The sequence below is a fragment of the Nuphar pumila genome, chromosome 4, assembly GCF_984573655.1.
Source record: "Nuphar pumila chromosome 4, dmNupPumi1.hap1.1, whole genome shotgun sequence".
NCBI classification, from domain to species: Eukaryota; Viridiplantae; Streptophyta; class Magnoliopsida; order Nymphaeales; family Nymphaeaceae; genus Nuphar; species Nuphar pumila.
In genome coordinates this window covers 126,676,691-126,798,590 of record NC_143252.1, presented here as the reverse complement: position 1 = coordinate 126,798,590, position 121,900 = coordinate 126,676,691, and the positions used below count along the sequence as shown (strand labels likewise).

The 121,900-nt window shown below is 37.4% G+C and overlaps 2 protein-coding genes and 2 pseudogenes across 2 annotated transcripts; 3 read left to right on the top strand and 1 right to left on the bottom strand.

Annotated features, from left to right (window-relative positions):
- The first annotated feature begins 36,464 nt into the window (after positions 1-36,464).
- On the top strand, positions 36,465-48,991 carry LOC149840971 (formin-like protein 6). The gene is made up of 4 exons (XM_090005167.1): positions 36,465-37,849; positions 38,173-38,372; positions 44,949-45,193; positions 47,884-48,991. The coding sequence occupies exons 1-4, from the start codon at positions 36,465-36,467 to the stop codon at positions 48,673-48,675; spliced, it is 2,622 nt and encodes an 873-aa protein (XP_089861293.1). The 3' UTR covers positions 48,676-48,991.
- Positions 48,992-60,978: 11,987 nt separating this feature from the next.
- Positions 60,979-85,575, top strand: LOC149840969 (signal recognition particle 14 kDa protein-like). Its single transcript, XM_090003503.1, has 4 exons — positions 60,979-61,062; positions 61,309-61,402; positions 73,561-73,661; positions 85,006-85,575. The coding sequence occupies exons 1-4, from the start codon at positions 61,060-61,062 to the stop codon at positions 85,150-85,152; spliced, it is 345 nt and encodes a 114-aa protein (XP_089859629.1). The 5' UTR covers positions 60,979-61,059; the 3' UTR covers positions 85,153-85,575.
- Positions 67,992-68,110, bottom strand: LOC149840970 (5S ribosomal RNA; annotated as a pseudogene).
- A 12,482-nt stretch (positions 85,576-98,057) lies between the features above and the next one.
- On the top strand, positions 98,058-99,091 carry LOC149840968 (calmodulin-like protein 3 pseudogene; annotated as a pseudogene).
- The last annotated feature ends 22,809 nt before the right edge of the window (positions 99,092-121,900 follow it).

Sequence of the window (121,900 nt, the reverse complement as noted above, 5' to 3'; positions counted from 1 at the left end):
GTTACCCAAGCTTACTGAAATTTCACAGACAACCACCATTTGAGTTCAGTGATAATATTTAGAAACATAACTCTCCAAATCTCAAATTTATAGTGTATAAAATTCTATATTTTTTTTTGAAAAACATTGCAGCCCAAAATAAATATATAAGAGAGTTGTTTTAAGCAAAGGGGGGCACTGATTAAGTAACACCACACCAAACCCTAGCAAGCAATCTTGCTTCAAGAGCACACAAGATAAACCACCCAAGATACCCTAGGTGGAACCCTTTTAACCCAGACAAACCTGTACCAATTCTGAGAACTCCCTTGAGGACTAATATTGTTCCAAATCTCACTCCTACCGACATCCACAACATTTTTAGAGCCCTTCCAACACAACTGACCATGTCTCTACACACACTAAAAGGAGTGGACATTCTGCCACACGCCTTGTAAATCAGAAAAAAGGACTGTCCCTTCCTCCAAACAAACACAACCCATTTGCGACAAGCAAATTTTTAACATTGAAGAGGCATGATTTATCCCTTTCAAAAACTAATGAAACAAAAGGAGACCCAATCGACGGTTCAACCCAAAAAAAGGTAAAAGCCCCATCACAAAGATCACACGACATGAACACTTGAATATTTTTTCAGCCCCAAAAAATCCCTTTCCAGGCACCAGAACTGATAACCACATTAGCTCCCCAAAAGCTCTTGTTAGTCTCTCATGAAGCCAGCCATATCGAGTCACTACTCACTATGTTTAAGGCTAGCTTAGCCAAGGAGGCAACATTCACTTCCTCAATCTTCCTAAGCCCAACTCCTCCTTCCAGCTTAGGTTTGCAAAGCACGTCCCAAGCAATCAAATGTGGCCTCCTACCAGATTTGTAGTCCTGACATAAAAAATTCTGAAATATGGACTCGAGTTGCCCAATTCACCTTCTTGGGAATTTTAAAAGAAATCAACCAGAAAACCAGTAAGAATCCTCCATGAATAAGAGAGTAACTTTGATTTCTGCGACTCATCACGCTGCTTAACTTTAGCGATGACAAGTTTGCACATGACTAAGTTGGGCGTAGCGGAATACTTCCAATGAACAGATTCTGCAATCCTTCTGGCTTCCTCATGAGCAATGACAGATTTTAAATCGTTCACTTTCATCCCTATGACAATCTCAAATTTGATCATCCATAGGCTTGTAGAATAGGATATCATTTGCAAAAATACAAATGGAAAATCAAATGAGCAAGATGAGGGATCTGAACCACCTCCAAATGGTTAGCTTTCACACTCATTTAATCTGCAAAAAAGTTTCTCCATAACTATAATAAATATATATGAGAAAATAGGGTCCCCTTTTCTAAACCCACGGGAGCTCAAAAAATTCTTTACAGGAATCCCATTAACAACCACAAGAAAGGAGGGCATTGAAAAACATAACAAAATAAGCTTAACCCAAGAAGGATGGAACCCAAGCTTTAGGAGAGAACTCTAAAAAAAATGCCAAAAAAACATTGCAGTGACATAAACAAGAGAATATTAACTGTAATTTTTTTCTTTTTTTTCAATGAATAGAAATAAAAATCTAAACTAGATGCTACGCGTATGCAATGATTAAACGATGCTATATGCTAAGATACGATGAGGATGTTAACAATCCAACAACTACAATGCATGAAATTGATCCTAAATACTATAAAGAACGGGCAGAAGAAGTTTACCTTGCAGCTTACCTTCGACGAAAGGGTTGAGAAAAAGAAGGTGGCTTTTCTATTGCAATCATACACACCTCAAACTCTCCGATGATGGGGGCAAAAAGAACCGACGATGATGAGGTTTAGAGGAAAGAGTGAATAAGAAGAAGAAGGAAGAATAAGGTAGGCAACCGGTTGAGAAGAGAACAAGGGAAAGTTGAGGAAGAAGAAGAGACAAAGAGGAGAGAGAGATGGGGGCGCAGAAAGCTGAAGGAAAAAATGTCTCTTTTCTAAAAAATAACTATTTATAATCTTTAATTAGGTTTTTAGAAATTCTTTCAAAAAGAGTTTATAAAATTTTTAATATTTTAAAAGACCTCTTTTTCTAAAAATATTTTCTAAAAACTTAATTATTCTTCCTAAAATGCTCCAAACAGGCTCAATTTGCTCAATTTATACTTTGATGAAAAATACTCCAAACAGATTTTTAAGCATTTATCGCACATGATCATGCATGAAAATGTATGAAATTATGCATAAAAATTATGCATGATCACAAGTGCCTCAGGTTTTGTGTCGCAAGCATGGAAGCACATGCAAGGTCTATCACACTTCTAAGTGGGGCCGATAGTGATAAGTGGAGTGAACCATGATGAAAGGCGGTGGTGGTTTGCACCACTGGCAGTACGGTGGCTTGCAGAAGAAGAGCCGGATAGAGTGACACTCGGCTTGGGTTGAGTTCTACTTGGTTGGGCCTAGCTCAGTTTAGAACAACCAAGAAGGAGATGGCAGCGCAAGCAAGCTCAGTTGAGTTGGGCTGGGTTCCGGTGAGAGGGAACCAGGACAGTGGACAAGGGTGGTGGTGGTCTCACCACTCCACCAATGCGACAGTAGGAATGAGGGTGAGACCTGACTGGGCTGGGCCTGTGAGTCGGGCAGCAGTAGGGTGCCCTCGGTTGGGCTGAGTCACCTATATGGTGGTGCTCAGCAGAAACCAAGGAAAAGAAGGCAGAGGGGAGGTGACAGTCTGCCTCCTGTCCGGCCAAGACACAATAGGAGGAAGAAGGGCACGGAAATCATTGACTGTAGTGGGGGTGGTGCTGGCAGAAATCAACAAAGAAGAAGATGATAGGTGCGTGGTTGCAGAGTGGTCGTCTGGCCACTATGTTGTGACAAAGAAGGAGAGGAAGGTGCGGGAAGTCGGGTTCAAGGAACTGAGGGGATAGGAGAGGGATATTTGGGTATGGGGTTGATGTGATGGGTGAGATTCATTTGGATTATGGATCCAAACCCATTGCTTGGTTTTTAGATCCAAACTTGGATCCAAAACTATATTAAAATTTGGTTTGGGTTGGGTCCGCCAAAGCAAATTCAATACCAAGATCCAAACCCATATAGTGTTTTAATCCTGGCAAAAGTCTAATTTTACTATAATGAATAGTTAATATACTTAATTAATTAAAACTTTTCTGAAATAATTAATTAAGTTTTCCAAATAATTATATAACAAGTAAATTCTAAAAAATCAAGATTTTACAAGTGGGTCTTGATTGGATTCTCACCAAGATCCAGATCCAATTATCTCTTCCAACCAAATCTCGTAGTCGAATAATTTAGATTTATGCTCTCTAAATATTTAGTTCATAAATTGATTATAACTAACACTTAATTACTAATTAATTATCTCAAAAATATTTATTTAAAATAAATTACATTAAATGCCAAAATAATTGCCAAAAATTCTCTTTTTTATTTACTTAAAAACTCCAAAAAAAAATGCAAGGGATGTCTTCAACCTCCAGCCTCAGCACCAGCACCTTCAACCACAACCTTTTCCACTGCTAAAGGTTGAAATGAGTTACTAGTCTCCTTCACATTCATAGATTTTTTTTTTACGAATTCGTTGCCACCCATTATCAACACCCTTTTTTAACGAGAACGAATTATTCTTCTTGGGGCATTCATCAGATTCATGCATCAGAGAATGACAAAAATTACAAATCCTATAAGAGGATTCGTGTTCAAATTTAACATCTCCCACAAATGAGTCCCCCAATTTCTAACGACAATAATTCACACAAATCGCAATTAATGAGTACTTCCATAAGAATTCTCGCAAAGTGCAGCCTAACTTGCGACAAAGTACAATCATCAGTGACAATAAGCTTACCATCAGGTGCCTCAACAATCATGAGGAACATCTTGTGGCACCACATAGTCAGAGGAAGGCCCATAACTAAGGATGGCAGTGGACCGAGGGAAAGCGGGGCCTCGCCCCGCCTCACCCCGTTTGGATGGGGGTTGGAGGCGGGGATGAAGGTTAAAATTCATCTCTGTACGGGGATGGAGGCGGGGATGGACTGACACTTGCCCCTGTCCCACCCACACCCTGCCCTGCCCCCACCCCGTTAATAATATTACTAAAATACCCTAAATAAAAAATAAAATTATAAAATAACCACATTCATAAATACTCCTCTTACTAACCCTAACCCTATATTTTATCAGTCGGAGCCATCGCCATCGAGAGGAGAGAGAGAAGGTAATTGGGTTTTTTTCTTCTCTTATACCATCTCTAAGAAGTTGCAACCAGAAGCCCCATCAGCCTCCCGGTTACACGAAATGTTGTTAATGACCCCCTGCAAAAGACAACCCCATGTCCTGACGACAACCCAACTGCAGAAACCCTAGCGATAAAACCCAACCGAGAAATGAGTTTGGGGTTTCGGGTAGCACAACGGTTCGGTGATGACGAAAATCTGGCGACCCTTCTCTACAGCCAACGGTGTCGGCGAGGCTGCCAACGATCCATGGCGGAAACCCCCTAGAAGGGGTTCCATCATCGACCACCTGATCCTAAGGCCGGTTGAAAACACCACCGACGAACGACGATGCTCCTGCTCTGCCAGCGGCGTTGGCGAGGTCGCTAGCGATCGTCGGCCGCCTCACCTCCCCGGCAAACACCATGAAAGGTAAAGGGTTCTAAACGAAAAAAAAGGGTTGCAATTTTTTTTAACCATTCCATCGGCAGCCATGGTTGTCGGTCGCCAACCTAGGTATAGGGATGGCAGTGGACCAGGGGAAAGCGGTGCCCCGCCTCGCCCCATTTGGATCGGGGATGAAGGGTATGAAACAGGGATGGAGGCGGGGACGAAGGTTAAAATCCATCCCCGTTTGGGGATGGACTTACACTTTTCCCCGCCCTGCCCTAGCCCCGCCTCATCCCCAGTCCTTCTAAAGGATGTCAATAGATTACGGGGAAATGGGGCCCCGCTCTGCCTCATCTCCGTTTGAACCGGGGATGGAGGACATGAAACGAGGATGAAGGCAGGGGTGGAGGTTAAAATCCATCCGCGTGCGGGGATGGAGGTTTTAATCTTGAGACGCGACGGGGGTGGAGATCCTATCCCCCGCCCCGGTCCATTGCCATCCCTACCTAGGTAGCTGGCTGCGAGATTGGTGGATGGTGACGGCGACCACTATTTGCCATCACCGATCTGCCGGTGGAAGACAAATGGCTGTTTCGGTTTTTTATTTATCAGAAATCAAAAGCCTGAAAAAAAAAACTGAGTCGCCACCCTCTGATTACAAAGAACGGCTCCGGTGAAGGCCGACGGGGATGTGGCGGGGACGAGGCAGGGATGTGGCGGGGGCGGGGGCAAGGAGGGGGACGAGGCGGGGGTGGGGATTAATATTTTGAGAAGGGGCGGGGGTGGAGGTCCAAAGTCTCCCTGGCGGCCACGGGGATAGACCGATGATGAAGGTTAAATTTTTTAGACGGGGCGGGGGTGGAGACCTTGTCCCCCGCGCCGCCTTGGTCCACTGCCATCCCTACCCATAACACGCATCCACACAGGAACCGAATTAAGGCCATGGAATTTAGGGATACCAACGTCATCCCATTGTTCCATTAATAAGGTTCTGCCCGCCAGCGTCCATGGCCCTCTAAGGAGGACTGACAACAAGTCCTCGCGGTTTTCTAACCCGGACCAAAAACAAGTTGTCCGGTAAAGAAGAGAAAACAAGCTTAGAATTTAACTTTCACTTGCACAACTCAGCAACATAACATAGAACTCTCGTTCAATGGGACGAATATCCCATTTACAAACCAATGAGTGGACAAATTTCTTAGCTTTCTGCTCCTGGATATTCTGCAAAATACGTAGGATATTGCTCCCATTAATCACGCACGGCGAAGGAAAATCAGAGCTCCCAAAATTGGAGTGGCACCCAACAATCTGAGCCCACGATTTCTGCACTCTTAGACAGCCTCCATCCACCACGTTTGGAACTGCAGAGTCTACACCCACAACGTCTGAATCCAGGCACATACCATCCTTAACAAGATCAATGATCTGATCAGATATCGTAGCTTCAGGGGCCAAAGCACCAAAAGCGGCATGCTGGGCCTTATTCACCAGCGCAAGGACATCAACACCAAGATCGACATGTGGGGCCTTATCCACCAGTGCGGAAGACGATCCTTGGGAGATCTGCGGAGGACATGCATGATGGGCAAAACCATCCACAGGCAACAAACCACCCAGATGGGCCGAGACATCCACCGGCTTGAATATGCGACGATCAAAGGAATCTGTAGGAGATCAGCCAAGAAGCATCGAAGGCGGAGCCTTCATAGCAGCCGAGCGTTGCATCTTACCAAATCCTATCAAACTTTCCATAACTTGGGAGTCATGTTAAGGCAAGCATCCAGAACCAGCGAACGGAGGAGCGGTCGATGAATGCCCAACATGCAAAGATACAGAACAACAACCTCCTCCCCATGGAGCGAGGGGGAGGGGCGAGTCGCTTCTCCTCTGATCTCGTTCTAGAAACTAGACGCAGGAAGAAGCGAGAGTCCATCAGTAACCGCACCACCCTTTTAGGGCACACCATTGCCCATGTGGGAGGAAGACAACCCTAAGGGGATTTTGCAATGACCGGCGGGGGATCGCCCGGCCAGAGGCCGACGATCAAGCGAAGGGACGGTGGACGGGTAGCCCAGGAAGGGGAAAACCCTAGCAGAAATGCTTTGTAGGATGCACACACCTTGCTTTTGTTTTTATATTCTTCCTTTGTAGGAAGAATATTTCTTCCTTTTTATATTCACAATTTGTGTCCCACTAATCTAACTACCAAAAAGAGTATGGAAGCACACACCTAAACGTGAGTCATGTTTGGCTTAAACACTTTTATTACTGGTCTACACAAAACTTGGTAGCCAACATATATAGAAAGGCGATTTTCAAAAGATATGTTCACTTCCACTGATCCCTTATGTCATTCCCCGTCCTCATACCCCTCTCAAATCTTATGATGCAAGTTGTTTTGATCAAATCTGACCTTATATATGAATTTAATATGGTCGATTTAATAAGAATCAACTCTTGAATAGTATTTTTTCAACAAAAAATGAAATTACAAATCTTTTGTTTTGTCAACAATTGATTTTTTGAATCACAAAAAACTCTTGCACACGAGTCGGGTTTTGTTGTTTTAAATATTGATCTTCACTAAATGAATGGTGTAGATCGCATATGTAGAGTCTGATTTGATCAAAACAACCTGCATCAATGAAATTCTAGGGGTATGAAGATAGGGATGACATAGGAGATGACTGGAACTAATTTGAAAGGCATGCCCTCTCCTTTTGAACAACTCATTCAACTAAAATTACATTGTAGTGTAGAGATTAATAATGTTCTATCTTAGCTAGAGTTGAGTTGAATATCTAGACTAGAGCAACCTTAGCCGAGCTAGTCTTTAGCCAAGTCAAGCCAGTTAACACGATGAGTTGTGGTCCTTGTTAAGGATCAACGGGTTGGATCCAGATCCTCTATCATGGATCCCAAGGAATCTAATCCTAGAGAACAGCCAGCCTAGTGGAGGTCTCAATAAGGGCTCTCACAATATAGGAAGTCCTAATGTCAATGTATTTCAAGAAACCAAGAATATCAAGTATTTGAGTTTTATTATGAGAGAGTTTCCTATGAGAGATAATCTTTGTTATCTTAAGGAGAAAAGAAAGGAATTCCCTTTTTATGTAAATGACTAAGTTATAAATAATATAAAAACTTCTCTCACGGTGATTGTTTGAGCGAGCGGCCTTTCCGTGGACGTAGATCCAGCATCGTCTTCATAGCCAGTTTGTTGATCAGTAATGGTGTCTCCAAGTAGTGATGGCAAAGGTTCCAATCAAAATGAGATAAAAAAAAAAAAATTTTTTCTTGTCTTCCTATACTACCAGCTCCAAATAGTTTTGAATATTTTCTTAGAACTAAATTGAATTTGGATAAATATGCACTGTAGGCCTTCCAGTTTAAACCCCTCTCCTCATCTCCTATAATCTTGATGGCTATATTAATGGCTCTAAGCCAAAACCTGAGAAGTTTATTGTTAAGGATTGTAAGAGTATACCAAATACTAATTATGTTGTTTGATGAAGGCCTGACCAGCTTCTTTTGAGATGCATCATATCCTTTCTTTTATTTATGAATCCATCCACATTCAGATCGATCGGTTGATCTGCGACTTCATGATATGGAGTCTGAAAGATGTTGAGGGACGCATATGCAGCACACTCGCGTGCTAGAGTTATGCAATTGAAGGAACAAATCCAGTGCCTAAAGAAAAGCAACAAAAGCGTAGGTGATTATATTCGACAAGCTAAGCTGATATAGCTCACACCGACTTGTCATGGTGGGCAAGCTCATTCAAGATGCTTTGTGTCCTTAGAGGACTTTCCCTTGAGTATGCATGACTCCTTTCGAGTCTCCATTTCCACTTGTGATCGTCTTGTCACTTTGACTGAATTGCATAGCTTTCTCTTAGCACATGAATAGCATCTACTAGATCATGATGAAAGTAAATCTGACCATGTGCATAAAGCTAATTTTACTCAAGAGAAAATTTTAAGGGTATAATTATGGAAATTATAGAGGAAATCATGGTAATCAACAAGGCCTTTTTGAGGTTGTGGCATGGTCAGTATCGAGACTGACTACTATTCAACAATCAAGGTGACCGGTCGAGCAGTGATTTAAGTTATCTGCCAGTACTATGACTGTTCTGGACCGCCATGTTTTTCACCTTTTTGTTTCTGCGGGAGCCTTCGCTCCTAAGCCTGTGTGACAGTGACTAGGTCGGCTACATAACCAACTCCAAGAAGATCACCAGTCTGGTTCCTCCGCATGCATACATGGCTGCTCCATCTATACCTAGTGAGGATGCATGGTACCCTGATTCAGGGACCTAACAACGTGTCTCTCCCAATTTCAATGTGTTATCAATGCAATCTGATTAATAGGGTTACGATTCAGTGAAAATCGACAACATAGGTTTGAAAATAACTCATATTAGTAATTCTGTTCTTTATTTCAAAAATTCAAAGTTTTTCATTAATGATATTTTACATGTTCCAAACATGACTTAGAAGTTGCTTGTTGTGACTTGTCCAAAGACAACCAAGTAGCGTTTGAGTTTCATCATAACGAGTGCAGAGTTAAAGATGGTCGGGTCGGGAAGGAACTCTTGTGTGGAAAAGCAAGAAATGTACTTTATTTCATAGTTTACAAACTCGTAGTTGATTCAGCCTGGATCGTCCAGTCACTGGGTCAAAAAACTCGTAGAACTCGGTTTTTACAAAACTTGGCCGAGTCATGCATATATATATATATATATATATATATATATATATATATACATATATAATATATTTTATATATAATTACATATATTATATAAAATATAATGTAAATATTCTAGATATAATTACCACTACAAGAAAATTGTTAATTAGCGACGGATTTTTTCCGTCGCTAATTAGCGACAGATTAGCTAGAGATAGAATCTGTCGCTAATTCACGACGGATTAGCGAGGAAACAAATTTTATCGCTAATCTGTCGCTACTTAGCGACAGATTAGCGACTAAATTTTTTGTCGCTACTTTTTATTACAAGAACACCATTTTAGCGATGGATTTAGAGAGGGAACTCTGTCGTCGCTAATCCGTCGCTAATTAGCGACGGAGTAGCGACAGAATATATTTTGTCGCGGTTTTTGTATTTTGATTTAGCGACGGCTTAGCGACGGAATGTTTCTGTCGCTAAGCCGTCGCTAAATATCGCGTAAATCCCTAATCCCATCCCTCTTTCTCTTTTTCCTGTTTCGCTGTATTGCTCCCGCCCGCCGCCCTCTCCCTCCCGCCGCCCGTCGGCTCTCGCCACCGTCCGGCCGCCTCGCCGACGATCCTCGCTGCCGACCTCCCTGCTTGGCTAGCTGCTGCGCCAGGGACCCCGAGCACCGGCGACCCGCCGCCGACCTCTTCCTCCTCCCTGCTGTTCCTCCCTGTGGCTGCTGCCAGGAGGTGTTGTCTCCCCTTCGCCGGCGACTCTCAACCGGCGTCCTCAGCCGCCGACGACCGACGATCCTCCCTGCAACCACCTCTTCGCCTCCGCTCTGAGTTCCGGCGACCCAGTGGCCCCCGAGCTTCGCTCCAGGTCTCCCCCTCTCTGCTGTCGACTGCGCCGGCCACCGGCGACCTCGCCAGCTGCCGCTCCCCGTGCTTTCCAGCAGGGGGGGTCGACCCCCTGCGTTTCCGGCAGGGGTGGTCGACCCCCTGCCGGAAAGGCATGGGGGGTCGACCCCCTGCCGAAAAGGCAGGGGGTTTAACCCCCTGCCGTAAAGGCACGGCAGGGGGTCAACCCTCCATGCCGGAACTGCCTTTCTGGCAGGGGGTTTAACCCCCTTCCCTGCCAGAAAGGTAGGTGGTTTAACTGGCTAGGTTGAGATTTAAAATTCAAAAAAAATTTAATTATAAAAAAAAAATTCAAATCGAAATCAACTGGCTAGGTTGAGATTTAATCAACTGTGGTTAGTTACAGTATTTCATAATTTTTTATCAATTTGTTAGTTTGTTCTAGTTAGAGTAGTTCATAAATTTTTATCAATTTGTTAGTTTGTTAATGTCTACTGGTAGTTAGTTTTACTTCAATTTGTTTTCTTGAAATCTGGTTAGTTAGAGTATTTCAATCTATTAGTCTTTTATAATTATATTTTTCTTAGATAGATTGGTATTTAATGTTCTCACAATCAGTTAGTTAGATTAGGGCTATTTGAATTCTTTATGATAGTGGTGGTTAAACGGAGTTCACATCTTTTCTAGTAAACTAATTGATTGATTTACTATTCCTTTGCTAAGTAGTTCAGATTAGAAATTGTCTATGACTTTATGTTAGTCGACTGGTTCAACATGTTATAGCTGGTTTGTTAAATTAGCATCTTCTAGTTAGATTTGGCTTAACATATATACTACTTTTCTTTTCTCTTCTTTCAATTAGTTAGAGTTGTTTTAATTTGTTTTAATTTTTTTAGTTAGTGTTTCATCTTGTTTCATGATTAGTTAGTTTGTTACTTAATTTGTTTTGTTTTTGTGCAGATTTTTCAACAGAACCAACTCGTGCTCGGCCACCTGTGGTAAGTAAATGACAAAAACAATGCAAATCGGGTAAATACCCGTGGTGAGTAAGTGATGCAAACGTATCACATGTTATTTAATTTATTGAATGCAGCACTTTATTGTTCACACACTCACTTAGTTGTTGATATCTAGGACTGCTTTGTTGGAGTTCGGAGATCATGCTGAGCATGATTTTAATGTAGAAATATGGAAGTGTTCTTATTTTTGGAGTACGGAGTCCATGCTAAGCATGGTAGTAGTTAGTGAGATATTGAAGTGTGTTTGCTGCAGGTACATGTTTGCCATTTATTTGATATGAATGATTATGATGTATTGCAATGTTTGATGTAATTGTATCCATGCTTGCATGTAGTTACTTTCAATTTGATTTTGACTTCCATGTGAAATTTTATAATAAAAGCATGCTTCAAATGATTGTATCATGTCATTAATAGTTTGCACATGAAAATATTAAGTTATCAATGCATGCATCAAAATTCTTGTTATTGTTTGACATAGTATATTGCATGATAAATTTGATATTTTCTTCATCGTAGCATTCTGATTGTTTTTTTCTTAATTCGTTAGGATACTATTCGTAACATCATACGACAGAATGACTGCAAACCGTGAATGGATGTACCGTAGGATAGTGGACAATGAGTTATCGCATGAATATATGGATGGTGTCGATAGTTTTATTGAATTTGCAACGACGAGTGTCAGTACGGTAGATCCCACAGGTCGGATTAGGTGTCCCTGCAAGATTTGTAAGAATAATCGATTTGTAGAACCTCATGGCGTTAGACATCACCTATACAGGAAGGGTTTTGTGAGTGATTATCAGAACTGGACGTTTCATGGAGAAGAATTTAGAAACGATTTTGATGCACGGGTGAATGTGGTGCACGATAATCCATATACGAATTTGATATTTGATGCTGCAGGAACAGAACTGGGTTCTGCTATGAGTTCTAGTGATGTAAGAACTGCCGTAGATGAAGAATCACCAAACGATGCAGCTAGTAGATTTTATGATTTACTTAAAGATGCTGATGAGCCACTTTGGAACGGTTGTGAGAGTCACATTATCTTGTCTGCAGTTCTTCAACTAATGAATTTGAAGTCTGAGTATAATTTGAGTCAATCATATTTTGACTGTTTGTGCATGATTGTGAAGAGTATGTTGCCTAAAGATGAGAAATTGCCACAAAATTTCTATCGTGCGAAAGTTATGGTCAACGCTCTAGGTATGGGTTACAAAAAGATTGATGCTTGTCCAAATCACTGCATGTTGTATTTCAAGGAGCAGGAAAACGACATATCATGCCCGTCATGTGGGCATCCTCGGTTCAAGCCAAAGACAAGAGGCAATGGTAGCACGAGATCAAAGGAAGTTTCATACAAGTCGCTCCGCTACTTTCCTATCACTCCTAGATTGCAGCGATTGTATATGTCTTCAAAGACAGCTAAACACATGAGATGGCATGCAAATAAAGTTCGACACGATGAAAACAAGATCACGCATCCTGTTGACGCTGAAGCTTGGAAGCACTTTGATCGTACTCATCAGAACTTCGCAATGGAAGTGCGAAATGTTAGACTCGGTCTATGTACAGATGGATTTAATCCATTTGGGGGTAGATCAACTCCATACTCATGCTGGCCAGTATTTGTAACTCCATACAACCTTCCACCAAGCTTGTGTATGAAACGTCCAAATCTTTTCTTGTCTTTGTTGATCCCTGGTCCGACCTCACCTGGCCAAAATCTTGATGTATATCTAAGGCCATTGATTGATGAATTAAAAGTACTGTGGGATGACGGTGTTACCACGTATGATGCCCACAAAAAACAAAATTTCAACATGAAGGCCGCTGTTCTATGGACAATCAGTGACTTCCCTGCATATGGTATGTTATCTGGTTGGAGCACACATGGGAGGTTGGCTTGTCCGTACTGCATGGAGGATTCCAAAGCTTTTAGATTGAGGCATGAAAGGAAGCCTTGCTGGTTTGATTGCCATCGTCGATTTCTACCCAGCGATCATCCGTTCCGACGTCAAAAGAATGCATTTACAGCAGGCACAACTGAAATGGAAGGTCCATCCTCAAGATTGTCTGGCATAGAGATTTTAAGAAGATTGCGATACTTTCTAGATGTATTAACAGATGCCCGCAGTCCTACACCCTTCCGTGGATTTGGGAAGGAACACAATTGGACGAAAAAATCTATTTTTTGGGAACTACCGTATTGGCCGACCCTATTGATACGACATAATTTGGATGTGATGCATGTAGAGAAAAATGTGTTTGATAATGTGTTCAATACAGTAATGAATATTAAAGGAAAAACGAAGGATAATCCGAAGGCCCGTATGGATTTAAAATTAATATGTAAAAGACCAGAATTGGAACTCAAAGAGTATAATGGCAAAGTACTGAAACCAAAGGCGAAGTACGTGCTCGGACCTGATCAAATAAAACATGTATGTCAATGGTTGAGACAATTGAGATTTTCAGATGGATATGTCTCTAACATTGCTCGGGCTGTGAAGATTGACGATGGACAGTTATATGGGTTGAAGAGCCATGATTGTCATATCTTTATGCAACGATTGATACCCCTAGCATTCCATGATATGTTAGACAAACCTATATGGGGGGTATTGTCTGAGTTGAGCGGATTTTTCAGAACATTGTGCGCATCGGAGGTCATTGTATCAGATGTAAAGAATCTCGAGGACTCTGTCATCACCACTGTTTGTCTGTTAGAAAAGATATTTACGCCAGCATTTTTCGATGTTATGAAACATTTGATCATACATTTGCCATATGAACTAAGGGTTGGTGGCCCTGTGCAATATCGATGGATGTACCCATTTGAAAGGTATATGTTTTTTTATATTTGTCTCTTTAATGACAGATATTTAAAATTTGAAATGTATATTCTTGTCAGATGCATGTTCGACCTAAAAAAAAAGGTTCGTAATAAAGCAAGAGTAGAAGGCTCTATTTGTGAGGTGTACACTTTAGAAGAGATTTCAAATTTCTCATCTATGTACTTCGAACCTCATATTTCAACACGTTACACATGCCCGCCCCGTAACGATGATGGAGAACAAGTAATTGTAGCTGACAAGCTGTCGATATTTCAACCACTTGGGCATGCATTTGGTAGTTGCCGATCAAGGCTATTGACAGATCGAGAGCAAGATGCAGCACACATCTATATTCTTTTTAATTGCTCAGCGATCGACCCATACATCGAGTAAGTATATGTATATGCAACTCAATTATAAATCCTTTTATGTTCTATATGTGGATACATGACTCGGTAATATAAGTATTTGTGGTTTGCAGACGATTTGATCTAGAGTTGCGAAACGAAGTTTCACATCTCACTGATGCAGAAGTAAAAAAAAAATGTGAAACTAAGTTTGTGGAGTGGTTGAAACAGTTGGTAAAGAAGCTAACATAAATTTTGTACTTATAAACAACACTAAGTTACTTAATTGATCGTGATCACAATCATTGTTTATGTTTGTGCGTAGGTTCGCAATGGTGATGTTAAACATCAAGGAATATGTGATTTAGAAAATGGTCCGACCAAAGTTGTACAATGCTACAACGGGTATATCGTAAATGGTTATCGATTCCATACAAAAGACTACGGTATAAACAAATCAACGATAAATAGTGGCGTGTGTGTCAAGGGTAGCAGCTACGGTGAAAATGAACATGATTACTACGGTGTTATAGAGGAAATAATGGAGTTGACTTACTTAGGCATGAATAATAGGGTTACGGTATTCAAGTGTCATTGGTTTTATCCAACTGCAACAAGACTCGACAAAGCTTCAGGCATTGTGGAGGTGAATCATAAATCCAGGTTTGGAACATATGAACCATTCATATTAGCCTCGCAAGCTCAACAAGTTTATTATACTTCATATCCGAGTATAAAAAAGTCAGATAGAAATGAATGGTGGGCAGTTTGCAAGGTGAAATCCAAACTATACCCCGAGTATGATCAGTTACAGGAAGATGAGTTAGCTGAAGACAGTGATTACTATCAATCAGATGATGTCTGTGACTTCGTTTATGGTCACGATGTTGAGCATGATATGCATGTCATATCTCCATTGGCTGATGAAACATTCATAGAGGAATGTGATCCAAATAATGTACCAAGTGGATGAGCAAACAATGAAGAAGAAGAAGAAGAAAGTCAAACTAGTGACGAGGAAGAATTCTCAAGCTAGTGAGCAAAATCTTATACTACAAACCTCTATTTAAATGCATTGTAATACTTGATGTGAGTTGTATTGCAATACTTGGTGTGAATGATTAAAAATTTTATTTCAATGTATTGTAATACTTGATACGAATGATTCGAATGCATTGTAATACTTGATGTGAATGATTTCAATTATCTGAATGTATTATAATTTATGCAATTAACGAATGATTTGAATTAGTGCAATACTTGATGTCAATGATTTGAATTATTTGAATGCATTGCAATGCTTGATGTGAATGACTTGAATGCATTGTAATACTTGATGTGAATTATTTGAATGTATTGTATGACATATGTTATTTGTTAGAATATGGTTCGTGGAGGTTATAGTGGTCGCTCATCCAGTAGTAGCCAGGCTCAACCTTCATCTTCACGGGCTCCTGTGATAGGTATATCATATAACTAATTAGATGCTTGATTAGTTCAAATGCACATTCTGAGAACTTGGTGTGTATTTTTTTACAGATGATGTTGCGCCTATACACGACCCACCTACACCAGTTGATCGCACAAGTCAACAGCCAACACAGGAAACAGGGTCTTCTCAGGCTGGCACAAGAAGACTCATTCGAATAGTGTATATCGATAATCGACCGTAAGTATTTTGTTTTCAATTATTGCATATCTTTTAAATATTTTATATTGATATTTACTGTGTAACAATTCATGTGCAGCACGAGGTTTGAGCCACAAGAAGTAGTACGGGAGATTAGGAATTCATTTCTTCAACATCTACCAGGACCAGTTGCTCAATGGAAAGAGTACCCAAAGGAGGTGTTAGACAGATTGTGGTCCTCATTCATGGTATACAGTTGTTCCTCATAGTTAATGTGTTTCATATTTAATTTATTTAAGCAATGTCTACTAACTTTCTGAAAATATTTGTAGGCTTCGAATCGCTTTGCAACTACGGTAGAAGAAAATGATGCAAGGAAGGTGTGGCAGAAGGTGGCTGCCAATCGATTTGCAGACATGCTGCACACTATGAAGACTGCAGCAAAAAAAGCATCTGGCGTAGTAGATGATCCATTACTGTGGAAGGGCCATGGTCCTATTACTATCAGGAGAGATTACTGGGATGAAATGTGCGATATGTGGGCGGGAGATGCATTTAAAAATCGCTCTGCGAAGGCTTCACAAAATCGATCGAAGATGCCCGAAGCCCATCTACACACAGGTGGATCTAAGACATTTGGGAGCCACCTAAAGAAAATGGTAACTCATCAATATATAATATTAATTTTATAAGTATTGTTGCAAATTTGTGTACTAAATCTTTTGTCATTTAACTTCGCAGGAAGCAGAAAAAGGAGGCAGTGTACCATATAAGGATGTGTTTGTAGAAACACATAAACGGAAGACCACGGGAGTCTTCGTATCAGAGAAGGCGAGAACGACAACGGTATGTATTAATTCTATTAATAATCATTGCAATATATATGCAAGTTATCATAATGTTATCATTAATTATTAATGAATACTTTAAACATTATTTTGTAGGAGGCATATGAGCAACAGATGGTAGAGCGATATGGCGAAGACGCTACTCAGCATCCATCATTTGATCCTACAGCATGGGTGACTGCAGCAGGTGAACCCAAAAAAGGTCGCGTGTTCGGGTTTGGGAGTAATATGAACACTTCACCAGTTATTGGTTCTTCCAGTTACGGCTCACCGACTTTTTGCGCCGACATAAGCTCCAAGCAGTCGACTATTCTTTCCGGTGATGATGTACGCGAGATCATTAATGAATCACTGAATAACTACTTCCAATACACCGTCGCCCCCTTTCTCCGAAATGAGATCAAGGCCGTTGTTCAGGATAGAGGATCTTCGATTCCAGGTCCCTCTCAGGTATAATCACATATATAGTTTTTTTGACTGTCTTAAAGCACATCTGAGCATGGTAGAATCACATATAGAGTTTTTCTAGATGCCTTAGAACACATATGAACATGCTATAATCACATATTCAATTTTTTTACTGCCTTAGCACACATATGAGCATGATAGAATCACATATAAAGTTGCTTTGCCTGCCTTAGAGCACATATGAGCATGCTATATTCACATATTCAATTTTTTTACTGCCTTAGCACACATACGAGCATGATCGAATCACATATATAGTTTTTTGCCTGCCTTAAAGCACATCTGAGCATGGTAGAATCACATATAGAGTTTTTTTATATGCCTTAGAACACATATGAACATGCTATAATCACATATTCAATTTTTTGACTGCCTTAGCACACATATGAGCATGATAGAATCACATATATATATATATATTTAACTTTTTGTCTGTCTTAGAGCACATATGAGCATGATAGAATCACATATAAAGTTTTTTTGATTGCATTAGAACACATAAGCATGCTATAATCACATATTCAGTTTTTTTACTGCCTAAGAACACATATGAGCATATTATAATCACATATTCTATTTTTTGACTGCCTTAGCACACATATGAGCATGCTATAATAACATATAGAGTTTTTTAACTGCCTTAGAACACATATGAACATGTTATATATCATTTATGATAGAATCACATATAAAATTTTTGGCTTTGCCTGCCTTAGAGCACATATGAGCATGCTATATTCACATATTCAATTTTTTTACTGCCTTAGCACACATACGAGCATGATCGAATCACATATATAGTTTTTTGCCTGCCTTAAAGCACATCTGAGCATGGTAGAATCACATATAGAGTTTTTTTATATGCCTTAGAACACATATGAACATGCTATAATCACATATTCAATTTTTTGACTGCCTTAGCACACATATGAGCATGATAGAATCACATATAGAGTTTTTTATTGCCTTAGATCACACATGAGCACATGATAGAATCACATATAGTGTGTAATTTATTTCATTATATTTTGTTTATCAATACTGACTGTTCTTTTCTTGTGTAGGCTGCTAGCGATAATCAGGGTAGTGGAGCTGAAGGGACAGATAAAGACAATGAACAAGAAGACGCACAAAATCTTGGCGATGATTAGAGGACTGTGTTGAAGAAGTTCTATTTTTTTTATTTTTCCTAATTGTAATTGTTGAATTGTAAATAATTAAACTTCTTAGTTTTAAGGTGGAACGATTAATTATTATAGATACTTGTTATATGAATTTTTTTGTGTGGTTTGTTTTTTATTTACAGGAAATATAAATTGTACAGGAAATATAAATTGTACAGTTCTCGATAATTAATTTTTAAATAAATTTTTTTTTATTTTTTTTCGTTTTTGCGACGGATGATTCCGTCGCTATTCATATTAATCTAGCGACGGCTTAGCGACAGAATTAAATCTGTCGCCACGCCGTGGTCGCCGTTTAGTACCGGCGGATTGGCAACGGAATATAGCGCTCGTTATTCTGTCGCAATTAGCGACGGACTTGGCGACGGAATTATTCCGTCGCCAGTTAGCGTCGAAATATTCGCGACGTAAGCATACTGTCGCCGCGTTGTCGCTAATCCGTCGCTAACATGGTTAGCGACGGATTAGCGACGGAATGTGGTCGTCGCTAATCTACTGCTTTGTTGTAGTGTACATATATTACTTAAATTTCAAAATTGTATTTATTGGATAAGGTGGAGTTCTACATGGAGTAGAACTCTACCTTGATCAGTGTTCTAGATAGATCCAAAATTAGTTAATAATAAAACTAAAAATAAAATATAAGAGATAATAAGAAGATAAGTAGGAATAATTAGAGACAGATAGAGTTTTACATTTTGTAGAACTCTATCATCTATAAAAAGGACTCTAGAAGGGACATCACACTCTCTTTAGAAGACCAACAAAAAAAACTTATATAAGGGTCTAACTCATCTCTCTGTCTCTAGATTTTATTTTTTAGAGAGAAAGAGGGGGGGACAAGGAAAAAGAGAGAAAAAAATAGAAAAAAAAAGAAGAGAGAAAGGGAAAAGAAGAATAAAGGAGAAAGATTTATCCTTTCTACCCATTATTCGATGATTTTTTTGATATATTTTTATTTTTAATACAAGGTATGAGTTCCTCTCTAGATTCATATAGGAAGAAAGGGTTTTAAATCATGTTCATGTAAAATATTAGGAAGAAAAGGGAAATCTGACCTAAAAGAATATATATATGCATATATTTAATTTTTTTGAGATTTATCGATTTTCCTATAACATTAAATTCTGAAAATATGTATGATTCTTATTCTATAGATGATGATTTCTTAATTTGAGATCGAACATGCATGTAATACATGTCAATAATTATTTTTCATGCTTATGCTTGTCGAGAATATATATACATACATATATATATATATACATACATATATATATATATATATATATATATATATATTCTGTGAACTATAATTAAATCTGATTATGTATTCTGAATTATGATCATCATATTTGACTACACGTTAATTTCTGATGACTATTATTAAATCTGATTTTTTTTATCACATGGACTATTATTAGATTTACCTTTGTATCATTTTCTTGATTGTTATCGAATCCAATTACATGTTGGTTTGTTGATTAATATCAAATCTGATTATGTGTCATGTTGATGACTATTATCATATTTGACTATGAATATTTTTTGAGGGTTGTTATTGAATCTGATTATGTGTCATAGTGATGTATGTCATCAGCTACTTTCAAAAAAAAAAATGTTTTGGACACTCATAAATGGGTTGTTAGATAAACTTAGTGGTGGACTGAAAAAATAAATTTTTTATATGCTCATACTTAAACTGTTATGACAATTTATTTTCTTGACAAAAATTCAGATTTGAATCTAGCCGACTATCATCAGTTGAGTTTCACTTTATAAAACTCTGTTTTGACAACATTATGTGATTGCCATGACAAAACTATGAAATGCCCTTGTGTTGATTAGATTAGCATAAGATGGTAGATGTAAATTGTTTTGTTGATTATGTATATCAAAAACATGTTCCACTATTATGTATATCAAAAGCTAAATTATTGTTTTGCTTGTGAAATTGTTTCACTGTTATGAATACCAAACTGTTTGCTGAAATTTTTGCTTATTGAACTATTGTCATTCATAACAAAATGTTATAAAAAATTGTTTATGTTGTTATTGGGTTGCCTATAACTCTATTGGATGCAACATGTTTTTAACTGCATTCGATGAGCTGTTAGGGGCAGTAGTGTTGCAGTCTTTTTGCAACCACAAAGTATTGTTCACAACACCTTGATGTGCACTTTAGCAACACGGCATCTTGTTGCTTGCTTTAGCACAGCGGTGCCATGCAGCTCATGGTGCTAGAAATGCTTGTATTGAATATTAATTGTGCATGTTATGCATCTCATAAATATGTTGTGAATGTGTATATCATACACATGAAAATTCTGAATTTATATTGATGTTTGCATAAATATGATACGTGCATATTTGGATGTTTATGCATGTAATTGATTATGAAATGTATTTTGCAAGTATCTGTTCGCATGCATATGAGTTGGCTTTATGTGCATCATTTTTATGTGTTTGAATGTGCATTGTAAACATGGTTGAAAAAATGTGTGTTGCATGTTCACTTAAATTTCGCATAAGATGCATAGATTTTTTAAATGCTTTTGTGGTCAGATGTGAACCACTGCAGACCATATGAGCTCGGATGGATCTTGTGTTGCTCCAAAATTGTCTATACATTGCAAAATTTGTTTTTGGAATTATTGGCTTTCCAAAATTATTGCACTGTTAAAATGTGATGGACCATGGTCCGAGTTGGGTTTTGCATGTTGATTTGCAAAATGATTCTTGTGTAAAGAACTTGATTTTGTTTAAAAGTTCAAAGAGACAAACAATATAATTAATTATTTTCCTGGATGTCCCTTTCACAATGTGAGAATCTTGGATGGTGGTTTTAGAAAAATCATTAAGATACTAAAACCTTGTGTGTGATTGTGCCCATAAACCTGATTTGGTGGTTCATCTCCCGGCAATGATTTTAGATAGATTTCAATAACTTTGCCTGCGGATGGTGTTGTTGACACAACTATTGTTATTGGTATACCAAGAAAGTGACATAAGTGAATATTGGTTTTTCTAATGTCCCGATATTATATGTTGATTTCTAATATTCTGATGAATGATATTGATTCTTGATATCGGTTGAGGAACAAGTATGAAACCTAGTAATAAATTATAAATTATGTGTTAAGCCACAATTGAGAACTTAACTTGAGCTTCGAGAATTGTTGTGTCCATTTTGAGTATTTCCTGCTTTAACGAAAAGGTGAACTAAAATTTTATGCATTTAATAGGGACATGCATGCAAAAAAACTCTGGTAATAACTTAATAAGTTATTCGTGCATGTGCATTGAATTCATCTTTATTGTTCTATATTAGTTCATGCATTCTTACTTATTTTATCTCGTATGAAAAAATTGCTATTGCATAATACTTGTTTTAAATGCTTAAATGTTAAATTGATTATAAAATTGTTGTTGTTTTATTCCTCTGAATTTATACATGAATTTGGTTTATGCTCTTTCTTTTTTGTTTGAATTTTTAGATGAATTCATACAAAAAAATTTGGTTCTTACCCTGTATTTTAAAATATTTTTTAAGACCAGGAGCTCATTAATGGAGGGTCACAGATACATGAAGCCTGTAGGTTTGTGTGACTTGATTCTGATATTCTTGATAGAGTGGCTCTATGTTATAGACTATTTATTTATTTCTGTTCTTATGACATTCATTTATTGGCTAATAAAGTTGATTATTCCTTCGATTGATTCAATGCATGGTCTCTTGTGGTTTGGTACTTATTAAATCTATGAGCCCCTAGATCCTTGGGTTTGATTTTCGTAATTGTTTAAAAAAAAATCTACTTTTAATGAAGATAAGTTAGGGTCCTTACATGAAAAGCTTCTCTGAAGCTTTCTAGGTCCAACAAAAAAAACCCAACTACTAGAAAAGTTTATTGTTAAGATCTTAGGGTGCATTTGTCTACCAAGAAAGGACACTCCACACCACAATCGGCATGAAATGTCCTTCAGTGGAAAAAATCGGGCAACACCCTTCTTTCAAAAAAAAAAATCGAGCCACACCCCTCCCTGAGTCTGGATCAGGTGTCATCACATGGCACATTTTTTGTGCCTCAGGAATCTGATCGCCCTCCATGAGGTCATGGGCCCCACACCTGACAGGCCCTATCGCCAAGATGGTAGGTGATCAGGTGCGTAAGGCACAAAAATTTATGCCATGTGATGGCACCCGATCCGGACTCCCCTGTCCCGTGGGAATCCTGTTTGATTTTGTGTCATTTTTTTTTTTGAGCTGAAAAGCAATACTGTGTTTGTGGAGTCACGGTGGGGCCTGCAAAAATGGGTCATGCTTTGTATGGAACCCGTGTTTCCCTAGCACGCAAATGGGCCCTTAAAGACTGTTCGGGTGATCAGCAAATAAATTTGCAGCGCTCCCGAGCGCATGATCTCTACTTGTTTATGGGGATATAAAGTTAAGTTTGCCATGTCCAATAAGTCGAGGGACCTTAGACAGAAGCAGCGTCCGGGACCTCTTGACGCCAATCATAACTAAGATGATCGGCACCCAAAATCTCACCAAACAAAAGATATATGAAACATACATGAACCGCTGATTTTGAAACAGCAGGTGTTCATCTAAAAAAATGGATGGCATCAGAAAGACGTGTGTGACCCATCTATGTTAGGGCTTTTTGTTTGGTGGGTTTTTTGCTGCCATTCATCTTAGCAATGAACACCATCCAAGGCCCTTGTACTTTTTCTTTCCAAAGGTCCTTGGACCTGATTTTCTCTCTTAATTTTCTTGCCTTTTATAAAATTAAACATTTTAATCCACTGAGGGTCTCTATGTGTGTGTTTTGCATCCAAGTATACACATACATCTAACTTACAAAACATGCATTCTAAGATCAAAAGTTAATTTGGTCTATACCAAATGCAAATTAGGTAAGGCGGCCAACTCTCTCTCTCTCACTCACTCAACTTACTCACTAAAAAGTGGTCATAAAGCTACACATTTCTCTTTCTATCTCTATATATAGAGAGAATGATGTGTAGTTGCTCATTCGTTAGGTGCTCAAACTAAGGTCACTCATGCTGAGTGTCCGCGCAATGTGATGGACACTCAACATCTTTTTTGCATAAAAAGATTTACTGTAGCTAAAATAGCGTCAGCAAAAGTCTAAAAGTGTCTGCTTAGACTTTTACTAGTGCCATTTTAGTGCCAATAAAAGTTTTTTTATGCAAAAAAGATTATGAGCATCCATCACGTTGCGCGATGGATGCTCAACATGAGTGTCGTTTGAGCACCTACCAAGGGAGCAGCTACACATCTCTCTCTATATATATTATATATATAGACAGAGAAAGGGAAATATGTAGCTTTATGACCACTTATTTTTCAAACCTTTCAAAAAACTTACTTGCATGTGTTTTTTTTAATCAAAACTTATGGATGTATTTTATCATTATTTATTCATTGAAAACCATGTTTTATATCAAATTGATTCAACTACAATTATTGATTTTTAGTTTACCAAATTTTTTGTATAATATGAGTCATTGATCTTTTTTGTTGAGCTAAAAATACATTTAATAATGAAAATATTTAAAATAATACATATTTTTTACTAAATAAAGAACATAGATTATATTTATGAGTTTAGTTTATATAAAAAACACATGAAAGTATGTTTTTAAAGAAGATTGAGACTGTCACGGGCTTACTTTTTTTCTTAAGCTAGTGCAGTGTGACGATCCTTCCTTACTGTCGCAAGCCTACTTATCGCTTGTTACGGGCATAGAATGCTTCGCAAACTCGCAACATGTCAAGCTTCTCAAGCTGGACAGCCTAATGGCCAAAGGCCGCGTAACAATACTATTTCATGTGCTGAATCATTTTCATTGACTCTGCACACCACTCTGTGCACAGCTGCCTAGCGGAAGCCGCATTCCATGTAGTCCATGCCGCTTAGTGCATAGCCATCTCATACCAGCTATCACTTTCGAAAGAGGCACAAACATTGCCTTAGCCTGGTGTGTCATGAGGGCCCCGACAGCACAATGGGCTGAGAATCACCTCAGTCAAATCCTTCGCCATAAGGTTAACTACTTGGGTAAAGCGAAGAAATACTTAGTACAGTGGGAGGAAATAACAAAACCTACGTGGGAGCCAACTTTTTGGATGAACAACCGCTACTCAGCTGAAGTTAGGGCTTACCATGAAACAGATAGCGTCGAGGACGGCGCATGATTTGAAGGGGGAAGCATTTTCTCCTGTAATTTACATTATGAAGTTGTGTTTAGAGTCAGTTTTACTTTTGTTGAGTCTGATGTAAGTTGCCTGGTTTAGATGAATCAATACCCCAAAGAGGCAGTCCGTATACTTGAACTGTAATAGTCTGCGGACAAAATTATGAATGAATCAAATGCGGTGAGCTTTCTTTTTTTCACCCTCATTGTGATTGCTTCTTGTGATTGCAATTTTTCTCCCTCTATTCTCTCTTGCTCTCTTACACTCTGATTACAAGCTTTCGCGACTGGCAAGCGAGCTGACAAGTACGCTTGTGGCAGTGGGAAAGGACTGTCGCGCCGTACTGGCCTATTGAAGGAAATAGGCATGTGACATAGATTGTCTCATAGATAAATAGTTTGGAGCCTACACATTTCTATATATAAGGTAATACATATGTGCTAAATGAAACATGTTAAATCAACAGGTTTTTATTTTAGTTTTAAATTCTGACCATACAAAAGTAATCTATGTACTTGATTTTATGGGGACTAGTTCTTGAAGCATTTGAATTAGACACGTGGGTGGGTTTTTATAAGGTTCAAAAAATCAATGGTCCAAAATTATTGTAAATTTTAAAGGATCCAAATATCATTATTTTTATCAAAAACACATGATCAAGTATGGATTCCTAGTAAATTGACCATGCCCAATACATTTATGGGGTTGAAGCTTCAAAAAAACACCAAAAAATCGGAAAACCCATTTAGCACAGATGTATTACCCTACACACACGAAAGGGTGTATCATCGAATCCCTCTTTCATTGGTCAAAATCTTACATGCTCGTTGAGTGCATGTCTTTTTTTTGTGTGTTTTTTAGCTTTAACGGCAGTTGCCACTGCTGCTAAATCTTCTTTTGTAAAAAAATATTTTCCGCCACTGATCTTGCATAATAGCAGTTGAAACTTCTCTCTCTCTCTCTCTCTCTCTCTATATATATATATATATATATATATATATATATATATATATATATATATATATATATATATATATATATATTGTCACTAGAAATATGAGCATTTTCAACACCTTTTTTGCAAATCCAACCATGTGGATGTGCTTGACATCGTGAATTTGCTAGGAATCAACCACTGGATTATGTATTTTTGAAGAAAAAATGTGATTTTTGAATGCTTAATATTTATTAAAATGATGTGCCATTGGTTTTAAAGCTTTAAAAAAATCTGGTTTACACATCAAAATCAGACAATTCAAGAGCAAGTTCTTATAAAAATCAAGCATGCAGTTAGATTCAAGAGAAAAGAACAAAAAATCTATGAAATCATGGTTGACACATTAGTTCTCATATTTTCATATCTCAAATTCTAGTGATTATATATATATATATATATATATATATATATATATATATATATATATATATATATATATATATATATATATATAAAGAGAGAGAGAGAGTAAATTGTTTGTCCTGCCCACTTTCTTGTTCTGCCTCTTCAAAATCATAGTTTTTTGGTATTTTTTCTCACATCTAACACCATAGATGTGATCTATAGGTTTGGTTTATTGGGAACTGACTTTTGGATCAATGGAATCTGACCTATATATAGGTTTTTTCGGTGATAAAAAATCAATGGCTATGAAAGCATCAAAATTTTCAGCTAAAAAAAACATTTTTTTGTCAAAAAAAATACATTTTTGTTCAAAAAAAATATGGTCAAAGAGTTGATTCTCTCTAAATCGAGCATGCTAAACACATCTAACGGTTCAGATCTATCATAAAATATTTCAAACTATAGTACAAAGATAAAATGAAAGCTAATATCTTCAGTTCTCATTATATATATATATATATATATATATATATATATATATATATATATATATATATATATATATATATATATATATATATATAGTGCAGCAGCTCCTCATGTAAGACTAAAGTTGGTGTTATTTCTTACATGTGGGATTCCTAACTGAAGGAGATTATTTTCAAAATAATAATGCCATGTTGTCATAACTTACAAAACATGTCCGGCCGCCCAAAAAATAAAAAATGTATCAAATTAAAATGTCATGTGAGCAGAAAATAAAAATGCCCCTCCCAAATAAAGGTGCATTGATGACCTTTTAGACTTTTTGTTTGGCCGAAAGAAACCCTGACATAGACGGCCTACATGAAACAACATTTTGGCACTGTAGCTGTAGAATAAAAAATAACCTTGTTTAGATGTCCTTGGAAATGAGTTCTTTTTATTTATAGTTATTTTAAATAATTAATGATTTTATTTCATAAACAAGTGTCAATAAAATATAAAATAAAAACCACTCTATTTTTTAAAAAAAAAACTGTTTTTTTTTTTTTACTTTTATTCCTCTTCTTTCAATCCACCTTCACCCCCAACAACAGATTCTTCACCATCATCACTGTCACATCATCGCTACTGCCACCCTTTCTTTTTTTTGTTTTTTACGGCGATCACCTCTTGTTCACTGTCACTGTCCTTTTTCATTGCTCACATCTCCATTATTGCCACGATCCATTCTTCACCGTCACCACAATTACCAGCATTCCCTTCTCAACTATAATCATCGCTACCAATTGTTCATTCTCTCCTTCCCATTATTTTATTTTATTTCTTGTTCATTGTACATTAAATACTTTATTATCTAAAATTGATTCAATTATAAATAAAATTATTTGTATTTATGGAACGTATTTTATTTCTATTTACAAACAACAAATAAAAAATGCATGAAAACAGACCAAACGGCGTTTTCTGTCAAAACTCTAATTGTTTTTACAAGTCATTGATTGAGAGCCAAAAGTTGCATGTATTATTTTATGATATAAAATTCGTAAAAGGTACTGAGCTTGGTACTATGATATAGAAAAATGATTTGTCATATGTGTGAAATGAGTAACATTGTACATGTGAATACGTTATTTTATTGTAAATTTGTAATGCTTTTTGTGCGTATTGTGGACGACCGAAGATATTAAATTCAACAAAATAGAATAAATATTTAATGTCGCTTTGTTGGTGACTACAGTTCGAGAGCACGATCCATGTTTTCATATACCAACATTCGAGTTGATGGCCTTTAAATCAACTTTACAATATTAACCTTCAAAGCTTTTAGAAATTGTTGTTTTGGCCACTGAGTCTCTTGACAAACGAATTAGGAAAACAATAGGAGAAACGAAAGCAGGGTAGCGCTGCTAAACGGACCGAGCAGCTCGTGACTTGGCTATGATTGGCTCGTCACCAACTCGTTCGTGGTCAGTTCATATAGCTCAAAATCTAAGTCATGAGTCGCTCGCTTAGATTAAACGAGTTTATTTCGTGTTAGACTTGGCTTGGGAGAGCTGTATACATATACAGAGAGAGTAATGAGTCGGTGCTAAATCCATTCGGTAATAAACTGCATGCTAAATGGGTTTTTTTTTTAATTTTGACCGTACAGATATGATCTATGTACTTGATTTTATAGGGATCAGCTTTTGAAGCGTTTGATTCCAGCACATGGGTGGGTGTTTATAAAGTTCAAAAAAGCAATGGTCCAAAATTTTTGTAAATTTTCAAGGCTCCAAACATCTTTTTTTTCATCAAAAACATATGATCCAGGTGTGGATTCTTAGTAAATCAACCATGGCCAACACATTTATAGGGCCGGAACCACATAAAAAGCATAGGAGAAGCTGAAAAACTCATTTAGTATCAAATGGGTTTAGCACATAACCATAATCTAACATTAAACTAGTTGTGTTTAATATTAGATTAATTAGCATTTTTTAGAATGAAAGGTTACTTTCTGAGGTTAAAAAAGTAATTTTGATAGCTTCATAATGTTACTATTTTAGAAAAAGGTGTTTGACTTCCAAGTTCAAATGACCTTTAATGCTAAAAAAAATAATTATGCATTTAAAAAAATGTCATTCTTTTTTAATAATTAATATTTAATCTATCTAATATTAAACACAACTGATTTAATGTAAGGTTAACCCATATATACAAAGAGAGAGGAAGAGAGATGTGCATAAGCATCCACTATTATGGGACTAATTTTTGTCATTGATCACGCAAAGATCAATGGCAAAAAAAATCGAGTTAACAAGCATATAAGTTTTCACATAAATATTGTTGAAAAAGAGAAAAAGATGAAAAATACTAAAAGTAAATAAAAAATGAGGACATTATTGCAGAAAAAAATGAATAGCATTGTTTAAAAAATTGAGAAATCTCTTTAAAGCATCAATGCTTCCTTTATAATTGAAGAGTCGAGTGGAAGATGACCTTGATCTCTTACCCTTTGCTTTACTTTTAAGCTTTAAGTTCGAGAATGTTGTACCAACTTTCTTTGTCTTACCTTTAAACCTCACATTTAAGGATGCAATATCTATCTTTTTTTTGTTATCCCTTTTGAAGCCTTGTGATACTCAAAGTTCATTTACCTCAAACAAATATCATTATTATCTCATCTAGTACCATTGTTATTATTATTTTATTCTCTTTGTTTCCCAAGACTAATGTTCTATTGTTCATTTAAAGTCGTTAAAAAATGATTGATTACTTAGAAATATTCAATATGGATATGTTTGACACAAGATTTGATGTGAAGATATTAAAGTGCATCGAAATAAAAAGTTTTAAACTTTTACATACTTTGAGCTCTTATTTTGTGGGCCTACATATCCAAGGATTCTTATTCATGTGAAAGTTTCTCTAATCTCAATCTTTGTAGGATTAGATTTATACTTATTAAAGCATGATTTTAATACCTTTTATGATTAGTTTCTTTGAAGTTTGAGGGCCAAAAAAGGATTTATTTTAGTGAAAAAGTGATTGCCTATTTTATTTAGTAGGGGTAAAAAATGAAAAGTAAAGTTGGACCAACATTGGCGAAGAATCGAATTGTTGCTAAGTAATGCAAAGTGCACACACTCATTTTGCATTCACTATTCGCATGTATGCAACATTTTCTTAGGCAAGCATTCAATCTTTCATCCTAAATATCCATTTCTAAAAATTAGCATGGGGCAGTTTTCTTTTTGTAAAAGAAAGAAGTCATTTTAAGCACCTTTTTTGGATTTAGGTTATAATTCATATGACATTTCATAAACTTTTTATAATAAGTTTCATCATGACATTATGTCATGTATCACTATTATTCAAAGTATCATTTATGTCTTGTCATGAAGTTCTTTGGCATCATGTTTTGATTGTTGCATCAAAAGAATCATAGTCATTTGATAAGTTAGGTTGTCTTATGTGACCCACAATGGTCTACAAGTTTATTCTCTAGGAAGGTTTATTTTGACAAATTTCTGCAAAATTGGGTTTTTCATAATGTGTAGATTCATGGTATAGCTTTTGCAAGAAGTGTCATTTCAAGTCAATTTTTATATATGTTATTGTCGAACTGCATTTTGTCTCATTTTTTTTTTGTGTCTTGAGATTTATGGTTGGTCGTCAATAAGACATCCCACCTTAAACGATTATTCATTAAGCCAAGAAGACTCTTGTGTGAAACAAAGTTTTTGTTTCATCTTGAGACCGATGGTTGGTTATTGGCAAGACCTTCTTACCTTGAATGATTGATTATTAAGTCAAGGAGTGAGAAACAATTGACAATACGTAATTTTTTTGACAAAATATTTTATATTGGCTTCGAGCAAGCTAAGATCAAGTGTTTTTTGCATTGTTTTCTAAAAAATGTGATCTTTCATAAGTTAGGAAGATTTTCTTAAGAAGTTGCTTTATGATCACCTTATCCAAAAGTTGTCAAATGAAAAACATTCCTCATGCATTATCATGTCATGTCACATATATTTTTTCTACGTAATATTAACTAACTTTTTTATGCAGGTGATATAACTTTTAGAAACTAAATTGTCTTATTAAAAAGCCTACCCGATCATATCTTAAGATCAGCCTTTAGATAGTTAGATATTAAGTGCATAGATTGTCTCACAAATTGATGGAGCAATTTGATCCTCAAAGATGAGCACAGTCAAGCCAAAACACCCTTTTCTAAGCGAACTAGTGTCCTTACAAAGGAAACAGTAAGTGCATTTTAAAAAGGTTTTGTCAATTGAATTAAATGTCTTTTAAACAATTTTGTCACTTGTCATCTCTTCAAGATATGTTTTGAGAGACTTTTATTTTTCGTGCAATCTTTTGCACATAGGCATTTGTTTTGTCTTGTTTAATTTGACCTTATTCAACAAGACCTTCCACTTTGATGGGTAAAGAGAAAAAGAGACATTCATGTAGAACAAGATGTTGCCTTTGTCTTATATAATCTGACTTCACTCTGAAAGACCTCCTACTGAGAGGTGAAGAACCTAGGAGACCATGTGTAAAGCCTTACATGTGCCTAAGCTACAAAGCACACTTAATTCAATGTCATTTTGCCAAAAAGTATTTGAAAATATTTTATGGTTGTAAAGCTTTTCAAAAATAGCTTTCATCTTTCAAAATTAATGTCTATTTATCATCGACCAAGCTTTTCTTGCTCAACAACAAAGAGGGGCATATGTACACACCTCAATTTTGCCCAATCATTATTGTATGGATTTAGTTCAAGTGATTGATTTCTCAAAACACCAATGTCTTATGTTCAAAACTATTGGGTTTACTTTAAATACATTTTTGGCCTGAAAAAATAATGTTTTCAAGCTTTTTGAGCTTTCCAACAAACTAAAAATCATCTCAAACCGATATTGGGATCAAACATTATTAGCAAAACAAAGTTTACAGCCTATTTGGATTTAGTTCTAGATCCACATTCATTCTAGGTTATTGCCCATACATTGTCATCCAAGCCCAATTGTTGTCCATATTATATGGATATGGACCCAAGTTGTCACCTCAACTAAGTTGTGATTGTGCTATTTTGATCTGGATCAAATCCAAGTTGAGTTATCGCTCATACAGGTCCAATTGTTGTTGTCGAGAATGGATCTAGACTAGATTCATACCTACTTCATTAGAATGACAACCTAGGTTGTCGCTCATGATGGAACAAATACCTAGGTTGTTGCCCAGACAACCTAGGTGGTGCTCAGGCCAGTGCTGCCTATTTTAGCTCTAGCTCACCCTTGAAAGGTGTTTTTGATATGGTCCAAATTTTGATAGACCTTTCTGTGGATCTATTTTCTCGGTCAATCAAAGTGGATCCCAATGTGGAAGACCTCAACCCACATGCATTGGCCCAAATAGATCTAAGAATGGCTGACTTAGATCTAGATAGAAATGCATTATACCAAGGGATTTAGATGGATCCAATTGATGTTGCTCCATAACCAAACTTCAAGCAAGTCACCTCAGTTAAGTGAGACTCAAGCCAAGTGTTGTCACATCAGCCATGCAAGCCACCTCAGTTAAGTGGGACCCAAGCCAAGTGTTGCCACATCAGTCATGCAAGCCACATCATCATAGGTGTCATGTTGGACTAGCAGGATCCGCTCCAAGGACACCACCTCATCTCAAGATTGAAGATATCAATAAGAATCAGATTCTTCAATCTGCCCTGAACCGACTAGCCCTCGTAGGGCTCACATAGGAAGGTCAACCTCCCCTCTTCAAGGCCTAGAGGAACATATGTCCTAGTTGAACGAAGGCTTAAAAAAGGAAGAAAGAACTTGGCTAAGTATGGCAAAAGTGAAGGAAGTGTTTACTTGGAATAGATTAGGCCAAATAAGTATACCTAATTCTAGTGAAGGCTTACCTAGGTATTGGTCAAGTAGACTTATTGTTTTAATGTCTCTTTTATTAAGTTGTTATAACTAATGTAAATGTGTAAATACTTGAAGCTTGAATCTTTCTCTCTTAAAATCGTCTCTCTCTCTCTCTCCTTGACCGCTAGGCCCTCTCTCACATTTCTCTCTTGTTGTAGGTCAAGAACTTCGAAACTTGGCCCAAGCCAATTGTGGTGGACTCAAGCTCGACTGTGGTCTGTGGTCGAACCCTTGTTACACTAACCTGCATCCAAACGACTCCCCTGACCTACAACTCTAGGTTAAAACAGCATACCTCATTGAGCAGTAGGATAAAAATTTTGCTTTTACCTTTTTTTTTATTTTAAGAGTTTATGTATTCTTGCTACTTTTCTTTTAGCATGCATTTGTTTTTCTTTCTTTCTTAGGAGAGCTTTTCACTTAGGATTTGGGTTAAGATATGTCTCATGTTTAAAGCAAATAGATGAACGATGACCAAGCTATGACCGAACTCATTGTTTGGTTTAATGTACTAGAGAGGCTGATTGAAGAATCTCTCTCGTTAATTGGGAACAAGAGTATCTTGTTTCCTTAAGAATTGGTTGATTGACACTTTTTAAGATTTATTGGTGCATGAGTAGATGTGCAATCCTTTAGATAGAAATTGAATCAATTGATCGAAGTGTTGAAAATATGTCTTTAGAGTTTTTGTAATCAGGTTGTCACGTACCTTTGCTTGACATTTAAGGTGGCCTAAGTTAGGTTGCGGGCTTAGGTGGACTCAATTAGGTTTAGGTTTAGTCAAAGTTAAAATCAAGTAAGCAGGAATGGTTGATTCTAACAGATTTTGATAGAAAAATTGGTATGCTCACATGGTGTAAAGGAAAAATCTCAAATTTAGAAAAAAAGATTTCAGACACCTTAAGAAAGGTATAGACCAATTTTTAGGGTCAGGCGACACACGATACAGTTTCTGGAATGAGATGAACAAAAAAGACAGGACAATGTCAGATTGGGTTTGGGGACACACTCTGTTTGTAAAATCAAATATGATAAAATCTTGATTTTTAAATATTCGATATTACTAACATCCCATATATATATATATATATATACTTTTTAACTATATAGTGGTACACTTTCCTCTTTGGGTAAATATAATTATCAAATACCAATTTCAACCATGCAGATATTGAGCATGATTTATTTACTATTAAGATATTGTCTTTTTGAAACAGGAAAATTCAACAATTCACTGTTTATGATAGGTTTAAAAATGATATAAAACATGAGATTTATGTAAATCAAAATAATATTAAATAGAATGTGCTAAACATAATCTCATGATTAGATTTTTTTTGAAACTCAGGTCAACGTAAATATGATATAGAGTCGTAGACACACAAAAGGGGTAACATAAAACCCGCCTTCACCGTCGAACAGGTCCGATTTTCACAAACTCAAGAAAAAACAACGTTTGGTGGCATATATATATATATATATATATATATATATATATATATATATATATATATATATATATATATATATATATATATATATATATATATATATATATATATATATATATATATATATATATATTCGGTTTCGTTAGCATGTCATATCGTGCAAGATACCGCCAGGATAATAAAAAAAAAAGTCCCACCAGCTTTACCTTACAATGGAGGGACACGAGTCCGATCCCACCCGAGAACGCTCACCAAACTTGAGACTCGTTCGCTTAATTTCTATTTTTACCTGATAAATCTTTACAGGTGAAAAATATTATTGGATCCTGAACTATGTCAAATTTGAACAGTTTCAGGAACCTATAGATAGTCTCGGACTCAATAAATTGGGCGGTTTAGGGGTTTGACTTGTGCATTAAAACCATGGAAATTCTCTTCAAGTGGGCATTGTTTCTGGATACGGATAAAAAAACAGAAACCAAATTGTTTCTTGTTCAGCTTTAGACTTGTCTCATCAGTAAGGCTGGAAACGGATACGATATGGATGGATATTGGATCTGAGTCCAACGTGTTATTTTCGGATATGGATCCTTTAGGTAAAATCAGAATAAGCATTCAGATCAGATTGCGATCTTTCGGGTTTGGTCGTGATACAGATCATCATTTTAAGTCAGATTCAGAACTGATTAGAATGAAAATCCGATCTGCTTGCATATTTTACATGTAAATAGCTTGTTTATGTTCTATTTATTTTTGGATCGGGTATAACTACATGTATTCGGGATTTGTCTCTAACCTTACCTAGTTGAATATATCCAGATCCAGATTCCAATGTAACGTTAACATTTCATATTTGGATTCCGATCTAGTAGATCCAAGCGGTTTGCAACTGGGGTAATTTAGAACTGCAAAGAGAGTCCAGTTACGAAGTTGTACACAAGAAAGAGCCGTTTCTGTCCTTGACGAAAAAACTAAAGAACACCATTTCTTTACTTTTTGTCATGTCATAGACCAGGAAACAGGGGAGTTGAGGAAGGAACACGAACCAAGGGGTAGAAATGATCGTGGACCCCATTTTTAGATCCGAAGAATATTTACCCAAGATTTCACCCACATTTCTACCTCTCGATTTTTGTTTTTTTCTATTTTCTTTTTTTTTAGCGGTGAGACAGCTGGCTCCAGACGTGGTCGGTGACCACGAAGTCGCGATGGTTGCCCCCTTCCTCAAAGGACATTGTGTGCATGGCCTAGTTCAGAACCCAGTCAACTTTTTTGACCGTTTTGCTTTACTTTTTGAGAGAGTCAGAATCCGTTAACTTCAATAATCAATATGATTTATTTTATCATCTTCAATGACAAAATTATTGGGGAAAAAAAATTTGTCGACAATTTTAAAAAATGTAAGTAAAAAAGAAATAAGTAGTAAATATGTAAAATTACATAATGTAAAACCAAACTAAAACTACTACTGTGTAGTTCAAAATGCTTGAAATATTTTGCCCATTTAAAGCGGGTGATAAATATTGCAATATTTGCACAAAAGTTTTAAAAAACAAGATTCTTAAGTTTAAACCCACTTCATGGTTCACAGTCTTTTTGGTCAATCTGGCTTGTTCAGCTAGATTGGCATGCACGAGAGTTGATCCTCACAACCTCAAGGGCTTTTACCAAGTTTTTGAAAGGAGAAAAGCTGCTAACAGTTATTTTCTTTAATGATTTAATGCTTTTTTTTGTTTTCAATTTATTGCAAAGATGGAGAATGATGGCCTTGTTTTTATTTGGAAGTCATTGCTGCAATCAATGCTTGTCAACTTTTTTTTGATAAGGGAAGCTCTAAACAATTGAACATTTGGAATGATATGAGCAAAACAAGCTTGTAGACATTCAGTAACATTCACTTTTGCATTAGAAGCAAATGCGCAACACGGGTGAGGATTTTTGGTTATTCTTGATTGTTCAATCATGTCAACACAAGCTAAAGTCATGAATTTAATATGTTAATGGATATATGTGAACATTGAAGGTAACAAAAGGTCATGATGGAAAAATGCACAAGAAAAAGCAAAGGCTATGCGAGAAAACATTTTCAGGTTATCCAAGGGGAATACTGTTGCTCAGCCAAATGGTGAAAGGGGGGGCGCATCTTTTTCTTTTTTTTTTCTCATTTTGTCATGCCAAACCTGCTTGCATGTTTACGCTACAGCAAAGTTCGTCGGTGTGAGGATGTGGGGGCAGATCTATGGGAGACGGATATGGGCCCAGAAGCCCACGAAAAACGACGACTGATCGGCCAGCTCTCAGTCATCGCCGGGAACCGGTCCTCTTTTCTCTCTCTCTCTCTCTCATCGGTTCCCATGCAAAAGTTTTACCTCTTCTTTCTGACGAAACAGACAAAGGGCCCATCTACCACGCAGCACACACACACACAGACTCTCTATCTTCCTCACTCCACCGTCCTCTCTCTCTCAGTGACACAGACACACACCGCCGTCCAACCATCAGCAACACCACGGGAGTCTCCATCGCTTCCTGTCTCCGACAATGCCCATCTTCCATCACAACCACCACGTCATCTTCCTCCTCCTTCTACTTCCCTACGTCAACCACGTCGCCGGCACCAGGAGATCCCTCCACCAACCCTTCTTCCCCACAGATTCCGGCACCGTCTCCCCTCCTCCGGCAACCCCCACCAACTCCACCACTCCATTCTTCCCTGTCAATCCCACTCCCACTGCCACAACTAACACCCCTCCTGCCGCCATTCCGTCCGTCACCATTCCGGCGAACATCTCCGGCCTCGTCCGGCCAACCTCCGCGGGAAGTAGTTCCGGCGATGCCAAGAAGGTCATTGTCCCGGTCGTCATCAGCCTCATTGCCCTCGCCACTTTGCTGACCCTCATCTTCATCTTCCGGCGCCGGAGGTCGGCCGAGTTCTCCCAGAAAGCCATCAGATCCACCAGCATCCGCCTCTTTCCGGCAGGAGATCCCGGTTCCACCACCCCTAAGGTCGGCGTCGGCAACGGATCGGAAGTCCTCTACTTGGGCACTCTGGTGGACTCCCGGAGTCCGGAGAGTGACGATACCATCGGCGTGAGACCTCCATACCGGAAATTGGGTTCTCCGGCGAGCTTCCACCAACGGAGCCCCGACCTCCACCCGCTCCCGCCGCTCTCGCGCCAACGCCGGCCGGCAGAGCCTGGTAGGGAGACAACTGACGACGATGACAACGAGTCCTTCTACTCGCCAAGGGGCTCGTCGGGCGAGAACCAACAGGGGAGCCCGGGCGCTGGACCTGGCTCCCGGCGGGTCTTCCCCTTGCACTCGCCCGGAAGGTGTGAGACTGGGGGCTCGAACTTGACAACGCCTTCCTACCCATCTTCCCAATCGACGTCTCCGGCAGCCTCAAAGGCCCCCTCACCTGAGCCGGAGACAGAGTCCACTATCTCTGAAGCCCCCAGCCCTGACAGATTCCAGTTATCGCTTCCATCATCGCCCATGCCGTTCGAGCGGAAGCAAATTTTTCCCTCTCCGCCATCCTCTCCTTCCGAAGGATCGATGCTATCGGAAAAATCGGCTTTATCAGGAAGACGGTCGTTCTCGGGGCAGCCGGCTCCTCTAAAACAGCCCGTCTTTTCCGGCCGGCCTCCTCCTCCTCCTCCACCACCACCCCCAAGGGGGAGTCTATGGCAATTCCAGATCCCTCCACCACCTCCAAGCCAGCCAATTGCCCGATCTCCACCATTGATACCTTCACCAAAGAATTCGGAGTCTGTGAAAACCGACAGTTCGCCGGAAAGCAGCGAGCCCTCGGCCGAAAAATCTGGGGACACCCCACGTCCTAAATTAAAGCCGTTGCACTGGGACAAGGTTAGGGCGAGCTCAGATCGAGCAATGGTGTGGGACCAATTGAAATCTAGCTCGTTCCAGTAAGCACATGAGCTGTAACATCAAAATTTTCTATTTTCTTCCTTCGTTTTTTGTTTGTTGGGTGATATTACGAATGAATGATTTTTGTTTAGACTTTTAGTTCTTCGTTTGAAAGGATTCTTTAACTTTTATGAAGGTGAACTTTTTCTTGGATTCTTGTGCTATTGATTGGTAGATTATGGAGGGAAATATCGGATTTTTTTAGAGATTACATATCGTTGTGTTGCTTGTTATATTCGCTAACGACCATATCACATTTACTAGCTTTGTTTTCATTTTGAAATTTGGCCTTTCTTGGTTATATTTTTACCTTCATTTGCAGATTGAATGAAGAAATGATCGAGACTCTGTTCGTATGCAATTCCACGAATGCTGCACCACAGGAGACGAACAGACGGGCTGTTCTTCCTTCACCTGTTCAGGAGAACAGGGTGCTCGACCCAAAGAAGTCCCAAAATATTGCCATCCTTTTGAGAGCCCTCAATGTCACAAAGGAGGAAGTCTGCGAGGCGCTCATAGAAGGTGAGAGAGTTACTTGCATGTCTCTAACTTCGTCCTTCTGATGATCATATTGTTAAGATAAATGGTAACTCCACAGAGTTACCCTCAGAGGATCACGATGACTGTTAGCATCTGCCGATTTCTGTTCCACAGAAATCGACAGGATCACACATTTACATATGTAGCTAGCAGCCAAATGAATTCCTAAAATCTCGAGATTGGTTAGCCAAACCTGTGTTATCTTATCTTCCACCTGAATGAAAACCTAACCTGTTATCTTATCTTCCACCTGTATCTAAACCAAATATGGTTAAAATGATAAAAAGTTAAGAATGTAGTTATTGTTAAACTTTTTTCCTTAATAAAAATCAAACTCATATCTCATGTAAGTGAGGTTGGGTGCATTTTTCCAAACACAGTTATTCCTCTTTTCATGGTATCGGAGCTACCTTCTCTAACAAGCAAATCAATGGCGTCCAGTTCATCAAACTCATTCATCTCAATGACACCCACTGCATCAGCAACTCCGTGGAACACGGTGGCAAGTGTAATCTCGATTAAACTGAATTGAGACAACTATCTTCTCTGACGTTCGTAGTAGGAGTCAATCGTGGTGAGTCAAGACCTCTTAGGTTTTGTCGATGGGTAGTCTTCTCAACCCATCAAATTTGTCACCGACAAGGAAGGAAGGCAGGTAGTCAATCTTGAGTATCACACCTGGCGAAAAGCTGACCAGCTGGCTCTGAGCTGGATCAAAGCTACCATCTCTGAAGTAGTCCTTGGATAAATCATGAGATCTAAGTCTGCCAATGATGCCTGAGTAGCGTTGGAGAAAGCCTATGGTTCGCAGTCATCATTGCGAATCATGATGTTGAAGAAAGAGCTAACTTTTATCAAGAAAGAATCAATGGACATGTTGGCATATCTTGACAAAATCATATTCTTATCTCATTCGTTGGCGGCCTCACGGCATCCAGTTGATGACACGAATCTCATTCATATAACTCTTAATGGGCTGCCCATTGAGTATGAAAGCTTTTTAACATCTGTTACAACTGGCGCTATCATTCGTGAATTTGTTGATCTGTATGATCTACTTATAAATCAAGAAAAAGTGAGTACTTCTGTTGCACTCCAAACTGTTTGAATCTCAAGAATCAACCCAAACTGCCTTTTCGGCCACTCACGATAGAGGTCGAGGACATGGTTCCTACAGAGGTCACTGGAATCAAGGAAGGGGACACATGCGCAATTTTTCCTCGAACAACAACTTCAATCAAGGTAATTCACATCAACGAGTACCTGTAACCTGTCAATATTGCAGCAAACGCGGTCTCACTGCAAAAGATTGTTGGGACATTCTGAAAGCATTTTCGGCTATGTCTATACAACAGAGTGAGTATGATTATTGGTACCCAGATACAGGTGCTACTAATTATTTGACGATGAATGAGCAAAACTTTGCAAATAAATCCCCATATCAAGGGAGTGAGTCCATCGTCATAGGAAACAGTAAGACTCCCTATTTCTCATACAGGAGACATGGTTCTTTCGTCTAGAGGATCTTAATTTGCCTTAAAGAATGTCCTCCATGTTGCCGCCATCGCATAGAACTTATTGTCTGTTGGTCAATTTACTACGGATAATGATTGTATTTTTTAATTCACTCATTCTCAATTTATTGTTAAGGATCGTCAAACAGGCAAGATTTGACTTCGAAAACCGAAAATCAGTATGGGTCTATATCCAATCAAGGCAAGCAGTGATTCTGATGGCAGCATATGCGGGACAATGTGAATCCTTTGATACATGGCATCGACAACTTGGACATGCAAATAAGACAATTGTGTCATTCCTTAAATCTAACAATGTTATTTCATTTGATAAGAAGAAACAAATAAAAACTTGTGTTGATTGCCTCATTGGAAAGGCTCACAAACAACCTTTTGGTCACTCCCAATCCAACAATTCACAGACTCTAGAACTCTTGCATGCATATGCCTGGGGCCCTATGCTTGTGGATTCTTAGGAAGGTTTCAGATACTATTTGCTATTGGTTGATGATTACTCAAGGTTTTGTTGGATATTTCTCATGAAAAATAAATCTCAAGTGTTTGACTGATTTAAAAACTTTAAGTCCATTGTTGAAAATCTATTTGGCTTTGGTGGAGAATTTACAAGTTCTGGTTCGAAAGCTATCTTCAAAATAATGGTATATTTCATCGTTTCTTGTGCCCTCATACGCTTGAACAAACGGACTTGTCGAACGTAAGCAGACACATTGTTGAAACCGGTCTTAGCATGCTCAGTGGAACAAATTTAGCCTCTGCCTATTGGGTTGATGCATTCTGAACATCCACCTACATCATCAACCGACTGCCAACTCTAGTTCTAAGCAGAGTTACCGGAAGCGCCCCTATAGTAGGGGAAGCGTGCTTCCTTGATACACGCTTCAGAAGCGCGAAACATTGCGCTTCCGAAACGCATGGGGGGAAGCGTCCCTCTTTTTTGGGAAGCGCATCCCCCTTTTTTGGGAAGCATGTTTTCCTTTTATGGGAAGCGCGTTTCCCTTTTATGGGAAATGCGCTTCCCCCATGCTTCTCTCTTTTTTCCATTTTATTTTTTATTTTTTATTTCTTTTTTTTCGCTTTCCCCTCGCTTTCTAGGTCGCTTCTGAGACGATTCGTGACTCGCTTCTAAGTAGTCCCACGCTTTCCGCTTCTTAAATTTTTGAAAGTGCCTCTCTTCCCGCTCCTGCTTCTCGTATCGCATCCTCGACTGGCAACCATGGTTCTAAGACACTGCACACCGTATGAGCTTCTCTTCCACCGCAAACCCGACTATACTCACGTGAGTCTTTGGTTGTCTTTGTTATCCCTCACTAACACCTTATAACAGGTCAAATTTTAGCCTAAAACGGTACCGTGTCTCTTTCTTGGTTATACATCGTGTCATGAAGGTTATCTTTGTTTTTATCCTCTAATTGGTCGCACTTATATATTTCGACATGTCTATTTTGACGAGTCCTCTTTCTACAGTTCTCGAGACACATCGACCTTGCCTCCCCTGTCACCTTCATGCTTAACTCAGTGGGGCATTTCTCTGTCAGTTGCACCTAGCATCTTCTCCTCATCTATGCCGTCTCCTTCCTTATCTTCACCATCCGTAGGTCAGTCACCCGAGTTTGGCCCTGACCCCTCTTTTGCGTCCCCTGTACTTGTTGTGAATACTGGGCTTGATTCCCCTTCTCCGCTCAGTTCACCGTCCCTTGATCATCACTCATCTCCTACTTCGCCCTCCGATCCCTCGGTATCTCCTGATTCACTCTCACCTAATCCCACTCCCCCAACGGATCCTTATGTTCCTCCAGCTAGTCCAAGTATTCATCGTCTTTCTGACCATTCTCATCCCATAGTCACACAGCCCATGACTGGCTCCTTAAAACCCAAATCGTTCATGGCTTCTCTATCTCCTACTTATCGGTCTTCATGCCTCCCTTCTCGAACCCGAATCTTCCACCTTCACATAAGCGTCTCAACTTTTTCAATGGCAAAAGGCTATGACTACTGAATATGATGCTCTTATGTGCAACCGCACCTGACACTTGGTTCCCCTGCAATCCCACTTTAATGTTGTTGGCTGCAAGTGAGTTTATCGTATCAAAAGGCACTCTGATGGTACCATTGCTCGCTATAAAGCTCATCTTGTAGCCAAGGGGTTTCATCAGGAAGAAGGCATCAACTTCTTTGAGACTTTTAGTCCTGTCATTAAGCCTACTACTATTCGGGTTATTCTCTCACTTGTTGTCTCCTCCAACTGGGTTATGCGTCAGCTTGACTTCAACAACGCTTTTCTTAATGGATATCTCGATGAAGATATGTACATGAGCCAGACTCCTGGGTTATGTTAAGTTTTTCAATCATGTCTACAGACTCGACCGTGCTATGTATGGTCTCAAGCAAGCCCCACAGGCATGGTACCAACGCTTAAGCACATACTTACTTTCTCATGGCTTTGTCGTATCCCAGTCTGATGCCTCGTTTTTCATTTATAAAGATCATCATCTGCTTCTCCTTTTACTGGTATATGTAGATGATCTCATCATCACAGTAATTCTCCATAAGTCATCACTTGCATTGTCTCCAATCTCGGCTCTACCTTCTTTATCAAAGACCTTGGTCGTTTAAGTTACTTTTTGGGCATCGAGGTTAACTATCTTAACCACACAGTGCATCTGTCTCAATGTCTTTACATTCTCACTCTTCTCAAGAAAGCTGCTATGGTTGATACCAAGCCTATGACCACTCTGATGAGTGCATCTCTCAAGCTCGCCATAGCAGGCATTGCAATCTTTCCAGATGCAACATTGTGTCGCAGTATCGTTGGAGGCCTGCAATATTTATCTCTCACTCGCCTGGATATTGCGTTCGCAGTCAACAAAGTTTGTCAGTTCATTCATCAGCCACGTGAGGCTCATTGGACTGCCGTCAAGCGCATTCTTCACTACCTAAAGGATACAATTAATATGGTTTACTTCTTCATCCATCTTCCTCTCTTGAACTTAGTGCATACTTCGATTTAGATTGGGCCGAGTGCCTCGATGATCGCAAATCCACTGGGGATTTTGTTGTCTTTCTAGGCAACAATGTTATCTCTTGGTCCTCCTGTAAACAACGCACTGTTGCCCGGTCTAGCACCGAAACTGAGTACAAGTCTCTTGCCTCTGTGGCTTCTGCCTTGCTGTAGTTAAAGTCTTTATTTATGGAACTTGGAGTTCATCTACACAACCTGCATGTTTTATGGTGTGATAATATTGGGGCATTATTCTTAGCAGCCAATCTCGTGTTTTATGCTCACATGAAACACATTGAAATCGATTTTCATTTTGTTTGGGACCACGTCCGCACTGGCAATCCTCAAATTCAGTTCATTTCCTCTGGTGATCAACTAGCTGATGGGTTCACCAAGCCGTTATCTATCGTCAATTTTTGAGACTTTTGGGACAAGCTCAACGTGCGTGCCCCCGTTGACCTTGCAAGGGCATGTTAAGATAAATGGTAACTCTACGGAGTTACCCTCAGAGCATCACGATGACTGTTAGCATTCCACAGAAATCGGCAGGATCACGCATTTACATATGTAGCTGTCAGCCGAACTCCTCAAATATCGTTTACATATGTAGCTGGCAGCCAAACTCCTCAAAGATTGTCTTTAGAAGATCACGCTTTACATATGTAGCTGGCAGCCAAATGAATTCCTAAAATCTTGAGATTGGTTAGCCAAACCTGTGTTGTCTTATCTTTCACTTGTATGTAAACTGAACTTGTGTTATCTTATCTTTCACCTGTATGAAAACCAAATATGGTTAAAATGATAAAAAGTTACCAATGTAGTTATCGTTAAACTTTTTTCCTTAATAAAAATCAAACTCATATCTCACGAGAGCGTGGGTGCATTTTTCCAAACACAGTTATTCCTCTTTTCACATATTTTTTTCTTTTAATGGTTGATGATGATTTCCCAAATTTGGCTGACACCAGTCAAAATATGTTGGCGCCAGAAGTAAATATTGTAAAACTTGGGGCCTGACTCAGCACTAATGCCCATGAACTTGCTACTTAACAGTGTAAATTAACCTATAACATATGTAGGGGCCTTGAAGCAGGTGTAGGGCTAATGAAGTTTGTTATTTGGAAGAAGTCTATATGCAGACTCCATGACCTCAATCAACTTGTTTGAAAGATGCTATCATGCTGATGTGCATGGATGGCTGTGATTATTTGGTTCAAGGCTGGCTTTTTCTGAGGATTCCCCAGTTTACAGTAGCTGATCCTTGTTCCAAATTAGGGTGGTGTCACTTAAATTGTGCATGTCTTCATTTAGGTTTCTTAAAAAGGAAAAAAGAGATACCGAATTCATGAGATGGAAATTGTTATATGACAACCTGTTTCTAGTGACTAATACCAATGGGCACTTCTCATGTCCAATGTTGTTCTGATGTCGATCTTTCAATTTGTGCCGTGCAAAGATGGTAGGCCCAGTTCTTGGTGCAATTACATGACCACCTCACTAAAGTTTTAGAAGAATGATTCTATTTCTGATTGAATTTGGGTCCACTCAATCTATTTTTTTCTGATTCAGCAAGATTTTCAGTCAAGCATATATGCTATATCTTCAGGGATGTGGCTCCTTGGCATGGTCTGGTGGGGATAAAATGCAACTCTCTTCATGGGCTTGCATACTTTAAGTGGTCATCAAAGATGCTCATTGGAAGACAATTGAGCTATTGGAAAAATCAATATTGGAGTCACTAAACGTGCTGTTCACTTATCATTGATTAGTCTTGTGTTCGCTGATCGTCTAGTAAATCTCAATTGGTATGCTGGTATAACTAGTTACATTATGTGCATATGCATGGGCATGAGCATCTCCAAATTACAGCTTGTGATGGGTTAATATAAACGTGTTGACACTGCATTTCTTACACGTTCTCGGTGCAATAAATCTAGTATTCTATATGTATAGGTGACTAGTTTTCCTAGCATTTTTACACATATCAAGCTATTAAATTAACCTCTAAGTTGATTTGCGTGATAGGTAACACTGATGGACTGGGGACTGAACTACTTGAAACTTTATTGAAAATGGCTCCAACCAAAGAGGAAGAACTGAAACTGAAAGGGCACACTGAGGATGGCAGCTTCAAGCTAGGACCAGCTGAGCGATTTCTCAAGGCTGTGCTTGACATACCCTTTGCCTTCAAACGAGTGGATGCCATGCTGTACATTGCCAACTTTGAATCAGAATTTGCATATCTCAGAAAATCTTTCAAAACACTTGAGGTATGCATAAGAGTTCTGGACACTTTTTCCCTTAAAGATTCAATCACATGATTTCTCAATACATGATAAACACAAATTGGGAATAAGTAGGTGATTTTATATAAAAAAAGATGCTTGATATAAATTTGAGAAAGTTGATTAAACGCAAATCATGTAGGACTCTCAATTTAGTTAATCAGGTAGGGGGTTTATTTTCCAATAACTAGATGCTGTTATAACTTATGATTATAAAAATGCCTAGACCTGATATATTTGGTGGGGAGGATTACTTTATGAAAGGTATAGTTTTGATTGCCTTTGGTACTTGGGAGGTTGCTGTTCCCTTTTTTTTCTCCTTTTTTTATAAGATTTTATATGCGAAAATTGTGTCAAGAAATGGCTGCCTAATGGTCTAATGCTACCATTAACCGATCACTTTTCAGAGCCCTCGTGCTTACTCTTATCAGTTTGGATCGCCAGGAAAACTTAATGCACAATTAAGAACAGAAAATATATAATACAATAAAAAACAGTGAAATATGAATCCCTACTTTTCTCTTGTTAGTTGTGCCTGACTTGAAAATTAAGAAACAAAAACAAAAAAACGTAGACCCAAATAAAGTCCTATGTTCGGTCTCTATTCTTACAAATCTTGGGCTTCGTTTCAGGCCCCACAGATTCCTACAGCTTTCATTAATGTTATCAAGTGACAAATAGAAGGCAATTGCACAAAAAGTTGAAAAAATGTATAAACAAACCCCTAAACGAACAGTTGTGAGTTCAGCAGACCCTTTTGTTTTATTTTGATGAAAAATAAAATCACAAGATCTCAACTCCTGAAGCTTTGATCTTGGTGATACCATGATTAATACAGTTGCATCTAGGTCGTTAACATTGTGATTCCAAAATGTTCCATTGTTTGGTGTTTTCATTAATGAGATGATTTCTGCATCAGTATTTGTTCATGAAAATTGTGTTTGCTGCAAACTGGATTAGAGTGCTGATTAATATCGAAAAATAACCAACATTACCTTTTAGATGTTAATGGAGTGACTCAGCAATACACGTCTTCTGGATCTTTGTACTTCATTCCATGCTATGCTCGATAAGGACATCTAAAATGCTCCTTGTTACACCATGATATAGCAATTGGTCATCCAGTTTGCCAAGTAGCTTGAATTAAATCTCTAGTTTGTCTGGTCCCCTAATCAGCCAAGTGGACTAACTATAGGAAATAGCTACTTAAAATCTCTACTACTGGCAGGTTACTCCGAGGTTGCAGCCAAGGAACATGTTGGTCTGTTGGTCTTGTATCTTGATTTTGTTTGTAGATTTTTGTGACATCCATTTTGCTTGATTCATTAATACTTTTTTTTTTGTTTCATCTCCTTTTCCAGTAAACCTGTATATGCATTTTTTTCTTACTGCACAGTTCTACTTCTACTGGTCTTGATTCTCCAACCACAATGGTCCATGAGATTCCAACAGTTCTGCTACTTCTCACTTTTATCAGAATTTTTAGGCCCACTCTTCCAGATATTATTCTACTTGGCATCCTCACCGTTTAAATCTCTTTAGCTACTCCAATTTTAAATTTTCATTCTCCATGCGATTTCTTTATGGTCTAGAGAAACTCACTCACTTTCATGGTACGCTTGTGTGCCAAAGAAAGGGGCTCTGCGCAGCGTAATGCGTGGAGCCTCTCTCCATGGAAACAACCCCCCCCCGGCTCTCTCTCTCTCTCTCCCTCTCTCTGTCGGACTTCATTTCTGCTGAAAAGGGGCTCCCATTGAAAAGTGGAGCTCTTTCCTCGAGGAAAGAGAGACTCGTGTTTCAATGGGAGTTTGTGGGGCCTGCAGAAACGGATCGAGCACTGTGCATTTCTGTGGAAATCCACAATTTTCTGTGGCAGGCAAATGTGAATGATTTTTTTTTCATCGGAAAACAGTCAATGTGGAAGATCAATCTACAAAGAGCAGTGTAGAAAAATACTTTTAAAATGAAAAATCCAGAAGTTTAAGCATAAATTTGAACTCAATATACCATATTTGGACTTTTTTTTTCAGCTCCCACAATCTTCAATTGAGTTGGGTGAATTTCTAAGAAACTCCAAACGAATGCTTTGGTATCACATGAGACATGACCGGTTCGTGAATTCCTAGCATTCTGTCTTTTACCCTTTACCCCCTTGAATACAACCATGTTAGAGCCTAGTGGGTACTGTATCTGTTGGACATGTAGCGGTATTTCACGTGATGCACAAGAGTATGCTGGCAGGCATTGATAGAGACAACATATTGCCACCTAGTTTAGCCTTAAAGCGGCTGGCATTGACCTTAGAAATCAAAGGGTGTATTAGCAGTGGTAATAACGGCCTCTTTTTTCATTTTCTTCCTTTATTGTTCACCTATCTTGGGACTTAGCCGTGACCCTGAGTCAGGCAATGCCTTGCTGGCTGCTGAGATGGGATTTGGTTGATTCTACCTTTTGAGATGCTGTTTAAATCTGCACAATTAAGGCAACTCAGCGAGGCATTTGGTGGGGCCCAGATGCCAGCCACAGAGGCCTGGATCTCTGATGCTCTTAATTTTGCTAATTTTCCTGTTAATTATATATTTTCTCGTGTCAAACCAATAATAAAAGATAGAACTTTAAAGTCATGCGGTGTCAAATTTAGGGTCCTAACTTCAGTCTCTTCTCTCCTATCTCAGGCAGCCTGTGAGGAACTGAGAAGCAGCCGCCTCTTCCTCAAGCTCCTTGAGGCTGTACTGAAGACCGGCAACCGAATGAATGTGGGCACCAACCGGGGGGATGCACATGCCTTCAAACTGGACACCCTCTTGAAGCTTGTCGATGTTAAAGGCACTGATGGCAAGACCACCCTCCTCCACTTCGTTGTCCAAGAGATCATCCGGTCCGAAGGGGCACACCTTGCCAACCATCGTGCTCCAACTGCTGACCTAGCCACTGTTGATGACCCACGTAAGCTCGGCCTTCACGTGGTTGCGGCTCTCTCTGGAGAACTCAGCAATGTGAAGAAGGCTGCTTCGATGGATTCTGATGTCCTTGGCTCCTATGTCTCCAAACTCGCCTCTGGCCTTGAAAAGATCTCTGATGCCCTCCGCCTTTCTGGCGATGGTGAGGCCAATTTAAAGTTTGCTTCGTCCATGTCCTCGTTCAAGTGCAAGGCCGAGGAGGAGATCTTGAGGATCCGAGCTGAGGAAAGTGTGGCACTCTCACTTGTCAAGGAGATCACTGAATACTTCCACGGCAATGCAGCTCGCGAAGAGGCACGCCCCTTCCGGATCTTTGTCATAGTGCGTGACTTCCTTGATGTGCTTGACCGCGTATGCAAGGAGGTTGGAAGGATGCAACAACGGACTACAGTCATGAGTGCAGGCCGCCAATTCCCAGTTCCTATGAACCCCAACCTCCTACCAACAATGCCCGCCTTCCAGAGGCGGTGGACGGACAGTGATGATGACAGTGGAATCTCATCATGATCAAGCTTTCTTCTTGACCGATGATCAGAGTTTGCTGTACATCACCATCATATGCACCGAAGCTGAAGATTCTAGCTGCCACACTTTGGATTTTGGAAATCAAGGCGAGGCGGCTTCCGGTGTGCTTTTTGTACTTAAAATCACCAACGTAGGTTGTTATTCACAATGGGGTTTAGTTTATTTATAGTATACATATATACGCAGAGTGTATTCATGCATGAAGATGTATATGCTGTATTCCAGGGAGTTTATTTGGACAGGAAAATTGATAAAATGTGATGGAGGAATTTGGGATGAACTCGTTTCTTATTTCAGTTTCATTACAAAGAGAAATAGCAGACAATGGCATTGGCATACACACTGAATGGTGTATTTTTGTAATCTAAAATTATGCATGCACGCAAGCATGCATGAATGATGTGCGAATCTTACAATCTGCGGTATGCAAGTTCGTTGGTTCAAATCAGATTTCCGTCTTTTGATGTCATGATTTCGGGCATATGTATATACAGTTTTGCTTTGAGAGCAGACAATGGAAAGCTTGATGTTACGTCGTGAGAGCACACCATGTGAACCTCGATAATTTACTATTAACCTCATGAATCTCCGGCAACGATAAATTGAATTTTGGCTTGCACGATTATGATGAATGCATTCTCTGCATCTACGCACTCGAGCACCTGTGCGGCTTCTTCTGTGGCTCAAAAAACAGCATTGTCAATCTTCAGACCTTTTAGCAATTCTAATTTGATAGTGGAGGTGAAGCTAAGTGTGTTGGAGACCTTTTTTTAAAACTGAAACACAATATTAAAGAAAAAAAAAACAGCATAATGCATTCAAGATGTAGTCCAATACTAGAGATCATTTTTTATGCAGCAAAGCACCGTAGTGAACTGTTCATCTCAGGATGGACATTCTTGGTAGGCCCACCAAAAAGACGTGCTACCATGCCCATCTCATTCTTTAAGATCACCTGCAACAGAGTCCATGGGGTGGGGTGGGTGGGGGGCGTACTTTAATGAACTAAATTATCCCCAAGTTACACCATTTTTTGGGCCATCTTAATTAGCATTGTGTTAGAGATGAACGGGCAATGAACAACGCCATTTAAGCTGAATCGGATTGGCTGAACCTTGATGAAAGATACAACAAAACAAAACAACAACAACTACGCCTTCATCCCAAAATAATTGGGGTCGGCAATATGAACCAAAAAAGAAAATCATTATGGGTCTTCCACATGAATCCTTCTCCTTCAATCACTTCTATCCAATGCCATGTCCTTGGTGAGGTTCAAAGCATTCATATCCTTGATGAAAGATGTGTTGGAAAAATAGCTTAAACATATACTCAATGAAAAAAGAAAAAAATTGCATGGAGGCTCGTATATAAGCGTTATCTTTAAAGCAACAATTACTCTTCTAAGATCGATTCCTCGTGCAATAGGGTTGACTGCAACTTTGCTTCCAGGATAAAACCAAGTCACGCCTTCTTGCGTAAACCACGACCTCAACTTGCACTACGGTAGCCGTCACCTGTGGATCTCCAAAATTTAAAAAACTAAAAGAAGGATTTTCACAAGAAATTTTTTAGAAAAGGATCCGAAAGCCGGATCCAAAATTTAGTTTGTTAGGTCTGTTACGCAAGGTTGTGCACCTTTTCTCCTCTTTTGAGCAGGAATCAACCAAGCCAAAGCTTGAATTCTTCACTTTTGAGGCTTGAAATTGAGAGTACACATACCTCGTATGTGGATCTTAAAGAAAAAAGAGAGCTTGATGTCACCTAAGGCTAAAAAAAAAACACAATATGTGAAGGTTAGCGAGTTCTAAACTTATAAACATAAAATAAATAAACAAAATGAATAATAAAATAAATTAAATCTTACATCTGGCTTAGGAAACAGTTTCTATGTTATTAACGAGCGCGATGGAACACGAGCAACACTTTGGCTAGGCACAGGCTATGAGAAAAAGGTGAGATAGGGGATTTGGGTCTTAAGCTAGGCTAAGTGGGGTATGTCCAGTTCTGCAGGGATTTCGACAGGGTAAGCGTGCAACTAAGACTTGAACTCCATATACTAGAATAGGGGGTGACCCCCTATTTATATTTTTTTTTGGCAAATCCAGACACATTTGGTCAGTTTTTTAATGGAGGGTTGTGATTTGTCCGAGGTATACTACCTTATATGTGGGGGGTGAATTTTGTCAAGAGGATTGGGATTTGGAATATTTCAATCTCAATTTTAGGACGGTAGGATAAGATCTCGAGTGGTTTATCCAAAGAATGCGCTTTCTGAAATTGGTAGAAAATGTTATCGACAAACGATTAATAATAGATAGTGTTGACAACCAACACCAAGTGTCATTAGGAGCAAGAGCTGACGTCACTTCATGGGTTGGCTAACTCTTGATAACAAACACATGTGTCGTCAGGAAAGTCGTCATGGCAAACATAAAAATAGGCAAACTATTGATAACAAACATGAAAATTATTGACGACACTATATGTTATTAGCACTTGACAACCTATTTTAGCAACAACTTTTGATCCCAATGTCAGATCGACCTGGTTTTTGGCTTGTTAGAAAGCTTAATTATTCTTCTTTAATTCTTCTTTTGATATAGAGTCATAAAACAGTCTTTTGAAGACAAAAAATAGGCTTATTTTTATATGAAATGTCTCGGTAAAAAAATGAGGTGTCTACATATACCTCTCTTTATTGTCAAGTGTGTGAAGCTCGATCAATAACGAAGAAGTAAACACATCAGTTTTAGAAAGACCAAAAGATTTCATCTGGCAAAGTATTTTTGAAAGAAAGTTTTATAAAAATAAAGATATAGATGGCTTGACAATGCAAGATGATAGCTAAAGGCGTGTACGTAGCTCAACATGAGGGTCTCTCTGTGATGCTTTTCTATATAAGTAGAGAGGTCTTGCCAAACGAGGTTGGACAAAAGACTAATCTAGTACCTTATTTCACATGAAGGCTTTACCTTGAACTTGATAATTATAAACGGGAAGTCTTTGTTGAGCGAGGACAAACAAAGGTGAAACAAGTGTTTTGTGGCTTGAAATCACATGGAAGGCGACTGATATTTTTTAAAAGAAAAATACTTCTTTTTAAAAGACAAAGATAGAGACAAACTTTTGAGGCAAAAACATCAGAAAGGCTGACTTTTTTTAGCAATTGATTATTCCTAGGAGCTACTTATATACATTATTATATATATGTTATTTTTTTAAACTGATCAGTCCTTGCTCTGTCAGGGACTGACCTGGACCATTCCAAAACAATTTCCCTCAAAGCAAGTTCGCAAACATACTCTAAAAAATGCTTGTATCTAGAGTCTTTTCTAAAAATGTTTTCTTTATTATTATTTTTTATTTGAACCAAATTTTCTTGGGACCATTGTGGTTTGCCTCATGGGCTGAACTAAATCAGATTTGACCACTAAGTATTTGCAAACCAATTTTTGGAAAAAACCTTGCTTTCATACCGAAATCAAGGTTTTTTCTCAAAAACTGATTTTGGTATTTGCTAGCATGAAACCTATATCAGTCTCAATGATGTTAGGACTGATATACAAATTCAATAACATGTTTTACTCAAAGTATGCCCGTGCATACCAATTTCAATCCACCCATATCAGTTTAGAATGCCTACCTTATTAAGACAAAATCGAGCTCCAAGTCGTAAGGTACACAATCCGCACGGTGCTGCTGGATCATTCGGCTAGCCCTTCTTCTTTATAGCTACGCCTCCACTTTAATGGAGGTCACCACCTTGAAGAAGGGAGAAGGAAGTCTGGAGCAAAATTGGGAGAAGATCAAGGGAGAAAGAGAGAGAATTTAGAGAGAGAGAGAGCGGAAGAGAGCAAAAAATAAGGTGGGGGGGGGGGTGAGCCTCTTTTTATAAATTCATTGTGATTTCATACTTCCAATAAGCCTCTAATATTACCTTTTCTCTCACCCACTTCTAGCCCAAAACTTTCCCTTTTGATTTTTTTTTTTTTATTTTTTCAAAAGTCCTATATTTATTTAACTTATTAGTGATAATAGGAAATTTTGAAAACTCTAGCTTTTGGCCTTATCAAACTATTTTGGTATATTTTTATTTGTAATAGGCTTGCCTCTTGTAGAGGTTCCACCCATTTAAGAAGGCCCACTAGGTTGGGACGTCCCACCCTAGGGAAGCCTCTTTCTAATTTCACAAAGGATCTCACTCTTACTACTAAGTCCATTATTAATTATCATAGTTTTAAATTAGGAAAGTTAATATACTTTGTTGACTGTGGGTTTGAATAGAAGTTTTTCTTAAAATTTTCAAAATTTTACAATGTAGGAGGTGCCACCTAGGATGGGCCCACATAGGGGGATGTCCCACCATATTGGACTCCTACTTTTTATTAATTATAATTGATTCCTAAGTTCTACTCCATATAAATTTCTTTATTTAAATTCTAAATGGATTTCTATTTTGGATTTTGAATCCAATTGAGATCCAATTCAAGTTAAGCAACCCACATCACATCTATATCCATACTCAATTACTAAAATTCAAATCCAAATTAAAAATTTGAATTCACATTAAATTGCATTTAAATTAAAACTAAATTCTATATGTATTTTAAAATCCAATTTAACTTCAAATTTAAATCTGATTTCATCCCTTGATTAAATTTTGACTCTTTTTAATACACAAATTAAATCTCAATTTAGCATTAATTAAGATCCTATATTTCACTTAAATTAAATATAAAAATTCGATTTTTATAAATATACCCTCAATTCAAATCCAAACTAAATTAAAACTCAAATTAAATTCCAATTAAGTCTAACTTAAATTCAGATTAAATCCAACAAAAAATCAAAACCTAATTCGAAATAAATTTCCAATTTGAGATTCATTCTGAACCCAAATTAAAGTTGGATTACAATTAATTCTCATCTTAGGTTTGAATAATATTTTAACATTAAATTTGTCTTTATTTCTCATAAAAATGTAAAAAAATTATGGGTTTTACATTCTTCCCTCCTTAAAGAATTTTTTCCTTGAAATTTAACTAGAGTTATTTATCGACAAAATTCTAGGTATGTTGTTTTTATCTTTTATTTGCTTAATAACTGTAGAAAAATTTATGGGTATTACATTATTCTCCCCAAAAAGAATTTCGTCATTGAAATTCAATATCAAATTATCAAACCCGAGAACTATAAAAAAAGAAAGAAATCATCATGCTTCTACTGCGTTATTATGATTACTGTAGTATAAAAAGGGTTTAACCGACAAATAACAAGGTACCTATTTTTACTTATCTGATCTGTGATGTCATACGATCATTTTCTAGGTTCACAATTACAAAAAAAAAAATTTATCAAACAATAACACCATAATTAAATCAAATAAACAATTAGAACTTACTCACTGAGCGATGCCAGACTATTGGACGAGTCTTGATCCAATGTTTTCATCCCACTCTGATATCAATTTGTAACACCCCAAAATTTTAACCCAAAAATTTTAGAGAATATTTTTTATGTTTTATTTATTTCTTTTTAAAACAACGAAATGACCTTTTTTGGGTTAAACATTTTGGGTGAGTTACAATACATTCAATCATCATAACTGAATTAAAATGTGAATAACGTTAGATTTAATTCAGTCCCAATAATTTAAAATGCATATCAGAGTATTTTGATAACAATAATTGTTTTTTCAAAACTATCCCCGATAAAGAAAAAAATTGGCTCTTGACGACGCTCTAGCATTCTGCATCTGATCCACAATTGCATATCATACTTCACCTAAAACCCATAAAATAGGCCAGACTAATGAAAGCCTGGTATGAATTACCAATACAGATAAATCAAAACCAATATATATGAGACATACTATCATATATTCATATAGGTAAACATCCATCTCAGGTAAATCAAAACCAATGTACATGATCATATTCCAATAAAATCACACAATGATTCAAATAATTATCCATTTAAATATGCATATTATCACATTTCATCACAAGAATTGACCTCAGCAGCAACAGGCTTAAAGGAAGACAAACAGACTTGTGTGTGCTGCCACAGCCGCAAAGCAGAATGATCAGACTGACTTGATCAAAGGTATTATCGTTGTGGTTGACCATCTTGCTTGTGTCATGTTTAATTCGGCGGCAACCCACTCTTTTATATCTTCCTCTTTTGTTAGGGTACTTGACATTGCATCGCCTAGTTTAGAGACCGCATTAGAAGTTACTTCTCCTATGGGTATATTTTCTTGTTGTGCGAAGTATCTCCCTACAGTTCGAGTAGTTATTGAGGGATATGAGTTGTCCGTTGATCTTGTCATACTCGAGATGATATTTTACAATGTCATTCTAGATATGGATTGGCTATCATGACATAATATGACTCTTCAGTGTTGGGGTAATACGGTCTACTTAGAGCGACCCGATCTGACGGCTTTGATTTTCTAGGTGACTAGGTCGGTGGGTGAGGTAAAGATTGTGTCCGCGATGAAGATCACTAAGTACTGCAAGCAGAGTTGTGTGGTATTCTTAGCTAGTGTGTTCGCTATGGATAGCCAAGAGACACCTTTGGAGCAGTTGAACGTGGTCTATGAGTTTTTCGATGTCTTTCCAAAGAACTTACCGAGTTTACCACCTCACCAAGAGGTTGAGTTTTTTTATTAAGTTAGTGTTTGGTACAACACCGGTATCTCAAGCACCATATCGTATGACACCTATTGATCTAGTTGAGTTGAAGAAGCAACTATAAGAGCTTCTTGACAAGGGTTTTATCAGGTCGTGTGTGTCACCTTGGGATACACCAATATTATTTGTCAAGAAGAATGATAGATCTATAAGACTGTATTGATTACTGCATGCTAAATCAAGTCTCTGTGAAGAATAAATATCCTTTGCTCAGTATCGACAACTTGTTTGATCAGTTGTGCATGACGAAGGTATTCTTGAAGATTAATCTTAATTCGGGATATCACCAGTTACGAATCAAGGTAGACGACATCCTGAAGTCAATATTCAGGTTCAGCTACGAGCATTATGAGTTTTTAGTGATGTCTTTTGGACTCACGAATGCCCTAGTAGCATTTATAGACTTGATGAATCGAGTCTTTCGGTTGTAACTGGATCAGTTTGTCATTATGTTCATTGATGACATCCTAATATATTCAGAGAGTGTGGAGGAGCACAGAGAGCATCTGAGGATCATCTTACAGACACTCAGGGAACATATGCTTTATGCTAAGTTCTCTAAGTATGAGTTTTAGCTCGACAGGGTGATGTTCCTCAGACACGTCACATCAGGAAATAATATTGAGGTAGATCCAGCTAAGGTGGAGGCAATGTTGTCTTGGGAGCAGCCGAAAACAGTTACAGAGATCAGAAGTTTCTTGGGGTTGGTAGAGTATTATCGTTGATTCATCCAAGACTTCTCTCATATATTTGCCCCGATGACGAAACTACTACAGAAAATGGGTGAAGTTTATTTGGTCACCTCATTACAAGAAGAGCATCCAGAAGTTGAAGAAGAGGTTGACCTCAACTCTAGTTTTGACTTTACCTTCAGGGTCATGAGGGTTCGTGGTGTATAGTGATGCTTTAGGAACCAACCTGGGTTATGTCTTTATGCAACACAAGAAGGTCATCACTTAAGCTTCTTGGTAGCTAAAGGTGCATGAGAAAAACTACCCTATGCACAACTTAGAGTTAGCAGCCATTGCCTTTGCATTGAAGATTTGGCGCTACTATTTATATGGGGAGCGATTCGAGGTTTTGTCTAACTACAAGGGTCTCAAGTGTATTTTCTCATAGAAGGATCTGAACTTGAGGCAGTGCAGGTGGTTGAAGTTCCTCAAAGACTATAAGTTTACCATTGCTTGCCACCCAAGTAAAGCGAATATATTAACATATGCGCTGAATAGGAGGGCATCAGTTTCGGTGGCCAGCTTGATTGGTCATAGTTGAGACTTACTTGAGGAGTTTGTCAAGTGACAGTCGTTTGCAGACGAAGCTAGACACATCCATTATGCAGGGATGAGGGTGCGACCTGACATCATCGATTGCATTGAGGAGCTATAGTCAGCTGATCTAGACTTTAAGAAGTTATGCGAGAGTGCCTAGAAGCCGAATGCACAGTTTTATTGTGAGGAGGATGGGACTATTATGTTCGAAGATAGATGCTGGGTTCCAAAGGCTCTTTGGGAGGAACTGAAGAGCGAGACCCATAGGTTGAAGTATTCTGTTCATCTTGGTAGCACCAAGATGTTCAAGGATCTTCAGAGAACATATTAGTGGAATAGGATAAAATAGGATGTTGCTGAGTTTGTGTCTTACTTGCCAACAAGTTAAGATCGAGCACCAGAGGCTTGGTGGACTGCTACAACCTTTGGACATCCCCAAGTGAAAGTGGAACAACATATCAATGGACTTCATCGTGGGTTTACTGAGGACCCATCGTCAGCATGATGCCATCTGGGTGATAGTAGACCGACTGACGAAGAGCATCAATTTTTTGCCGATCAGGGTGGGTCAAAGTTTAGAGAGCTTGATAGATTTGTATATAGACGAGATTGCTAGACTCCATGGGGTACCATTTTCGATTATGTCAGATTGAGATCATCACTTTATATCTCATTTCTGATGCCAGTTGCAAAAGGCCTTGGGTACTAAATTGAAGTTTAGCACAACTTTTCATCCGCAGACTGATGGACATATAGAGTGTACTGTCAAAACCCTTGAGGACATATTAAGAGTGTACACGCTGGATTGGGCAGGCAATTGAGATAAGCATATGAAGCTTGCAGATTTTTCATACAACAACAGTTATCATGCCAATATTGGTATGGCTCTATATGAAGCTCTACATGGTAGACCATACAAATTTCCGTTGTGTTGGGATGAGGTTGGTGTTAGAGCAATGAAGTCTCTAGAGGCAATTCAGCACTATTCAGACTAGGTGTGGATGATTCACCAACGATTAGTTGATGCACAAAGCTGACATAAGAGTTACGCCAATCAAGAGCATAGGGAGCTTAGCTTTGCGATGGACAATCATGTGTTTATTCAGATATTGCCTATGAAGAATGTATTTAGGTTCAAAAAAATAGAGAAGCTTAGTCCTCGGTACATTGGACCTTTCAAAATCCTCGAGCAAGTTGGTGAATCAGCGTACCGAGTAGGATGTATTTAGGTTCAGTATGAGGCAATCAAAGTACAATCAGATTTGATGATTGAGGAGAGACCGATGGAGATTGTGGATTGTGAGGAGAGGATACTTCAGAGTAGACTGATTTCATTCATGAAAGTGAGTTGGTAACATCACAGACTACACGAGTGCACCTGAGAGCTTGAGACCGATATGCATAAACATTACTCACACTTATTCGATGCATTATAATTTTATGAATGAAATTCTTTTAAGGGGATAGGGGTGTAATATCTCATAAATTTTCTCAAAATTTTCAAGTTCGAAAATATAAATTTTAATTAAATAATTTTATTTAACATGTTAAAATTTTGAAAATGGTAAATATGGGATGACGTCAATATGGGCCAAGACATGATCCAGGGCCCATTGATGAGATCCCTATATGAAATGTAACAACTGCAAATTTTAATCATTTTAACTTTTAAATTTGAGCAAAATTCAAGTAAAATTTAGGTTAAATATTTCTGCCAAAATTCAAGAGTTTAAATGGAAGTAGGACCCTAGTTAGATCTAGAAAATGCATTTTTTAAATTAGACCGGCCCCTATTTTGGGTCGTTTTGAATTGGATCAAAGTTGACCAACCTATATATATAGAGGTTGACGTCAATATGGATTTGGACCCATGAATGGGTTTAAATCCAAATGGATTTGGATTTGGGTTATGGTTTCAACCCAGACCCATAATCCATCCATAACTTTTTAAAACAAAAAAAAATTAAAACTTAATTTAAAAGAAAAATATATGTATATATATAAGTAGTTATGATAGGGTAGTAGAACTCTACCTCAAATAACACATTTAGAAAGGGGTGTCACCCCCTAGAGGGCTTCCACACTATAAAGAGAGAGGCTAAGTCTCTCTCTCTAAAAACCGTCAAGTAGAGAGAGAGGGGGATAAAAAGAGGAAAAAGAGAGAAAAAGAAAGAGAGAAAGAGAGAGACAAGGGTGTCACCTTCTCTACCTTGAATATTACCTTTTTAGCAAAATAAGGTATGAATTTCTGATAAAATGAGGGTTTAGCATGTCTTAAATTATATGGGTTTAAGGGTTGATCATATTTAAAAATTTATGCATGTATATACTATGCTTTTTTTTATGTTCTTGATGTTTAAAATTTATTTTTTGCAACCCTGAATGTCTATAAATTTCTGCATGTATATACTATATATTTTTTTTATGTTTTTGATGCTTAAAATTTATTTTTTACATCCCTGAACATGTATGCAAATTTCTGCATGTATATACTATGTATTTTTTATTTTTTTGATGCTTAAATCTAAGTTTATGCATCTCTAATCATGTCTAAAAATTTATGCATGCATACCATGAATATTTTGATCGTTCTTGATGCTTAAATTAGAGTTTCTGCATTCATAATCATGTCTGAAATTTTTTGCATGCATATCATATAAATTTTTATCGTTCTTGATGCTTAAATTTAATTTTTTGCATAATTGAATGTCTGCAAATTCCTATATGTATATTTTATGTATTTATGTGTTCTTGAATAAATTTACAACACATGTAGTATACACATATGTGTTGGTTGCGTTCTTGCTGAGATTCACAACAGTATATATATACATATATATGTATAGTCCATATTTTGAACTAGCAGTATATATATACATATATGTGTTGTTCATATTCTGGATAGGTTCGCAACAACATATATATGTTGTCTGCATCATAAACAAGTTCACAACAACAAATATATATATATATATATATATATATATATATATATATATGTTGTTTACGTTATGGACATATTCATATCAACAATACATATGTATATATGTTGTCATATGCTGTTTACACCTCCTTCCCATGCATGTGCTATTTACACATGCTATCTGTATATGCCGTATGCATATATTGTCCATGCATGTGTTATTTGCACATATTGTTTGCATATGCTATTTACATATACTTCGGTGCTGATGTATATACTGTCTACATTATACTATCTGCATTACGTTATTTATGCTATGCTATGTGCCTTATGTTGTCTGCGTGTGATGTTTGCATTCTTGAGCAGATTCACAACCTAACATATATATATATATATTGTTTGCTTTTGTACAACTTTGCATCCTTATATATGTGGTTTGTGTTAGAACATAAAATTTTGATTAATGATGTGTGTTTCATGTTGACCGGAAAATCTTGCAATGCTAATTTATTACTTGGGATGATTTAATTCAATTTAATTTAATTTTAGTTCACGATTTAAATTTATTCTATATCTAAAATGGTTGATGTGTTGTGAATATTAAATCTATAATATGTTCCTGGTCATTGAGAGGTTTTTTATAATTGTTTAAAAACAAAAATTTATATGTTTTGAAGGTCAATTTTGGGTTGTTATAGACTTATCTTGAATGTTATTTTAGAAAGCTAATAAATAATGGTGCTTATATACCCGTTGACTCTTTAGAGCTTGATTCAGTTAAGACAATATCGTAAATGAGACTTTGTTAACAAAAAAATTATTTATAAAACTTTTGGTTTAAATCTTGAAGCGAGAATGTGAATAATTAGTCACTCGGCCAATGTTGACTCCTCTTGTGTGGCAGGAGCAGTGAGTGCATGTCACCACCTTGTGTTGAGACGTCTATGATATAGTTGTACAGGGTCAGACTAACCCCAGCTTTATGTGTCTTAAAAAAGAATGAGAGAGAGAGTACGCCGGTAGTTAGTCACTTGGTCATGGGACTCTGCTTATTTGGCAGGACACGTTGTGTTGGGACGTTACGGGTTTGAATCCCTGTGGCACAGTCACTTGGTTACACTTACAGCATGATGTCACAATTTCACAATTGTTAGGAAACCCGTGAAGTATAATTTACAAAAAAGCAATACAACTTTCATTTATTGCATTTACCCGGCCACTTTTTTAATTTATGTTTCAAAGACATGCTTGGTCTTAAAAGTCCATTACAAAGGCCATTGTTTGGCCAGACAACGCGGCTAAAATGCCCTCATTGTTGATTTGCTTAACAAAAGACGAAGCATGACGTAAGATGTCAGTTTTTTTAAGAAAAGGGTAAAAATGTGATTCTATACAAATACAATAAGGGTTTTAGACAGAGAGAGAGAGATCTGCGGACGATCTCCTTCGTGCTTGTTCAACTCGTGCACTCGTAGCCATGGTAACGTCAACTTCCTTCTCCTCTTTGATCGGTTTTTCCTTGTTTATGATTTGAACAGAAATGAAGAAATTTTCCATCTTGGGGAGGACGAAATCTGCTTGAATGGTTCTCTTTTTGATCACCCAATGTCGTTTTTAGCAGAATTTACTTCTTTCTCTTCTGATGTGTACTTCCTCTTTGTTTCTCGATGGACAAACTTTTTGTTGGTGGTTTCCTTTTCTCAATGCTTCTGTTGCGGAATCTCAGGTTCTCCTTCAGCCCGACCCCTTCCTCAATGAGCTCACCAGCATGTACGACCGTAATAGAGACAACGGTTCCGTGTGGGTTACTCTGAAACGATGTATGAATCTCTCTCTCTCTCTCATTGTGATTATGGTGTTTGATTTTGTTTTGTGAATTTGGTTTTCTCTTACCAATATTTTAGCATTACATGTATAGAATCGTATGCTTTATGATGATCGATTCAATGGGATTTCGGTGTTTTTAACAGTTATATTGGCAATAATAAGATTAAGGAATTGGGTTTTGTTTTTTCTTATGAAATTTTGTTTTTGTTGTTATGGTATTCTATTGACTCCTTTCCCTTTCCTTTTTGCTTCTTTTTATGAGTGAATTCTGGTTTTCATCTTGCTAATGGTCTTTCCTTCTTTGTGAACTTGGGTTCCGAACTTCCGAGGCTATGATTTCCTCCCTTATGGTAATCACAGATCCTGGATTCTGCCTATAGCTTTGATAACTAGCAGTTGGTACAGGCCTTTTGTTTGACGTTTTGCATATTTTTTTCTTTCTTTTCTCCTCCAAGTCATGATTGCCTGCGGAATTTTTAGTTTCTGCTTGTAGATTCTTATAATGTGGAGGAATTGGTGTAGCAAGTCGTGCTTTTTCTTCTCGTTGTTGATGTGTTTGTTTTCTTCCTGCCTTGAGAAGAGATAAATACACGATGAACTCCAGAGAGCTATAAAAAGAAACCGATAAATGTGATAGAAGATTGGCAATATTGCAATACCCACAACCAGATGCGCCCCATGCAAGCCAATCAAAACTGCTTGGGGCATTCTAAGCTATTCAAACTTTATGATGCTCTTAGTGTGATTTTTATAAAGAATGAACTCTTGCTGTTATTTTAGGTATTTTTCAATTAATCCTTAATCTCTTTAAATGATGAGGCTGTTCTAGATTTGTTTTCTGCAATGAATTATGGAAGATGCATGATGCTTTTCATGCATACCATAAAGCTCTAATAGTTCTTAAGGTTTAGGTTTATGTTCAGATGTATACATGCATATAAGCATTGTGGCATTTTAAACATCATCCATCACTGTTAAAGTATATAATATATATACATGTATTGTAACTGAAATACCCAGCAAGGGTATTTCAGTCTTTTCACTGTAATAGGCGTCAGCCCATTAGGGACTGACCGCTCATTAGGGGCTGACAGCTCATTAGGGGCTGACAACCCTTTTTCACCTTTTTACTTTTTGTTTTTTTATAATTTTTTGTTTTTTACTGTTGGGCCAGCTCCAATATAGCTGTTGGAGCTGCTCCCAACAGTCATAAATATGACCGTTAGGAGCAGCCCAACAGCCATATTGGCTGCCCCCTTTAGCTTCTTGTATTATAAATAGGCCTCATGGCCTTTGTATTATTTTATCTCTTTTTCAAGAGAGTTTTCTATGCAATATACTTTCTCATTTGACCCTTGTGTGGGTGGTGTGATTATCCAATCAAGTGTTTCACTTGATTGAGGTGTGTGTTCTTGCATATTCATCGGATTCGATCCACTTTATTACATGATATCAGAGCTTGGGTGTTCCAAAAGCCATTTTTAGAGAAGATCGTGACAATATCAAGAGGAGGATCGTGAGCTTGGCAAAATACAATAAATCATGAATTGTTGCATCGGAAAGCGAACCACTTCGGAAAAAAATCTTGTATTTTCTTCCTCATTCTCTCTTTCTTTCTTTTCTCTCTCTCTATCCACTTGTTGTAAATGGAGAATGAGAGGGAGCTAATAGTCCCCATTCCCATACGCCTAAATGACACAAATTATGTGATGTGGGCATCCATAGTAAAACATAAAATATGGGAAAAGGGACTTTGGGGATTGGTTGACGGCACCGAAAAGGCGCCTAAACTCATTTTTACAAAAATCGAGAATGAAAAAGAAGTTGCGCTTCAAGGAGAGGAAATAGCTAAAGTCATTTCCGACTATGAGAAAAGATGGAAGGAATAGAGGATGGGTAATTCCAAAATTATTGGATGACTCATCAATAGTGTGGACATCCACAAGTGTTCTAGTTTGGCGAAGTTTGACTTCGCTAGTGATGCATGAAAATACCTTAAAGACATGTATAGTCTTAAGGATATCACACATATATATAATGTCCAAAACAAAGTAAGGACCATGACTCAAGAAGAGATGAGCATAAGATAATACTACAATGCTCTCTCTCTCTCCTTTGGGGTGAATTGACTCTTCTTGAACCAAAGTGGCATTGCCCACAAGATGTTGAACTCCGCGAAAATCAAATCAAAGCAGAGCATTTCTATCAATTCATAAATGGGCTTAGGCCCGAATTTGAAGGAACTAAATCTGCTCTTCTTCATAGAGGAGGATTTTAAAAAGGGTGGAAAAATGATTTATTATTATTGTTATGAACCAGGACACATCAAACCTTTTTGTCCGAAAAGAAAGAAGGAGGATCATAAAGAAGACAAAAGAGTGGCTTCGGTTGAAAGGAGTGAAATGAACGACTCCAAATGCATCGGTTCACTCTCTTTAGCTCAACTAATGGAGGCACTACAACCTATGCTTAAAGCTCAAGTTACTTATTATTCGGGAGCGACCATATCTACAAGTGACAACCATGGTAAGACCTCTTGGATCCTTGACTTCGGTGCTTCATTTCATATGACCCCTAATGAGTCTATATTGACCGAATGCAAGTTTAATCCAAATGATTCTTGTGTTTCAACTGCCGATGGCACATCTTTGAAAATTAAAAGTTTTGGTATTTATCAAAAAACATCTATCTTTCACATACCAAACATTAGACAACAACAACACCTACGCCTTCATCCCAAAACAATTGGGGTCGGCGATATGAACCAAAAAATAAAATCATTCTGGGTCTTCCACATGAATCCTTCTCCTCCAATCATTTCTATCAAATGCCATGTCCTCGGTGAGGTTCAAAGCATTCATATCTTTTCCTATCATCTCCATCCAAGTCTTCTTAGGCCTACCCCGACCTCTTTTAACTAATATATTTTCCCATTTCTCTATCCTTCTAACTGGAGCATCATTAGGCCTTCGCGGAATATGTCCAAACCACCGTAAACGATTCTCTCTCATCTTATTTTCAATGGATGCAACGCCTACCTTCTTGCGTATCTCCTTGTTTCGAATCTTATCTTTTATTGTATTTCCACACATCCATCTAAGCATACGCATCTCAGCTACACTCATTTTTTGAATATGATGTCTCTTGGCAGGCCAACATTCCGTACCATATAGTAAAGCGGGCCTAATTGTCGTCCTATAAAACTTTCCCTTCAACCGCAATTGCATTCTACGATCGCACAACACTCCAGTTGTACTTTTCTATTTCATCCACCCAACCTTTATCCTATGATTTACATCTCCATCAATTTCTCCATACTTTTGAATGATACAACAACAACAACAACAACAACTACGCCTTCATCCCAAAACAATTGGGGTCAGCGATATGAACCAAAAAAGAAATTCATTTTGGGTCTTCCACATGAATCCTTTTCCTCTAATCATTTCTATCCAATGCCATGTCCTCGGTGAGGTTCGAAGCATTCATATCCTTTCCTATCATCTCCATCCAAGTCTTCCTAGGCCTACCCCGACCTCTTTTAACTAATATATTTTCCCATTTCTCCAACCTTCTAACTGGAGCATCATTAGGCCTTCGCCGAATATGTCCAAACCACCGTAAACGATTCTCTCGCATCTTATTTTCAATGGGTGCAACACCTACCTTCTTACGTATCTCCTCGTTCTGAATCTTATCTTTTATTGTATTTCCACACATCCATCTAAGCATCCGCATCTCAGTTACACTCATTTTTTGAATATGATGTCTCTTGGCAGCCCAACATTCCGTACCATATAGTAAAGCGGGTCTAATAGTCGTCCTATAGAACTTTCCCTTCAACCGCAATGGCATTCTACGATCGCACAACACTCCAGTTGCACTTTTCCATTTCATCCACCCAACCTTTATCCTATGATTTACATCTCCATCAATTTCTCCATACTTTTGAATGATGGATCCCAAATATTTGAAATAATCATTCACCGGTATTTCTTGCTCACCAAGCTTCACTACACTCCCATCACTACTTCGTTGCTTACTTAACCGACATTCCATATATTCAGTCTTACTCTTACTCAACTTAAAACCTCTAGCTTCCAATGTCTGTCTCCATAATTCTAACTTAGCATTAACCCCAACTCTAGACTCATCAATCAAAACAATATCATCAGCAAACAACATACACCACGATACATTTTCTTGAATTGATCTCGTAAGCTCATCCATCACTATCGCAAATAGGAAAGGGCTTAAAGCAGATCCTTGATGTAACCCAACCGTTATCGGAAAATTGGTTGTCACTCCTCCACAAGTGCGGACATTGGTTACTACTCCTTCATACATATCTTTAATTATACTAATGTACTTGAGAGAAACACCTTTCTTCATCATTGTCCACCAGAGAACATCCCTAGGTATTCTATCGTATGCCTTCTCCAAATCAATAAAAACCATATGCAAATCTTTGTTCCTCTCTCCATATCTCTCAATAAGTTGTCTAAGAAGATGTATAGCTTCCATAGTTGATCTTCCAGGCATAAAACCAAATTGATTCTCCGATATCATGACAACCTTCCTCAACCTAGACTCAATCACCCTCTCCCAAAGTTTCATAGTATGACTCATGAGTTTTATACCACGATAGTTTGTGCAATCTTGTATATCACCCTTATTCTTATATAAAGGCACCAAAGTACTCTTCCTCCACTCATTAGGCATCTTATTTGTTCGCTAAATCAAGTTAAAAAGATTTGTCAACCATTCTAAACCTTTCTCTCCCAAGCATTTTCAAGCCTCGATAGGTATACCATCTGGGCCAACTGCCCTTCTTGATTTCATTTTCTGCAAAGCCTCTGCAATTTCTTTCTTTTGAATCTTGCGCATGAAGTCACGATTTATCTCATGAAAAGGAATGGAGAAGTCTCCAAGATCTTGAGCATGACTATCATTAAATAGCTTATCAAAATAATCTTTCCATCTCTCCTTAATCTCCTCATCTTTGACTAAAACCCTTTGCGTTTCATCTTTGATACATCTAACCATACCCAAATCCTTCGATTTCCTATCTCTCATCTTTGCAAGCCTATAAATATCCTTCTTGCCTTCTTTGGTATCCAACTTGTCATAAACCTCCTTAGATACCTTAGCCCTCGTGTTTCGAACAACTTTTTTAGCTTCCTTCTTTGCTAACATATACTTCTCCAAATTCTCATTATCACGACTCTTACTTAGATTTCTATAACACTCTCTTTTAACCTTAATAGCTAATTTGACATCCTCGTTCCACCATGATGTATCCTTACCTAGTGGTGCACCGCCTTTAGACTCACCCAATACCTCCTTAGCCACTTTTCTCATGCCACCCGCTATCTTATTCCACATTGATTCTGAATCCTCCTCGAGACACCAATCAGCTTCCTTAACTACCTGCTCTACAAACATTCCTTGTTTAGCTCCTTTCAGTGCCCACCACTTAATTCTAGGATCTATCCTATGTCTATCCCTTTTGCGGCATTGTCTAATTCTAAGATCTAAAATTAAAACTCTATGTTGTGTAGCTACACTTTCTCCCGGTATAACCTTACAATTGATGCAACAACCCCTATCTCTCTTTCTAAGTAGGAAAAAATCTATCTGACTCGTATTAACCCCACTTTTAAATGTTACTAGGTGAGACTCCCTCTTAAGTGTTTGCTAAGATCATATCATAGGACAAACAAAAATCTAAAATCCTTTCTCCACTTTCATTTCTTTCTCCTATACCATAGCCTCATTGGATACTCTCAAATCCATCCCTACTAATGCCTACATGTCCATTAAGGTCACCGCCGATGAAAAGCTTTTCTCCATAAGATATCCCTTGTACTACTCCATCTAAATCTTCCCAAAATTGATGCTTAATGGAATCATCTAAACCTACTTGAGGTGCATAAACACTAATAATATTAATAATATCCGTACCTAATACTAATTTAATAAGTAAAATTCTATCACCCTTCCTACGGACCTCAACTACATTATCTATAAACTGACGACTCATAACAATCCCTACTCCATTCCTATTCCTATTTATTTCTGTATACCAAATCTTATATCCCCAAGGTTCTATCACTTTTGCTTTCTCACCTACCCATTTGGTCTCTTGAAGACATAAAATATCAATCTTTGTCCTACACATAACATCTACTAACTCTACCAACTTACCAGTTAAAGACCCTATGTTCCAAGTGGCTAACCTAATTTTATGGTCTTGGACTAACTTCTTTACCCCCATCCGTCCAACAAAGTGAGAGAACCCTTGCCTATTTGACACCACACCCGGGCGCCGGTGTAACGCGTCGCTTCTGGGCGACGACCTAGCAACCCTTGCCCATTTATCACTGCCTCCGAGCCTAGAGAGTACAACGCGTCGCTCATTAGGGAACGCCCCAACGAAATTCTCATATTGGTTCATTTTCATAGGGTATGACAAAGTTTTTATGCTGGCTGTCACAGGCCTACCGCAACCCTCCTCCTTTATCCGGGCTTGGGACCGGCAATGTATAACTAAACAGTTATACACAGGCGGAGTTAAAAAAGAGAGTGCAACACGAGGACTTCTCAGGAGGTCACCCATCCCAGTACTACTCTCGCCCAAGCACGCTTAACTTCAGAATTCTGATGGGATCCAAAGCTTTAGTGTTGGTATGATTGCACCCATACTTTTGAATGATAGATCCCAAATATTTGAAACAGTCATCCACCAATATTTCTTGCTCACCAAGCTTCACTACACTCCCATCACTACTTCGTTGCTTACTAAACCGACATTCCATATATTTTGTCTTACTCTTACTCAACTTAAAACCTCTTGCTTCTAATGTCTGTCTCCATAATTTTAACTTAGCATTAACCCCAGCTCTAGACTCATCAATCAAAACAATATCATCAGCAAACAACATACACCATGACACATTTTCTTTAATTGATCTCGTAAGCTCATCCATCACTATAGCACATACCAAACATTAGAGTAGTACCAAAATTAAATTTAAATCTTTTATCGGTTTCTCAAATTACGGATTATGGTTACAAAATAGTTTTTTCATCTAATGATTGTCTAATACAGGATCTCCAGTTCAGGAAGCCGATTGGGCGAGGCCATAGAAGAGGAAATCTCTATGTCATGGACAATCTTGAATTACCAAAACAACTTTTTTGTAATTTTGTGGAAAAGAAAGATATAGAAATTTGGCACAAAAGACTAGGACACCCTAGTATGACCAAATTACAATTGTTTCAATTTATTTCAAATTGTAAAGAAAAAAATTTTGTATGTGAAGGTTGCATTCTTGGCAAAATGAAGTCTTTACCTTTTGGACCAAGACACCTTATAACTAAGAATCTATTTGAATTAGTGCATTCAGATGTACGAGGACCGACTCCGGTTGTGTCCAAAGGAGGTGTTTCCTATTATGTTGTGTTTGTAGACGATTATAGTAGACACTCTTGGATATTATTTCTAAAACACAAATCAAAAGTATTTGATTATTTTAAAAAATTTCATAGTTATTATAAAGAATCAATTTAAAACCAATATTCAAATCTTTAGAACTGATTCCGGGGGAGAATTTATGTCAAAAGAGTTTGAAAATTATCTTGACCTAAATGAGATTGTTCATAAAAAATCATGTCCATACACTTCTCAACAAAATAGACTTTCCGAAAGGAAGCACAAACACATTATTGAGACCACTAGAACACTTTTAGTATCTAGAAATGTTCCAAAAGATTTTTGGGCCGAAAGCCGCCCTTACGACGGTCTATTTGATAAATAGAATGCCTTCCAAAAATATTGAAAATGTCTCCCCTATTGAAAAAATTTGTAAAATGTATCTTGATTACAAAATGTTGAGGGTCTTCGGGTGCAAGTGTTTTGTTCTTACCAACAAGAATGATAAACTCTCTCCTAAAGCAATTCCTTGTGTGTTTTTAGGCTATGCCGAAAACCAAAATGGATATAGGTGTTATGACATTGAAAGAAACAATTTGTATGTTTCTTGAAATGTTACATTCCTTGAAAATGAAAATGATTTTTTGAGGAGAAACGCATTCTGGATCAGATCATAATCACCCAAATACGAAATCTGGTTTCTGGATCTACAACAGGCCTATCCGGTCAGAAACGGCCAGGTTCAAGCAGTTACCGATCTCCAATCGACCTGATTTTTGGATATGTTGCAGAAGACACATCCAATAGGTCTGTGTTAAATTTTGGCGTGATTTCATTCACGAAATCTTTGACTTATAAAATCTGGAAGTCGAGGGGCATCCTTGACACCTGGCGCAGTCAAGATTTGTCAGGCCGATCTTGTGCAGCCCATATTTTCTTCATTTTTTTGAGTTTTTCTGATTTCTTTTCTTTTGTATTGAAGTTTTGTGTGTCTACTTCGTACCCTGTTTTTTTGAAATTTTTTCTGATATCAGAGCACCGAGTTTTAGATGTTACAAACCGATCAGTCGGATCCTGTCAGGAATCCGATCGACTGGCACTATTGACGTCATTTTATGCTTATTTTTTGGTCAAATCGAGCCAAGTTTGGGGCTGTAGTTCGCTGACGAACATAGGAACTTACTTACAGTTAAAATTTTGCAGTGGTGCAGTCGATGGCGGAGATTTTAACAGACCGGTTTTTCTGGGTCAGTCACAGGACAACACAAAACCGACTAGTCTCTGTGTGTGGGCTCGGGCGTCGATTGACCCAAGTCCATTTTCGTTAGTTTCTTTCATTTTTTCTGTGTCAAGTTAGTTTTATATTGTCTAGAGTTTGTCCTAACATTGGTCTGAGTTGGTTAACTATTTAAATAGGTTAGGTTTGGTTTTTATAGTTGTTTAGTCAACCCGATCCAATCGGCTAGCGCAGGGAAGGGCATATTCGTCCTTTCACTTGGGCAGCGGTTCAAAGCGGACCTCAGGAACATTTTGGAGGTCTGAACATGTCTGCTACAATAGACTATACGCTGGTTTTCATCAGAAAACCAGACTTGGTTCGTGTGCAAACTTAGTCCAATCAGGTAGACCCGAGTCTAGCCAGTGATGTGGTTTAATCATCACGGTGGTCTAAACCGTATGCATAGTCGTGTCCTGCCATCTGAGGTTGCATTTAGGTCTGTTTTTAGAGTTGTTTAGGTTTATATTTACAGTGTCTTAGCTTGCACGTAGGTCTGCATTAATAGCTTAGATTTAGGTTACTCTAAATCTTGCGCAAGCAAGCTTCTTTTGGTGTTTGCATTGTTTTGCAGGTGAGAGCAGGAACCTCGTGTGTATCATCGTGCTAAGGACTTCAAGTTGCTGATTTCATTTACTTTTATTTTTATTTTTTATTTCATTTAGTTAAGTAGGGCCTTAGGCCAATTTTAATTCGGGTTGTATTAATTTTTAATTTATGTTCGACACTTGTAATAGGCTTGGTGCTCGATTACTTTTTCACATTTTTATTTTAAGGCAATAAAAAAGTGTGAATTGTGTAGAATACATAGCCTAACTTCGTTCCCTATGGATTCGACCCGAACTTCATTAATTTTGTGTGTGAACCAGTTATTGAAATTTGGTGTACGGTTTACACTTATGTTTTATTGAAAAATCAATTTGAAAATATATTTCAAAACAAAATTACACTACCTACCCATCCCATTACAATTACAATAATACAATCATATTAAAATTCCTATTTGACACAAAAAATAAATTTAAATTAACCCATTCATACATTCCATAATAAGAAATTCAAACATTCTCATAAAAAATATCAAATAGCCTTACCAGTGATGAAGGCTGCTTTGGAGCACGAGATGTGACTTTCTGACATTTTCGATAGGGCTCAACTAACAAAAGAAAATTTTGGTACACAAAAATGGTTAAGGTGTAAGATTTTGTGGTGTGCTTTGATACCAAAGCTGTAACGACACCAACTCATCCCCGTTGAAAAGTGATTTTTTTTTAAACAATTGCGGAAACAAACCCAGAGACCCGGGACCTTACAGTCATAACCACAATCCATGTCATAAGGGATCTTACACCACCATTATCCAAACAAAAATAACTTTATTCATCAATAAATAAATATTGAGAATAATGAGTAAAGGAATGTCAAATAAAACAAAATATAGAGCAACTTTGTCCCAAAGTAAATCGACGAATAGTCACTCAGTCCTCGTAGCTCTTTGTAGTAGTTTGTCTCATCACTAGGCTTCAGACGTTGTAAAAACATAAAATATACGATGTCATAATCATATATCCTGCGTACAAATTTTTCTAATGAATCAAATAAGCAAGAACATAAATAAAATTTATGCAACATTTTAGAAGAATACATCTACAACAAATTCATAATTCAATTAACCATTCATGCATTAGAGAATGATCATCATACAACATCAACATATCACAATGAAGAGAACAAATAAAGATTCATGAACATGAATATGCATGATGTCGATGCACATGCATGAATAACTTATTATCTTTTATTAGAGTTTTCTTTTTATATGCATGTCCTTATTAAATGCACATAATTTTAATTTCACTTTCCATTAAAACTCGAATTTCACTTGAATTTCGTTTGATTTTAAAGGTTGAAAATAAAATTTTTTATCACACTTCGGTTGGCTCGTTTAAGTCTTGTCAATGAGACCTGAGCCCAGTCTAGACTCAATTATCACACCCTAATATCGAGGGTTCTACCTATATTTCTACAACACAGCCAAATTTCAGAAATCTCTAAATTTAACTAAGTATAAAAACACATGATATTACAACTGCTGCATTGTTATCCCTTGAGTAGAGGTTAATAGATTTTAATTAAATACTATAGAATTAATTGCAGAAAGCAAATGTATCATCAAAATTAACTTTTAAACTGGACATTGTTTTAGAATACAAAATTTTAAATAAATGAATGTTGAAAGAGAATTGTATCAAAACTATTTTTTCAAAAATGGCATCAAAACTGAAACTTTATTTGAATTCTTTTGGGGTTTTCAAGGTGCTGTTATAGGTCATGAACTTTGCAATGCTGGAACTTTTAATGCCTTCCTTTTTACTGCAAAATTTGTGGTCTATTTTCTTTGGCTTGATAGTTGAGTTCAGGGTGAGGCTTTCAGCATTCTAACTGTACTCAAATAGGATATTAAGGCCTTTAGATTTCGTTCTACTCTTTTGGATTTTAATTTTTTTTTTCAACTTATTGAAATCTAGTCGTAATTCATTTCATTTTGAAAACTTGGGCTTTCTTGGTCGTGGCTGTTATACATGGTTTTCTGCATGTTGTATCCAGATTCTTACTATTGAAATATTTATTTTAACCAGGGTTACCGGAAGCTTCTTAGGTAGGTGGGAAGCGTGCTTCCCACAAACTCACTTTGGAAGCACGATACTCCTTGCTTCCAAAACTTCATGAGAATCTTGATTCCTCCATGGTTCTTCTATGCTTCCCACAGGCATTGTCCATGCTTCCTATATGCTTTTCTCACATTTTTTTTTCATGTTTTCCACGTGCTTTCTCTCACGCATCCACTCACTTCCCATTTAAAAATAATAATTAATTCTTTTATTGAAAAATCATGAAATATAAGAATAATCAAATTTTATTTTAGTTTTTATTTGCTTCTTGTTCGATTCATATTCAATTCTCATATTGCTTCCTTTTTTATTTCTGCTTCGCTTTCAAATTGATGCTTCAATTCTCGCCTCTTATAAATTTTAATGTCTCGCTTCCACTTCTTAGTCTGACAATTTTGATTTTAACTCCTTTTCATTAATATTTATTTATTTATTTATTTATTTATTTATTTTTGAGAGAATAATAACTATTATTTATTTATTGATTTATTTTGGTAGTGCTTATTTGCATTGTATGATATAGGCATGTTATTTTTTACATTTTCATGTCATTAATCTGTTGGGGCTTTTTGTCATGGTATATGTAAATACATTAAAACTGGGAACTTAACACAAAGTGATTTTGCTTTTTAATTTTGATCTTTTGTTGTTCTCTTTATGATTCATTCTATGTTTTCCAGCATCTTTGTAGATTCCTCATCTAAAAATTTGTCTTGATTCTGTGCTGGCATATGGGTTTTCCTGTTGTAAATTATGGTGGCTATAAAGCATGCCTAAGGTTTAAGGCAAAGAGGAAGCTGGATATTGATGCTTCAGAATATAAATGCCTTGTACGGGCAACTGATGGTAAAAAGACAATCTCTACAGTGGTATGTTTTGGTCAGCCTAAATGCTTTTACAGTTTTTTTTCTTTAGGTTATTAAAATTGTTTCTAGTTTCTACTGTTAATTGCCTAACTTTTTATCCTTTCTTTATCTTGTTTGCAATTTAGTGAAGTAAAATATCTATGTAGAAGGTAGATCTTGTAACTTAGTGATTGACCAGCAAAGGAATTAAAATTTGTTTTAAAATCCTCGTGGTAAACTTGAATGCTTTTTCAGAAAATCTTTTATGTCAGGGTACTGAAGAAGAGAATTATCATTTACTCATTCTCATATGTTGCCTGATGATAGGCATACCTGAACTAGATATCCAACTTGTTACGTGCTACTTTGTTGGGTATGCACTTGGGGTAGCATTATTTGCCATGGATGACTGATATTTGTCTAACCTTATAGAGGTACATACCAAGGTTGCCAGATTGGGAAGCAGAAGTGGGAAATGACTTTGGAAGCAGGAGAAGCTGAACATTTTAAATTTTGTAAAAAGTGAGAAATGGAGAATCTATTTAGAAGTGAAACAGGGTTCGAAGAACAAGTGAAACAAGAATCTAATGGGAAGTGAAACGACAGGATCCACGCCAATTAGACTGACTGGCATAGACCTAGGTCTGTGCCAGTCAATCTAACTGGCGTAGACCTCTTGGGTCTTGACATGGATCAGAAACAGACCCAATCCATAACCAATCTAGGGAGGGAAGGACTGCTCCAGTCAGTATAACTGGCACAGACCTAGCTCTGCACTAGTCAGTATAATTGGCGCAGACCTAGCTCTACGCCATGTAATGGAAATACAGAAAGAGTACAAGTGGGTGCCTCTTATGGGCATACAAGAACACAAGAGCATACATAATCAAGACTACTTATGGGTCAATGCAAGAGCATCACACAAGCCACTTAGGGGCTAAAACACAAGTAAAATATAAGAATATTATTAAGAGAATGCTTGTTAACAAGCTTAACATACAAGAAGGGTTACACTCCCTATTTATACACAAAAGGAAGCAAAGAAGAGTCACTGGGAAGTGCTCCTAACAGCTAAAAATATAGCTGTTGAGAGTATTAAAAATGTATATGTATATACACAACGTTTATATATATATATATATATATATATATATATATATATATATAGGATTAGTAACTAGGGTAGTTAGTTTTTTACTTTTTAGTTTAAATTAAACTAGTCAACAAAGGTTGACTAGTCAACTCAAAGGGACGTTGGGAAGGTCCAACGACTCTATTTAGAGCCGTTGGGCCTCTCCCAACTATAATGAAACACTAATGAGAAAAGATAATGTCACTAAGTGACTAAGAGATGCACAAGTATACAAGCAATAGGCCACTAATAGGCAAAAATACAATAAGCCACAAAGTGGCAATTGACAAACACAAAATGAGAGAAAGAGTGCTAAAAAAATATGAGAACCTTTATTGAGAAAAGCTTAAACATGCTTAAGAATACATGGGGCAAAGCCCCTTATTTATACACAAAAGGGAACCAAGGAGGGGCACTCATAGAGTCTTTTGAGCCCCTCCAACAGTCATATTTATGACCATTGGAGGGGTCCAACGACTCTATGGTGGACCCCTCCTTTCATAATGAAAAGAAATAAAAAAGAAAAAAAGAAAATGAAAACTAAAGAAAAAAGGAAGAAAGCATATCTCTAATGGATATGCGTGTATACATGTGAAAAGATTATTTTACCCTTAGTGGGTATTACAATATATATATATATATATATATATGTAATAACAATATATTTTAACACTCCCCCTCAAACACACGGTGAGATCATCGAGAGTTTGCTGAGGAGAAAGTAGAAGCGAGGTAATGGCAATACTTTGGTGAAAAACTCCACTAGCTGATACTCTGAAGTAACATAGGGTAGTTGAATAGTAGTCATAAGAATTCATCTCGAACATAGTAACAATCTGTCTTTGTATGCTTTGTCCGTTCATGGAAGGTGTGGTTGATAGCAATGGAAATAACACTCTTGTTGTCGCAGCACAACTTTGAAGGAGTAGAGAAAAGGACGCCTATATCTTTGAGCAAACTTCTCAGCCAGATAAGTTCAGTGGTAATGGTGGTCATCGCCCTGTACTCAGCTTCTGTGGAAGAAAGGGACACCTTCTGTTGTTTCTTACATATCTAAGAAATTTATGATTCTCCAAGAAAAACACAATAGCCTGTTGTAGAAATACGATCATTGGGGTTACCCCCCGTCAGATTCAGTATAAGCAATTAAATTAAGAGATGAAGAAGATGATAAGAATAGTCTTTTTGTTATAGTTTCTTTTAAATATCTGATAATTCTCATGATAGTCGGCATGTGAATAAAAGTAAGAGCAGTCTGAAATTGGCTTGCACTGTGAACAATATGAGTAATATCTGGCTTGGTAATAGACAAATATGTTAGTGATCCAATCAACTGACGATAAGGAGTGGGATCTTCTAAAAGAGTTTTATCATTGGCTCTCATCTTGGCATTGATTACTTCGGGAGTGTCTCTACTTTCTTTTCGTCAATTAATCCAGACCTAGCAATAATGTCTGATGCAAGCTTCACTTGAGATAGAACATGCCTCCGAGGGAAATATGCAACTTCAATCTCTAAAAAATACCTTAGAAACCCAAGGTCAAATATATCAAAATTATTTTTGAGAATATTTTTAATAAGTTCAATGCTCTTCTTATCATTTCCAGTGATGATCATGTCATCAACATCTCATGCCTTAATAGTTTTTTATAGTCTAAGAGAACTTTTTCTCTTTCTTTGTCTTTAAAAGTTTCTTCTTTGATTTCACCATCTTTCCCACAAATAGATTTTGTGAGAATAGGTTGAAGTTTCGATATGGAGCCATCAACATAGTCTCACAAGTCTTTGCCAACTAATTTTTTTTCATGGTGGTGGCCCACATATTATAGTTTTTCGCATCAAATTTGATGGAAACAACCGTAACTACTTTTTTGGCCATTATACCAAAAAAAGAAAGAGTAGAGGAAGGCAACAAATCTATTGAAGAAGTTTGATGACACACTTCCCGAGGTAACAAACCAACAAACCAAAGCTTTACCGCTCTTCACGATCTTCATATATGAGATACAACCCAAGAGCACCAATGCTCTGATACCATGTAATGAAAATACCAAAAGAGTACAAGTGAGTGCCTCTTGTGGGCATACAAGAACACATGAACATACATAATGAAGACCACTTATGGTTTAATACTAGCGCACAACTACACAAGTCACTTAGGGGCTAAAACACAAATAAAAAATATAGGAATATTATTAAGAGAATACTTGTGAACAAGCTTAACATATTAGAGGGGTTACACCCCCTATTTATACACAAAAAAAGCAAAGAAGAGCCATTGAGAAGTGCTCCCAACAACTAGAAATATAGTTGTTGGGAGCACTTCTCAAGAACTAGAAATGTAGTTGTTGGGAGCACTTCCAACACCTCTATTCCAAGGGCATTATAAGAACTATAATGCCCTTGAGGAAAAAAATAAAATTCATTAAAAAGGAAAACCCTAAAGTTTCCTCTAGGAACACCACTAATTCCATATTATGTAATAACCAAAATACCCATAATGGGTTTCACGTATTACATAAAAAAAAATATATACTTTAACATGCCAATCATGTTGTTTGGTGTAAACCTAGGAGACTTTTAGGTGGAAAACACTATAAATACTAAGGTCGTAAGTATCATATCGTTACCCGTATTGGTCGGGCCCAAAGTAACATTGTATTATATTGTATCATAAATGTATTGTAAAATTTTAATAAAATTTTTTCAAAAATAAAAAAAAATCAAGAAAAATCAGAAAAAATAGCAAAAATTCTAAAAAAATCATATCACATGAAACAATGATGAATTGCACAAAATACAACCATAAAATCACATATGAAGCATTTATGTCTCTATGAGTTGCATAAGACATTATCAAACATCAATTATCTCACAAGAACAATGCAAAATATTAAATATCTTGCAATTAAGAACATGCCACAAAACTCATGCTTTAATATTACATAAACAAAAATATTATGGCAATAGTTGCACTCAATTTTCAATCGGTTTTCACTCATTACTTGAGTGTCCCCTTCCCATGCTGAATCATCTTATGTCATCTGTTTTGGAGGAGTGTGGAGCCTTATTTCTACCTTGATATAAATCTTTAATTTTCGCAGATCTAACTTCTCCCTAGGCGATTTTTTTTGGAGAGTAGCTTTGTAATTTTACTCATAATACAGATTTTTTATCTTAACCCATATACTGATTTGAAAAATCGTGGAAATGCACTTTTTTTTACCTTAATCCACTTATTTGAATGAAAAAATGGTGGAAATGCACTTCTAATGGCCTCTAGACAAATGGAGAAGTTGACCCTCAAAAGGTATTTAAAACCCAAAATAAAAAAAACAACTTTCAGCATTTTTAAAGTGTGCCAAAGATGTATCATACGATACACCTTGTATCATATGATACAACACGATACAGGAGTGTATTGTGCGATACACCCGATATGGGTACGATACACACTCGTATCACGCTACGAGTGTGTATTGTATCACAAAACCCAGAAGTAATGATACGTATCATATCGTATTGTACGATACATACACCAATGATAAATACCCCTCTTATGACTCATTTCTCACATATTCTAAGATCGGTCAAACCCTCTCGCATCTCGTCTTCCCCTTCTCTGTCTCCCTCTCCCTCTCGTCTTCCCCTCTGTCTCCCTCTCTCTTATTCCCCTCTGTTTCCTCCCTCTCTCGATTCTCCTCATCCCCCTCTGTCTCCCTCTCTCTCTCTCTCGTCTTCCCATAGGCAGCAAGAGAAGCAGAAGGAGGGGAGGAGAAAGAGGAAGAAAAAGGGGAGCAAGAGTGTAAACAGCGACACCCAAAATTTGTCCCCATTTTTTTTAATATCTTCTCTTTTTTATAAACCATGCTTTTACTTTCTTTCGAAAACATAGCAGAAGTGTTACAAACACATTTAGGGACAAGAAAAATCTAAGATCAAATAATAAAAGCATGGCATATCAAAACATGCTAGAAAATTTGCCAAAACATAATTTCATTCATTCATTCATTTTCAATATCAGTGTATTTTACAAAATGTCAAACGTAGATATCATATCCAAATTTTTTTACAAAAGATACATGTATCAACAACACCCAACAAAAACCCCGAAGCAGCTCCAGGTCCACCATCCAAAAGTCCGCCAAGCTCAGTGCACGTTGCTGATCCGCTTCGCCTAGTCATCTCCTGAAAAATATGAAATTTAAAGGAATGAGACTACAACATGTCTCAGCAGTGTTGTGAAAAGCGTTGAGGCATAGCGAGGCGCTCCACCAAAAACCGAGGCGAGGCGTAAAGCGTAAGCCTCAATTTTTTTTTTTTGAAAACTTTAAAAAAAATCTAAAAAAATATCTAAAAATACAAATAAATAAACAAATGCTTTATTGATGAAATAACAACCAATAAGAAATAGAAAATCTCAAATAAGTACTAAAAAATATGAGATTAACATATAAAAGTAACTAAAAACTGATTATATAATTGGAAAATATATGAGATTAACAAAAAAAAGTTAAAATATACTAAGAAACTTATTACATAACTGAAATAACTGGAAAATATGAGATTAACCTACAAAAGTTAAAATATATGAGATTATTCTAAAAAATATGAGATTAACATATAAAAGTAACTAAAAACTGATTACATAACTGGAAAATATATGAGATTAACCAACAAAAGTTAAAATATACTAAGAAACTGATTACATAACTGAAAAATATATGAGATTAACCTACAAAAGTTAAAATATATAAGATTATTCTAAAAAATATGAGATTAACATATAAAAGTAACTAAAAAACTGATTACATAACTGAAAAATATATGAGATTAACCAACAAAAGTTGAAATATATTAAGAAACTAATTACATGACTGAAATAACCGAAAAATATATGAGATTAACCAACAAAAGTTAAAATATAGTAATATACTAAGAAACTTATTACATAACTGAAATAACTGGAAAATATATGAGATTAACCTACAAAATTAAAAAATTTTTTTGCACCTCAGGCTTGCGCCTTGAGGCACACAGGGCCGCGCCTCAAGGCGAGGCATGCCTTTTGCGCCTCAAGGCGCATTTTTGATAACACTGTGTCTCAGTATGGTCCCCAAGAACTCGACTCGATCCCTAGCAATGAAACTTACACACAAGGCCAAAACACGAGTCAACACTCGAAAAAGCCTTACAAGGAAGAAATGGCTAGCCAAGTCCTAGAGTCAACCCACACCAACAAATACATCCGAACATACATAGCAAGGGTTGACCCTCTTAACTCAGGAATCGACTCTGTAGGTCCACTCTGGAAAAGCTCATCAACACAGGGAGTCGACCCTTCAGGTCACTCCTCAAGGCAACACCACTCCATTACATGACTAAACTTATGCTTGAGTGTTTTATTAGATCTTCCATTTAGTTTTTGTTGTTTTAACCGAAATGCATCCACGCATCTTTAGTTTCTCTTGCAATTACTCACCACAAGGGGCACCAACCTTATGGCTAACTATGAGTACCTCGGACCACTCAAGGGGGGTCATTCAACCACTAACTTGTTCATTTTACCCCAAGTTGGACACTGAGAGCCGACACTAGAGTTTGAGATCCTTCGTCAAGAAATCCCTTTCCCTAGAAGATTGTAATGCACTACCGAAGCTAATGGCCAAAGCTATAGTCCCCTAAGCCACTGTGGTCGGGGATTGGGTCTGCAACCCAAGAAGCAACATAGATACACAACTATGTCACATGGGTGCGGGCGCGAGGATTCGGCACTTCCGAAAAACCCGGGTGCGGGGGTGCGGCAGGGGCAAAAAAATAAAAAATAAAAAATAAAATAAATATATATATATATATATATATAAGGGGGTCCGGGGGTTCCCCCGACGCGGGTTTTTTCAAATTTCATTTTATATACAGCTGCACGATAGCGCATCCATCTCGTCAGCAGTGAATACTAATAGTCGGCAAGGCTACCACCATCATTATCATTTATTATGGAGAGAGAAAATCCTTTACGAAAAAGAAGGATCAGCAAGGCTACCACCATCATTATCATTTATTATGGAGAGAGAAAATCCTTTACGAAAAAGAAGGATCAGCAAGGCTACCACCATCATTATTGTTGAGACTAAGAGGTTTTTTTGTTAAAAGTTTTCTAAACTAGAGGTCATTTGAATTTTAATCTTTAATGAGGGACCTAGGTGTAATTTCGTTCTTTTGACTATCTCTATTTAATATAGAGATTAGTCCTAATCCAAGTGACGAGTTATATTGTTTCATACAGCCGTCTCTCTCTCTCTCTCTCTCTCTCTCTGCCTCGGTTTCTGCTTTTGCTTCCAGGTCGTTAACATGGTATCAGAGTTGTAGATCTCGGGAGCATGATCGATCTACACACCACAGAAAAAAAAATCAAATAAAACCGAAAGAGGTGGAAACAGGTGTGTCGCCCTTTTTTTTTTCTCTGATGACAGATCTTTGACACGATAAGTGTGTGTCATTAAGATCTGGATATGAAAAGTTTTTGTTTGTTGCTGAAAAAAAAACCAACCGAAAGTTTCTGGATGTCGTGATTTCTATGCTTTTGCGTGCGCTTGTTATCGTGGGTCGTGAATGTGGTTGCCGAGTTCCCTGCTGAGTCGTGATTTTTTTTTTCTTCCAGCGATAACATGCTGTCATTGGTTGTGAATCTGGGTGCCGAGTTCTTCTCGGATCTTATTTGGCTGTTCATTTTCAGAACATGAATATCAGCAGGTGTGATTCCTGCTGTGTCATGATTTTTTTCTCTTCAGTCGTAGCATGAGTGCTGTGAAAACAAAATGTTAATAGAAATTTCTGTTCGTGGAAGCAGCAGGCGTGAGCAGCAGTCTGTGTCGTGATTTTTTTTTCAGCCGTAGCAGGAGTGTTGTGAAAACAGATGTTAATAGCAATTTTTTTTAAGCAGCAGGCTGTGTCGTAGTATTGGCTTGTGAAAAGTTTTTTTTTAATTAGTACTGCTGTTGTGTGGAAACATATGTTGCGTGATTCTATTGTTTGGGCCATATCGTAGTATTGGCTTGTGGAAAGTTTTTTTTAATTAGTACTGCTGCTGTGTGGAAACATTTGTCACCTGTCAAGACTTCATTTCTGGTGTGACAACTTGTGTAGTCGTGGACTTGCCTGACGTGGGGTTATAACACCCGCTGTTCACGTGAGTAAGTCTATTTTTTTTTTGTTGAAATCGGATTCCATATTCAGTATGAGTGAATCTTCGAAATGTGACTCCAAAATTGAACATATTGGGGAATATAAGGCTTTTGCAAATCCCTTCTCGTATGGTTCCTCTGTAAGGTTGAATGAAACTAACTATGCCAGGTGGTCCAGAACTTTTATGATGTCGGTATCTGGACATCGTAGAAAACATATTTTGTTGGAAGATGAACCTAATAAAAAGATTGGAAAATACGTTACTTGGGATGAAGATAATGACATAGTTATGTCATGGATCATGAATAGTGTCGAACCCCATATTGCAGAGGGTTTAATTTATTATCGTACAGCCAAACAGATATGGGATAATCTTCGAGATACATACTCACAAGAGACTAATGTGAGTCGTATCCTGCAAGTCGAACAGGAGATATATAATTTGCAGCAGGGAGATCAAACCTTGGCCCAGTACTATGCCTCTGTCAAAGCTGCGTTTGAAAGACTCAATGCTCACAGGCCTCTTTGTTGCTCGAAACAAAAGGATCATCAAGAACAAACTATGGTTGCTCGGTTTCTTACAGGTCTTTCTTCAGAATTTTCTGTTGCAAAAGTCCAAATGTTGATTGGATCAGATGTACCTACTCTTGCTGATGCATACAATCGTCTGAGTAGACTTGCGATCTCTCTTCCACAATCTCAGCCTATGACTCAGTCATCTGCTCTTGTTGTCTCATCTGGTTTTGGGCGTGGAAATATTCAGAATACCAGAGGACGAGGTCGTGGACGAGGTATGGGAGGCAAAGGAAAACTTCAATGTACATTCTGTGGAAAATCTGGACATTTAGAAGATCGTTGCTGGGATAAGCATGGTCGGCCAACCTCTTCTTCATCAAAGTCTTATGCTCCTAAAGCAAATGTTACTACTCTCGAGGCAACACATGTACAGGGTAATATCTCTGCAAGTGACAGTAGTATCACCCTCAGTCGTGCTGAATATGATGAACTGATAGCTGTTCGCCCTTTGAGTTCAACTCCTCCAGTAGCTGGTGTTGCCTACTCAACAGGAAATCATCTTCATCCGACTGACAGTAATGGTATCTGGAATATGGAAAATTTAAATTCTCCGTAATCAGAGAGGATTTGCACAACCTGTTGCAAGGTACCTCAGTTAGCCTTATTTATAATTGTTCATACAGCATACTCTGATAAGGTTGCTGGGAAAGGCTTGACATTTCATTTCATGGTCACGGGCAAGCATGTATGACACACGATCAACACCATGCCATGAGCTAATTTATACTTTTTGAAATGACTTGAGTCTTGATATTGTTATTTGATGATCATTGGCATGACTTTCATGTTTCTTAATGTTTGTTCTTTAGATAGAGTTACATAGCCAGTGTACTATAATTTCATTGTCTAATAATGTAGGACAATCAAGTAGATAGTTGTCTGTGTCCTATGTTTCAAAAAATTGTCCATCTCTCATGTGTGTGTGTCTGGGAGTCCATGTGATAATAGTAGATAATAATAGATAATGAAATATTAAAAAGTTCAATGGCACCAGTAAGTTGGTTATAGCTCTAATGCAAAGGAAATTCTACTGTAACTGGATTGAATATGAAAGTAAAGAGAGGGATAAAGGAAGCTGTTGTCTTCCATCTTGTGTGCTTTGGTTGCCTTCTGGTTCATGTATAATTATGATGAAGAATTAGTTCATTAGTGTGGATCAGTACTAAGTTATGAATATAACAAGTATAGTGCTTTTAAAAATAAGTACACATCAAACAGAAGTTGCATAAGACACCAAATACGTAAAGAACATTTCCAAGGATCCATACCTATTCTAAGACAGGAAAGCTATGCATGATGACAATATTACATAAGTGGCCTCATTGTCCATGGCACCATCAGATTTTTATGATTTAAATGGATTTTCTCACATTCCAAAATGAGTTCCGTGGATGTCACTTGCCTCAATGGGAGACATGAATAGCATATCTGTCTATCATAACGGATTTGAGGAATGCCAAGTTGTCCTAGAAGATGGCAAGGTATTTTATAATGGAGAACATGAAAAGGACAAGATAAATTGGAGAACCTTAAAGGAATTACATTTGCATCTCTGGCAGGAACATGTAACTAATTAACCACATTCCTTTATATTAGTGATACAAGGAACGCTGGTTCAGTTTTGGGCCAAGTCTTCATCATCTCCATGTCTAAGAAATACTAACTGACCAGATCCCTTTTGGAGTTGGGTGACACAAGGAATGCCAGCTGAGTTACAAGCTAAATCTGCATAATGCAATTATGCAACATATGACAATAATATTTTGTTCATATTAATTATTTCTTGTGCATAACATTATTTGTTGTTTAACTAAAACAGTATGTCAGGTGTAGAAAAAATGAAATAAATGGATTTTACCTTATTTGAGGTGTGTGCATGTGTTAGGTGTGTATTTGTACACAACCACATGCATTGGTGCATCTTAAAGTTGTGTCCACAGAAAAAAATCTGTGTAATTAACTTGCTTGCACCATGGCCTTAAGAACAGAATATATAGTTAAAAATCTATGTAATTGACTGATGTGATGGCTTGCTTGCGCAGAGCAATCCATCTGTAGACTAACCATCTCAATTAATCTGCATCACATGAAACAGCTATTTGTTGTGTTACGTGGATTTCATGAAAAGTTGCTATGCCACCAAGAAAGCAGTACGTATTTCTATCATGCTGTCCCTCCTCTTTGCAATGCTTGTACAGTGAATGTATTATAGTTGTCTTAGATTAGTGGACACTATTAAACTAGTGCACCAACAACTTCTCTAGCTTCTTGAACAGTTGGTGTTGATTTTTATCTCAGCTACAGGAAAAAGGAAATGGCTGTAGTTCAAGAGGATTAAGCTGTTGAACAAAAATGCACTGTTGTGTATTTTTAATGGAGTCATTGCTGATGAACAGCTTTGATATGTTAACAATCTTATAGTGATTTTGAGTTAAGACTTTCCAAGTTATTTGACACCGAAATTTTTCTGCACAGCTATCTGCCAAGGATCATCTACGTTTCCAGGCATCTTATTCCACGGTTCTCAAGGCCCACATGGATGCATTGAAGAAGAGGGAGAGGAAAGACAAGAAAAAAGTTGCCGAGGCAGATAAACATAAGCCGACTTCCAAGACAACTTAAGGCAAATGTCTGATTCTCTTGCCGAAACATAAGCTAAATTTTGGCATTTGATTTTCCTTTTTCTTTTAAATTATTTCGGCTCTGGTTTTCCTCTACCAATGTGATCTCGATGAGTATTAGCGGAAACCATGTATTGGATCTGGCTCATCATAGTTGGGTTGCATTTCTTCTGCACCCATTCAAACAATTGATATCATTACTCTTTTAAAGTACCATAATTTATTTCTTAGGTTATGCAACCGGCTCTTCCACATGTTTTCGTAACTTTAAAATCATCTGGTTGATAATGCCTTCCCATAACTGCCCATGAGCAGACATTAGGAGAGGAATTCCATTATTGCAGAATTGTTTAGTTTGGCATCTGGTATTTATTATAGAAATGTTGTGTTCAATGATATATTTCTTATATAGGTTTCATGGAAATGTTATTTTGATTGCCATGAATGAGCTCATAGACCGGAGGTGGATAGCCGCTTAGTATTGTGCACCACCCATTTAACGGAGAAAATGACATGTTTCACGAAATGCTCTGAAATTTCTGGGATTGTGCACCATTCAAACAAGATCCGGCCTTGAGCTGTATGCCCATGAATCTCTGGGATCATTCAAACATGCTCCAAGTTTGTTGCTAAAGCTCGCACGAATCCAGGTTCAGATGCTATCAAGTCCTAATCAAGTCAAGTTTGGGCCTGACCAACCCCTTAACAACCCTAGCAATTAGGTTGTGGACCCATAATGTCAGGTCTGTTGTACTTTGGACCTCACCAACCCATTGAAAGCTATACTAAAGATTTTCAAGATCTGATAATTGTTTCTCATAGTACTTAGGGTGCAACGCTCCTTCTCATCTTAAGGAGATTTTTTTTTAAACATAGTGGACTTTTTTGAACCAATTTGAAACTATCTTCAAAATCAGGTGCGTCAGAAAGTTAGAATCAAACCATTACAATTATAATATCATAAAAAGATTTTATTTACTTTATAAATCAAATTTCAGGGTTTATAAAAAAAGAAAGTACAATTCAGTCTAACATGACAATCCTTGTATGCATCGACACTTGTCCGCCGAATCTCACGGCGCTGAAAAGAGGTCAATACTGCACGATCAAAAGGGTCAGGATGGGATTAAAACCAATATGGGTCATCTCAAAACTTGATCCAAAAACCAACAAGCAGGCCACAACAAACTTAGAAGTAGGGAAAGTACAATTTGAATTGGGCTCGATAAAGTAAGTTCACCAAGTTTCACAAATCCTTGACAGAAGTGTTAGAATTTCTTCTATAATCAAGCATGGTTAAACTTCTAGCCGTACAAAATCCTCTACAAGTCAAGAAAAAAAATCCCTCAAAGTTCTACAAGTTTCACGGTAAGTCATGACGCAGTGTCTGGAGGCATATTATCCAATATTATCTTCATAAGGGGGAGCTCAAGCTCACTGGAGAGGATAAATCAGCAGGTAATGTGGATATGGGAATATATCAAAATCCTTTTCCTGATCATCAGCAAACTAATATTGTTAGAGCATTTGAAGAAGTGCATAGCCCATGTCAAGAAACTACCTCCCAAGAAAGGCGGTCTGGCCACAACTAAATCTGCTGACTATCAGCTTATGCCCTTCTTAGAATCCTCAAATTCCTCTACTTTGATGCCAACAACCATGACCCATCTATCTAATATCATTTCAGAAAAAGATATACCTAGCATCTCTACTGTGAAAGAAGAATGGTATCATCCAATTTTGGACCAATATCCAAAAGAAGAAGCTTTCGATACATGAAAACAAACTTGTAGATGTTATAGAAGTTTATCCAAGGATGTTAGAAGATAATATGCTCAGCCCGCAAAACCTTTTTTGTGGTTGTAATCCTCAAGATATGGAAGTCGAATTAGAAGATGCCAGATCTTAGGACCTTGAAGTGGACTTAAAGGATGACCCAATGACACTTGAAGAAAAATACTCTTGGTGTAGGGAAGAAGCAAGTGACTAAAAATAGAAGGTCCATCATCAAGATCTTGAGCCTCCATTGCCTCTCAATTGGAACACCCCTATTCATGCAAGTTTAGAAGCAAAAATATACGGTAAATATGTCTATAACTCCTCAATGGACGCCATTTATTAACAAGGCAACAAAATCATGTCGGATGGAGGCATGTGAGTGCTTGCACGCACTTCAATTTGTAGCCCTAGCGTGTCTGCGAAAACATTCCCTATAACTAAGTTTAGAAGTTATAACAGGAGAGGGCATGAGGCTGCATTTGGCTATTGGTCAAGCCGAGCCAAGGGTAGCCCAATTTGAGTGCCCTGCACACGCAAGACCATATCAATCCTTGTGGGTTGGGTGCTCTGGGTCATTGCTGCATATAAAGGTACTTTTCTGCTGGGCATAGAGGCATCCTCCTCCGCAAGCATGGTGCTACAAAAAATTTGGTTGCAGTCATCTAATGCAGGTTGGTCGCTGGACGTGATCCTAGTCCATGGTGCACTGTTGTTGTAATGCCCTAAAAATTTTAACTTGTAAATTTTGAAAATATTTAGAGAAAACCTTTCAAATTTTAGGGTTTGATTTTAAAGACGTCAACAAAAGTAATTTATTTTTAAAAAGGAAAACAAGTTGACAATTCTGAGCATGTTAGCTTACAAACCAACCTTATCCACAAAGAATAGCCATGACGCCAGCAGAAAGAGGGTGATCTCGAGCCATGTTGCATCGCATCATCGGCCTTTTGTAAAGTCCTATTTGCCACCTGCCCAATAAATGAGTCAGTTTCATAACAAACTGGTAGGTGCATAAATAGACAATGTAGAATAAATAAAGTAATATATTCATAAGATAAGCAATTTATTTCATTAAAGACAATAGTAGCATTTATAATTACGAGAAATTAAATCTGAGCAACATATGCAAAAAACATATAAACTGAAGAAAAGAGTCAATACAAGATGTAAGCAACATTATGTACAATTAACTAGCACAGATAGCTAATTATTATAAGTAAAGAACTACATAAATAGTTTAACTAACAAGCGTAATACCGCAATAGGCATGAACAATTTAATTAGCAATGAGAATAGGTTAATTTATGTTTCGATATTAGCTGGCCTTGCGGGTATACACAAAGCACGAATCATAGAAACAACTGAGACTAGTTCGGGGGTCTATTATGCCATGTATTTTCAATACACCGAATAGCTAGTTGAGTCTGCTCCTAAGGGGACGGTCGGTGATCGAGAGAGAATACCCCAAAGACCACTTGTTTCAATGGATGCATCCAACTTCTGCAGAAGTGCCTAAAAGCTATCTTTTGTAACTCATTTCTCCTAACTCTGATGACTGGGAAAGCTTAGTCTTTTGTCCGTAACTGCTATTAATGGCCTATCCATCGGAGTTTTTATACCTTCTCATCCTCTCTTTTGATGAGAGTCAGTAGTTCGAATGAGTATGTTAGGTGTTAGTTAACTAAAGACCCATTCTGCATGCTCTGGTCTTTCAACCAACTTGAGCATCTTGCCTGTGAAGGCGAATCATCACTATTTATGTGATCTCAATATTGTATTATTTGCACACATTGAGGTTGCCACAACCCCACTATCCAATCATCGTAACACCAGTGTGATGTACTTGTCTAAAAGTATGGTCGTACCTTTATAAAAGTATGACTATGATGAAAGCGAAACATTCAATATGTTGCAATTCATTTGGTTCAATCTTGACATGCATAGCTCTTTGAGCATTTGGTCTATGGAGGCGAACAACATTATTTTTATTTATTTCAACAGAGTGCTCATTGCACAATTCGAGGTGCTCATTGACCTCTCATACTACCCATCGTAGTATACATACTGTATCGGTCTAAAGGGTCCGGCTATGATAGTAGGTCATGGGTTTCTCAAAAGATAACCCCACATAGTGTTTCATATGACATAAAATCAGTAATATAATTTGGCATGCTCAATCACTGCGAAACAAGAAATCTCAAACAAGTCTTGGGATCGCCATTGATTCAATAATTCCTTCTGAGTAAACACACAAATGGAACCCAAGCTAGAACTAATACTAGCAAATCTAAGCATATGCAGTACGACAACAACAAGAAGCAAGTAAAGGAAATTAACGATAGGAACTAACTACAAAACTAAATAAGCATGCAAAATATGTCGGCTACAGGAAGCATATAATTTCAGGGATATAAGGACAAGCAAGGAACAGTAAATCATGAGTCATATAAGTATCATCTTCATTATCTCAATTTCTTAAATCTTTATTTAATTCATCCAAAGTCCTCGTGCGACTTTCTCCTACCTCGAGAGGTTGTGTCGTTGTGTGCGCCTATGCATGTAGGTGTTGTAGGCCTCGGGCCGCGGGGGCACAAGCATGATCCATTGCATGAACTGCATAAGGTAAGAATACTTAGAATGTCATAGCCATAATAATGATCGAAAAGGGGCAGGTGTACAACCTCTGCATGCCTATTCACATGGCGAAGGGGCAGGGACGCAGCCCCTGCCTACCACTCTGATGGTAACCTAAAAGGAAAGAGAGCAGGGGCACTACCCCTGCTCGTTGTCCTGTCGGTAGCAGAAGTAGGGGCAGGGGCAGCGTGCCCCTGCCGACCCACAGTCATCAAAAGGGGAGGGGGCAACGGTCCTGCCCCACCAGCTAAAAAGGAAGGTGACATGGGGTTGAAACCCTTCCCCTCGATAGGTCAAACAGAGGCAGGGGCTGCACCTCTGCTTTCTGAAAAAAAAAAGACAGAGGTAGGGGACTGCACCCCTGCCTTTCGAAGGTCCAGCGCAGGCAGGGGCCTGGCTCTGCCTGTCAATAGGACACCATGGCAGGGGCTTGGCCCCTGCCTGACAAACAGAAGAAAGACAAGGTAGAGGCCAAGCCCCTGCCAGAATCTTAGAGGGAGGGAGGGAGGGTGCTGCAGGGGGGCGACGACCCCCTGTCGGCCCTCCGACAGGTAACCGAGAGAGAGGGGGAAGAGGGAGGGGGCTCAGGCTCTCCCCCACCAACAGAGGGTGCAGAGAGGGGGCTCAGTCCCTTCCCTGCATAGAGAGAGCACCGAGAGAGAGGGAGGCAGGGCTTCGCCTTGCCTGCCGGAAGGCTCAGGTGGCAGCCAGACAGAGGCAGGGCCTTGCCCTGCCTGCAGCGAATTCGAGCGGCAAGGGCGAGACCCCTCTGTCGCATGAGAATCTCAATCGACAGGGGTCTATCCCCCTACCGAACAGGAGGAATCAAAGAAGATAGAGGGAGGAAGAGCATGGCAGGGGGTCGGCGGCCTCCTGCCAGCCTTTCGACAACACAAAGAAAAAGAGATGGGGGGGGGGTGACTGCAGGGGGCTGCCAGCCTCTTGTCGACCTTCTGGCAAGGCCAGGAAGAGGGGGAAGGTGTGACAGAAGGCCATTGGTCCCTTGTCAACCTTCTGGTAGGCACAAAGAGAGCGGGAGGTGGAAAGCACAGCCGGGGGGGCCATCGACCTCCCGTCGAATGCAAAGAGAGCAGGGAGACGCGGCAGAGGGTTGTCATCCTCCTATCGGCCTCCCGGTGTATGCAGAGAGAGAGGGGAGAAGGGGAAGGCACAACAGGGGGTCGTCGGCCTCCTGCCGACCCTCCGGCAGCCCAAAAAAGAGGAAGACGAAGAAGAAGAAGAGGAAAAGAGAGGGAGGGCGTACCTTCAAGGTCACCAACATTGGTAGCGATGACGTTGATCAGCACAAGAGGGAGGAGGCGTTGGGGTTTGGTCGCATGCTAGGAGTGAGAGACGAGGAGAGGAGAAGGGGGAGAGCGCAGGGAGGGAAGATGAGAGGTCGCACGGTGAGGGCTCCCCCTTCTTCCCTCTTGTGTTTTTTAAACAGGGGGGTGCGATTTGGGAAACCCCAAAGGGGTTTCCTTTTTTAGTCGAGGGGGGAAGGGGAGAGCGGCGTGGGGGAGGAAGAGGGTTTTAAAAACCCTCGCCCCCCCTACGTTAGGTGTTTTTTTCCATAGGTTTTATAGTTGTGGCATCGATGAGTCCTGTTGGGGGAGAAATCACCATTGGTGGCAAATCTGGCAGCAAAGTATTCAACTTCACAGAACTTCCATGTAGAGATTGGGTCCTCCAAAGGCTACTATCATAGATGTTGAATCTCTCAGTGATTCAATCCTCAAAATCAGCCCATGTAGGCTTCCCATGTATGAGGTCATGCCACTCATACTATCGAAGGGTATCACCTTCAAAGTGGGTGTGCGTTTTAGCAACACGTGCCTCTGATGGCATGTTATAAAAGGTAAAGAAGTGCTTGCGTTTAAGGATCCACTCTCACATGTTTTCACTAGCAAAAGTAGAGACTTTAATGTGAGTCTTCTTACCCATGCATCAAGTTAACTCATGTGGCGGCCCCCCAAGAATAAATTTGATCGGGTGTCTCCTTCAGCCACTGTTGAAGTTAGCACCCAGTCGGTGCCATGCCTTTGCTTGTGGAGAGCGTCCAACCGATTTCCTAGGGATTCTATAACCCTCTCATTATGCTCTAAGCAACTGGTTTTGTTGGCATTTTCTTGCCTTCACCAAAATAACTCAGCATGGGTTCGCTCGACAATCCCTTGGGCATTTTCGGCATGTCGGTGAATATCTACGAGTTTATCATCACAAGGGAGGTTGAGATCCCCCCATGATATATTGTTCATTGTGATACCAATTTGTTACACCCTTCGGATCTTCCAATATAGAAGGTTCAAAATTTGGACTGGTAGGGAGTCTCAAGTCGGCAACAGATAGATATTGCAGTTGAGGCCCAATAAAAGCGAGCAAATCATAGCTTCGGTTCCTGGGCCTTGGACCTATGGCTAACATGTATGGGGCATTATACCCTTGTTGACATAGTGTGTTGAGGGTATGAGGTCTTTAATGGTGATATATTAGGAGGAACAAGAAGCTATGAGGTCTGAATGACTAAATCAGGTAGGTCAAAACTAGGCACGATACGTGAATCAGGAAGGAATTTTTGTCCATATATGAAAGGACCTGTTCTAGGACTTTTAGAGAGACCTAGGCTCGTGTGTTGGGGTCTAATATAAATGCTAGGGATTAGAGAGGTCGGGTTGGGTCATTGGAGAGGCTGATGAGGTTAAATGGGCAAAACTACACATTCTGCAAAATCAGTAAGGTGCAGTTTCTGGGTTTTTTATCCTAAAGATAAGTAAGATCTTGGCTAAGGCTAGGATCTATCCCAGAGGTTAGGAGATAGTCCTAAGAAGGTCTAAAAGGGATATGCATGTTCAGGTAGGGTCAGGTAAGGTGCAGAGGGCCAAAGAAAGCAAAACAACCCATAAAACTGAACTGCACCACTTTTACGAATGTAATCTTGGTCTAGACGGCTTAAGTGGCTTTAGAAAATGTTAGAGTCTAGTTTTAAGGTATGATAGATGTACATGGAGTAGTGTAAATACCTGAGACATGTTCGCAAAAATGGTTGATCAACAAGACCATGACTGACAAGGCTCCTACATCGATTTTCAAGGTAGAGACTACTCCACAACGAAGATGCAAGTACAAGAAGGGATTGAGCCAATGGAATAGATGAAGGACCAACCTTGGGAAGCCTGGCTTTAAGTAGATCTCAGAGAAGAGAGTGAGAAACATGAGAGAAAGAGAGAGAAGAAGGGAAGAGAGACATCTAGAGAGTTAGAGAGGTTTAGGAAATCAATTCAATCTTATTCAATCCATTAAAAGGGGTTTTTTCAGACTTACTATATATAGCATGAAGGCTTGAGGTAGTGTCTTAACCCATTAATAAAATTAAACTAAATCATAAGTTATAAAAGAATCCTATTGTGAAATAAGAAGTAGACTAGAGAGAGGATTCTAAAGTCTTACTTATGTCATGACTCTTACTCCAATTAAAAGTTTTAATTAATTAATTAAGAAAACTTAATTAGACTCTAACTAATTAACTTGAGAAACATCTAGAAAGGGAGGACGCCCCACTCAGTTCCTTCAATTAAATGCACTCATGTGGTCTCTACTGGGTGACTCTCCTTGGTTATGATATGGGCATGTGTCAAACTCTTATTTCTTCTGATATGGGCACGTGTTCATTGACTTTTTCACACTATATTTAGCCACATAAGCTTCCACATCAATATAATAGACCACAAACAAGTTAGAACTGCCTCTAATGAGTATAAGGTAGTGTCTGAGATTTAAAGTGTAGATCCTGAAGTGTATTCTGAAAATCAGGTAGTAACACCAATCCGACCCAGTTATATAACTGTATTTTGATCCAATCCAATATGTTTGTATTTTACTTAGAAAAAATACACATTTCAACATAATTTTACTATATCTAATATTACCAAATAAAATTAATTCAAATTCAAACCCACTTCAGTGAGTCTATTTCAGATTCAGATTTTGGTGTTCAAAATTTGGATTTGGATTCGGATTCAGATCAACATAGTTCAGCCCATATCCAACCCGTTTGAATTCCTATTTCATTGAAAAGATATTTATTTTTTATGAGCTCTTCCAAGTATTAAATTTCTAATTAGTTAATGTCACACTACGATCCAATGTGTATCAAAATGTTTGAATTTATCCTGCTCGCGCAACCAACTTTTTATTTATATTTTTTAATAAATAGCAATCTTCCAATCTCACCTGAACCCCTGCACACCTTATCATGGTCGCGGGGAAGGGAGACAGAGACTGCTCAGTGCACGCTTCCGCATCATATCTTGAGAGGAATAGCCTTTTCCTTGTTCGTGCAGACATCACAGGTGCAGGTCCAACCCAATGTTCTCAGTATCGTCGGACAATCGACAGTACGCTTCACCCCTGAATACGTTATTTTTAATAAATAGAAAAATATTAAAAAGTAGTTTTTTATATTATTTTAATAATTTTAACATGTGTCACGTTATGATTGATAGGTAACAAATTTTTATTATTTTTTGCCAATGCAGAATGATTCACTTGAGCTGATACAGCTGAATCGGTGGGCCCTGAATTGCTTAGAAGATCATAAAATTAATTAAGCAAACCCTCCCTCATAGTGAACTTCCCTTATATATATATATATATAATTGATCCAAACGAGAAAAAAAAAAGAAATTGCGTTGGTCTAACGATCTTTTAGTTCATTTAAGATAATAGGTTTTTGTTCTTGAGCAATGATCCCATAAGTGTAGTCATGTGGAAGCCCTCCTCGTATTAAGTGTGGCAAGCCGGAGTAAATGCTAGAACTTTGCTTTGCTATGATCAGCTTAGGGTGCAAGGTCAAGTTGAATTTGGTTAATTGAGCCATAGATATCACAAGTGACTTAAATATGCTTCCTTTCATCTCGTTTTTCATTCAATTTCTATTATTATCATTCTTATGCTTCTATAACAAAGACTAATATTCCCTCTTGTTGCTTCCTACTTCCACATCCTTTCCTACCCATTTACTTTGTCATCATTTTTGTCATTCACTTTATATATATATAGAGAGAGAGTAAGGGATAGGTGTCAAACTGTTTTTCGTGCCTACTGAGCTTTGGAAAGATTGCTTCTATTTTTTCTAAAATCTGACCATACAGATGTGATCTACATGCTTGATTTTGTGGGAATCGACTTTTGGATCGTCAGATTCTAACACCAAGTTAAGTTTTTATAAGATTAAAAAATCAACGGTCTTTAATTTTAAAATATATTCAATGCTTAAAAAATCAAATATTTTTCTCAAAAGAAAAACATGATGAAAGTGTGCTTTTCTAGTAAATCGATCATGCAGAACACATCCCTAGGGTCAGATTTTTGAAAAATAACCTGAAAACCCCTATCCAAGGTTGGTAGGCACAAAAAGTGGCAGGCACCTACCCATTTTTCTCAGAGAAAGAGAGAGTGTGGTGTAGCTGCGCGTTGGACGCTCGCATTAAATTCTGTAAAAATACTTTTACTGGTGCACTAAAAGTGTGTGCCAGTAAAGGTCTAGGACCTGGACCTTTACTGGCGCAAAATTTAGTGCGCCAGTAAAGGTCCGTGCGATGGATGCTCAACGTCATCCGAATGGCAGTTGCACACCTAAGGGTTGCCACTTTATATATATATATATAGAGAGAGAGAGAGAGAGATCTATTGATGATGAGGAACTCTCAAAGCAAGAAAACCTCCGGTGGGGCCCCACGGCCACCCTACCTTATGTGGCTTACGCCTGAAAGCTACAGACACCCGTGCGCCAGCAGGGTTTGTTTTGGTGCCTTCACCTCAGCATCCTCTCAACAACCCTACCGGCCATGCGGGTGACCCCGTGGTGGTACTTTATATTACTATAATTAATTATATACATGTATTAACAAAATTAATATTCCCTTCCATGTTGCTTCCACATCGTTTCCTGCTCGTTTCCATGTCACTTCTTATTGAATTTCACTTCTATTTGATCACTTCCTGCATATTTCCTATACTGCTTTTAGGATGCTTAATAAACAAGTCATTCTGCCGCTACTCTTTTTCAACACTAGTTTCCCACCAACGCTTCTTCTCCTCAATTTCAATTCAACTATGCAGCTGACATTATTGGTCATTGTACTATCATTGGGTTTTAAGGCGAAATTGTCATGGGGGCAGATGCACTAGGCAAACCTAGTAATTGGGGACCCGGGATCGTTTAACTGCCAGCTTATGTGTCATAACCCAATCACATGACAGCATTGTGAGTGGGACCTGCATTTTGTTGTGCCACATAAGCAGTAGGTAGTTCAGTGCTCCTTGTATCCCCCACTAAACCCTAGTCCCCATTTGGCGCTTCTATATGCTTGATCAGCTGCTGTGTCTGCCCATAGCTATTGAAGCATTACATTATGCTAACTAGCTTGTTAGGATTAACGCGACATTTATATAAATAGTTAAATGATAATGAATATCGTAAATGTGTTTCTTCAAAAGTTGCTGCTCGAGATTAATTTTCCTAGGGCTTTTACCTATTTCTACATCTAAGTGCTACTAGAAAATGGGGTGAGAGAGACTTTTTTTTAATGACGAGTAGGGATGGCAATGGACCGGGGCGGGGGACAAGGTCTCCACCCCCGCCCCGTCTCAAAATCTGAACCTCCATCCCCGCACGGGGATGGATTTTAACCTCCACCCCCACCTCCATCCCCGTTTCATGTCCTTCATCCCCGGTCCAAACGGGGGGTGAGGCGGGGCGGAGCCCTATTTCCCCATAGGTCTGTTGTCATCCCTTAGAAGGATTGGGGATGGGATGGAGCGGGGCGGGGGAAAGCGTAAGTCCATTCCCCACACGGGGATGGATTTTAACCTTCATCCCTGCCTCCATCACCGTTTCATGCCCTTCATCCCCGGTCCAAACGGGGCGAGGTGGGGCGGGGCCCCGCTTTCCCCCGGTCCACTGCCATCCCTAATGGGGAGGAACCATTGCTGAAGCTAGGAAAACCCTGGGTGAAGAGTCTACTGATGTCTGTTACCAAACAAAAGCCTAGCTTAGATCAACGCCCTAATTGGCATACCAAGTCATTGACGAGAACCAACTGTACGATGCTACTGCAGTGATTAAACGAGCAATTTGGTCTTTGTTCATGTTAGGCAAACCTTTATAGCATAAACTGAGTAGGTATAGGTAGGGTACACGTTCACTAGATCATTGCTGGAGCTTTTGGTAGTTAAGTTAGTTCTGTGACAGTGTGCAGCATCATAGAATACATTACTGGTCTAATGTTTCTGGTGTTGATTACAACTTTTAGTTGTTTTCTGATAAGTTGTTGATCGAAAGCTTTGACGGTGCATACTGTGCGGAACAAATTAATTGTCTACCCTTAGTTACAGCTTTCAATTTATTCCGTACAAATGAATAATGATATTGATGTTCCCAATATATCACTAAGCAGTACCACCCCTGATTCCCGTTTTCTTCCTCTCTCATCCGCCTGGATTCGGGTTCAAGATCCATGATCCAATTGGAGATTTTGATCCAATTGGTTCTAACTTCTTGATCAAAATCCATCTCTGCCAAACAGAACATGTACGACAATTAAGCCTTTGGATCTGAGCATTAGATTATGCCTTTGAATTGTTATGATCCACGAGCAACTCATGCACCTTGAATGATATGAATCAATCTCATTTATTAGCTGATCCCATTTAATTAGATCTGGATCAGATCAGGAGCCGAGGCTCTCTGAACTGATGTCACAAGTATTGCCCATATTTTGAAAATCTAGTGATATTTTTGTGCGATTTTTAACGCGGGTTTTCAAAATCTTGCCTAATTCAATTATATTACGTGGTTACTGCAATTTTATTGTGATATTATTTGTGACCTTTGTAGCTTTAAAATTTTCACATGTTTCTGTTTCTTATCTCTTTTTAGTTAAAATGTTCCAAGATTTTCTTGATATTTTCAAAGAAAGCTTGATTCATTGCGAGATTTTCTCTTTTCCTAGAAAATCCTGAGAATGAGATTTGTGACCGTGTGACTTGAACCACCCCAAAGATAGCCCAAGACAATCAAGGAAATGATCAACTCCCTAGAATTCAAAATCCACAAGTTGGAAAACCACATCAACCCTAAAGGGATACACATTTGTTATTTAAATCTCAACTGCAACGGTCACTTTCCTTATTCCCACAGGGACACTCTAGTAATTTCACATAGACAAACAGGTCTGCCTTCTGACCATCCATCTCCCCCCGAACGTACCGGCAGGATTGGATAAAAAAACTAGCCGTTGGTCCCGTGACGGCAGAGAGAGAGAGAGAGAGAGAGAGAGAGAGAGAGAGAGAGATTCCAATGGTTAAATTAAATTGTCCACCCCTACCCGAGAAGCACGGACCGTTTCCAACGGCATACTTCTACGCGTCTTTATCCCTATATTTAGGGCTCAACCCCCACCCTCCAAATTTGGCCATCCTCACCCCCATACCTTCTCCGACTTGGTCATTGAATTGATACCAACTTTGGTTATAGGCCTTTTAGGGAGTTCCCCTCTTCCTCTCCCTTGGGCCAAAATTTGACCATTGCTAAATTGAGCCCAACTTTGTTTTAGGCACTCCCACTGCTAAATTTGGTGCAAGATGTTAACCATCTCCCGTGGTGTTTTCCTCCTTTGCCACCTTCTTAATTCCCTTCTCCGCTGCTTCAGTTTAAAGAGTTTTTCCTCTTGGCTTTCCTTCTGCTGGTTCTTTTCCTCCAGGAACCCGGAGCCTCGCATGTCGGAAACCCCCGCACAGATGGACCCTGCCGAGCTTCGGCGGGTGTTCCAGATGTTTGATCGGAACGGCGACGGGAGGATCACAAAGCAGGAACTTAGTGACTCCCTAGAGAATCTGGGGATCTTCATTCCCGAGAAAGATTTGGTTGCGATGATTGAGAAGATTGATGTTAATGGGGACGGGTGTGTGGATATCCAGGAATTCGGGGTGCTGTACCAAACGATCATGGACGAGAAGGACGAGGAGGAAGACATGAGAGAGGCATTCAATGTTTTCGATCAGAATGGTGACGGGTTCATAACGGTCGACGAGTTGCGGTCGGTCCTGGCATCGTTGGGGTTGAAGCAAGGGAGGACCATGGAGGATTGCAAGAGGATGATAAGGAAGGTGGATGCAGATGGGGATGGGATGGTGAATTACAAGGAGTTTAAGCAGATGATGAGAAGGGGAGGCTTTGCTGCCTTGGCTTGAGAAGGGGGGGAGGTAAAGTTAGGGATTTTGTAATGGTCTATTACATTGTTTGTTGAAATTATTTGAGGAGGATGATTGCAATGAGTGCCTGTAAATATTTTTGAGTACTTTTGGAACTGTTGACAATTTCAAAACTGTTTGCTTAAGAGGGGGCTTTGAATAATTGATGCTTTGATTGTTGTTTGTTGAAATTATTTGAGGAGGATGATTGCAATGAGTGTCTGTAAATATTTTTTAGTACTTTTGGAACTGTTGACAATTTCAAAACTGTTTGCTTAAGAGGAGGCTTTGAATGATTGATGCTTTGATTGTGGACGTATCTGGTATGTGCTCTCTCTCTCTCTCTCTCTCTCTCTCTCTCTCTCTCTCTATATATATATATATATATATATATATATATATCACTCTCAGACCAGTGATTCATACCAGTCTCATAAATTGGGAAAATCTTGAAACATTTGAAAATTCTGTTTTTTCTTAGAAAATTCTTGGATATTCTGCATGTATAAAATGAAAATAAAAAACAAAATCAAAGCATAAATGATATAAAATAAGAATATTAATCAAATTATAAATAATAGTAAATAATCTGTTTTATCAACTTTCAGAATAGGTTGCGCTTCTTACAGTATTTTATATTATTACCCTTTGAAAATATCGCGATAAAATTCTGATATTTCCAAAACAGGGGGCATTCATATGAATATGTATGATGAAGATGAATAGCACTAAACATGGGGCTTTTGGTTTTTGTGTGGAAACTAATGCTTGACAGGATTCCATATAGCAGCATTCATATGCATCCACTGATACTTTGCGTGGAGATCTAGTCCATTTTCTATTTTCAAATTATGCTGTTTAGCACCAGTTTCAAATCCTTTTGTTGCCCATTCCGTCTGTTTAGCACTATTTGTTGACAGGTCGGATTGACCTAGTCAGAAGAGGGACAAGCCGGAGAGGCTTGGTAAGGCCCTGTTTTTATGGCATTAGTATAAGTTAAACAACATCCAATAATGTTTAAAACCAGGACAGAGGAGGGGGGGGGGGGGACATCAGTCCAGGCCCGACCGCATCTGGGTCGTCGAGCCTTCCTCGGCTTGGTCAAAATAAAGCTTTGGTCGGTGGGTCTGGGCTGGCGGTGGTCTGCCACTTTTCAGAAGACCCATTGGTGTGGCCCAAGCCTAAATGACCTAAGCTGGAATTAATGTGAATGTGCCAATGTGACTGTGCTCTATCGACAGGTTGGCTCAACCTGGTCAAAAAATGGGACAAGCCATCCCAATGCCTACAGTTAATCCATAGCTACAAGGAAGCAATATATGGTTGCGACCTGCGTTAAAAAGAAAGTGGGAATGCAGTTGTAAAATAATTATGAGAACACATGAGAAATGAAAAGAAATAAGTACGAGAAGCAATATGAAGTGGAAGCATATAAGCGAATAAGAAAACATACGAAAATAAGTACAAAGTGCCATACAATTAACATGCAAACTTTACATAAGAAATTTTGCTTTTTGTTTTTGATATGAAAAACACAGGAAGTGACACGAGGAAGCGAGTGGGGGTGAGTGACAAAAATGAGAAAGGAACGTTAAGGACAAATGATTAACAAGTGAGGGGAAGGTGGGTTTCAGAGATATCTCCCAAAGCTTCCCTTTTGTGTCTCAAGGAAGTGAGGAGTTTCCCGCTTCTAAAACGAACTTTCCCATACAGTAAAATTCAATTCCAATAACTATGGGTTACATGATATGCTAAATGACTATTTCATTGTCCATAAGAGCTCTCCGCCCATCTAGTAGGAGTGACTTGCGAAAGGAACCAAGTTGACGGGATGGCATAAGTTCGAAACCCATGGGCGGTGTTCGTTACCACAAGGTCGAAGCTTGGATTACTCCCTGGTGAGCAGGGGGCACCTCAAGGGTGTGTTACCAAATCAGAGGCCAGCCGCAATGTGTGGTGGGTGATAGGGGTTTTCCCTTATATTATTTAGAAAAAATTACTTTCATTTGTGTTTTGGCATCGATCTATTTCTACCGTTCATTATGCGAATCTACCATTCATTATGCAAACAATAGGGCCCCCCATGGATTGAGTAGTAGTTGATTGCCGGGGACAATGGGGCTTCGCCTTGCCCTGTTTGGACGGGGGATGAAGGGCATGAAACGGGGATATTAAGCTTTTCCCCGCCCCGTTTCCGTCCCAATCCGCTCCTAGCCCCGCCCTGTCCCCAATCCTTTAAGGGATGACTATAGACTAAGGGGAAACAGGGCCCCACCTTGCCCGTTTGGACCGGGGATGGAGGACATGAAACGGTGATGGAGGTTGAAATCCATCCCTGTGCAGGGATGGAGGCGGGGATGAAGGTTTGGAATTTGAAACGGGGCGGGGGTGGAGACCTTGTCCCCGCCCCAGTCCACTGCCATCCCTAAACACTTGCACAACCTTCAATAATGATTTTTTTCCTCACTTGTTTCTTCAACCACCAAATTATCCAACAGTCTTGCCTCCTGAGGTGCAACTATTACAGCTAGAAAATGTCCTCTCAAAGCAAGTTGTTATGGCAAAAACTTGTCCATATTCACAACAAACATGAAAAATTGTGGGTTGGGTCCCGCTAACTTTTAGGACAAAAGCTTACATGAAGTTTTACAGAAAAATATTATCTTACGCATCATATCATCTCAAAGGAACATTGTATTCTATAAATTTAACCTTGAAACATGCATAAACAAATATGAGTTCTATGCATGCATACATGAACATGCATATTTCATAATATGAAGCAACGAAACCTCAATATACGTAACTCCTACATAGTTCGAATTATGCATGAAGGATTCAAGTCATATATACATTTTTCACCACATGAATCGATATATCACATTAGATATAATTGCATAAGTGTAACGACCCTAACTCATTCCTGTTGAAAAGTATTTTTTTTTTAAATAATTACGAAAATAAACCCAAAGATCTAGGGTCTTACAAACATAACACATTCCAAAGTCACAAGGAATCTTACATTAACCATCAATTAAACCAAATAATGATATTCATCATCAATAATTAAAGTTTGAGAACAATAAGTAAATGAATGTCAATAAAATGGAGTCACACTGTCCCAAAATATGATGTCAAAGTTGTCATGCAAGTCTCATAGGTTCTCCATCACAGTCGGGCTCATCACTGGGCTTTATAGGCTGTGAAAGAAAATATAAAGAATACGGGGTCAGAATCATATATTTTGTGTACGAATTTCTCTAATAATTCAAATAGACAAGAAAAACATAAATCAAATTTATGTAACATTTTTAGAGGAATACAACTACAATAATTTTATAATTCAAATAATTATTCATGTATTAGAGAACAATTATCATGCAACAACAATATACCATATGTGAAAGAACATGTAAAGATGCATGAACTAATGTAAACAGTAAATATGCATGATATCAATGCATATGCATGAATAACTTATTAAGTCATTATCAAAGTTTTCTTTTGTATGTATGTTCCTATTAAATGCACATAATTTTAGTTCTACTTTTCATTAAAACTTGCGGATACTCAAAGAGGAACAATAAATTTCTGAAGTTCAAGTTAGGTTACCAATTGTAGCTTAATACATAATTTGTATTTTATTACTGAATTTTACACTTGGCCCTCAACCGATATCAGGAATTAACACCATCCATTAGAATATTATAAATCAACATTTAATATCAAGACACTAGGAAAATCAACATTCACTGAAGCCACTTTCTTGGTATACCAAAACAACAGTTGTGTCTATACACCACCCTCAAGCAATGTAAAGAAAACTCTCTAAAACCGTAGCCGAAAGGTGAACCACCATATCGGGTTCAAGGACACAATCACATATGGAGTTTTAGTATTCTCATGATTCCCGAAAACTGCTATCCAAAATTCTCACACTGTAGAAGGGACATCTCAGAAGAAACATTAATTACATTATTTTGTTCATTTTATCTTTTTATCAAAAGACAGGTTCTTTACATAATTTTTGTTTTACAAATCAATATCCAAAACACAACACAGGACCTCAGCTCATTACAATATTCAACAGTGTAATTAGTTTAGAAAACTAATAAATTTTATGAATTTTGCAATGCCTTCAACAAAACTTAGAGCAATTGTAATATCGTGTATTTTCATACATAGTAAAATTAGAGATTCTGAAAATTTGGTTGTGTTAAAGAAAACTCAATAAATGCTTGATATTAGAATATGATAATTGAGTCTGGGTGTGGCCCAAGTCTCACTGACGAGACTGAAACGAGCCAATTAGAAGGTGATAAAAAGTTTTATTTTTAACCTTTAAAATCAAGCAAAATTTAGGTTAAATTTAGGTGAATTTCAGCAGCAAAATTCAAATTATATACTGTTAGGTGCACCTAAAAAATCTGAGTTCAACAATATTTTATTTTTTCGAATTTGGGCTACGGTTGACCCAAAAATCACATTCTTTAAAAAACGGCCTTTCTCGATGGGACCGAGTCTAGATTGGATCTGATATGATCCATATCATCCAAATTAATATGGATCTGGGCTTAGTCTAAGACCCATATTAATTAGGATCCAATCCAGCTTAGGATCCAAATGGATTCTGAATATGGATTTGGATCTTGAATCTGAATCTATATCCAAAATTCAAATCCAATGAAAATACAACTTTAAATTCAGTATATAGGTTTAAATTAAAGGATTTTAAAGTTAAAAAGACTCTCAGATGAATAAGGCACACTCTAAAAGTTTTTAGATATTTATTTATTAATAATTAATTAAATTAATATTAAATATTATTTAATTTTGAATTTGAGAAGTTACCTAATGGTGGGTCTCTAGAAGAGTCCATTATGACCATGAGATAAAGAAAGTAAAGAAAATACATAGAAGAAGTAAGTAAATATGAAAAAGTAAAAAATTGGAAAAGCCAAATAAAGAATTTTAAGAATTTAGGAAAGAGTTGTTGGAGATGGACTCCCGTATGGGAAGTCCTATCTCCAGCTCTCTTTAGAAGAGTAAAAAAAGAGGGGAGGGGGGGGGGGGGGGTCACCCCCTAGAGCCCCTATATTAACTCAAAAAAAAAAGGGAAAGAAAGAAAGAAAGAAAAAAGAGGAAAAGAGAGAGAAAAGGAAGAAGGAAAAGAGAAGAAGAAGAAGAATATACCTTCTTCTTTGATCATTCGACACTTTCTCCATCCTTTTTAAACTTTGAAACAAGGTACAAATTCATTCTTTTGAGTCGAATAGGGAAGAAGAACCTAAATCGGGTTTAGGTGATGTTTTTGAAGGAACCTATAAAAATTGATTTTGGGTTTTTCATGAACGAGTTATGAAAAAATTGATTTATTCATGGCTATTTATGTATTTTTCAAATGAGCCTATTCGTATGTATAGGATTATGCATGTAAATGTGCAGATCCATGGGTGTCATGAATCTGCATATTTATATGAATAGGCAAATCTATATGCAAATTTGCATGTGTTAATGAAACTGTATATTCATAAGAGTAGGAATATGGCAATGGATATACAGATCTATACTTATTCAAGGGTTCACTTATTTCATGAGTATGAATATGTGAACCCAAGTATAAATCTCTATATATGTGCAGTTGAATTGATTCACGTGATGGTTCAACTGAATAAAATATATATGTGGTTATGTTGGTATAAATGTATATGTTGAGTAATCTGAATTTTTTAGTGATTATGAATACAAAAATGTCAGCATACTGTATGTATTAGAAAGTTCTAGTTTTTTTTAGGCCATGTTGGGATCCACATTTGAAAAAAAAAACTTTGATTTTCTTTATATGCACCCTAATTTTTGTATGCTTAAATCATACTATAATTCTACATTAGAACATCTTAGTTTTTATGAATATGAGATGACTGTATAGAATTATATATATATATATACATATATAAGATTCAGTTCACGTGAGTTGCAGCCATGGTTTGGGCTAGGTTTGACCCAAACCGGGTTTGCCGTAACATTATATATATATATATATATATATATATATATATATATATATATATATATATATATATATATAACGATGTATGTGGGGAGTTTAATTGAGTCCAGCCGATCTGCAGATTCGGCTGGACAATTTTAAAAATTGGTTAAAGGTCCTAGCCAACTGTGTCGACTAAGTGGATTTAAGGCCTCAACCGACTATGTCAGCTGAGCAATCTTGTGAAGTACACAGCCCCAGCCGATTGTGTCGGCTGGGCCAAGTTCTTAAAGGCTTAAAAAAAATTTAGGGGCAGATTTAAAGCCCCAGCTGACTGTGTCGGCTGGGCACTTTTGTGAGACATGTAGCCCCAGTCGACTGTGTAGGCTAGGCATTTTTGTGAAACATACAGCTCCAGCCAAATGTGTTGGTTGGGATAAGTCTTTAAAAGTTCTAAAAAAAAAAAGGACCCTATATAGTGAACATGTCATGCATGTTCATAATTGCCTATAATATATGTGCAAGTTTACATGAAATTGATGTGTAGATTTATTTATATGTGTAGATATACATATATGTTCATATTTGGATAAGTGTTCAGATTTACATGTATGATTAAAACTACATGTTCCTATGCATGTCATGAGTTACATGTTTATATAAATGTTCAAATTTAATGCACATGGCTATGCATATTAGATGTCCGGAATGACATATGTTAAGTGGTTATGTTACATTTGTATGTTTGTACATGTTCAGATTTTTTTTATGTTTATAATGAATTGTTATGCATGTTTGCATGAGTATTGGAATGTACTCATGTATCTACCAATGCTGTCTCGTGTGCGGGCAACATGGCTTGGACTCGGTGGGTGAGCATTGCACCCCAAGCTTGCTGAAATGGCAAAAGGAAATGTTGGTTGCACATGATTATGATATTTTATATGTTGTCTACATACATATGCATGTAGTGAACAAGCACACTCCTGAATCTATGTTGTAGTTGCACTAGCATGATCACGTGCATGTTTGCATAGTGTGCTTAAGATAAAACATGGTCTGTTCATATGCATATGAAAATTGTTATTCATGTACATTCTCATTTTGTGTGTATGAATGTGCATGTGAGAACATGTTGAATGATTGCATAAGTGGCATGCTCATTGTGGTTTTTGCATAAAATGCATCAGTGGTCTAATATGAACCACCGTAGGCCATGTGGGCCACGAGCAGGTGTTGCTCTAAGTTTGTGTTGAATGCATTGCAAATCTATAAAAATCTATTGTTTTTCTAAACAAATTACACTGTTAAATATTGTAATGTTGAGGTAATAAAGTGTTGAGGTTAAAAATAGAAAATCTGAATAGGTTATTTTCTATTTTCAAATTATGCTGTTTAGCACCAGTTTCAAATCCTTTTGTTGCCCATTCCGTCTGTTTAGCACTATTTGTTGACAGGTCGGATTGACCTAGTCAGAAGAGGGACAAGCCGGAGAGGCTTGGTAAGGCCCTGTTTTTATGGCATTAGTATAAGTTAAACAACATCCAATAATGTTTAAAACCAGGACAGAGGAGGGGGGGGGGGGACATCAGTCCAGGCCCGACCGCATCTGGGTCGTCGAGCCTTCCTCGGCTTGGTCAAAATAAAGCTTTGGTCGGTGGGTCTGGGCTGGCGGTGGTCTGCCACTTTTCAGAAGACCCATTGGTGTGGCCCAAGCCTAAATGACCTAAGCTGGAATTAATGTGAATGAGCCAATGTGACTGTGCTCTATCGACAGGTTGGCTCAACCTGGTCAAAAAATGGGACAAGCCATCCCAATGCCTACAGTTAATCCATAGCTACAAGGAAGCAATATATGGTTGCGACCTGCGTTAAAAAGAAAGTGGGAATGCAGTTGTAAAATAATTATGAGAACACATGAGAAATGAAAAGAAATAAGTACGAGAAGCAATATGAAGTGGAAGCATATAAGCGAATAAGAAAACATACGAAAATAAGTACAAAGTGCCATACAATTAACATGCAAACTTTACATAAGAAATTTTGCTTTTTGTTTTTGATATGAAAAACACAGGAAGTGACACGAGGAAGCGAGTGGGGGTGAGTGACAAAAATGAGAAAGGAACGTTAAGGACAAATGATTAACAAGTGAGGGGAAGGTGGGTTTCAGAGATATCTCCCAAAGCTTCCCTTTTGTGTCTCAAGGAAGTGAGGAGTTTCCCGCTTCTAAAACGAACTTTCCCATACAGTAAAATTCAATTCCAATAACTATGGGTTACATGATATGCTAAATGACTATTTCATTGTCCATAAGAGCTCTCCGCCCATCTAGTAGGAGTGACTTGCGAAAGGAACCAAGTTGACGGGATGGCATAAGTTCGAAACCCATGGGCGGTGTTCGTTACCACAAGGTCGAAGCTGGGATTACTCCCTGGTGAGCAGGGGGCACCTCAAGGGTGTGTTACCAAATCAGAGGCCAGCCGCAATGTGTGGTGGGTGATAGGGGTTTTCCCTTATATTATTTAGAAAAAATTACTTTCATTTGTGTTTTGGCATCGATCTATTTCTACCGTTCATTATGCGAATCTACCATTCATTATGCAAACAATAGGGCCCCCCATGGATTGAGTAGTAGTTGATTGCCGGGGACAATGGGGCTTCGCCTTGCCCTGTTTGGACGGGGGATGAAGGGCATGAAACGGGGATATTAAGCTTTTCCCCGCCCCGTTTCCGTCCCAATCCGCTCCTAGCCCCGCCCTGTCCCCAATCCTTTAAGGGATGACTATAGACTAAGGGGAAACAGGGCCCCACCTTGCCCGTTTGGACCGGGGATGGAGGACATGAAACGGTGATGGAGGTTGAAATCCATCCCTGTGCAGGGATGGAGGCGGGGATGAAGGTTTGGAATTTGAAACGGGGCGGGGGTGGAGACCTTGTCCCCGCCCCAGTCCACTGCCATCCCTAAACACTTGCACAACCTTCAATAATGATTTTTTTCCTCACTTGTTTCTTCAACCACCAAATTATCCAACAGTCTTGCCTCCTGAGGTGCAACTATTACAGCTAGAAAATGTCCTCTCAAAGCAAGTTGTTATGGCAAAAACTTGTCCATATTCACAACAAACATGAAAAATTGTGGGTTGGGTCCCGCTAACTTTTAGGACAAAAGCTTACATGAAGTTTTACAGAAAAATATTATCTTACGCATCATATCATCTCAAAGGAACATTGTATTCTATAAATTTAACCTTGAAACATGCATAAACAAATATGAGTTCTATGCATGCATACATGAACATGCATATTTCATAATATGAAGCAACGAAACCTCAATATACGTAGCTCCTACATAGTTCGAATTATGCATGAAGGATTCAAGTCATATATACATTTTTCACCACATGAATCGATATATCACATTAGATATAATTGCATAAGTGTAACGACCCTAACTCATTCCTGTTGAAAAGTATTTTTTTTTTAAATAATTACGAAAATAAACCCAAAGATCTAGGGTCTTACAAACATAACACATTCCAAAGTCACAAGGAATCTTACATTAACCATCAATTAAACCAAATAATGATATTCATCATCAATAATTAAAGTTTGAGAACAATAAGTAAATGAATGTCAATAAAATGGAGTCACACTGTCCCAAAATATGATGTCAAAGTTGTCATGCAAGTCTCATAGGTTCTCCATCACAGTCGGGCTCATCACTGGGCTTTATAGGCTGTGAAAGAAAATATAAAGAATACGGGGTCAGAATCATATATTTTGTGTACGAATTTCTCTAATAATTCAAATAGACAAGAAAAACATAAATCAAATTTATGTAACATTTTTAGAGGAATACAACTACAATAATTTTATAATTCAAATAATTATTCATATATTAGAGAACAATTATCATGCAACAACAATATACCATATGTGAAAGAACATGTAAAGATGCATGAACTAATGTAAACAGTAAATATGCATGATATCAATGCATATGCATGAATAACTTATTAAGTCATTATCAAAGTTTTCTTTTGTATGTATGTTCCTATTAAATGCACATAATTTTAGTTCTACTTTTCATTAAAACTTGCGGATACTCAAAGAGGAACAATAAATTTCTGAAGTTCAAGTTAGGTTACCAATTGTAGCTTAATACATAATTTGTATTTTATTACTGAATTTTACACTTGGCCCTCAACCGATATCAGGAATTAACACCATCCATTAGAATATTATAAATCAACATTTAATATCAAGACACTAGGAAAATCAACATTCACTGAAGCCACTTTCTTGGTATACCAAAACAACAGTTGTGTCTATACACCACCCTCAAGCAATGTAAAGAAAACTCTCTAAAACCGTAGCCGAAAGGTGAACCACCATATCGGGTTCAAGGACACAATCACATATGGAGTTTTAGTATTCTCATGATTCCCGAAAACTGCTATCCAAAATTCTCACACTGTAGAAGGGACATCTCAGAAGAAACATTAATTACATTATTTTGTTCATTTTATCTTTTTATCAAAAGACAGGTTCTTTACATAATTTTTGTTTTACAAATCAATATCCAAAACACAACACAGGACCTCAGCTCATTACAATATTCAACAGTGTAATTAGTTTAGAAAACTAATAAATTTTATGAATTTTGCAATGCCTTCAACAAAACTTAGAGCAATTGTAATATCGTGTATTTTCATACATAGTAAAATTAGAGATTCTGAAAATTTGGTTGTGTTAAAGAAAACTCAATAAATGCTTGATATTAGAATATGATAATTGAGTCTGGGTGTGGCCCAAGTCTCACTGACGAGACTGAAACGAGCCAATTAGAAGGTGATAAAAAGTTTTATTTTTAACCTTTAAAATTAAGCAAAATTTAGGTTAAATTTAGGTGAATTTCAGCAGCAAAATTCAAATTATATACTGTTAGGTGCACCTAAAAAATCTGAGTTCAACAATATTTTATTTTTTCGAATTTGGGCTACGGTTGACCCAAAAATCACATTCTTTAAAAAACGGCCTTTCTCGATGGGACCGAGTCTAGATTGGATCTGATATGATCCATATCATCCAAATTAATATGGATCTGGGCTTAGTCTAAGACCCATATTAATTAGGATCCAATCCAGCTTAGGATCCAAATGGATTCTGAATATGGATTTGGATCTTGAATCTGAATCTATATCCAAAATTCAAATCCAATGAAAATACAACTTTAAATTCAGTATATAGGTTTAAATTAAAGGATTTTAAAGTTAAAAAGACTCTCAGATGAATAAGGCACACTCTAAAAGTTTTTAGATATTTATTTATTAATAATTAATTAAATTAATATTAAATATTATTTAATTTTGAATTTGAGAAGTTACCTAATGGTGGGTCTCTAGAAGAGTCCATTATGACCATGAGATAAAGAAAGTAAAGAAAATACATAGAAGAAGTAAGTAAATATGAAAAAGTAAAAAATTGGAAAAGCCAAAGAAAGAATTTTAAGAATTTAGGAAAGAGTTGTTGGAGATGGACTCCCGTATGGGAAGTCCTATCTCCAGCTCTCTTTAGAAGAGTAAAAAAAGAGGGGAGGGGGGGGGGGGGGGTCACCCCCTAGAGCCCCTATATTAACTCAAAAAAAAAAGGGAAAGAAAGAAAGAAAGAAAAAAGAGGAAAAGAGAGAGAAAAGGAAGAAGGAAAAGAGAAGAAGAAGAAGAATATACCTTCTTCTTTGATCATTCGACACTTTCTCCATCCTTTTTAAACTTTGAAACAAGGTACAAATTCATTCTTTTGAGTCGAATAGGGAAGAAGAACCTAAATCGGGTTTAGGTGATGTTTTTGAAGGAACCTATAAAAATTGATTTTGGGTTTTTCATGAACGAGTTATGAAAAAATTGATTTATTCATGGCTATTTATGTATTTTTCAAATGAGCCTATTCGTATGTATAGGATTATGCATGTAAATGTGCAGATCCATGGGTGTCATGAATCTGCATATTTATATGAATAGGCAAATCTATATGCAAATTTGCATGTGTTAATGAAACTGTATATTCATAAGAGTAGGAATATGGCAATGGATATACAGATCTATACTTATTCAAGGGTTCACTTATTTCATGAGTATGAATATGTGAACCCAAGTATAAATCTCTATATATGTGCAGTTGAATTGATTCACGTGATGGTTCAACTGAATAAAATATATATGTGGTTATGTTGGTATAAATGTATATGTTGAGTAATCTGAATTTTTTAGTGATTATGAATACAAAAATGTCAGCATACTGTATGTATTAGAAAGTTCTAGTTTTTTTTAGGCCATGTTGGGATCCACATTTGAAAAAAAAAACTTTGATTTTCTTTATATGCACCCTAATTTTTGTATGCTTAAATCATACTATAATTCTACATTAGAACATCTTAGTTTTTATGAATATGAGATGACTGTATAGAATTATATATATATATATATACATATATAAGATTCAGTTCACGTGAGTTGCATCCATGGTTTGGGCTAGGTTTGACCCAAACCGGGTTTGCCGTAACATTATATATATATATATATATATATATATATATATATATATATATATATATATATATATATATATATAACGATGTATGTGGGGAGTTTAATTGAGTCCAGCCGATCTGCAGATTCGGCTGGACAATTTTAAAAATTGGTTAAAGGTCCTAGCCAACTGTGTCGACTAAGTGGATTTAAGGCCTCAACCGACTATGTCAGCTGAGCAATCTTGTGAAGTACACAGCCCCAGCCGATTGTGTCGGCTGGGCCAAGTTCTTAAAGGCTTAAAAAAATTTTAGGGGCAGATTTAAAGCCCCAGCTGACTGTGTCGGCTGGGCACTTTTGTGAGACATGTAGCCCCAGTCGACTGTGTAGGCTAGGCATTTTTGTGAAACATACAGCTCCAGCCAAATGTGTTGGTTGGGATAAGTCTTTAAAAGTTCTAAAAAAAAAAAGGACCCTATATAGTGAACATGTCATGCATGTTCATAATTGCCTATAATATATGTGCAAGTTTACATGAAATTGATGTGTAGATTTATTTATGTGTAGATATACATATATGTTCATATTTGGATAAGTGTTCAGATTTACATGTATGATTAAAACTACATGTTCCTATGCATGTCATGAGTTACATGTTTATATAAATGTTCAAATTTAATGCACATGGCTATGCATATTAGATGTCCGGAATGACATATGTTAAGTGGTTATGTTACATTTGTATGTTTGTACATGTTCAGATTTTTTTTATGTTTATAATGAATTGTTATGCATGTTTGCATGAGTATTGGAATGTACTCATGTATCTACCAATGTTGTCTCGTGTGCGGGCAACATGGCTTGGACTCGGTGGGTGAGCATTGCACCCCAAGCTTGCTGAAATGGCAAAAGGAAATGTTGGTTGCACATGATTATGATATTTTATATGTTGTCTACATACATATGCATGTAGTGAACAAGCACACTCCTGAATCTATGTTGTAGTTGCACTAGCATGATCACGTGCATGTTTGCATAGTGTGCTTAAGATAAAACATGGTGTGTTCATATGCATATGAAAATTGTTATTCATGTACATTCTCATTTTGTGTGTATGAATGTGCATGTGAGAACATGTTGAATGATTGCATAAGTGGCATGCTCATTGTGGTTTTTGCATAAAATGCATCAGTGGTCTAATATGAACCACCGTAGGCCATGTGGGCCACAAGCAGGTGTTGCTCTAAGTTTGTGTTGAATGCATTGCAAATCTATAAAAATCTATTGTTTTTCTAAACAAATTACACTGTTAAATATTGTAATGTTGAGGTCCCGTGTTATATTTTGCATGTTGATTTATAAAACAAATATTGTGTAAAGAACCTGTCTTGATAAAAATGATGAAATGAACAAAACAATATAATTAATGTTTTTTCTTGGATGTTCCTTCCATAGTGTGGGAATCTTGAACTTCGATTTTGGAGAACCGTGAGAATACTAAAACTCTATGTGCAATTATGCTCTTGAACCCAACTAGGTGGTTCACCTCACAACCACGGTTTTAGGAAGATTCTACCACTTTGTCTGAGAGTAGTGTGTAGACACAACTGTTATTATTGGTATACCAAGAAAGTGACATCAGTAGATGTTGATTTTTCTGGTATCCCGATATTAGATGTTGATTTCTAATGTTTTGATGGGTGGTGTTGATTTCTGATATCGGTCGACGGTCAAATATGGAACTTAGTAATAAAATACAATTGTGTATTAAGCCACAACTGGGGACCTAACTTGAACTCAAAAATTATTGTGTTTGTTCTGAGTATCTGCGAGTTCTGATGAAAGTGAAACTAAATTATGTGCATTTAATAGGGACATACATACAAAAAAAACTCTGATAAAAGATAATAAGTTACTCATGCATGTGTATTGATATCATGCATATTTCTGTTTTGCATTAGTTCATACATATTTACCTACTTCTCTTAATTGTGGTATAATGTTGATGTATCATCCATATTCGCTAATGCATAAATAAGATTTTTGATTACTGTAGTTGTTGTTGTATTTCCTCTAAAATATTATATAAATATGATTTATATTCTTTTTACTTATTTGTTTCATTAGAGAAATTCGTATGCAGGATCTATAATTCTAACACCGTATTTTTTATGTTTTTTACAGCCTCTGATACCCAGTGATGAGACGGGTTGCTACTGAGAGCTACGAGGACCATGGGACTACTTGGCATTCTACTTTGGGATAGAGTGACTCTATATTTTGTTTTACTTATCTTTCCTTTACTTATTATTCTTAAACATTATTGATTGATGAATAAAGTTATTAAGGTTCAGAAAACGATGGTGTAAGATCTCTTATGGTTGTGGATGTGTTATAACTGTAAGGCCCTGGGTCTCTGGGTTTGTTTTCACAATTGTAAAAAAAAATCATTTTTCCATGGTTATGAGTTGTGGCGTTACAGCAACACCTGCTTGCAGCCCACATGGCCTACAATGGTACACCTTTCAACAACTCATGCATCGCATGCAAAAACCATAATGAGCATGCAACTTATGCAATCATTTAACATGCTCACAAATGCACATTTATTTATACATAATAAGAATATACATATATAACAATTTCATATGCATATGAACACACGCTTGCACATCTTGTTTTCATATTTTGTCTCATGCATTTCATTCAAACATGCTTATGATTATTGATGATGCAATAATAAGCAAATAAAAAATTCAAGTGTTCATAATAGGCACATTTATGCCATTATTGTGTTAAATTGCATGATCATGAATACAACCATTACTTTTGTCAAAATTAGGCAACTCAGCAATAACACATAGTTATCGAACCTGGACCCATGCTGCCTGCACACGAGACATCACTATGACTTCATTGAGAATCAACTGAGGCTTAGGTAAAACCATCCCCGCCCTAACCAATGACCATCTGTAGCCTCACTTTATTTTTTGCACATATGTAATGCTTTGTTGCAACACTAAAGCATAAAATCTTAGAGAAATTTCAAGACTCTTGAACAATCCCATAAACACATGCTTAGTAATCACATAAACACATGCCCATCAGTCACATGAAGACATGCATAACAGAAACACATAAATCTACACATCAAACATGTATCGATCTAAACATTCAACATGTATAAATCTAAATACTTAGTACATGTCACTCTGGACATAAACATAAACATTTAACATATGTAATTCTAGACATAAACATGAGCATTTAACATATATAAATATGGACATACACATAAACATGTAAATTTGAATATCTAACAAGTAGGAATTTGCACTTTGAATATGTATAAACCTAAGAAATTAACATGTAAAAGTCTGCACATTAACATGTATAACCTAAGCATTTGGTATGTAAAAATCTGCACATTAACATATATAAACTTAAAGCCTTTGACATGTGATATATATATATATTGGTTTGAGTCTACCCCCAGCTGACTGCAGTCGGCTGGAGTTTGACACACGAGTTTTGTTTCAATGTATGTTATAATCAGCACAACAATTTTTTTTTTAAGAATCCACGCTGTTATGGGTGAATCGGCTTGACAGACCTGGTTTGGATCAGACTTGATCCAAACCATCCCATCGCGGGTTATGGCTAACCCTGACTGAACCCCACCTACATTGTAACACCCCAATTTTTAGAACATGAAAAATTGTAGATTTTTTTTTAAAAAATATTTTAACAAATACAATGAAAAAACTCATCAAGTTTAAATTTTGACATGCTACTTTTTGTGACCATTCATAACTATACAATTATGGAATATAAAATAAATAAATTCAAACACACATAAAATAAATCAAAGTCCATAATTGTTCATAATTAATTACATTTATCCCTTGAAATAAAAATTAATAAATAATCAGAGTCCAAAATCTTTGGAGGTATAGGAAAGATAGACTCGATCCCCATTGCAATCTCCCGCCTTCACATGCAAGTCTCTATTCACTTTATGCATATTTCATAATACAAAGCAACTAAACCTAAACATATGTAACTCCTATGTAGTTTGAGTTATGCACACATGATTCAATTCATATATACATTGTTTCACCACATGAATCAATATGCAAAGCAAGCATTTCATGTATAATGTATCTTATACATAATATATATATATTAATAGCATTCACATAAATCATGATTCATTCATGAGAGCATGGGATGTATCAGTCCATGCATAATGGTATTTGCATAATCTTATCATAAACATGATTCTATCGTTCATGCTTTCGTGGATGATTACACAATTATTATTTCACATTAGCATTCAATATCATCATGTCAAACACATCAATTTATGTAACATTTATTCATACAAATGCATGCTCAAACATATACCTACAACAAACACACTCCATATCTCGCTATCTAAAATCATGACGGGCATGATTTCTGAACTACGACAAGAAAAATACTTTTATTCTTATATATTTAAATCATACTTAGCATGATCTCCAAATTATAATTACAATAATCCTAGATATCCACAACTAAGTGGTGTGTGTGAGCAAGAAAGTGTTGCATATAATAAAAATAAATTTATTGGGTGATGCATTTGCACCACGTACTTACCACGAGAATTTACCTAATTTGTATTTCGCGTTCCATTGCATTCAATATACATTGTCTTATAGCTATTTTGATACTTGCGTAAGTATCATATTTTTAGTACATCCTGCACTCAAATCAGTTAAACATATAGGCAACCATAGCACTCCTAGATATCCACAACTATGTATGGTGTGTGCGCATAACTTGTATTTACAATTCAGTAAAGTATTTAGCACAACAACATCATGCTTACACAATTAGTGCCTAAACATGTTCACTACAAGTTTAGTTAAGAAAACTTACTTTAATAATGTGTGGAACAACAAATCAAAACCCAAAAGATCGAGGGGTTTCAAAATCCGCAAAGTCCGCTCAAGCAATGATGCACCAAACACTTGATACATGATCGAAAATGCCAAAAGCTCTAAAAATATGAAATCTTCAAAAATCTAGAAAGATAGGGTGAACCACCAATAAATATTAAATGCTTAGTAGAAAACACTGCATACACCAACATCTCAATTTCACCAAATTTGAATACTGCAAAACATAAATTAAATATTTTAAATAGTACTTTTGATTAAAATAACCAAAATGCCCCTTAGTTAAAAATTAAGATTTTTAACTTGCTAAATTCATCTAGTAAATTTTAAAATTCAATGATATCACACCAATATTTTACAAAACTCTTAAAAATTATATTTTTGATCAAAAGTAATATAATTGATTGTTAAATATCTGAAATAGTTTTAAAAATCTCAATTTTACCCTTGTTAGCTAGAAATGAATAATTAAGCATTTAAACACCAATAAATGAGATTTAAACAATAGAAACATATTTTTAACTCAAAGATAAAAATAAATTATTTATTTATTAATAATATCCAAAATGTATAGGTTTTGCAACAACATACTTTGAACCTTCATGTCTATTTGAGATAACTGTAAATGGTAATCTCTCTTTATATTCGTCGAAGATAGTGAACTTTTCCTTCACATGCTTCAAAAACTATGCCCATGAATCATTTGACTCCTTATCCATAACTGTAAATGCTAAAAAATATCTCACCGCAATAATCAATACTATGAGTCGACAATAATATACACATGTATCTTCTTTTTAGCAATGTACTGTCTACCATAAGAACTTGAGGGCATTATTTCAAAAACTCATTGATGCATGGACGAACAGACAAGAATAAGTACTTAAATTGATCTTTTCGATCGGTCTAAATATACCATATAGCCTTCATCAAATGATCTAAATAGCAAAAAACATCCTAAAAGACTCTTTGAATGAACCATATAGTGCCTCCCTTGTCCGTTTTCGTCCACACAATGCTTGTTTGTAAGTAACCTTCACACCTTTTCCGTGATTGATGTCATTAATTATTTCTCTTGGAGTCATCTTCGGGTTATTATGTATGAGTTTGTAAATAAATACCCAACAAATGCTCATATAGCTTATACAACATATTAAAGGTTCGACTTCCCAATTGTCATTTGTGCAATGTTTTCAACCACCATTATTTGTCCAATATCATCTGTGTCTTGGTCCTCTCCTATCATTTTTTAGTTTGGCTCAGCAGACATGACATAGTCATCATCATTGATATTATCTCATTTTCCATTATCTACATCATCATTGCTACCACTAATTGATTGTTTCGTTGCACAAACTAAATCAAAATTCATTGTATTTATCATTTTCTTTGCTTTCATGCATGCAATATTTTTGCATTTCTAACTTTCAAGATTAACTATGAAAATATAGCATCCATCATCACACCTATATCTTAAGCATAAATTATAAAGTACAATAACTTGTACCTAGCTTTGTCATCTGCCCTAGAAGGCAAGATGTCATTCATATTACTATAATTAAGATCATTGGCATTAGTTTGCCCATGTTGTTCAACATCTGTAGTGATCCTCTGATCATGTACAAAATTAATTGTTTGTGAAAGTTTTTTATTACCTTTATGTCAAAAATTTATCTCCAACCAGTTTGAGAAACTGCATGCCCTCCACATGACATAACTCAATGTTTGGAACATCAATATTGTTCATTGTTTGAGATAGTTGGATGTTCGCCAAAGGATTGAGCTCGATAAATGATGCCTGAGGTAAATGTGTATTCTTTGTAAGATTCTCATTATTTCATTCTTTAACTACATTTATACATCACTTTCAACTGCTTGTTTAACTTCGTAACCAATTGTTTCTTGTTCAACTTTGTAAGCACCTAAGTAAATGTCACTACTAAATAACATTGATTTTATATCATAATTGTCCAAAACATCTATCTATATTTGTTGAATATGTATGTTTGTAGAATAATTATATCAAAGTCAAAATAACTCTTCTGCATAACCAGTTCTATGAGACATCAAAGCCACAAATTCATTAAAGTTATTATTTTTAGAAACCAATATAGAACTCCAATTAGTGTGATCAATACTGCAATAGTCTATTTTAACCTTTTAGAGGCGATTATTAACTGCCTACACCAACCACACAACATATCATTCATCTAATAAAAATATCATGTGAGAAAAGGCTATCCATATATACTTCATACACTTAATTAACATAACTATCTACGACCACTCTGAAAACAAACTACTTACAATAACCCCCTAATCCCTATTCAATGCTTGTGCACAATAAAACCTAACCCAATGACACCAATACAAAACACTGAATATTAACTAAAGGACAAGAAAATATAAATCATTTGCAATACAAACAAATATATATATATATGAAAAAACCTAAATATAGTAAACCCCAAACAGTAAATCCAATGATAAATATTTAATAAAATACAAAAAAAAATTAAAGCAATAAACAAGCATAAATACACATAGGGGCATTAAATGCTCATATCTACAAACAAAGGAAAAAGTTCAAAATAAAATAAACTATACATATATATTGTTTGTATGAAACTCACCTTTTGATTTAACCTCAAAAGTCGATGTGAATGATATTGCAACCTTGTTAGAATGCAACAAAAAAAATTACAAGAATCGCCGCAATGGGAGAGAAAAAATATTAAGGGTTCTATAAGAAAAAAAGTTAGGGTTCTTTTCAGAAACAAAGAACAAAAAAAATAAAATAAAAAAATGACTTTATATGATTCAGCAAGTATGCAAATATAAGAAAATTTGCTCGCTAAAAATTTGTGCAGATCTCTCCATATTTGTGGACCTCCTTGATGATCAGTTATTAAAGGAGATCTACATGGTTCTATGTGAACTTCATACTATATATGCGAATTTAGTAAAATATTTGTGAAGTTACAACAAGTTTCAGTTACAGAAAATTCACAGATTTGGTTATGCAAACTTCATAATATATATGCAAATTTAGTAGAATATTTGTGAAGTTATGATAGGTTTTAGTTACAAGAAGTTTGCATATTTGGTTATGCGAGTTTTGTACTATATATGCAAATTTAGTAGAATATTTGCAAAGTTTCAATATATTTTAGTTTAGGAAGTTCACAAATTTGGTTATGCAAACTTTGCACTATATATGCAAATTTAGTAGAATCTTTGCAAAGTTATAACATATTTTAGTTACAAAAAGTTTACAGATTTGGTTATAAGAACTTTATACTATATGTGTGAATTTAGTGAAATATTTGTAAAGTTATGACAGGTTTTAGTTACAAGAAGTTCACATATTTGGTTATACAAACTTCATTATATTAGTGAAATATTTGTGAAGTTTCTACAAGTTTCAATTACAGAAAGTTTGTAGATTTGGTTATGCGGATTTTGTGAAATACACACAAAAAAAAATGTGTGAATCTATCTTTTAGTGAGAGATCACAATACCCGAAAAGTGTACCGATATATCACACGAACTTCAAGAAGTTTTCTTGTGTGAAGGGTAAAATGGTCCTCAAAAAGTTGGACATTTGTGAATTTGGACATATGACAGATTTCAAAAATTGTAAAGCATTTCGGAAAATGTGTCATTTTTGTCATACAATGCAGTCATTTTTCGAAAGAAGTATATGGGTTTCACACTATGGAAGTGATATTTTCGGATTTAAGAAGCTTCCTATTACTCTAGATAGGCCCCTACCTAGATCTCAACTGATAAATGGCTGTTGGATAAAGTTTTGAAGGATCCCAAGATATCCAAATACCAGGTAGATCTGGCACTAGTAACAGATGTAACTAATCCAAGGTAGATATCTTAGGTCGGCCTCTCTATCTAATTTGGAGTTCGCATTTGGACCAAAGTTAAAAATATCAATGATATTTTGAACACATTGTGATTTTATCGCAATATATTTAACAAACAAAAATGTTGACAAAAATTGCTATATTTTTGAAGTATTGTCTTTCTTCCATATTTGTTTTCACTATCACTTTTTTTTTAAGAAACTTTATTTTTTCATCTACATTTTAATATATTTTCTTATTCTTTTACCATCTATTTATCAAAGATTTACTCAAAATTTTCTCGCAAAACAATTTTCTAATTTGTCGCAAGAATTTATCTTTCCACGAAAATCTCTATAATAGGATTCCTGAAATTGATTTGGACTCAATAGTGCTGGATCAGATTTAAATTGATTAGACAATGATGGACCCTATTCTCACAAAAAAAAGGCCAGACCCAATTAGGTTGAATTTAATTGTATCAAGATCCAAATCCAACTCTAGTGTGGGTTGGAATCTTGATTCTACCAAAACACAGGCCAGACGGGATTTGACAAGCTGGCTGCAGGTCTAGGCCCAACTTATGCCTATTTGGATATGGAACATGGTTCACGTAAAGTGTATCAAACACCAAACAAGGACACGCCTAAACTCTACTTGTGTTGATCACCGTCGTGACAAATATCGAGAAAAAATCTTGATAACCTCTCACCACTTTAACTGTTCGAATATATCGTGGTACTTTAAGAATATTTTGATACTATTGTTTAAATTAACACCACAATTTTATTATGATATTTATGCTTTTATTGGCAAAATCTCATGAAATTCTATTTTATTTTCACATATTAGACATTTTACTTCTTTTTCTTGTACTTTTTAATTTTAAAATTACTTATTTCCACCAAGATTTTCCCAGTAAAAACAAAAAAAACGAAAATTTTGAAAATGTCACAAGAAATTCACAATTGAATAATTGTCATTTTAAGCTGGTCATAATGCTAATTATTAAGAGGATTATTCCTGAGGATCCTCTCAATATAGGGTCAAGTGGGCTTTCAAATCCACCAATAAGTCAGTTTAGCAAAACTTGAACACCATTTTTAGTCAGTAGTTGCATACGGTTCGGATATGGGATAGTGATTTTGCAAATTTTGGCTGTCCCGAATACAAACTGAACCAACTCCCCAATGTATTTTCTGATCGGAAATCCCAACCGTTTGCAACCTTAACCCACATTAGAGCAATAACAAACAGAATATGGATTTCATTCGCTATGGAGTTAGGCTCTTTACAAAATCCAGAAACCATCTCAAACATGAGTGCCTAGAGATCTTTGTCAATACAGGTTTAACTATTCATCTCATCATATGAGAACATTATGAGGGAACACTCAATCTGTGGACCTATAGCGCAAATTAGCAAATCACAAACGCACAATATTTTTGGTTTGGATCAAGTTTTAACCGAATCCAATTGAGTGTGATTGGACTAGGACACACCTCCAAATCAGAGCTTAGATTGCAGAATAGCCTAATCAGATCAGATTCTGCTCGAAAAACTCTTTCCCAGCTAACCAATTGACTAATGAGACCTGACAGGAGCTTACCGATTCCACTGTCCTAACCAGAATGGTTGTGAATCCGGCAGTTATCCAACCAAAACAATTCCATGATATATGTACAATATGGCTATTTTGTTTACATGGATAACCTCAGGTTGCCTTACAAACGTCTGAGAAGGGACCCCACACACAACCTCTCTCTC

Bases quoted from the DNA above. Each gene is read 5' to 3' on its own strand.
- LOC149840971 (XM_090005167.1), top strand. From the start codon at position 36,465: ATGCCCATCTTCCATCACAACCACCACGTCATCTTCCTCCTCCTTCTA. The intron at 37,850-38,172 runs GTAAGCACATGA...CTTCATTTGCAG, and splicing joins TTGAAATCTAGCTCGTTCCA to ATTGAATGAAGAAATGATCG. The intron at 45,194-47,883 runs GTATGCATAAGA...CTCCTATCTCAG, and splicing joins AATCTTTCAAAACACTTGAG to GCAGCCTGTGAGGAACTGAG.
- LOC149840969 (XM_090003503.1), top strand. The intron at 61,403-73,560 runs GTATGAATCTCT...GTGGCTATAAAG, and splicing joins GTGGGTTACTCTGAAACGAT to CATGCCTAAGGTTTAAGGCA. The intron at 73,662-85,005 runs GTATGTTTTGGT...TTTTCTGCACAG, and splicing joins AAAAGACAATCTCTACAGTG to CTATCTGCCAAGGATCATCT.